This window comes from Ostrea edulis, chromosome 6 (assembly GCF_947568905.1).
Source record: "Ostrea edulis chromosome 6, xbOstEdul1.1, whole genome shotgun sequence".
Classification (NCBI taxonomy): Eukaryota; Metazoa; Mollusca; class Bivalvia; order Ostreida; family Ostreidae; genus Ostrea; species Ostrea edulis.
This window is the reverse complement of record NC_079169.1, coordinates 20210982-20355160: the sequence shown is the minus strand read 5'-3', so window position 1 is coordinate 20355160 and position 144179 is coordinate 20210982. Positions and strand designations below refer to the sequence as shown.

Below are 144179 nucleotides of genomic sequence, written 5' to 3'. Positions count from 1 at the left end.
ATAGTTTTAGGAAATACTGCTCGGGTGAGCGGGTATAGAAGATATTAACGTAAATCTACCTTCTCACAAATCAATGGAACAGCTTACTGGTACCCACTCTTTTCAAGAAAAAGATTTTTATGGGAAAAGAAACAGAGTCTAAGGTTTAATTATTCATGTGAGAAAAAAAATCAACATTTCACAACCATACATAGCTTTAAGACAGGAAAATAATACCGAGTTTGTGTAAAACGATCTAAAATGTTAAAAAAGATACCTCTCTCGACGCATAGTCAACGGCGATAATAAAAACTAATTTTGGTCCCCGGATTGTGTGCGCGAAATTTTATATAGCAAATAACAGAGGAATAGGGTTACATGTGATCCCCCCGTCCACACATAAAATTCAGGTAGAGCCGGCGCGTTCGGTTTGATGTGTTTGGAAAACAGTCTCACAGGTGCTGCTTGCAACAATGTTCAGAATACAAAGTGCAGATTTGTGAATTTTAAAATGCTATAACACCTTGCAATTTCTTGTTAAGTACTTGGGATGATGTTTTAACAGCACATATATCATGGATTTGACGAGGTATGCCAGTTCATTTCGATGGAACTTCGGACCAACTTAGATACATGATCTTGTATTCGAAATGATTCATCAACATGAAATCTTCCCTAAAATTTCAATGGGGCATCAAAGTTAAAAGAAATGAATTAAAGATTAAAAAAAAAATTACTACACAACAGTAAGTCTTATTCAATTAAAAAGGTTTCATTGAATTATAGCAGAAATAATCCTCAGTATCAATCAGCTATTTATATTGGTTATTTTTTTGGGGGGGGGGGGGGGATAAGACACGGTTCGTTTTGCGAAGACTTGTTAAATATCGTATACTTATTTATGATATCCCGATATCATTACTCCATGACTTCCCTACAATATTCATAAATTTTTCTATGTAAATAAATGAATAAATAAATAAATAAAATACTACAAATAATATTTGCCCGATTCTCTCCTCAGTTGATCAGCAGTCGCTACCTATAACGAATTATTGATACCATGACACTGTACAAAAGTAATGAACGATTCTGTTGTTATTTTGAACTATTTACCGTTTAGTTTGTAAAACACAAAATATCGCTGATATTTCTATGACAATTCAATAGAATGTGTACTGATTAAATATTAATAGCCTTTTAATCAATTGACAGAACGTAATTCAAACACGAAAAAATGTAAAATGTGCTCTCTGAATCAGCTGTTTGTGATAGTGAGGACGAATAATTGATTTCCACCGAATGTATAAAGATAAATGCAAGAGATTTCATATTTCAGAACATTATTTCATTTTTGATATTTTTCCTGTGAATGTTAACATTTGACATGGCCTCTATCGGGTGTAATTGATTTTATATCCCATCTCCTGGGTCCTATTTAAGACGATAGCGCATCACTTTTGTGTCAATAACAAGATACACGAATCATCCTATTAATATTGATTACGTGGTTTATTTAAAACAGCCAAAAATGCATTTCTAAAGTTTAGAGAAATCCCCTCCTTTCATTCAATACCGACATTGTTTATTAAGAAAATTTTGTTAGCGTTGTTTTAAAAGTTTTGAAATAAATGAATAAATAAATAAATAAAAATATAAATAAATACACAGATAAATAAATTCTAGAGACATTCTCTTTCAATCTACTTGATTGTACATGAGTATGAATGCCAGTTTTGATTACTTCATGCAATATTTTCTAGATGCTAGATGATCTTTTTTAATAATACAATTTGTAATTTCTTTGTAAGATCTTGATAATTGTTTTCGTTTGAAGATAAGCTCTGCATATAGGCGGGGAAATACCATGTTCCGTTATGGGCGAATGAAAATAAACACTTTACTTTACAGACTTTGCAACTAAGAAGTATATTAAGGATATCAATTGTCAAGTCTAACCAATCGTGCTCGCTAGGTGCATCAAATATAAATAGCTTTGTGCGTCGACACGCGAATTCTTCAAGCTTACGTGTTTTGGGATGAAATCGGGTAGATTTTGATCTGCATTTTGCCAAGTGAAACCTGGTACAGTATTTGGTGTCGAAGAGTAAAAAAGGTCAGAACGTGCACCCCTCACGAAATAAGTCTATAAACAAACGGCGGGCTGGGTACCTATCGATTTACGTGTGGTTAATCCGATACACTGCAGTACACCATCGTATTGTTAGAAAGAACAGAAGTAAACCGGGGGGAAAAAGTATAAATTTGTGTGTACACATACCCCGAAAAACGCATACCCCGAAATACACGTTCTGTATTTTATATAATTCATGAAAGGAAAAAGAAGTTACACCTTAAAAAAGTAAAATAATGTACAAGTCTGTCCACCGTTAATAAATCTGATTGTGTGTACCCGTACAGTGGAAAACAACCCCGGACCAATTCACATCTCCTCGGTACGGCAGTACACATTTTTCAGAACTTATTATCAATGTACAGTCATATAAACTCTTATTTTAGAAATATCGCAAATTTGGATCTATAAACTAAATTAGAATTAAATACATGTATATATATATATATATATATATATATATATATATATATATATATATATATATATATATATATATTCTGAATTCAGAAGAAGAAAAAGAAGTAGAATGTGTATCAAATTATTGGGACGGGTTGAAATAATATTCTCACGAACACAATATTGGTATCAATTGACATTCCCAATATTCCCATTCCAGGAGAAGTGTAAACTGAAACACCCGAATGTCCCTCTCTGAAACTTTTATTTCTCCGTCAAATCCCCAGGACATACCACATACCATAAATGAAAGGCCAAAATTGGTAGGTATAGGACCTATTTACCGATACCCGTAGGGTCGGAGTAAAGAAACAATATCTGATAAGAAAATACCTGTTAAAAACAGTTGTCTCATTTGGGTGACCAAGGCATTATTCCTATTTAATTGAATAATAAGACTAGTAATTATAACACGATTAACGGGACCTCCCCGCCGCGGGCTACTGCAGTGTTTGTTTTTCTTTACACTGAGGGAGTCGACGTCTTGGGAATACCAATATTGAAATCAAATTCGCAATTATCAGTTTTTAGGAAAAGCCCACTGCATGAATTTTATAATGTCTTCAAACTTAAGCTATGTGTAATTTTCTACTTGAATGAGATAACTCGCGTTTGTTTATTAAACATTTTTGTGGATTTTGTTTTTAAAACAACGTTACCCAAATTTTCCAAAATCGCTGGAATTTATACATTCATTATTTGAAATTCTTTGTAAACGTATTCTAAAATAGTAAGTAGTCTTTAGAACAACAAGAACAGAAAAAAACCCACTTGTTTACAATTGAAGAGAAACAAAAGCTACAAAATGTCATTGTTACAATTTTTTTTCATGGATTAGACTTTCAAAACATGAAATTAAAGAGGGTTTCGGCACATTCTTTAGTTTCCTAATTCTAAGTAGATATTGTAATGAGACCAAAGAGATGAGATGAAATGTATCCGTGCGCTTTCTTCTTAATAAAATTCTATACAAACTGGAAAATAAATATTGTTTGATTTAGTATGATTTTCTACCTGTGTCTGGGTGAGCCCAAGAGAAGCAGCCAGTTCCGCCCGCTCTGGTAGCGCCAAGTATTGCGTTCGCTGGAAGCGCCTGTTGAGCTGCTGCAGCTGAAGGCTGGAATATATGGTTCGCGGTTTCCTCATCTTTTTGCCTTTCCCGTTAATCCTCAGCTCCTCCATTTGAGTTTTTTCTGTAACAGGTTCAAAATGGACAGGTATGTCAAATGAAATTTCTAAATATGGCATATTTCGCTGTTTCTAACAAAATAAATTTTAGATTACGCGAGACAAATTGTGCTAACACTTAACTGTCAACTTGTTCCCCAATCTCGAAAAAAAAAAAAAGATTTAGCAAGAAAAAAGTTTTGATCTGACAATGATCCGATTCATCGGATGAAATATGCATTGACAGTAGTTTCAATGCTTGAAATGATATTGTGCCTAGTTTTACACCGGATCCTGCAGACGTTTGTTGCAGGCGGCCTTTACAGAAGACGAGACTGCCATCCGGACGACGCCGATGCTAGCAGTCCCGGATAAAATACGACACGGGATCTCTTTGTTACGGACAAAAAAAAGAATGTTATGCATTTTTTCGTGTACTGAAGCGATTCTCTAAGTGTCTGTGTAAACTGTTTACTTTTTCACAACCTAAGAGAAAATAAGCGTCGATTTGCTGACAGAGACTGATGCGGTATTATAAACCCACACCGCACGTTGACAAGTCCTTTTTGTACAGATTTTGTACCCCGTCGTGATTCTACTCAATGCGTCCGCCATTTAAATGAACATCACCAAAAAATTCACAAAACAAAAAATTATCACTATTTCATGGGTATTCGACTTAAAAAAAAATTAACACATATTTTGGAAAGAAATTTTCCTTTGTTTGAATATACAACAATGTGTGTTAACCTTTGCTTTTATCCTAATATCCAGACAAGTAAAACACAGATATTGATACGAGAAGTTCCAATTAACACTTTTCTCAATATATCTACACATGTATATCTCACTTAAACATTCGATTCCTTCACATTTCGTCCGTTGTAAATCAGTAATTAAAAGCTTTGAAATATTTGATATATTTACATTAAAATTTCATAATAAAAAGATTCATGATATTGGCAAAAGAAAACCGAAATGAATAACGATACGTGAACAAAAAGAGATCGGGTAAATAATATTAAGTTCAGATACTCACCATCTCGTGTTGGAGAAGGACTCTGGTAAGGCGGCATGGAGAACGGATGTCCAGTCGGAGGATTGTAGGAAGAGGGTGACATCGGATTCATATGAAAGGGGTACCCCAGCGGCGGCCGGGCCTGTGGGTTGGTGAATACGTTGTCCCCGTGCTGGGATGGGTGGTGATGGGGCTGGTATGTTGAGCGGATGGGGTATGCCGGGTGCCCCATCCCCATGCCCTGCTGCTGAAGTTCCATGAAAGCCGATTTGCTGGACATTTCTTGGTCCAGGCCATGGCCGTCAACATTACCCACATTAATCATGACTTGTCCTTGTTAGTATCACAAACTGTACTCCACCAAATTAAGTCCAATGTCTGTAGATGCAAAAAATTAAGGTCTATTAGGCCTCGATTAAACTGTTACCTCGGTATCAGCGCATTGAATCTAGCCGGGTAGACCCAAATCACTATTACGACCCACTTGGGTTGATAATAAGGCAATATTTCCTTTTCAACTTATTAAAGGTAATTTAGGGATAAGTATTCAAAGAGGCGACTGATCGGGCACCCTAAGTACACGTACTCATCTCAATATTAAATGCTATTACCGTCATCCGTACCCTGTACTTAAATCACAAGAGACGTCCTCAACATAGGCGAGTAGTTGTCACAGACCACTAGCCCCGCCCCCTAATCACGACGCGGCAAGCCATTGGTTCACAAGGCTGAGCTCCGATTGACAATAGGCAATCAGCAACGCCGAGTACTCCATTATTGGATGAATAAAAATCTGACATCTCTCCTCTTTAAGAAAAAAAAAACAACATTCTGAAGAGTTTTCATATAAAACAGATATAAGAATCAAAGGAAAATTAAACCAATCTTGCATTATATTTTCGTTTACTAAATAAATATAATTTTCTATGCAAACAATGATGATAACATTGTGATAATTATTGGGCAAACTTGTGAATTTTGAGAATTGTGGTAAAAAAGAAATTGAGAGACAATATCCATTTATTGACTCCATTCCTTAACTGTCAAGTAAATAATTTAAAGAGCGAGTTTGTTAGAAAAACAAGCGATTGCATTTTGGCATATTGTAGCAAGTTTATGTTAAGAGTAATTAAAATCGGGATATTCTACTACCCTCAAGACTGTAAAATATTTAGGAACAAGTTTTGAGAAAATCTTACTTAGAATGCCTATATTTCACATTAATGATAACACCGTTTTTTCTAACTTGATAAATACTTTATTACACGCATGTATTCTTTACTAAATTTATATATAATAACTTTCTGTCTTTATATCTCTGTATACCATTGCACAATGGTGATGAGATCCAATAAATTGAATTGAAGATCTTAACGTAAAACTGCAAATATCCTTAAATGTAGATGTCATACATTTCTTAACAATGCATTTGAGTTATTTACCTCATGAGTGTGACTAAGTTTTTTATATCCTATAGTATTCACAAGTGCCATTCATTGAAGTCAAGAATTTGAATAAAATCAGGACTATACTTTATACAAAAGTTCTTATCAGTGTATATATATATATATATATATATATATATATATATATATATATATATATATATATATATATTGCTTTTCTGGCAAAAATGAAATAAATGTATAAGATTTATATCTGTATAAGATAAATTTAGAATTAAAAAAAATCTGTTATATAATTTTCTAGATGCACCAGAACGCAAAGACATTAAACCGTTAAAACTTTAAATATCAAAACAAAGAGAGAGAGAGAGAGAGAGAGAGAGAGAGAGAGAGAGAGAGAGAGAGAGAGAGAGAGATTTTCCTAGTTTTTGATTTATTTAACTCAGCATTAAGGTGGTCTTGGTGTATAACGTTCATGTATGATGAGGAATTATGCGTGTCCTGATAATTTTTTGCAAGTAATGTTGCATTTGAAAAGAATTACGAACACGTGATACTAGCCTAATAAACATTTCTGAATATTCATATCAAACTTTTATACATATTTTATTTGTTTTCCTAACATTTTCTGAAGAGGTCGTGGTATAAATGGACAAGATCACCAATATCATACTATATACACACGCGTCATTTCCCCAGTGTCATTGACGTGCAAAACACAAAACACATTATGACGAGAGACATTTGTACATTTTTAACTTCGTAAGAAATATTCAAAGTACCCTAAAATGCCTATGCTATGGTGTTCTAAATGAATATATTGTACTGAAGACACATGTCGTTTTAATATAGTTTGCTATAACCCGTCTTGAATGTTCTCAGCAGGAAGAATGTAGAAAAAGGTCGAGGTGCGTGGATCACAAAATCTTCCAATGTTCAGTTTATATTTTTTTTTCAGGGTAGAGGGGTGGGGGGTGGGGGTGGGGGTAATATTAGGGGCCTAAAATATACAATTTTAACCTGAAGCAGAAATTGCCCAAATATAGACATATTATTGTCGACAAATCTGAGGAATAGTGATGTCTGAATCTCCAGTCTCCCTCTGCATCTAAACTGATGTAGGCCTGCCGCTCAAATGTTGTTTACAGAAGTTGTAAGGAAAAGACTGAAATAGACACAGCACCTATATTGCAATCTTTGTAATGAGCAGAGTAGAATATAGACATAGCGTCTCATGCCTAAAGCAAATGTTATAGTATACCAAGTAACGAGATGGCTGAAATAATTCATTAACAAACGACAACAAATGTAAATCTAGTTAATGAAAGACAGCAATCACCTCCAGTTATCAAAAGACAACAACGTAACTCCAGTTTACAAACGACAACAAATATACCATCAATTAACAAGACAACAAATCTATTCCAATCATCTGAATGTAAGACATCCACCTTACAACACATCCATCTGTACAGAGGAAAGCTTGTATGAACTATGTACTGTGTGGAATTCTCTGATGTATTTTAATATTATGATACATGTATTTTAATCATGTGTTGTCTACAAAGCCCCCCCCCCCCCCAAAAAAAAAACCCCACTTCCCTTCTAAATATACATATCGACTAATTTAGAAAAAATCCTTCCTTGAAAAAAAAAAAAGAGACAAAATTCTTTGAGTCTAATTATTTGGAATCAGTGTTATAATTTCCCGACATGACCTCATTACCTTGGCTGATTGCTAATTGATATGTTCAAAGTGTTAAACAGTTGTCTTTAAAGATAACACATTAAATGTATTTTGGTGTATTCTAGCGTGGAAAGAGCAAACTCGTTGACATAATAAGACTGGAGTGTCTTTACTGAGAGATGCCCTATCCTTACTGTGACATGTGTCAAAAAGTTCTAAAACAACACTTCACTTTTTCCCGAAGTGTCCAAAATATTGTATTCAAAGTTTTGATAATCTACAAACACCTTTATCTTTAGAACTCATTTTGAATGGTGACAGTTATAAACAAAATGTTGCAATTCTCAGAATTGTACATGAATATCTTGTCTACAAATAGATTCGTTTAATTAATTTCAATCGTATACCATAGAACCATCCTATTTATGTTTCTCTTTTATAGTAATTCTTGATATTCATACCCAAATTACTCTTGTCAGTCATACATTAGTTGTAAATTACATTTCCCTAATCTGTATTATATTGTTGTAACCAAACAGTTTCATTGTTATTATTCATCTATAATTAAATAAATTTCTCTATTTGTATGACCATCACTATGTACTTTGTATGGAGAAGGCTTATATAGATAGGCAATGCCTAAATCCAATTATGTTTTCTACCTAATAAAGTATTGTTTATATACAAAACCAAGTGTATTTAAATTGACCAAGCTTCTGAGTGTAAATAACATCAAAGAACTGAGTAATTTAGGTAAATATCTGAAATGTGCCGCGAAACTACGTAATGACACGGTTATCAATTAGTACATAGAGCATATTTTTCTCCCGCATATACCAGATATAGTACATATTATGAATCAGTTTGATTGGTTATGAATACCTGTAATATATATATACTGTGTTTATATATAACTTAAATTTATGCAATGGCATTAAGTGTATAACTTTTATGCACTCTCCATATCCTGTTCCTGTATGTATTATATCTTTATATCTACTGTACTGCCTGTGTATATATATGTGTATGTGTATGTGAATCCAATGAGCCATATGGCTCACGGAAATAAAGAAACTGAAACTGAAATATAAATTTCCTGTCTATGGATTACTATAGTGTACTTTGAATGCAATGGTCGCAAGCAGCAACGAATAAATCCTAACAATCGAAGTCCTAAAAAACAAAAGGAATTATAATTTCATTAATTTGAAATAATTATCTCAACACAATAATTCTATAATCCTGAAAGCTAACTGTCGATATTCGGATATATACCTGCGCTATATTTGATCTAGACTGAGGAAGTTTGGGATGAGAAAAGGAACCTGACGGGGAAACCGTTTAGAAAACATCCTGTTATTGAAAATAAATTATAATTGTTATAAAACGGGAAAAATCCATTAAACTTTACAACATTGCGGTATTAACATCTCTAGTTTATCAAATTTGAGAATACAATCCCAGCTTTTCTAACACAAAGCAATCATGTATATAAGTAAACAATATTGATTTAGCATTGAGAATTCGCTGACTGTCGATCGTAAGTTTGATATAGATTAGGATAGTTTCCAATGATAATGAGCACATGTATCATATATATATACTTCAAACATATCATAACACATTAAACAGGTCAATATATCGAAATCAGAGTTACTGTATGTTTGTTTCATTGTGATATCTACAACATGTGAAAGATGTAGATACAAAATATTACATGTAGCTTAGTGAGGACAAGTGGTGTGAGGGCATATCCTTACTAATATTCTATCTCAAAATCTTTGTTTCATAATTCGAAAGAGAGTATTAGATAAACTTTTATAGGTATCCCTATAGCTATACCTAACATAGTACTTTTTTGCTTTTAGATAATATATGTGTGTATTCTCTTCTACACAGTGTGAGGACGTCCTCACTTAGTAGGTTTGGTTGGCGAGAGAGAGAGAGAGAGAGAGAGAGAGAGAGAGAGAGTCGTCTTTATGCTTTATGTGATGGTATAAAAACATTTTCTAGTTTCCGCTCTAAAATTCCACCGGTCTCTCATCTCTCGATAGACATGGATCTACCACAGATAGAGATATGACTCTGTCACTGCTGCTGTTTCAGGCATCAATCGATTACATTAGAATTTTTATGATACAACAGTTATCTTTCATTAACTGTTTGAAAATTCATCAAACAATTGAAGAAAAAGAAAGAAAAAAATATTTGCCATGCAGGACAACAAGAAAAACAGACGAGATGGAGGTCTGTGATCAGGTTATAATTCCCGTGAAATTGTCCTATAAACAGGTGCGTATTAACTCAGTCATCAATTTATGGATTCGCAATACATATCAGTGTTATATGTAAACATATTTATATGGTAGCAATCATTCTACTAATAGGTGTTCAAACACGCCCGTGTGTCCCGAATGAATGTATTGTAGTCTAGCTTTCAATTGTGCCAATTATATACTCTGAACAATAAAAAGTACAAAGTCGACTTTTGACCTTGTATAATTATCGTCTGTATAGAAGGTACAATTATCAATATGATAAGACCCGAAACATTTAATAAGTTATTTTAACCGCCACTTGCCGCGGAGAGTTTCTCATGTGGAGATTCTAATTCTATAAAGTACCGAAAGGACAACATAATCAATCCACTAGATTTCTGCAAACATAAACAAACTTCTGAATACCATTATGCGTTTAAGTTTAGTAGACCTTTTACAATTAGAAAACAATGTATTGATTTGATTTGAACAGTAATTTCTTCATATATACATGTATATAGAAAATACATACTTAGATAGGATTAGGCAGCATACACAATGCCTATACAATGTATACGCCCTCTCCATAGGTCAAAGGTCAGTTTGACAGAATATAATTAATAAAGTTCATGAAAATATAACAAAATTATTGAAGAAAAAGTTTACATATCAACGTATTAAGTGGGAAAAAAAGTATCCACCAAATGTAGTACTAACAACATTGTGTATATCTATTTTTAATTCTGACAATTTTGTCATGTTAAAGAAATTAAGTGAATTCTTAAAAGCTATCCATCATGCTCTGTCCCCTCTATACTGACTTTGTTTATATTGCTGCAGTTTGTACATATGTATATATATATATTGTGAACACATCATATTGTATATTTGTATCAATACTTATATGTAATTTTTCAATACCTTTGTACTAATTGAAAAGAGAATAAAGAAATTGAATTTTACGCTCTCCCGTCCCTTCCGGGTGTTGGTGTATTGCATGTAAAATTTCTACCGAAAGCGAAAAAATCACCGGGGCCCCCCCGTAATTACCCGTATCTTAACTCTTCAATATCTTAGCAGCATTGAGTATATGTACAAAATTTGTAAAATTAATTTCTAGGTATTGGTCTAATATTAAGCATTTTTATAGAAGTCTAAAATTTCAGGGGGGGGGGGGGGGTGCCGATGTCATGTCACTGTACAGAGTTCCTTTGCAATGCACCTACGTTTTTCGTTAGTGGTATTCCTTTACACTTAAAGTGTACAATTCGTTAGTAGATTCTTGTCATTGTTGTTTAATTGATTAAAATTTTTTAAAAAGTTAAATACACAAATATTTGCACAGATATTGACTTAAACAAATATTTCACAGATATCTTCAATATACCATATTATATTTTATATCATATATAAACTATTTGTATAAATATCGATTTACACAAATATTTGTTAAGATATCGGTATAGTTTGATAGGAACCGACTACTCGGTCCTCACCGTCACGTCACAGCCGAGCACTACTTAGTGAACATTCATAATTAAATTGACTCTTAGACTATCAAAACATTTCAAGATGTCAACCGCATAACCCGAAAACATAAGCAAAACACACAAGTCGCTACTGGTAGAGATGAAAGGAACTAATCGCGAAGTAAGCAAACAAATCCGATAATTGAGAACTTAATTATCACAATTAAAAGTAGGGGAAAACTTCCTCACAGGCCTAAACAAGCCGTGCCCCGGGGACTAGTGGTCTACACCTTCGCACTTTGGTGTCAAAACAACATGCAGGCGATTTCCGCTATTGTTGGTCTCCGTCCCGATACGAAGGTCCCAATGAGGCAGACGATCTTCGCACAAAATTGGCGCCGAAAGGAACAAAACCTATCTTTCTCTTTGAAGAACCAAGTAATTTTTCAGACCTAGATGAAAGAATAACGGCCTATCGAGGGGGGCAAACACTGCTGTATCAAACGGGACAAACACTGAGACAGTGAAGGGTACATGTTCATACTGACGTCTCACGTGCAACTGGATTTAAAAAATCCGAAACAAATCTTCACAACATTTTTATAGGTTAAATCTATTTTTAAAATTGAAAATTTACGTGGTGTATGCAATTTCATTAAACTTCATATTAAAGAAATGGTAAAATTGCTTTAAACAAAAGGTAAAATCTATTAAAGTCTAGAAAATGACATGGAAAGTATATGTTTCAGTTTTTAATTGTTAGTTTAAACTAAATTGCATCTACATAATAAAAATCAACAAGCAAAGTTCCAAAGAGGTCGTCTTGAGAGAGAGAGAGAGAGAGAGAGAGTACACGGAATTATCTTATGCATGGTTTTAAAATCAATTTTACCGGAAATGTTTGTTCTTTTTCTTATTAGTTATTATCAGATATAACAATATGTTTGAAATCAAGCAATTAGATAAACTAGCACATTTTCCGTTTGACTTCGACAATGGTACGAATTGAAATCTAATAAGAATGATTAAATCCCTTCCAAGTTTCAAGTCTGCATTTTGAAAAGAAATTGAAAACAGAAGCGTGACTCTGCAGAAGCCTTGTTTCAAAGTGACTTTTTATCTGACGTGGAGATCGGGTAATTGCAGTGAAGCCGGTTAGAGGTATTTGCTGGTTTTGCCAACTTCAAAACACACCATCATGTCTATCGTGGATAGGTCTCTGCCAAATGTTGTATTGTTTAAAAAGGAAATACAAAAATCAATCGGCACGGGAGATTAGTAAGTCTTACGCTTCAGAAGATTGAAATTATTGATCAGGATAAGTTATGAAAGCGGACACAGGACACAATAATAAGATGTATGACCTAAGATGAAGGTCCTTCAAATTTTGGCAATGAAGGGGATTTAAGAGCGGATATTTTACAAGTGTCTGTCACGCAGTGAAAACTTTTCTCAACACTGATTGGTTCATATGCACCCTGTTGGTGATATCAAATATCATAAGAAAAGCCAATTTGATATCAAACACCTATTCAAAAGTCACTAATCGTCTAATAGTGTAAATCTATCTGTATATTTGTATGCTGAAAAAATGTCAAACAAATATTTAATTATCAGTGCATTCTTCTGAATCACATATAAGGATATTTTAATTGTTCCGAAAATTTAATGCAGCAATTGGATATTTCAAAAGAAAGTTGTATGATGATAACCATATAAGTTACTTAGGAAGTATGATTATTTAATTCTTTGATATGGCCGTTACTTGATCAAAACTTAAAATTCATCCTTTCATACTTTAGTGTATGTGAGAAATATACTGCTTTTAAATTCAAGTAGTTTTGCTTTCACCGAAGTGAAATATTCACAATGAGAAATAATTTTCCAGCCAATAGTCAGTAAAAATGCACACTGAATTTAAATATCATGTCATTAAAACCGCATTATCATACTGGGACATATATCAACGATATGTTTATGTCTCAATTTGAAGTGTATTATCATTTTTATTGACTGCTTCTCAGGCTTTCATCGTCTCTTAATGTGCATTAAAACTGCCAGCAAACCCGCCTAGCGGATTTAGCACACAGATGGACGTGAATTCCATGAACATTATTCACGGCTAGTTGTAAAATATCTGGTGACAATTTGTTGTTATATAATACTGTTATATACCCTCATCCTAGCTTTTCTCTCGGGGATATAAAAGCATGTCTGGGTTCACGAGGCTGAGTTACATGTGATTTACGGAAGCTCAGTATCAAGAACAAGAAAACAACCACACAGAAACGGAAAATAGATAAATAAAATTTGAAACTTTCCCCCTAAAAGTGTAAATGTTAAATAAGTTGGAAGGTGTGCGGTAGGGGAGATTGATAAGCAGTTCCAAGGGTAAATAAACTCACTCGACCGAGCCAGCCGTGGGAACTCGTCATCAACCTTAGTTATATATTGGCTCGTCGTGGTATTTTGTTTTTTCTCTTGAAAGAACATGCCTATGAACAATTGCGATGTCGTATGCAGTGTAAATGAAAGGCCGATGTACTCCGAATAATGGATCCGAACAGCAGGAAGTGTCGCCGAAACAGCCATACCTGGCAGCGGTTTCTGTTCGCTAACGTAACGCGCTGTGTCCTGTATTTTGCTTCTAACGGTACGAAGTATTTTCTCATGCTCAAAGTGCGATTCAAGACTGACTGGTTTTATATAAAATTAACTTTAAACGAACAACTGATTCAGTTTATCAAGGCTTACATACGTTAGCCAAATCATATCATAGTATTGACACCGATGTTAAAATACACATGAAAAGAAAAAGAAACAAATCGAACACTTACTGGGACTCACACCTGACATATTTCCAGAGAAAAAGTAGCATAATTGACATATCTTGTCCGCCATACACGATATCCTGCATCCAGCGTACCACAAATCAAAGCAATGCTGACGAAAGAACTGTTTTCTACGTTTTTCACAGATCTTTCTACAGAATCCGGCGGTCTTCTTTGACACAGCGCACCGTGAAATTTTCTTCCTCTACCTGCCGATTTCGTTTGATAATGATTCCCACCCAGTCCTTATTAAGTGCTACATTATACATGATTATTCCGGGGGGAAATTTGTAATTTTCATCCAATTTGATCTCTCACAGGGTACTTAAGATAAAATGGAGGAGATAGCTTTAAATTACAGTATTTACAAAGCCATTTAGGAATTTTTAGTATTATCTAACGTAGGCCTAATCAAATTAGCCTTGTCGCAAAACATAGTCAAGTCATTTCCCTGGTCTCGCTTCTCACTTTTAAACTGTCAAAGGCAATTCCACAAGTCGCAGATAATTTGATGATTTGATTACCGCCGCTCATGACACACATCACTGCCTGTAGTGAAGTTTGTATTAGATTTACTCTAAATTGTATTTTGTGGTAAGAAAATCTGAAAACTATAATATCTTAATAACGGCAATTTATTTGGCTAATTGGGGAAGTGAAGATATCAAGAAAGCCCATGTACAGGTGTAGCTTTCCAAGGCTCAAAGAGGAGTTAACTCTATATTGCTTAATTTGAATCTGCTAAGAACGAATTTGATAGCAAAGTATATCATTGGTGTGGCAGACAGTTGGGTTAGATCGCCGTTGGCTAGGTAGCTCAGTTGGTAGAGTACCTGACTAAAAGGCTCCAGATCCTGGTCTGGTCCGTTGCCCCCCCCCCCCTTTCTGTTACAATGGGTTAGAACATAACATGATGTAAAATACATATTACGATTATAAACCGTGGAACGGGTTTTAATTAATTGTTTTTTTTTGTTTTTTTTTACTTTCCGTCGAGAATTTCTCAATCATATTGAAACGTCACCAGCTGTAGGTGAAATACCACACATTTTAGACCTATGCTTAGCGCTCATGATGGCCGTAGCAGTGAGGGTTTTTTTTATCGTGCTAACGCCTGCTGCAACACGGGATCTACGTTTTAAAGGTCATATCCGAAAGACCCATGATTCTCACTTTTAGGTTTGACACGGCCGAAAGGGGCTCGTACCCATGACCTCCCGGTTACACGAAGCGAACGCTATACTACTGAACTCCAGCGATTTAAAGCGACCCAAATGTTTTAGTATGTACGTATCTATATAGGAAAAGAAAAAAAAAATCAAACTCTCTAGAGGAAAGCGAGTTAGATCTACCTCCTTCTGAGTAAAACTTGCTTATCAACAATATTTACGGTATTCAGGCTAGCTATTTCGTTTAAATAATTCATCTCTGTATTTTGGGCATGAGAAAACTAATGATAAGCGTAACCGGTTTTATCCTAACTACACAACAGACTGGCAATTAAATTTTATATATGTTTGCCCAACTCTCTTTTTTGTATTGTTTATATGATTTATGAGATTGATCACTGTTCGTTATCTTCACCTTTCATGATACGTATGATATTTAAATATATCCGTATTGAAGATAGCCATACGTGTGTGTGATATAATGAAGTTTTTTTTTGCCGAAAAGGCAAGGAGGTGGCATGTGTCGTCATTTTTTGTCAGATTTTTTTTAAACGTTAGTCTAAGAATTTTATTTTCATGTGTCAAAGGACGATGAATTCCACCCTCTTATTGCTATGGTGATACATGTATTTCTGCTATCACTTGTCAGGTAATTATGTCGACTTGTCAAGTGATTATGTCGACCTGTCAGATAATGTTTTCCACAAGTTTGTCAAATGATAAAAGTTAAAAAGTAACAGCGAGAATGTTTTCACGCTCAAAATATCATACACTACGCAACAAAGATCTGACAAGTCGACATACTGTTCTGAAAAGTTAACATAATGATCTAACTCCAACCCTAACCAAGCTTAAGATCATTATGTCGACTTGTGACATCTTTTTGTCCACTTCTCAGATTTTTTCTCTGCTTGTCAAGTGATTATTTTGACTTGTCAGATAATTATATGTATGTCGAGTTGTCAGAGTGCAGGTACATATCATCGTTTTTCGGGGGTGGGGGTGGGGGTGGGGTGTGTGTGTATACATTGGGAATTGGCTTCTTAGAAAATCTTGACAAGTAAATAATTATTATAAAAAAAACCAAGGAGTTTTGTTTCGCACGATCTAATTCGAGGGTGGGTGTATTGTTGCAGTCGTCTACATTTTTTCCAGACTTCATTTTATTAAATCGTGGGTGGGAGGTGTTGAGTCTTTTACTACTTATACCTCATACATCGCTGATTAGTTTTTACTCATAACTTTATTCCTATATAATGGAAGGGGTACTTCCCCAATATATATATCATATGCATTAATGGCAGTTGTTACGTGGCTAGATTGAGATGTTATCTTGTCAGATATTAACACGGAAAGTAGACGTCAGCAAATGGCAAATGCATATCAGATTTAAGGAAGTACTCTACATCGTCATAATGGTGACTTCCTTTTAAAACATGGATGAAAATATAAATATCAGCAATATTTGCCTATTCATTTTAAAATTCATCGCCTAGCTGAGTATCTCAGTAGGTTAGCACGTCAACCACGGAACTGTAGGTCGCAGGTTCGAGTCCAGCAGTGGTTTTAAATTTTTTGCAGATTGCTTTCTACTAAAACTGCATTTTTGGACTAAATAAAGTAAATTTAAAAGTTTTCAATTTCAAAATATTGTTGTACATATCCTCCACTTTTCTTCCATATCAAATTTCTCTGGTGTAGCATACCTCCTTAAAAGATAAATGACAATTCGACTGAATTGACAGACCAGTCGAAATGATACCTGACAAGTCGTCATAATTTTCTGACAAGTAAACATGATAATTATCTGACAAATGATGGCAGAAATATGCCGGGTACCTGTAAAGTGCGAAACGAAATCGAAACGAAACGAAACGAAATCTACCGAAACGAAACGAAATCTACCGAAACGAAACGAAACCCACCGAAACGAAACGAAATCTAACGAAACGAAACCCACCGAAACGAAACGAAACCTACCGAAACGAAACGAAACAGATTGTATGATCGAACTCTTTAAATTATAATAATTGAAAATGGTATCTAAGGCCCCTGTTAAAGTTTACACATATAAATAAAATTCGCCACCCCTTTGATGTAGGCTTTCGGCTTGACTGATACAAAGTTTTAAGAATTGGAAAGGGGGGGGGGGGGGTAAGCACAAAGTACATAAATACCATGTGCAATTAGCTTCGAATCCATAAATTTCAGAACGGAAGGTTACAGTCTCACAGGTCAGAGGTCTGGGGAAACACACTAAACGAGGGATGAGGTCGTCGGCGTTGAATCCGATTTTGGGCATAAATACATGTTTCAGTATTTTTTGCTCTAAAGACAAATATATGTATACATGTGGATATTGTGTATTTGTATGTAGTATATCAAACGGTGGATTCTGAATATGTCCTCCCGTTCTCTTAGTGATTTCTGCTTAAAATCCCCTTGTTCATAAGCCTTTTCAGTTTACAAAATGCCGACCTCCTCCTAATATTATTGCATTAAAAAAAATCCGTTTTCCGTCCCGTTTTCAATTCCCCGTCTTAGCAACATCCCAAATGTATAGAGTTTTTCCATTATTGAAAGTACTCGCACCTCAGCAGTTAGAGATAAAATAAGAGGTTAAGAGCTCTTCCTGCTTTCAATTTTCTCAGACACCAGCTTCTTCAAACAATGTATCTATGCCCAAAGGCGGATCCAACGTCGGCGACCCCACCCCTCGTATAGTGTGTTTCCCCAGATCTCTGAGACTGTAACCCTCGGTTCTGAAATGTATGAATCCGAAACTAATTGTACATGGCATTTAATCAACTACGGATATGTACTTTGTGCTTACTCCCCACTTTCCAACTTTTAAAACTTTGTAACAGTCAAGCCGAAAGCCTACATCAAAGGGGAGGCGAATTTTATTTATATGTGGTAACTTTCACAGGGGCCTAAGATACCATTTTTAATTATTATAATTAAAAGAGTTCGGTTATACAATCTGTTTCGTTTCGTTTCGGTAGGTTTCGTTTCGTTTCGGTAGGTTTCGTTTCGTTTCGGCAGATTTCGTTTCGTTTCGGTAGATTTCGTTTCGTTTCGGTAGATTTCGTTTCGATTTCGTTTCGCACATTACAGGTACCCGAAATATGCCACCATATATTGCAGGTGTACCATGAGAAGAGTTATAGATCTTCGCTATGAATTTTGATAAACTATGGTTTCAGAAAGTTTTGTTAGTATAGTTGTAAAGAATAAAACCCAATAGAACACATTTCTTATGATTACCTAGGCACCGCATTTTTACTTATTTTATGAATTGTAGTAGCTTCTGTTGCTTAGCGGTTCACAGTTTATCTCACGATAAAGGAATTCATTAGCTGGATGAACTGTGACCGCATTGGTTAATCCTGCTGCGCTCAACTGAAGTCTGAGTCTTATAAAGGAGAACCATGCATGCCAAAGTTCTGATGCATAATTTTTAAGACGCCTAATGAACAATGTATACATAAAAGGTAAAGATAACGAACAGGAATGAATCTTATAACTTCTATAAGGTATACAAAATAAAGAGTTGAGCAAACACGGACCCCTGGACACACCAAATGTGAAATTAGGTGCGTAGGTGGAGTAAGCATCCCTTGTCGACCGGTCACACCCGCCATGAACCCTGTCTTGACCAGGTAACCTGAGCAATCTATAGTCAAAATCAGTGTACCAAGAACGGCCTAACCATCGGTATGAAACACGTCAGACAGCATTTGACGCAATGATAGATTGTATTGACAAACTAGATCATTATAACAACTGTAGAATTTACGAAATGCTGACTTTAAACGAGACTATTGAAACCGCTGTAACATCAACTTGTTTGTCAGTAGCCTGTCTTGACTTAAAATTGATCATACGCAGTACAAGCCCTTGCGTCTAGAATCAGTTGAGAGATATAAACACCATATGCCGGTGATAATGGAATATTGCTACATAAACATGGGAAGTTGAGGATGAAGAAGCTGAAATCATCCCGTTTGTCATAAAGTTGATTTGTTAGTTTTGCTGTTATTTTTCATGCTTAATAGAACATCTAAGCACTTGAAGGACTATATGGTGTCTTTATTTCGAGTTCACAGGGATATATCGATTCCACATATGAATGAAAATGATTATTGTTAATAGATAAGACGTCGTCGATATATCTAAATGTTGAGCTAAAGGTCACAGCAAGTATTTTATCTTCTCATGTAGAAGCTTTTGAATAAACTCTGCTTTATAAGAACATAAAAACAGGGCAGCTAACAAAGGATCATAGTTCCTGTCCATGGGAATTCCAACAGACTGTTGGAAGACCTGATCACCAAAGACTACGAAGATATTCTCAATGAGGAACTCCAGCATATTTTTCATTTCAACTTCAGAGTAATTGTGCGTGGAATCAGAGTGGTGTTTAACAAAGTAAATTTTTTGGACGGATGACTGATCACTACATATGAATATTTCCTTTTTCCATTTTTGTCGAGGAAGCAACTGTCTATGATATCAAAATGTATAGTCTTTAATTTATTGCAAGGAATGGTCGTGTAAATGTTGGAAAGTCATACATTTTGGTGTTGTTGATTTGAGAAAAGTTTTGCGATTTCAAATGTACAAAAATTTCTTTAGAATATTTTAGAATCCATGTTTGATTTACGCCACTTCTGACATATGTTGTGGCACAGTACGTTTAAAGTTTCTCTTTCACAGCTGTTAATATTTTCATGAGGAGCAAAGATAAGGGCCTGGTAGAACATTTACTCGATCCAGCAATGTATCTTTCTTTGTAAGAGTTGAAGTGAGAATTTTACGTCATTAGGAAACCTATAATTTCATGTGTTTAGCGTCATCATTCATATATTTCACGTATTCTATGTATTTCGCGTATTTCATATATTTCACAAATTTAAGGTATTTCATATATTTCAAGGTAGAAACAAAGAAACGCTTGTTTCCCCTTTCCGAAAGACTTTTAAAAATGCCTGGCTAAATATTTCAGCGATGTTTCTCGAAGAAAAATTACATTAAAACTTTGAAAGTGCGAAACGTTATAGCGGTTTATCTTTTTGTGGTAGTTTTACAGTATATCGGAGCACTCATTATTGTATTGTATGGTCTATCGGAACACTTCATTATTTTATTGTTCGATCTATCGGAACATTTCATTATTTTAGTGCACGATGATTTGAACATATATCGGAACACTTCATTATTTTAGTTTATGATCTATCGGAACATATCATTTATTAAGAGTACGATCTATCGGAACACTTCATTATTTTAGTGTACAATCTATCGGAATTCATCATTATTTTTTTTAACGATCTATCGGAACACTTCATTATTTCTTGTATCTATCGGAACATGTCATTAATTGAGAGAGGGCGAAGTAAAAAGTATTGGTAGTAGTATCTATATTCATTTTAGGACAAAAAATATCTCGAGGTTAGCACCAAACCTGTGAAGATAGAGCTTTATCAAAGCATCCTAACACCTAGTTACACGACTTTAGACATTTGATCCGCCCATTCATTGAACGCGGTAAATATAATGCTATTGATGCAAAACAGTGCACTGTGACATCATATTCAGCGTCGGTATTTAGCAAATTTACAAACAAAAGAGACATGTTATAATTGCGTTAATGAAATTAGTTGCAGAACTTTTGAGGACAACTGCGCAAGATGCTACAACTAAGTATTTACTGGTTCAATACTGATCCCATTGGTACAAGCATATTGCATGTTTATTACTAACCCCTATCCAGTTTAAAAAAGATTGCGCCAATTCAAATTTTGAAAGGGTTTGGTAGGGACTATATTTTGTGGCGGAAGGATTGATTAATGAAAAAGTTCTAAATCAGCATGATATTACAGTTTCTATTTTATCTGATAAATCTATTTTTATACTCCTATACATGTATTTCATTTCTATGATTTATAATACAAGTAGATGAGATCTGGAACTAGTTCAAATGTTGTAATTCATTAATTTGGTTGATAATTTTCCCAAACAGAACACAGATTCTTAAAAAAAGTTTAAATTAATTTACTCATAATCTCCAACTTCCACTTATTTTAGTTCCATTTTTAGATTTTAAGACAAGACCTTGAAAATTATGTGAAATTTTAGAAATTGACATTACTCCCAATATGTCCTTTTAAACTCTCAAATTTGATATCATAGATTTTTGTATATCAAGTGCAAAAAGGTCATTATCTAGTATTACCCCCCCCCCCTTTAAAAAAAAATTGTATTGTTGGAAGACATGCTTACGTATCTATTTCATGTAATGATTGATTTGTGTTGACACAAACAGACAGGTCAATCTTGAATGAATTTTGGGTCAATTTTAAGTGCAAAAAGGTCATGTTTAGAACACTGTAGCTCAATAACAAGCATTGTGACCTCAGGTTTTCTTTTTGATGTCTTAATTCGTCGTCAATGTTGAAAAAATACACTTCCCCAAAAATTGTCATTACTATAAATCTCAGGTGCGAACATCTTCAATCGAGGTGTGATTATACATGATTAAGAAAATAGGGTTTACATGCCTTTACGGATTTTATATAATATCTCAAAATGACATGAACTTGAGCACACGAGATTCAAAATGGAAAAATACGTCCTCGCGCTTGTATTCGAATCTACGCCATTTTGACCACCTTTTTCAAGTTCTAAAGGTACATTTATGAATTAGTTTTTCATCATTTTTCTATATTTACCTTTTATTGATTGATTGATTATGTATTGTTAAACGTCCCTTTCGAGAATCTTTCATTCATATGGAGACGTCTATTTGCCTTTTATTTGTATATACGTGTTACCTATGGGGAGAGCTCCACTTCCACAGTTCGAAAGGTTTCGCCATCTATATAAGTTGTTTATCGTTTTTCTCAATTTTACGTTGCCCCCCCTCCCCCCCCCCCTCCCCAAATGTTGAATTATCAATGAATGGGGTTGCAAAGGGAAAATAAACAATATTTCAAAACATGTCACAAATGAAATGACCTTTTAAAGAAATGATAAAATGTTCAAATAATTTAGTTACGCTGGCTTTGCATTTTCCCTTGTCTCTACAAAAGAAAGAAAAAATAAATAAATCAAAATCTGAATTATTCAACATTCAGGAAGATCCTTGTATTCTCGTCCTAAATGTCAACTGGGACTTGAAATCTCTGTCATTGATTTCCATACGTTCTCTATCGAACAATATTTTAACGAAAGCATTGACTTAAATTAGGTCTACAATGGCTGGAAACTGCTGGGAGGGACACATGCACAGAGAAAATCTTCATACAACAGTCACACGACCTCGTAATCAATTGCCAATGGACACTCGTTAATGTGAGGGTGGGCGTTTAACTGCGACGAGGGCATAGGCGAAGAACTTTACTCGAATGAAAAAAAGAGACTCTGCATCACATGAAATATTGCAAGGTTGTAAAAACTAGAGAAATTGAAACTTCTAGATCTCTTTATGAAACCGTGTATGCACTTTTTGCCGAAAGACATTCAAGGATTAGAAGGGAACTGAGACATATCTTTGCTAAAGTGACTTGCAATTATAAAAATGGCGTCGAACATTTAAACCCGAGATTTTATCTTAAGATGTGTTCAGTAATGAAATTTACCAAATTTAATAAGATGTTTACGATATAGGAATTTTAATACGAAAAAACTTCTCCGCTTTTTAGTTTGTTAACTTTGTTGGTTTCTTTGAGCAATTGACTGTGTCGAGATGAGACGTTACATGTGCAGCCTCAGGCCAGTCCGTTTTACTTCTCACTATCTAACATTTTCTTCTATCAATTATCTTCAAAATAATCTGTGATTTGGACGATGAAGCATTTTGAAGAAGGAGACGAGAACGCTATTTGATAAAAAGAGAACTTGTGCATAATGTGTTTCGGTCTGTCTACATTGAGATACGACTCTTAAAGTCGACGCATCATTGTAATATCACCCCCTGCAAATATTTCACACATTTTTTTTAAATAACTATTTTAGATCCGATTTTCATTTAAAGTCCTTCCTGCCATAACGTTTATATAGATTGAATGATTATAATTGTAAACTATTGAATGGGATTTACAATATTTATTTATGCTAAAAACGAAAAATAGAACATCAAGATTGATGTCTTTGTTACCGGTCGCGATCGTGGAATTTGAGTTCATGAACAGTGAGTGAAACGGACCGTTTCTATACTAAACGATTTAATCACTTCAAACTCGTAGAATTTATTTATAAAACAGGAGAAAAGACAACTGTCGGACACCATCGTTTTAACCGGAAATGGCTGGAAATTGGTACTTTGAAAGTATTGTGTCGACATGCAGCTGACGATCGTACAATTTCTCACCTTCGTAGATTGTTTCCGGTGAGTGCGCGAAGTGTGAACATTTTCTGTTCTTCAAAGGCACCAGATGCCTAGCAAATGGCTAACGAAACTTGTTGAACAGGCTATACTGGGTGATCTATTGGCAGGCCATATTGGGTAATCTGATTGTTCCAAACTAGGAATCCTTACCGATTTTATTCACGCAAAAATGAAGTTAATAACACGAAAAAAAAAATAACAATACAAGCATGGTTATTGAAATAAAGACAACATAAACATTCATTTATATACAAAATTTCAATAGACTAATGACTGCGTGCTGGATCCAGTATCTACAGCGTAATTAGTGTACATCAAGGTATTTCATAAACAATAACGATCATGATAGATAATGAATTTATCAAAACGAATCGTGAGATAACATTCCCTATTAAAAGTTGTCAACAAAAGAAAAGCTTTATTTATTTTGAAACAAATTTTTTCCACACGTTCTATATGCCAACGACAAACGATCGACTTTCTCTGCAAGGACACCAGTAAAGCTTGCAACTATTTAAAGTGTTCCAAATATAACTGTTTATAAATTTAGAATATCTGGGAGAACTCTGCTCCGTTTCACCAATATGGATTGTATTAAATGCACACAATCGACAGAGCTCAGCTCTCCAATTAACAAACAACTTAATTACCTATGTATTTTTCACCGGACCAGTAGACAAGCCTTATAATTGTAGAATCCTTTATGCAGTCTCATCTTTTGTAAGATGATAAAATCAGTGTTTCATTGACAAATGGTAGAGACATTATTTGTGAAAATCGCCGCGACATAATTACAGTAAAGAGATCAAAAGCCGAGGGAAAACGGCGTCAATGTTTTGGATTGGGGTTCCGTTGGTTCTTAAGCGTTTGTCTCTCCCGATTCCTGAGATAAACACCGAGAAATGGCCCCACCTTTCAGAAAAAAGCTGTTAATTGCAGATTTTTCTTATCTTTCTGCTTCATTCTTCATCATATTTGAGAAAGGGAACGTGATAAGAAAAGTATATCACTTTCGTCTATTTGGAAATAGTTTTTCCTCTTGTTAATGTGTGGAAGGAGTAGAGTAAACGTGTAATTCGTGCTTATTTTGAATACGAACCACCGAGAGGCCATCCGAACAATACACATTTGATTTCCACCATATATCACCTACATAAAGAGATAATTCGATAAGATTAAGGAACCTTGTGCCATTACAGTAGAGATTGAAATTTCGATACGTTTAAATCATGAAATGCAGATGGTGAAAACAAGTGGGAACAAGTGTATTGGTGATGGAGAATTGAATGATGGACCCATCGTAAGACCTATTCCGTAATATTGACGGAACCATTGTGTTTCAGGTACTAGCTTGCATAGTCCATTTGTCATGTGAAACTGGTCGTGTAGGGTATCACACACGCGTTGCACATAGATCAAATAAAATTTTGAAATTCTTGCCATCTCGGGTAGAAGTTGCCCCTTATCACCTTAACGTGTCCAACACCCATCTGACTTTCAATGGATCTTCCTTGATCGGAAAATTGCGGAGTGGCAAAAAGGCTTTATTGTTCAGAAAACCTTGACGGCTAACCTTACACTTAAGTAATAATACCAGATCAAGTTACCCTCCAACCATCTTATCTCCAACTATATTTGTTTTATTAAAACTTGTTGAGGATATAATTAGCCTGATACACGCGTCTTATCTGGTATTTCTGATTATCGCGTTCCCATCACTAGGACAAGGGGACAATGTAGTTCTTTTGCAGGGACTCTGTGTCTTTGTCCATATCGGCTCCAGGGACAACCAAATATAGCGGGGACCGAAGTGGCAGATCGCGTGTTAGACCTGTACTATACTTGTTCTGGCATTGTCTGCAAACTTTCCATTGAATTTATTTAACGTTTTCCACTCTGTTTTCTCTTCATCGGTTTGGACTTGATTTCTAAATATCCTTCGACCTTGTCATCCTGCCAGCAGAAAGTGAAAAGATCTACTCTCGCGAGCTTTCTTACTGAAATAACGAAAACAGCAATTACCTCAAAGTGTTTCTGCACCAGTTTAGTCGAGCACATAATGTGGTGATAATTTGCAAAGGTTAAACTGGTGATTTGCCTCTGAGAATTATAGCATAATATCGGTCATTTTATATCATTATTGCTGTTAATTAAGTACAATGGATTCGCAGATCTTTACCGAGTTTTCCTGTTATAATTTTACTGTTAAATAAACAATTTAAAGGTGCACTTTCACGCACCTTGAGGGTGTTAATGGATTTTATAGTAGTTATTTTTCTAATTGCACCTTTTGCAATATTGTGGTTTCACAATTCAACTAATTCGGCGAAATATTAACATAGTAAAACTCATTCATATTAATGCCTCACGATGTGACACGAACAGAAATCTTGACTGTTGCTCTAACCAAATACCAGGGCCGTAAATTAACCTTCAATTTGGAGGAGGCAGGAAATTAGGCGGGGGTCTGGGGGCCACCCAGGCCCCCAGACGCTGAGCACATTTTGTGCACACTGAACACGTTTTGTGCAAAATCCTTGATTCTAGGGCCTTCTAAGATGTTACCTGACTAACTCATTCTAAAAGAAAGATTTGGAATGTTTTTTAAAGGAGGTATCATGTTCTTAGTTATTGGAAACAACATAAATTCTACTGAACTTTAAATTTTAATTTTTTTTGGCTCAAAAGTTGGAGGAGGCAGCTGCCTCCTCCGCCTCCATGTAATTTACAGCCCTGAATACACACAGTGCCGTCCTCTGTAATTCAAATCTATAGCTTTGTTTTAAGGACTTATAGAGTATTGAGGCGGAGGTAAAGTACTATTTCATATTTAAGATAAATGTGAAACAGATAAGAAATTAAATGTTGCTATCCTCTCTCGTTCAAACCTGAGCGTGACACAAGAGGGAGCAGTATGAAGTTAGTTACAATGTGTAAAAGTTATAGTTAAAGTTGACATCAACAAATTTATTGCAATATAACGTTAGCAATATATATCTAAACAAATAAAACTTATCAACCCTTTTCCTATTGTATTTCACGAAATGTACAATTATTGACGTTTCTGAGGTCAATACCATACAGCATATACATATGTTCAATTTCGATTTTGATAAATAACAATATACCAATTTTCGGTATACGGAATTTGTTAACTCGTACTATTTATTTTCGCACTGCAAGAGACTGTTCAACTGTGTGGTTTTTCAAGTAATCAAAGTTTGTAGTATTTACTTTCTCTTTGTTGTACGCTTTATCTTATTCATGTTTTTTATATTCATACGTTACTTTTTCAAAATAATATTCATTAAAAATTGAAGTTCACTGCCTTAGCCTACCAGAATGAACTATAGTGAAGGATTAATGCATGGAGAAATAAACTACGATATGAAAACATGAAAGTTTCTAAATGTTTTGCTCTACATAGTTTTGATAGTTAAAGGGGAACAATGCTTATCCTAGACACCTGATCACTCCTGTGATATTGCCAGGGGTCCGTGTTTAGCCTACTCTATATTTCGAATTCTTTATGGTATATGAAATTGATCACTGTTCACTATCTTCAAAATTTCATTTTACATAATTTCATTACTTACCATATAGTTGCGGCTGAATTTGATGCTTGCGCCAATAATTTTTTTTTTTGTAAATTGTGCAGATACTAGTAGTCAGGGATTGATTTAAGTGAATATTTACATCTGTACGTCGAAACCTTTTCCTGAAACACCCCATATTCTATAAACAAGGTGAATAACGTGACCCCTATAGTTCCGTTTTGATATTTCTCGAACACGGTACATATTAGAAATGTGTTAAAATAACCGAAAATACAGCACAAACCGAGCGCTTCCTCTTCTGTGATATCAGTCTCTCAATTTCGAAATTCCACTCTTCTTATTACAGTTTGATTTGCTGTTGAAATCATCTGCATTTTGAAAATATTATTTCATGGATCTAATTTACTTTGGAAATAAAACTTCAGTCATTTTAAAGGTAACACGATTATCGGACGCGAACTATCATAAAAAGACCCCCCCCCCCCTTCCCCGAAACATCAAGACAGCATTGGCATGATAAAGAACCCTCACTGCTACGCCCCTTAAGTGCCATGCTAAGGTAAAAAAAAAATATGGCACTTCAACTTCTCAATATGAAGAAAATAATTCTCAATGGGACATCTAAAAATAAATCTGAACGCTCTTTAAAATGAAATCTGCTGCCGCGAAGCGTCGCAATTCATACCTTCATGTATTTTAAAAAATGGAATTTATTTTTCTATATATAGTTACATCATACTTTTATTTCTGTAGAAATTCCCAGCATCTAAAATTTTATTTTATCCAGATTCTCACGCACATTGTTCACAAATGCACCGCATTCATGAGGAATTGACTGTCATTACAATTAGTACAATTGGTCGAAGGCAAAATCATTGTTAGTGTAACTATAAAACAAATAAAAAAACCCCAAATAAACAAACCGATACCAACCTCATAATGCAGGAGGCAGATACACGGCATTGCATTTAGTAAGTCACATATGTATGGCGTAATATCTTTTAGTGGAAAACCTTTTAACCACCCTGCTGATTGCCGATCTGGGGGATGGGGGGTGGGGGTGGGGGTGTCGCACTCTAAACACATGCGACCTGTCCATGTGGTGCTTCTCCTTATTTTCCTGATCATTCTTTGTAGGAAAACTATTCCCCCAAAGAAACCCTTGGGCCACGACGCTCACCCGTTTCAAAGTGGCCCTGCTGTTTTTTGAACCCATATTACATTGTATGACCTCAACTAAACCAAAACAGGGTCAAGACTTAACCCAATTTGAATCCTTCAACATAGAGATGCCATACATTCCCCAATATTCATATAAACTTTTATACCCGATCATAAATCCACATAATACCAGAATGGTTCATATTCTTTTTCTTTTATAAGTTTCAACCCCCCCCCCCCGCCCTGAATTCTGAAACCTTTGATTTGAAGATACTTGAATCTACACTACCCGGGGATGACTAATCTTGACCCTGCTGCTTTTAAGAATAAAAATGTTTGAATATACATGTATGTACATATTCTTATGTATATTCTTTTGATCGCCTATTGAGGCCCCATCATTTCCCGGCCAGGATTTTATTAAATTGAAACTGAACTACATGAGGATCCTTGCATTTTAATATTGCTAATCATGACCATACTACTAATGAGGAAATTTTTTGAAAACTGTTTTCTTATATACGAGGGCTGTTCGATATGTAATGTGTATTATACGATATCTCAAAAGCATTCGACTCAAATAGTGAAATGAACATTACATCCCTTCAAAGTATTCTCCGTGGTTTGAAATACATAATTTCAATCTCTGAATCCATTTCTGAAATGCGTCACGGTACGCCGATATAGGTTGACCTCTGAGGCACTGACTGATGGCTGAGAGAAGGGCTTGTCGGGACTTGTAACGACGACCAGATAGGAACTTTTTAAGTTTTGGAAAAAGGAAAAAATCGCATGGGGTTAGATCTGGAGAATATGGTTGGGTGTGGCAAGACGGCAACCTTCTCCGACTTCAAAAATTGCTTCCCAAGCTCAGATGTATGTGATGGAGCAATATCATGAAGTAAACATATATGCCTAAATCCTGACACAGGGCGTCATTTATAATAATATTTCTTGAGCTTTTTTAATATAACATCTCGGTAATACCGACCTGTAATATTTTTGCCCTTCGGCACCGGAATTTATACGGCTATACCATCACATGAGAAGGATATGCAACAAAGAACCTTCTTTGTGCTTATGGTTCTTTTGGCAACTACAGGCCTTCTGCCGTGTTTAGTTAGCCATATTTTGTTTCCAATTTTTCTTACTGGATCGAAAAAGTGAACCCATGTTTCGTCACCAGTAACAATGTTTGCAAATTGTCCTTGATTGAAGTTGGGAAACAGTTTGAGCAATTGCTTAACGGTTTGTACTCGTACCCGTTTGTAGTCATCTGTCAATATATGCGGTATCCATCTGGCAGAAATCTTTCGTACTTTCAAAATACGCTTCAAAATGAAATGCACCCGCGATAGCGATATACCAACAGCTTTGGCAACATCACGAATCATGAATCTGCCATCACTTTCAATTATTTCCTTGACTTTTGAGACATTTGCCTTGCTTGTTACAGTCACAGTTCGGCCAGATTTTGCTGCATCTTTGACGGACTCTGTGCCAGTCAGAGATTTCTTTCTCCACCTACGAACTGTCTCATAAGATACCTTATCAGACCCATATACTTCCCCCAATTCAGTAAAAATCTGCATTACCGAATGACTGAGTTTTGTGCGAACTTTTATCAACATGTTTCCCAACCATTTTTACAACAGTGGTCAACGACTGAGTCTATTGAAATGACTCTAAGTTTAAAAGTATGTGGAGCTGAAGGCTCGTGTTTATACTGTTGTAAAGGTATTGAATTAAGCTATGCACGAGTATCACCATCCACGAAATCTTGCAAAACGTTATCGCGCTGTGGTACAATACACATTACATATCGAACAGCCCTCGTATGTCCATGTACTGAAAACTTCCAATATAACCTCTGTTTTTGGCGCCACTCAACCCTTGGGGACATTGATTTCAACAAATTCGAAATTGCACTTGACATGTATGTTGGATGATTTCCGGTATCAAAAATCTCCGCTAAGTCTGGAAATGAAAAGGTCTTGCGTACTGTCGTTCTAGAATGTCGCATCGGAAGCAATGTTACGCCCTCTTCTTAGTTTGTGATATTCTAGGAGATATTCCACAATAGATTTATCTTAAATAGTTTAAATACATTTTTATTTGTGAGAACTCTATTTTCGTGTAAATTCTCGATGTTTCCTTTTCGCGAAAAGTAATACGTTTATATATACACAGAACGCCCAATCAAAGTTGTTGTCAACATAGCCGACGTCACCTATGAAATTGTCAATAAACCAAAAATATATATAATCATCATTTACCTGATATTTTGTAAGATGGCATTTGAACCTGATTACAGCTTGTCTTGGTATGTATTGATATGCCTTGCTAGAACCTGGTTACTTCTTGTCTTAATAGGAATATTGTGCATGGCATGGAGGGGGGGGGGGGGGGGGGGGCAATAGCGATCTATGATCCTTTCCGATCGTAGTATTGGCAGAACGTTCGCTGCGTAACCGGGAGGTCGTGAGTTTGATCCATGCTTGTGCCATGACCGCGTCAAACCCACCACGTAATTAAATTGTAATACAATTTAGTTTTATAATCTGCAATTTGAATTTAACGCACCAAGGTTTGAGGTTACATAGCTATCCCATTAGAATTTGATTTAAAAGATAAGCAAATACAGATACTTCAAACCTTTCAACTGCTCACATACTCTCTTTCTCGGCTCTGTATATCGGCTTTTTGTCATATGGCGGCTCTGTATCTCGGATCTCTATCTCGTTTCACTATCTCGATAAATTCAAAACCCCTACATTTTTACATTTGATATGTAACAGGGAGGGAGAAAATGCAACGGACCAGGCTTGGGTTTTTCGATAAAATCTCAACCTTAAGTTTGAGTTTTTTGTTATTTGAACAGTCAAAATTTGAGTAAAATCACGAGACTTAAGTCCAAGTTTCGACTTATATTTCTTTTGAGAAATCCAGGCCAGGTCAGAATTCGAACCCCTGAATCTCTAGTCAAATGCTCTACTAACTGAGCCAACTGGCCATCGATGATCGACCATGTCTGACCGCTACATTCCTCCCTCATTAAATTGTCTTCGCTCTCGAAGACACACAACCCAGATTCTTTTTGCTCCTGGCAGGATTTTCACCTGCAAGTTAAGGGGTGGTCTATGACACCAAATGTAACCGGAAGGGAGAAAATGCAATGAACGAGACGGAGATTCGAACCCGGGTTCCCTGAATTCAAATCTGGTGCTCTAACAACTGAACGAAGTGGCCACCGGTATTCGAACCCGTCTTACTGCTGCAGATATACGACAGAGTAAACAGCATGGTTTGTCATACTGTTTACAGTCCTTGTCCACGTAGACGTCCAGAATGATATCAAGAACAATATATTAGGGAATTACAATTAATAGTCTTGATGGTGCTATAAGAACTGAAAAAGAAACACATAAAAATTGAATTGTAAATACGACGGCTTCACCAGCATGATAAACGCATTATCTTTAATTTTCTCCGTGAAACATTTTTTTTTATCGAAGAGCCACTGTTCTAAAGAATTGTAATGGAAAATCCTGAGATCTTCAAATTGAAGTTCTTATTGCTACAGTGATTCAAGATGCTTAGAGGTAGATGCAGAGTGTGTAGTTACGGAGGTTACAATACCTCCTTAGGACGGAAGTGTTTTCTGAAGAGAGATTTTTGGGAGTTGATAACCCACTTGGGCGGGAAAAAGTAACAGGTAAGTTTGTCACTCCCTTTTGTATTTTTTTTGGATCTGCTCCCGATTAAGCGGATACAACGTTGACGACAAAAGTTTCGAAAAGATGCCGTTTATGTGTAGTGCCAGCAGTGAAAATCGAATTGGTCGGTTTTATATTGTAACAAGCGAAATTTTTATTACACTACTTATTTTGCAATTATCTGTAATTCCTCAGAAGAGCAAGTATACCAGATGTTATCATTCAGACTACTGTCGCTATCGTTAATATTTGGTCCTGGTGTTACTACTGTTAATGTCCAGTCCATCTTTCTCCCCCCTCCCTCCCCCTCTCTCTCTATAAATATGATTAAAGCAGCAGACACACTGCCTATATCATCCCTCTCCATTGGTTAGAGTTCAGTTATGACGCTGTCATTCATATAGTACATGAAAATACCAACAAAAAGATTTTGCAAAAAGAAATACTATAAAGATAAGAGAAAAGCTTTGTTAATCCATCACGGAGGAATGCATAAACTATTTCCGCTAAGAAAAGAACCTAAAACTATTCTGAATAGTTCTTAAGTATTTGGAAACCGATGGTAGGATTAAAATATTACTCATGAAAATTTTCGAACTCATATACAAAAGACTTTCAAAAAGCATAATTGTAATATTACTATATCATATTGAAATTGATATTCTTGAAGAGGAACAAATGCAAAATGATCAAGATGAACGACTGAAGCGTCTGTTTCGAAAAGTGTGAAGTCGCAACAATGGTCGTAGTCTGGTAAATGCAGAAAAAGACGACTGCAAGTGTCATAAGAACGATAACTCCGAATAAAACACGAAACCCATGTCCAACTCTCAGCATGTAATTCAGTTTTCTGTATGAAATAGGTGAATATGTTTCAGTTGTGAGAACAACAACCCAACAGTAATTAATCTTTAATCAGTGAGATAATTTTTTCAAAGGAAAGCCATTGCAATAATAATTTTCATGCAATCCCACTTCTAGTGTGCCCAAGGCTCTGCTCTGTGCTTTTCCTTCTTTTCATATGGAATTCGTATAGGATTTTTGAAATCGATCACTATTCAATATCGCCACTAGTTAGTTGATCACTGTGTAATATCGTCACTTGTTAGTTGATCACTGTGTAATATCGTCACGTGTTAGTTGATCACTGTGTAATATCGTCACTTGTTAATTGATCACTGTGTAATATCGTCACGTGTTAATTGATCACTGTGTAATATCGTCACTAGTTAGTTGATCACTGTGTAATATCGTCACTAGTTAGTTGGTCACTGTGTAATATCGTCACTAGTTAATTGATCACTGTGTAATATCGTCACTTGTTAATTGATCACTGTGTAATATCGTCACTTGTTAATTGATCACTGTGTAATATCGTCACTAGTTAGTTGATCACTGTGTAATATCGTCACTAGTTAGTTGGTCACTGTGTAATATCGTCACGTGTTAGTTGATCACTGTGTAATATCGTCACTTGTTAATTGATCACTGTGTAATATCGTCACTAGTTAGTTGATCACTGTGTAATATCGTCACGTGTTAGTTGATCACTGTGTAATATCGTCACTTGTTAATTGATCACTGTGTAATATCGTCACTAGTTAGTTGATCACTGTGTAATATCGTCACGTGTTAATTGATCACTGTGTAATATCGTCACTAGTTAGTTGATCACTGTGTAATATCGTCACGTGTTAGTTGATCACTGTGTAATATCGTCACTTGTTAATTGATCACTGTGTAATATCGTCACTAGTTAGTTGATCACTGTGTAATATCGTCACGTGTTAGTTGATCACTGTGTAATATCGTCACTTGTTAATTGATCACTGTGTAATATTGTCACGTGTTAATTGATCACTGTGTAATATCGTCACTAGTTAGTTGATCACTGTGTAATATCGTCACGTGTTAATTGATCACTGTGTAATATCGTCACTAGTTAGTTGATCACTGTGTAATATCGTCACTTGTTAATTGATCACTGTGTAATATCGTCACTTGTTAATTGATCACTGTGTAATATCGTCACTTGTTAATTGATCACTGTGTAATATCGTCACTTGTTAATTGATCACTGTGTAATATCGTCACTAGTTAGTTGGTCACTGTGTAATATCGTCACTAGTTAGTTGATCACTGTGTAATATTGTCACGTGTTAATTGATCACTGTGTAATATCGTCACTTGTTAATTGATCACTGTGTAATATCGTCACTAGTTAATTGATCACTGTGTAATATCGTCACTAGTTAGTTGGTCACTGTGTAATATCGTCACTAGTTAGTTGATCACTGTGTAATATCGTCACTTGTTAATTGATCACTGTGTAATATCGTCACTAGTTAGTTGGTCACTGTGTAATATCGTCACTTGTTAGTTGATCACAGTGTAACATCGTCACTAGTTAGTTGATCACTGTGCAATATCGTCACTAGTTAATTGATCACTGTGTAATATCGTCACTAGTTAGCTGGTCACTGTGTAATATTGTCACTTGTTAGTTGATCACTGTGTAATATCGTCACTTGTTAATTGATCACTGTGTAATATCGTCACTAGTTAGTTGATCGCTGTGTAATATCGTCACTAGTTAATTGATCGCTGTGTAATATTGTCACTTGTTAGTTGATCACTGTGTAATATCGTCACTAGTTAATTGATCGCTGTGTAATATCGTCACTAGTTAGTTGATCACTGTGTAATATCGTTACTTGTTAATTGATCACTGTGTAATATCGTCACTAGTTAATTGATCGCTGTGTAATATCGTCACTTGTTAGTTGATCACTGTGTAATATCGTCACTAGTTAATTGATCGCTGTGTAATATCGTCACTAATTAATTGATCACTGTGTAATATCGTCACTAGTTAATTGATCACTGTGTAATATCGTCACTTGTTAGTTGATCGCTGTGTAATATCGTCACTTGTTAGTTGATCACTGTGTAATATCGTCACTAGTTAATTTATCGCGGTGTAATATCGTCACTAGTTAGTTGATCACTGTGTAATATCGTCATGTTCCCGTTTATTTGCACTTGTTTATCTCGCAGAATGTATTTAAACTGGTCAGGAATGAAATAGACTCCAAGTTGCAATAATAAGGTAGGTGCAATTGTTACATGTTCTTTTCCCAAGAATTATTAAAAGAAAAAACCAAAACCAACAACATTAATTATCAAAAATGCAAACTTTTCTGGCAATTGTTGTTGATTTGTTTTAGAAATCTACAGGAGTCGATCAAATCTGTTTATTTATTTTTTTAAAAGTTTTCTTATAGGAGTTGAGATTGATCACTGAACATTATCTCCACCTTTTCATTTTGGCGAATTAAAAATGCAACGTAGAACTTTTATCTTCTGTTAAGGAGATTTGGTGTGCAATTAAAGATAAATCCACACAGAATTACTTTTGTAAAGAATTCAAACTATTTGAAAATTATTGGCATTATGATGTGTATAGGCATAATACATAATATCACCTTATGTTTTACAAACTATTTTTACAAACATGTATATGAATAAAACGTTCCATTTAAATCATAAATGAAGTGTCTTTTTTGTTGAGAAAAGATGAAAATAAGGAACATTGACCAGTCTCACAACTCTTACAAACAAGATAAGATTATGAGTAGGGACAACACGGACTCCTAGACATATCAGAGTTGGGTCAGGTGCATAGGAGGTGTAAATATCTCCTTTCGACCTGTCACACCCGCCGTTGGGCCTATGATCGGGTAAACGGAGTAATCCTTAGTCAAAATCGGTGTGTGAATAATGACCTAACAATCTGTATGAAGCACGCCATGCAGTATTTCACTGTGTGACAGTTGTATTGGCAAACTAGATCATTATAACAACCATATAATTTGTGAAATGCTGATTTTAAATGAGACTGTTGAAACCCCAGTAACATCAACTTGTTTGTCAGTAGACTGCCTTCTTTTAAAAACTGATTATACACAGAACAAGCTCTTCCGTATCGAATCAGTTGAGAGATATAAACACCATATGCAGGTGATAATGATATATTGCTACATAAATATGGGAAGTTGACGATGGAGAAGCTGAAATCATCCCGTTGCGTTTGTTATAAAGTTGATTTGTTAGTTTGCTGGTAATATCTATTTCCAATAAAATATTTAAGTATAAAACAGATGTGTATGACTCTGTGATGTCTTTTATTTCGAGTTCACAGGGATATATTGAATCGACATATGAAAAAGAATGATTTTGTTAATAGATAAAACGTGTCGATATATTTAAATGTCGTATTGAAAGCCACAGGAAGACTTTTTATGTAAATTTTGAATAACATCTGCTTCATAAGAATATAAAGCAAGTCAGCTAAAAAGGAGCACAATTCGTGTCCTTGGGAATTCAAGCACATTTAACTCATCTTCTGCTATAATCGTCGACAGAATTCATAATAGAGATAAAGTTCTGTATCCCATTGAAAGACCGAGGTTCTCTGAAGATTGAACCTTTAAAGCAAGTGATTTCAGGTCCTCATTTTGAACTATATCAACATCACCAATAATGACATGTCCGGCTGTACTATAGCTGAAAGAAGACGAAGAACAAAAACATGTAGGTGGATTATCTACATGTATAAGATCGTCTATATCTAGGCACGGTAAAGTTTGCTTGTTATTAAAACGATTGGATGCAATAGTGGAAGTATATTTGTAGGAAATAGAGGGTGTATACCTGAACTTGAAATATGTTTTAATGCAAGACTGAACTTTCTTATGACGATGAATGTTGCTTATGTTGACGGCATCGATTTTGTTTTGTTAATAGATTTAAGTTTAAGGAACTAACGGTATGATTCGGAAGGAATATCACCCATAACCTGAGGTGGTTCAAAGAGCGTGTGATGGAGAGCAATTCAGTTTGTATTCTTGTGTTGAAAAATCCAAGTTTGGACCAACTTTGGCTTCTTCAATGTGTAACGTGTGACCTTTAGGTGTTCCATTTTTTTGTTGGGTCTGTCCACATTTTTAAAAAAGACCAGTAGGAGAGACGTTTACTTTCAAATGTGACAAGACGTTCACTATACACGTATCACTATGTCATGCAAATCGCGAAACTTTTATATACTGCACGATTTGTACCCCTTGTGGAGAAAACTATGTAGAGCAGAATGGAACCAAACTATCCGAGCGTGTGAGAATCCATGACAGCAAATACGGGGCCCATTCATCAGAATTACATCCTGCAGTGAACATAATTTCGTTTGATAAAGTTTTGGACCGTAATACAAGAATAAAACTTGTCTAGATGGTCGATCGGCCTGGCGTGTGGTTAACCCTGGATACGGACGGTAGTGGGATCCATATAGTTAATATATACATGTATATTCAATAAATTCTTTTTTCTTGGTATCGGGGTAGAATAAAGTCAAAAAAGAAAATCCAATACTCAAACTTTTATCTATAGCACTTTCGCCCTGCGGGCTCGTCAGTAGTTTTTTAAACAATGTAAACAAGTTCGATTATGACGTCATCCTCGTGACGTTATGTGGGCAACGTTAAACATAATACAGTCATGATTGTGACGTCAGAAAATTATACAATGTTAACGTTAGGCACTTTTAAAAATACAGACATATTTAAAATAGTTCAGTCTATAAGTTTTAAGCGCCTCTGAATTCCTATACATTAAAGGAGACATTCTATGTAAATGTACATGTTAAATAATATGAAGTAAAAGCATTAACAGTTTAGTTTCGGCTTAAACAGTTTTATGAAATAGTTTTCCTTGGCTCTGCGTAATACGTCAGTTTCGAGATAAGAGCTCTCCTGTGTAGGAGGTACATTTAGTAGAACTTTGAGGGACTAAGTGGGACAGAGTGAACCTACAGTGAGGAAGACGATAAAATGTATTAAAAGCGGCTTCTCTTTAAATATTTAAAAATGTTGGAAATACAAAATACTATTGAAAGAAATGTTTTACAAAAGCAGAAACATAAAAACAATGTCATATTTGAAAGTAATATCCTGGATTTGATACCTACGACCAACAAAATTACGTGATGATTTTTTGGCACGCTGTTTTTGGCTGTATTTAGCTCTAAAACTTCATAGTTATTTCGGATTTCAAACATTTTGGTTGAGCATCACTGAAGAGACATTATTTGTCGAAATGCGCATCTGGTGCATCAAAATTGGTACCGTATAAGTTTTACATAATAAGAATTCCATGTATTTAATTACTCCCTGAATACTCCCTGAATACTTATCACTTACTTAGTTTATGTATCATTTGAATTCGGGCGATGAAACAGCGTATGAGAGACTTACTGAGTACATTCACTTAAGCAGTGACGAATATTCGTCCCACTCCCGCATGTAAACAAGTTGTTTCGCGCCTTTATATGTACGAGAGTTCTTCAAAGGGAAATCACTCGAACGTATCTCGAAACCGGCGTATTGTTCATTTTCCTCTCGTAGCAGACATTTTGATTCGTGCGGGGAAGGCAGTTTTTATATTTTTCCATTTTACAAAGTAAAAGAGGAAAATGAACAATTACGCAGAGCCAAGGAAAAGTATTTCATAAAACTGTTTAAGCCGAAACTAAACTGCTAATATTTTTACTTCATATTATTTAACATGTACATTTTGCATAGAATGTCATCTTTAATGTACAGGAATTCAGGGGCGCTTAAAACTTATAGACTGAACTATTTTAAATATGTCTGTATTTTTAAAAGTGCCTAAAATTAACATTGTATAATGTTCTGACGTCACAATCATGACTGTATTATGTTTAACGTTGCCCACATAACGTCACGAGGATGACGTCATAATCGACCTTGTTTACATTGTTTAAAAATCTACTGACGAGCCCGCAGGGCGAAAGTGCTATAGATAAAAGTTTGAGTATTGGATTTTATTTTTTGACTTATATATATATATATATATATATATATATATATATATATATCAACACAAGAATTGCAAAATAAATACATTGTAAGGATATGTTTTACTTTAAATTTTATTATGATGAAATTAACATACAAAAGTAAAAGCACAAAATTCAAAACATCCCAGAAAGGTATACCGGGTATGTAAGGAAAATTATCATAAGGAGAACTAACAGTAGAGTGTACAAGGAAACAGTAGCGATGTCGCTATTAAGAGTAGTACATTGCTTTACGACCCTCGCTTTCTGATTTACGGAATAGTATGCTATGACTTGACAATGGAAGGTAATATTGTTAATCACAATATTGACGAAGATAGTCAAATGTACAGGTATTTCCTAGAACTATCAAGTAGATAAAATATATAGAATGCATATTATTTTTCAATATTTTAAATGATATTCAACACATGAATAATTGAACAAGTAATCATAAGAGTAAACTATTTAGGTCCTTTATGTATTGATAGTTTGAGAGAAAGGGAGGGGGTAAAATGAAAAGAACCATACAATATCATAGTTTACAAAATACATGTAGCTAGCAATCGAAATAGCAAACGGATAAATAATGAATCAATAATATCACTATTATACTAAACGGTACAACAAATTCACGATACATGTTCTTCATATTTGGAGTCATGTGTAAATAAAGACATTGTTAGTTTTTAATTGACCTATTTAACGTTATAACAAAATAGTTTTTAAAAGGTCTTTTCTATTCAGCATCTGGAATCGAAAACAATTGTTGGTGTTCTTCAGAAATCTGAAATTGAGTATACATTTAGTGTATTTGATTAATGCTATATTTTGAATGAGCTGGAAAGAGAGCTTTATCTTGTTAATACAAAGTATTGCCTGATCTAATACACGTTTTATCACTTTCAGTACACACACAAACTGGAATTGCATCACGAATTACTTACAACCTCTGTGGAAGCGACTGGAGGAAGTTCGTGTCTCCCTGCTGCTGGGGGACTCGTCGTGCAGACTGAATGGTCTGCGTTTTCCTGTTGTATCCAGACGTTTTGTTATACCCTTACCGGAGGAATGTATCAACGAGTCATCACTGTTTCCACTGCAAATATAACGTAGAATTATACTGAATAGTTTTGAATCATTTAGGGACCAATTTTGGGATTAAAAACTATTATCAATATGCTTTAGGTTTGACCAATGATATAAACAATCCTTCACTATCAGTTCATGTCACCATCAGTTGTGATTTTCCTGACACCTAACCCCATTTAAAAAACCGAAAATCAAGGGAGAGGAAGACGGTAGAATGATGGGTTTATCAGATTAATTCACAATCAAAACCTGATGACAGATCTGCTATCGTAGTCCGGTTTAGGCTCTCTTTGACCGCGTCTTTTCTTGAGGTAAAGATAGACTATGGAGAGTCCCAGGATAGTGATTATTCCTAATGGAATTCCCACTCCAGGTCCAACTATCACCATGTAATTATCTGAAAATATTTAAATCAAATATGTACTCATGTATGTTTATAGGTTTACAAGTCATACTCATTTTTGTATCTATGCTATGACCCAGTGGGACGATGATTGGCAAATAAATCTATTCTATATTCTCTCTCTCTCTCTCTCTCTCTCTCTCTCTCTCTCTCTCTCTCTCTCCTTCGCAGAAAATATAGATTAACTGTGTAATTGTATTATTGAAAGTAATCCTTTACACATATGATACATGGATTTCTATATAGTCTACTACAATTACATTGCATTAAATCTTGTCTCGCATTCGGAAAATATCTTCCTAGATTTGGTATATTATCTCATTTCTGGAAACATATAGTATCTTAAACAATATGTTATACATTCTAGCATGTATTATTTTCAAGTGTGACATCGCACTATCCCTTGACATCAGTCGCTATATAAAAGTTGGGCTCATTAGATCATTACGCAATCCTCTATATATAAAACAGCTAATGAAATCAGTGCATCTTGTTATGGTGTACATGGATACAAATGACGCGATCGAATACTGCTGTATTGATAAACACGCGCAATTGTAATGTTTACACCACTAATTACGTTTATTGATAGTAGATCAAGTTTGGAAATCGTTTTACTTAAGGCAACATTGCTTAAACAAGTGAAATAACCATAACTGTGGGTATCAATACACGTGTTTTTATTTGAATGAAAGGTGAAGATAACGAATAGTGATCAATTTCATAACTGCTATAAGGAATACAAAATAAGTTGGGTAAACACGAACCCCTGGATGTCCCAGAGGTGAGATTAGCTTCCTAGGAGGAGCAAGGATCCTCTTTTAGAAAATATATGTCGTTCATGTATACGAAATTCTTTTACTCGTAAAAGAGCTAAGAAGAATCTTTACATTACGAAAATACAATCTATTCCCCTGAACTATCTAAATAATACACAATCCAGTGACTAGCATTCAGAGCGATTCGACCCTATTTGTATTCATTGCAGCTCAATTTAGATCCCATATACTAGTAGTTTCTATACACTTACAAGATATTTTACATGCTAACTTAACATCTACAGGAAAATCCGATTTTGTGGAAAACAATGCACGGTACCTCATGATACAGAAAGGAGTTAGAATGATCAGAAAGTATGCCAGACAGACGGACGAAAAGCAATATCATGCATCGCGAAGGTTTTCATGAAGCGCAGGCATTGCTTGATAAAATAGTATTTTCAAAGCGTACATGTTATGTTATATATATTAGTGGTAAATATGTTGATAAAGTAGTAATAAATACACGAATCTATTACCTGATGTCGTCAGTGGGCTACAAGAAACAAAATGAATTACATATTATTTCTTTTCATCTTATTTTCATGCATGAAGTGTCTGTTTATTACTTTTGATAATAGAAATGTTTTTATAAAGTTGACGTACCTGCAGGCAATATTTCCATTTGTTTCTGAACATTTTTGACCCTCTTGGCATGGCTGTAAGGCTTGATAAATTGTGCAGAGACTTGTGGAGCTAATGTTCACTATGAAATGAAAATGTCTGGTTTACGAGTATCTGTATACAAAAACATTTGGAAGAAACGAGAGCCTCTCTTTAACTTGTCAGAACTTATCGACTTCTATCATTATCATAAAATACTTTATAGATGGATAGTTACAGATCTTATTTTAAATCAATGATGCAAGTATTCATTGCATCATTGATTTAAAACAAGATCTGTAACTCTAATATAGAAAGGATGACGAACTGAATCTACCAAAATTGCTGGATTCCAAATTCTGTAGTTCTACAGATATTGTTCGTTGTTCCCTGCCATCGTATACAATATTAACGGCCCCACTGGCTAGTCTTTGTAAGGCTTTAGTGATGTCAGTCTTTTGCTGGTCGGAATGGGATTTTGAAGTCACTAACTGGTGGTCAACAACCAGACTTCCAATTCTGCAGTGAAATAATAACCGTCAAAGAATGGAGGAATATACATCCAAAATAACAAACTGGACTGAGTAAAAGAAAACAAAATACCTGATGTGTAGAATAACCACTCTCTGAAATCCTGGTATCGTTGCTTGATAAAACGAAGCTAGCTATAAATAAGAAACGCAACATTTGGTCTCGTATTTTTATTCAGATCACGTGATTATTTTAAAATCTAACTTAAACTCGATAACTCACTGCAGTTGTCATCCTTTGGACTGTGTTGATATAGTGCACGTCTAGGGTGGTTTGATTAGTGTTCATGTCGAATCTTATTTTGATTCTGTATTTGTCCTCTGTGGTATCTGGAAATGTTTAAGATCTGATGTTTGTTCACCATTTTTGAAAGATACATTGTTCAATGTGTAATGCATATGGTATATTATAAATCAGTTACAAAGCTTCCACCTTTCCAATACAATGTAACAAGTATACTATTCAAATACTTAATACATTAATGTTACCGGAAATACTTGGCTTCAGGGGTATGGCTGAAACGAAAATGAAATGGAAATTATTATATTACAACCAACTGGGTAGAGGATCTACATGCATTTATACGTTCTGGAGAATACTGTTTTTATAGTCCTGTTATACAAATTATGGCTTACCTGTGCAAAACGTTCCGTTTCCGCTAAATCCAGATTTACAAGCGCATAGGAAATGACCAACAGTGTCATTGCAATGTGCGTTTGGGTGGCAATTGTGTTGCTGGATGTTGCATTCATCAACATCTTAAATAAAGAAGATGGATATGTTTTATATCCTAACTTATCTATTTGTAACTCTTTAGAGCAAGATAGGAAGCGCATACTATAATGTAAATTCTAGAAAAGAAAATCAGTTTACTTTGACAGTCATTATTTGTCGTCATTTGGTATCCCGTCATGCAAGAGCAGCTGTAGCTTCCGGGTAGTTCTGAACAGATTGCGTTCAATCCACATGTATCCGGCTTCTCTGTGCATTCTGGGATATCCTCGCTACAGGTGTCTCCATTCCATCCAATTTTACATGCACACGCTCCTGTTACTTTGTCACATGACCTGGTATTGCTGGTGTTACATGTGCACTGGTTTTGGCAGTCAACACCAAACGCCATATTGGGACATTCTGTTATAGCAGAACATATACAGTAAATCACGGTCATAATGAACCTACGGGGATAGCAAAAAAAACCCAAAACACCCCAGTTTGCTTTACCCAGACTTGATCATATCCTATATAAATTTAGTTATTTTCCACATATTGGTTCGCAATAAGCGTGGATTCATTATACATGCAAGTATGATCGTTATGAGCGTGTTTTTTAAAATTGTATTTGAGTGTTGACTTAAACCGAACCAGTCACATTAAATAGAGATTTATTTAACATCAGGACTGAACATTCTTTGATACTCACTGTAACAATTGACGCCATTGCCATGAAATCCAATGTCACACATGCAGGAAAAGTTACCGACGGTGTTGTGACAAGTAGCATTTAGATGACAGTCATTAGTACCATCCAAACATTCATCAACATCTGATTTAAACGATATAAAAACAGAAGACATTCATAAATATCCGAGTTAATGATATAAAAACAAAAGACATTCATAAATATCTGAGTTAATGATATAAAAACAGAAGACATTCATAAATGATACAAAAACAAAGGACACAAAGGATATTCTTCAGCAAATGAGTTAATAATTGTAAAACTAGATTTGTCGGCACATGAATGCCCCCAGTAAAGTTAAATGTAGGAGATCCATCGAAGTATAGTATTGAATGTGGTATTAAGATTGTATGTTACATGCATTCAGTACAATGATTGATCGATTATATCTTGTTTAACGTCCCTCTGGAGAATTTTGCACTTGTATCATATGGAGACGTCACCAAGACCAGTGAAGGGCTTCAAATTTAGGCCTATGTCCGGCGCTTATGGCCATTAAGCACTAGGGTTCTTTAGCGTGCCACACCTACTGTGACACGGGACATCCATTTTTAAGGTAATCTCCGAGGACCCGTGACATTCACACCTGATGCCGAGTGTTTGGCTATGGAACTGTCACTACCTGTTTTAACGACCTAGGTCTGTCGCGGCCGGGGTTCGAACCCCGACCTTCCGCATGCGGGGCGAACGCTCTACCTCTAGACCACCGCGGCGGCAAGTACAATGAAGAACTTAACAACAAACCTTGATATGTATTACCACTCCATCAAACATCAACGAACTGAAACAAAACTCAAAATAGTTCTGTAACTCATCAATGTAAAACTTATACGGTACCAATTTTGATGCATCAGATGCGCATTTCGACAAATAATGTCTATTCAGTGATGCTCAACCGAAATGTTTGAAATCCGAAATAACAATGGAGCATACAAAAAAGTGATTGTAAAAAAATCAGTGCAATATCTCAAGGCGTTCACAAAAACGTCCGGAAAACTGGCCTTAACTGTATTTTTTCTACGATAAAGGGGCAAAACTTCATCAACAATCAACGAACCGGAACAAAACTCAAAATCGTTCTGTAACTTATCTGTATACATCTGCATACAAAAAGTGATTGTATTTCACCTGTACAATTCCTGCCACTGCCAAAGAAACCGGGATTGCACTCACAGAAGTAGTTACCAAACGTGTTGATACAGGAGGCATTGACGTGGCAGCTATGTGTGTTTTCTACACATTCATCTTTTTCTGTTGGGAGTTCCAAATAAAACACAAACCCATAGTTTAACACATGACACACAGACGTGAATAGGATTCAAATTACACATATGTATGGTCCCATCATAGTCCTTCAGAAAATGATCATACAATATCCATACCTAGACAGGTTTGTCCATCGCCATAGAAACCTGAGTTGCATGCACAGGTGTGACTACCGTTTGTATTTGTACAAAGCGCATGCGTATCGCAAGAAGACAGGTTCCGCAAGCATTCATCAATATCTAGAAAAAATATAACAATTAAGGTAAACAAGACATTCCTTTTCAAAATTGAGTTTGAGGTGAACACTAAGCTTTCTTACCTTTGCACATTTTCCCGTCACCTTCGTAACCACCCTTACATTGACAGGAGAAGCTCCCCGCCGTGTTATTACACAGAGCATCAGGGTGACATTCCGGGGGTTCCTTTAAGCACTCATCAACATCTAAGTTAAAAATGACAAAGTCATTGAAATAGTATCGATTGTCAGGCTATATTATTGATAGTTCATTTATCAATGCGTGCACAATTCCAGAAGTCCTCGTAGTAGATATTTGTTATATTGTGTCATTAAGCACCACAATAAAACCTACTCGTGATGTAAATTTATGTTCGTTGGTTAGCAAGGTTAAGAACAAAGATAATTTTGGAATCAAACACACACTATTCAGTGCTGATAGTATTTAGCCTTGGCATTTGAAAGGAAGACTCTGCTACACGTGTAGCCTGACCTGAAGGTTATAGAACTTTTACTGTATTCATACTCAAACTCAGCTATGTTTGTTTTGAGTACTTTAAAGGGACTGATTCACGATTTTCCTCCAAATTTTGTTTTTCACTTTAAATGATCAAAATCTACAGTCTAATATGTTTAGAAGGTTTCTAATTTTTTTTAAGGTTATTCGTTATGACAGAATCGCATTATAGAGAGTTTATTATTTGTTTTGAAAACAAAGACTGGGGTGTGTTAATGTATACCGGGTTTTCAAAATAAATGGATTCTGATCCAAGTTTATCATATTTATCACATCTCAAGTATACTTTAGGCAAAATGTGTCAATTAATAGTTAAAATTTATGATTGTACAAAATGAAGATGCTTTAAATTACAATATTAACGTTTCACTGGTTTGTTTGTTTACATAAAAAGACTCGAGTCTTTGTTTACATAACACATAATCAAAGCTAAAATATTGCTTTTATCCTTGCATTCGGACAGTCCAAATTGTGGTTGTCAACATTGAATGAGCTATATTTTTCATTGTTAACATCAAAATTGAAAAACATTTATTTCAAAAAAAACGTAAATCAGTCCCTTTAAGCAATATTCGAAAAATCTTAAGCATGTACATTATACTCCACTTGAGTGCGAGAATGATTCTATAAACGTTTTATAACCTTGACTTTGGAGTATGTTTGAGTATGAATACAATGTAGAACGCGGAGTATAAGTATGAAAACGTGCTAAAAAAAGTTTGATACTCCCAGGCCTGATCTTTATGGCAAACTAACCTGAACACTTTCCCCCATCTCCAATGAAACCAGGATCACAAGTACAAACATAGCTTCCCCGTGTATTGTTGCACTTTGAATTTGGGTCACACACACTTGGTGATGAACATTCATTTACATCTGATAAAGTATGTAGCAAACATAGCGTGAATTGCATATCTATAAATCTACTCTATGCAAATGATAATTCATGAAAACATTTTAAGAAGAATTGCATGCACGGTTCATAGGGTAATTTTACCTGAACAAGTGTGTCCATCTCCCGAGAAACCAGGGTCACATGTACAGATATAGCCACCACTAGTGTCCATACAGCGAGAGTTCACGTGACAAGAATGACTTCTTGTCACACATTCATCTATATCTATTTTGGACCAAAAAAACCCCAGATGCACTAGACTTAATAATATCGTTTTTACGTCTAAATACTGATGGAAATTTAGCCTCCGCCCAGAAATAAGTCTTTTGTTGGCGGTAATTTACACAACGAATTCTGACTTTCAACGGATTGACTTATGTATTGCGACACATACTAAAAGAAACTGATCTCAAGACAGTTCAAATCAACACATGTATCAATTACTATATTCTTCATACCAAATGAAAGAATTATTTCTACATACTTGAACATGTATTTGATGACGTTTTCTGAAAGCCCGGATCACACTGGCAACTGAAAGAACCAATTTCCTCTGTGCATTTGGCGTTCGCACCACAAATACTGGGAGTACGAGAACACTCGTGAACATCCACTGAACAATTGAGCCCTGTCCATCCTCCTCTACAGTTGCAGGTGCCGTTTCTTTTATCGCATGTCATAGTGTTTTCTTCATTACATTGACACTGTAACCCACAGTTTGGTCCGTAACGGTTTCCAGAACATTCTAAGCACATTATCATATTCATTAATTTCCCGTATAAATAACATGCATTGTCTCTAAGAGATACAGAATTTTGGAAGCATATCTACATTTCCACATAAAAGAAGTGAGCAAACACACCTATCTCATGCCTCCACAATGAATTACAATGCTACACACAATGAATGATAATGCTACACACAATGAATGACAATACAACATACAATGAATGACAATGCTACACACAATGAATGACAATGCTACTCATAATGAAAAGGTGGAGATATCGAACAGGGATCAATCTCATAACTCCTATAAGGAATACAAAATTAAATGTTGGGCAAACACGGACCCCTAGATATACCAGAATGGGACCAGGTGCCGAGGAGGAGTAACCATCCCCTGTCGACCGGTCGATCAAGTGAAGATAACGAACAGTGATCAATCTCATAACTCCTATAAGCAATACAAAATAGATACATGTAGTTGGGCAAACACGGACCCCTGGACGCACCAGAGGTGGGACCATGTGCCTAGGAGGAGCAAGCATCCCCTGTTGACCGGTCACACCCGCCGTGAGCCCTATATCCTGAGTAGGTAAATAAATGACAACACTACACATGATGAATGACTATGGCAATGCTACTAACACTTAATGACATTACTCTGCACAAAAAAAACCCTAGAAATTCTGATGCCTCTGTGTTATACTGTACTATTTCATGCATGTCACTAGATGGCGCTATTGAAGTCATATGCAAAATTTCTTTTAGAAAAAAACAGCAACACATTTTCGTTATAGATGGCCTCAAAAATCGGTTTCGCAGAAGTTGCAGCAAACAGTATATTTTGGTCCAACTTCTATGTTCAAAAGGGGTATAACTCCCAGAACAAATGTGATGTAAATATGCGTACGTTATATCCATATTGAATACAAAGTTACACGAAATTCTGATCAGCGGTTTCAAAGGAGTAGAGCTAGTGTATTTTGTCCAAACCTCAATATTCAAAAGGGTTATAACTCCAATTAGAAAATAAAATCAGAGTTTCTTGTGAATATGAACATTTACACAATATGTCCCTATCAAATATAAAGTTACATGAAATTCTGTTCAATGTCTTCAGAGTAGTTGCGCTGACAAACTGCTTCAGTGGAAATAATTCTAAGAAAACAAATCGTATAGAACTTTCATATGCCTATGTGCATTTATAGAGTATGTCCTCATTAACTACAAATGTTCATGACATTGAGTTGAGCGGTTTCAGAGGAGTCTCTGACAATAAAACAGGTCTGACTGACTGACCAACTGACGGACTGACTGACAGATTGCCAGATAAACACATATTACCTCTCGTTGTGTGGGGATAAATATATTTCATCATTTATATTCTATACTTACCCACACACATTCCACCCGCCATTACTGAGCCATTGTCACATACACAAGTGTATGAACCTAAGGAATTTACACATGTGGATGAGACAGGACATGTACTGGACTGTCCACATTCATCGATATCACTCTCACAATCTGTCCCAGACCATCCAGGCTTACACGTGCAGTCACCAGAAGTGGAGTCACAAGACAGGGAGTTCTCGTTGTTGCAAGTACATTGGCTGGAGCAATTCGGACCAAACCTCCAGTTTGAACACTCTAAACGATACCAGCGAATATATGGTGATAACAACAGCTTATGTGTGTAAAAATGAATTGTTTACATAAAAGATGTTTCAGTGATTTTCAATCATTCATATACCTATGCATGTTCTTTGATCATCATCCAACATTTTCCCGTTTTCACAGAGACATGAATAACCTTGACCCAGTGCTTTCTCAACACACGTCTGGCTGCAAGGGTTAGGGGAACAATCATCTCGATCTGGCAAAACGAAATTATATAACATGTTAGTGCAGCAAAATGAACATGTGTCTCAATGACAATTTGTAATAGTAGCTTAAAATGCAAAAAAAAACAAACCCAAACCAACAACAACAAAACTCCGCTATATTTTAAGTATATAAGTTGTTACCGATGCATGTTCTATTGTCTGTATCTATGAAATATCCATTGTCACAGAAGCAGTATTCTGACCCATCAACGTTGACTCCACATTTCTGAGAACAGGTTGCAGTACCGTTTGAACACTCAGTCTTTGCTAGAAAATGGTAAATCTAATTATTATTAAAGATTCACCTTTACAAGGCACATTCACCATAGACAAATGTAATTGAAGATGCTACTCGATATATACCGTAGCAATCCTTCCTGTTGGTTGTGTTCAGTAGGTATCCTGCGTGGCAGCTGCACTTGTAACTGCCTATAGTATTGGTGCATACTTGGTCACAAGGTTGGACCGGTAAGCTACATTCATCGATGTCGCCGCAAAGATTACCATTAACAAGATGAAATCCTGAGTAACAATTGCAGACGAAGCTTCCGGGAATATTCGTACACAGCTGAGAACAGGGATGATCAACACATTCATCGACATCTAAAATGATTGTGGCAATCAAATCAACGCACCTCAACTACTGTAAAATGTATATCACATGGTGTAAATAATACATTAATTTGTCCCAAAATAAAACAACGATTACCATTACAAGTCCCTGAGGCCTCTACGTAACCATTCTGACAGGCACATGCGTAAGATCCTGGAGTGTTACGGCATACTTGATGGATGCCATTGCAAGGATTTCCGGCCATGCATTCATCGATGTCTGCGTCGCATTTGGTGCCGATCCATCCAGGTTTGCATAGACACCCTCGGACGGGATCGCAATGTGATGCACCCACACCACATTCACAAGGAGTCTGGCAATCCATACCATATGAGAAACCATCACATGCTTGAAAATGTTGATATAATAACTAATTAGTAAATGCAAATTTGAAGCGTTACCTTACAATTCAAACACTGGATTGATGTAAAGCTTTTAGCATACTTCTACATGTTCTTCCATCGTTTTCCAAGTAGGTACCCTCTGGACAAGAACAATTAAACGACCCTGGTGTATTAACACACGTGTCTTTCTGCGAACATTTATTCAAAGACATATTTGCACACTCGTTCACATCTATAAATATAAAAACAACGAAGAAATAAAAGAAATTATATCCAAACAATTTGACCCAAAGTTCGTGTTACAATGTGGTGACATTAACCAGACCTATGCACGATGACTTGTCCTGCTCGTTGAGAATGTAACCCTCTGGACAGAAACAGAATCCGATCGTATGATTCTTTGGAGCCTGCTTGCACCCATAGCTGCAATTCAATCCAGGGAAGAGAAGACATGCGTCTTGTACTGTGTGAGTATAATTATAAAACATGTGAACACATAAATATATGATATATTGAGAGAGGTGTTTGATGTGTTAAGACATGTGTAAATATACAGTAAATATACATATGTTTACCTTTTGAGCATGTTTTCCTGTCGTCATTGAGGGAAAATCCAAAGTGACAATCACAATCATAACTACCATTTACATTGCTACATATCTGGGAACAACCGTCAATATTAGCTTCACATTCATCAAAATCTACAATAAATGTAAATTCAAATCATCAAGCGTAATAGTTACAGAAAAATAAGGGTCGAGGTTTCATATTTCCCGGTTTACACATTCATTGATTATATGTTGGTTTCTAAACTGACCTCGGCACTCGTAGAGATTCTTCTGAATGTATCCGGTCTTGCATTTGCAGCTGAATCCACCATCTTTGTTCTTGCACGTGGATGTTGCAGTGGAACAGTTGTGTGATCCAGCATTTGTGCATTCGTCCACATCTATAATTAATGAATATCAATTACATATCATTTAATTTTGTAATATTAACCAATGTCTAGGGAGATATAAACCAATACATATGCACAATATGCATTTAAATGTAGTACGTTTTTTAAGTGAGTTGATATCTTCTTTAAATATGTGTATGAAACAAATCTATTGAATGTATGAATAACAAACATATGAAACCTGTGACGAAAGTTGTGGGCTTGAAAAGAATTATATATAATTTTTGCACAATTGCCAAAGTGAAGACCAATTTGTCATGTGATACTTTCCTTTCTGAAATCTGCAATCTAATATCATCTCTCTCTCTCTCTCTCTCTCTCTCTCTCTCTCTCTCTCTCTCTCTCTCTCAATATCTTATTTCCGTGTATTCAGATTGACTGACACACAATTATTACGTGTGACGTTTGATTATTCAACACCTAGGCAAAATAAATTGGGGTCTCAAATTGATATGGACTTAAGCTTTGGAGAATATTGTACTTCTCTAGTAGCTAGATCATCGCATTGACCAAGAAATTAATTAAATATTGGTCAAATTACTGGAAAACAGCAAAATAAAAAGAAACCTGTCCTCCTTGAAATTAATAATGTCATTGTTATATACTTGATATTATATATTGGGTATATGCATATAAAATTCAATGTTAGGTATTGTGAATTCTATAGAAACATGAACATACCAACACATTTTGCCGCCTCTTTTCTGTAACCCTGTCGACAGTCACACCTATAACCACCTTGTAGATTGTGACATAGTTTATCTGTCCCACATATCGATTGGTTAACGCTGCACTCATTCACATCCTGACTACAATCTGATCCGGTCCATCCAGGTAAACAGACGCAACCTTTGACTGGATCACACCGGTCCATTCCGGCGCCGCACTCACACATATAACTACATCCCTGTCCGTAGTATGGCGCATCGCATTCTAAAGAAATAAGTCAGTCTGTTAATGTGGTACATTTCAATGTCATTAAACACATTTTGAAAACCAAAAATGTAAGAGCTATATTGATGATAAGATTCCATCGCAGTACCGGAGCACGTAGTGTGGTCCGAGTTAAGTCTGTATCCGATATAGCAGGCACAACTGTATGATCCGTTAGTGTCCGTACAATGTTGTGAGCAGATGTTGCGGTCACACTCGTTGATATCTGACAAGCAAATGAACAAAACATTATGTGAATGTTGGTTTAATTTGGGAAATGGATGTTTTGCCTAAAAATTCTAGGTTTCAATGTCTTTACATACTTGTACAATTCCTGTTATTCGCAGCGAGTTCATATCCAGCTGGACATATACATTTGAAGACGCCGGATGAGTTATCGCAGGTATACTGACAGGAGAGTCCCACAAGTTTACAGACATCCGTTTCTAAAATTAAACTTAGATTTTAACGAATATTCATCAGTATATTTCAGCAATTTATATTTGAAAATGTATATTAACGTGATGAACAGCAATCTTATACGATAATGTCAAGATGAGCGAAATATTTACAATCTTATGTAACAATGTTGCGGTATTTTCAATCAAAATTAAGAGAAGAATTGACATGGGTCCTTGTATCATGAATGATGTGTCTACAATCTTATGTAACATCGTTGTGCTGAATGATGTGTCTACAACTTGAGTTCACCTATTTGCAGACACGAGCTGTTGTCTTTCTTAAGTTCAAATCCTGTAACACATGAACACACATATGAACCATCCGTATTGTGACAATTCTGTTCACACGTCGATGTTCCTTCAGAGCACTCATCAATATCTGAAATGAAAATGCAAGTCACTTGATTAAAGACTTATCTAATGTTTATATAAAATTTATTCAAACACTTGATAGACAAACTAAGAGTTTGTGTACCTCGACAGGAACCCTCGCTCATGCGGTACCCATTGAAACAATGACATTCAAAACCTCCCTCTGTATTTTCGCACACTTGCTCACATTGGTTAGTCGAGGTGGTGTTGCACTCATTGATGTCTAAAAAAATAAAAACCCGTAGTTTTCACTATGCATTAATGCATTGAGGAAATTAAAACTTGATGGATCATTTTATAAGGAGTACCTTGACATTTGTTGTCAATATCCTGATATCCTCGTGGGCATTCCGTACAGTTATAACCTCTACCAATCCTCAGCTCCTCCTCTACAGGCAGGTCCGTGCAGTTACGCCCCAGAGGACATGGACTATCCGCGCATGCGTCTGCGTCAAGTTCACAATTATCACCTATAAACAGACAAAATGGTAAATGAGCAATCCAAACACTATGTTGGCGTAGGGCACTTGTTGAAATAAAGTTAAAGATGATACACCGATTTTCCTTACCTGTGTATCCATGGTAACAAACACAGGTAGCCAGTCTGAACGTACTATTTGTCGAGTGAACTGTTCTGTTGTAATCACAATAACCCCGATGGCTGCACGCGCTGCACACGATTAATATAATATCCATTGCTGGGGCGGAAACTCCATCAGTGTCAACGACTGTTATACTTAAATAAGAAAGAACGATTGTTCCATATCAGCTTTACGCACTGTCCCTTGTGTCTCTTGAGAAAAATATCTGTTTACAATAGGTCTCATATCCGTCTATTCTCATGCAAAACCTGAACCACTAATGTGGGCCTACCCTCGTCTCATGAATCACACGACGTGAAAAAACCTTACCGTAATTTATAATTTATGAGAGTTCTTCCATATTGATCACACACGTTGTGTGCTTATCTTTTTTTGAGATTTTGAGGGATTTTCTTTTATATTCTATTGCAGAAATGGGAACGCCAATCGTAGCCTGGTTATGTATAGTTATACAGGGACTAAAATAAACCGTGATCTGTTACAATTTCTGTTTTGCATAGAATATGAGTTTTTAAGATATTGGCTTTATTATTGGTATTATCAGTGTATTAAAATAATGTCTCCGAACCCTAATTCATTCAATTTTCATGATGTTTTTTTGTTGGAGTTTGAGCAAGAACGGTGCTTGATACCTAATCTGTGCGTTGTTCGAATCATTTGGCGTCCAGGTAGCTACCCCGGTGATATTGTCAAAGGAAAACCCTGTTGGTGGCTGGTTCAGAACCTGGTACGTATAACCCTTGTCATCAGAGGCATTGAATTGTATTTGGACCGTTTTATTTACTTCCACATGAATAACCTCTTCACCGTCAATAAATGGTGGCTGATTTTCTATAGAAAGAAACAATACGAAAATATCAGAAAACATCCAGTCCGATGAATAGATACAATGTTGACCCAGTTAGTTTATAACGTTAGTAAGTAGATAGAGACATTACCAATATTGACAAGGTCCTGTTTATTAGAGGTGTCTGTGTTTCCAGAAGAGAGAGCCAAAGCTTTATCTCCGGTTGCAAGGTAGTCGAAAATACAGGCTTGGGAGGCCGAGTCCCCGCCGCAGGCTTCACGGGAGGCATTTCTCTGATCTTCAGGGTATTCATCAACAAAGAAAGGAACAAATTCAGGGTGAGAATAGTCCCTATGTGATAGGCCTGAACCATAATGGAAGATTGATGTCGTCTCGTTTACAGCCCCTGTTAATTCATATAGATTAACCTTTATAAGCAATGTCATGTGTTCATAAAAAGTAACATGGAAGTTTCTTTTAGAAAAAATATATTATTTTACGTGGATACTCCACATATTTCTACTGCATTAAATCAAATTCTTAATAAGATGTTTGGTATTGAAGTGCTAAAAGATAATACAGTGGGTACATGGATGTGATCGAGAGCTAGTGCTTACAGAACTGTCCAAAATTGTTGTAGATTTTTCTCTCTGTGTTCACGTCCTCTGGTTTCAGGAAAGTTCCGTTAGGAAGAATGAAGTCATTTGTACTGTTTCCGTCAAAGTTTCCCATCAAGCCAGCAACACTGCCATTATATTTAGAATCCACCACTGCCTCAATTGTTAAAAATCGAACTCCTAACGTCACCTTCATTGTTATAGCTTGAAAGGGAAGTAAATAATTGTGATTTTAATGACCAAATTAATTCTTGTTTCTCACTGCAGTATCGGTCCACTTTAATCATACTTATATTTAACTTACATGAGTTGAGGAAGGTGGCTGTGTAAGTTTGGTTTTCTTTCGTAATGACCAGGTACCTGGTAAAATATCTGTAGGAAATGTCATCCTCAAAGCTGTTTGTTAAATCTTGGTCATTTCCTCGAATGTACATTTCTACAAGACAAAAAAGGAAATTTTGTACATAAATTCTTAATATGAAGTCTGGGAATGATGCACTTTTACCCAAAGCAATGATATATTTCTTGAATGTTGTTTAAGATTTTGAATGTAACTGACTGTCTTTGTTTCGGGATAGTTCCACTTGCACGAAGGATCCTGTGTCGTCTCTAGCAGCAAACGCACTGAATATGGTAGCATTGATGACTGTGCCATTCGCTCCCTCAGCGAGGTCCGTTCTAGCCTGTAATTCAAACTGCTTCTCTTCCGTATTAATTCTCAGCAACACGTACTCATCATAGCCGTTAAATGTGTACTGATTTCCATCGAGGGTGTTTATATGAGGGTCTCCAAATAGCCAGGCTTTAAAAGAAAACGTGGAGAGAACAAACAGTGAACAATCTAAAAAAAAGTAGAGAAAACCCTGTTATGTATGTCAAGAGCATCAGTCAGACGATTTCATTTAATGTTGCAACATGACCATGAATTCTCCTCCACTGCATTGGCAAAAACGTGCAATGAATTGAAATGCTATGAAAAATATCACTCCTCTTTTACTTACATATCCAGAATATAGACACTCGATAGCACCACGTTCTAGGACGAACTTCGTAATACCAATCGCAATGTCCAGTTCCGCAACACTGCTCCTTTGGTAAAAGGTCCTCATTGTAATATTGAATTGTGTCAAAGAACGGGCTGTTTTCCAGGAGGGTTCCGGCTGCTGGTCTCGTCCACGTGCGGGTAGTGGATCCAAACCATCCTATAGACCACCATGACCATGACCATCCGAACCACCAGTTGGAGATCGGATAACAACATTCCTATTCAAGCATAAAAATACATGGTATCATTGTTGTTTTAATGACAACTCCATCAGTATATTTACAAATATATTGCCATTATAATTATAGAACGCCCCAATAGTAACCTTTTTCAAACGAATCCACTTACTATCAATGTTATTTAAAGTTCAAGAACTAAGCACGATACTTACAGCGCTTCCGGTAAATGACATCATAGATGCGTAACAAATTACTCCGTTAGCAAAATCAGTCCTTGAATACTGGAACCCGCCATCAAATAATAACCAGTCGAGCTGACATGGACACACGTTTGACCACCACTGTCTGCGATTACGCAGAATGGTGTCCATGCCTTGATTCTTATTCCTGATATACCAGTTAAAACAGGAGAGCTCATCTCCTGAATACTGTATTTCTGTTGTCAATTTGTATATCCAAAATCCCCGAATTCCTACAAGGCATATACATATCTCAATGTGCTATCTTTTAGACGTTTCTAGAAGCATTGAGAACTACATCGTCTTATTCTTAGTAAGGGAGGGGGGTTGCGGATTTGATATCAAACAACACTAAGGCCCAGAAATTGTATATCAGTAACAATCAGAAGTACCACTGTCCAAATAATGCCCCCTTACATAATATTCGTAATACGATAAACCCCTGTGTACTGAATAACCTCGTGACGTATTATGCCGCTATCTATAGTGTTATATTGCACCTAAAATGTCTAAAAACTTTCATATATGTGTATATGTATACAATATAGACTCCTAATGTGAAGTAGGCAATATGCTAATGCATCCAATCATGCTGAAATGAAGGAAATCATATGCGCTTATTTAACCTGTATATCTTTACCTCTATTGCCTGGAATTTGACTGAGAGTAAATGTTCCGCTCCGACAGGAGTAAGGATTACTGGTGTAGAAGCTCCGATATCTGTAACCTACCGAGATATCTAGCCCATTAACGACCGCCAAGTTCACATCGATGTAATAAAACATGGTGAACGTGTTGATCCCATCCGTCACAAGAACAGCCTGTACTGTCACATTCTGACACAGACAAAATCAGTATGAAATAGTCACAAGAACAGCCTGTACTGTCACATTCTGACACACACAAAATCAGTATGAAATAGTCACAAGAACAGCCTATACTGTCACATTCTGACACACACAAAATCAGTATGAAATAGTCACAAGAACAGCCTGTACTGTCACATTCGGACACAGACAAAATCAGTATGAAATAGTCACAAGAACAGCCTGTACTGTCACATTCTGACACAGACAAAATCAGTATGAAATAGTCACAAGAACAGCCTGTACTGTCACATTCTGACGACACACAAAATTCATTATGAAATAGTCACAAGAACAGCCTGTACTGTCACATTCTGACACAGACAAAATTCATTATGAAATAGATTTCGCAAAATAGATGTGCTTATGGAAGGTGAAGATAACGAACAATGATCAATCTCATAACTCCTATAAGCAATACAAAATAGATAGCTGGGCAAACACGGACCCCTGGACACACCAGATGTGGGATCAGGTGCCTAGGAGGAGTAAGCATTCCCTGTCTACCGGTCACACCCGCCATGAGTCCTATATCCTGATCAGGTAAACGGAGTTATCCGTAGTCAAAATCAGCGTGCCAAGAATAGCCTTACAATCGGTATGAAACACGTCAGACTGCATTGGAACCAATGATCGTTATAACGACCATAGAAGTTGCGAAATGCTGATTTCAATCGAGACTGTTGAAACCTTGTACCATCAACTTGTTTTTCAGTAGCTTGCCTCCAATTAAAAACTGATCATACGCAGAACAAGCTCTTGCGTATCGAATCAGTTGGGAGATATAAACACCATTTGCAGGAGGTAATGTAATATTGCTACATAAATATAGGAAGTTGATATCATCCCGTTTGTCATACAGTTGAGTTGTCAGTTTACCGTTAATGTCTACTTTCAATAAAATATCTAAGTGTGAAGCAGAAGTGGACGACTCTGTGGTGTCTTTTATTTGGAACTCACAGGGATAAATCGAATCGCCATGTAAATGAAAGTTATTATTGTTAAAGGACAAAACATCGTCGATATATCTAAATGTCGAAATGAAGACCACGACAAGAAATTCTTCTCATGTAGAAGTTTTTGAATAAATTCAGCTTCATATGAATATAAAGGCAATATCTATATTACCTACCTGTGTTCTGTCTGAAAACAACTCCATTTCTTTCCATGTTACTTTTAGCATCCAGATAGCTTCAAAGTGCGGGAAATCGTCCCCGTAATATTCCCTGATGATGCTGTTGGCTTTGTCTAATATGGGCTGATCACTCCACACACCGCTATGGAAAGAATCATTGTTCCTTGAATTCCTTTTAACCAGTTATGAGTAGCTTCTAATCAATAATTATCAGTTTATTAAATCTACTATTTATAATTAATGCATATTGGATTATTGCGTAGACCCTGAGGTCAACGCAGAAGGTATATAAGCGAGGTTAAACTGGATGCTGTAGAGAAAGTCAGTTCGCGCACGACGAGCTAATCGGAGAATAGTTCGGCCTTTCCGCCAAGTGCAGAAAGAACAAGGTTTTTCTGCTCGACTTAACGGAAACTTGCGATTGTACCTGGAACTCGATGATGCAACCTTTATTTATGGATTCGAACGAAACAAGGTAGCATGTGATCGTGTACATGGTACATGCACAAGTGCATGTTTTATCGAAATCAACAATTGTTAAGAGAATTAAAAAAGTTCTTTATGATTTGTAAAAGCAATTTTTTGTATTCTTCATGAAAACAAGCATTAATATTATGGCGTCTAATATAGTTACATGACAAAATATTCACCTCATCAACATTCAACAAAGGATGTGCATGAAACATAGTGTTGTTCAATCTTAAAATAGACATTATTTTTTAAGATGCACTGAGCTATTGAAATGAAAAAAGACATTCAAAGTATGAAACTCAATTGTTATTATCTAGACCCGATTCTGTTCGCTATTAAATTTGAACTTTAAGGTCCCGATGAAATACAAAAATGACTCTTGATTCTGAGGTTAAAGCTACAAACATTTCATAATCAGTAGGACTACATATCATTACAGCTCTAGCAATACGACTTGTAATGCATTATATACATGTTCCAAGATTTAAAAACAACTGTTTTAAACACAATTTTATGCTCAACGAAAAAACTCAGGGGAACATGTAGTCAATGTCGTGTCTGTCCGTCCGTGTTCATATCTTCTAAGCCTTTGATAAGAAATTGATATATCTTATTACAAATGTTCGTTAAGACAAGGCCTTTTTGATAAAAGTCTCTTTTGGAAAGGTCAAGGTCACTCAGAACATATAAATGCTCCTTGATTCATAAGTTTTTTAAATATAAAAGTTCACATTTCCTAAACCTTTTATCAGACACAGATCCTAATTAATCACATATATTACTTAGGTAGGTACTTTTGGACCAAGGCCATTTTGGTAACGTCAAGCTGTTTTAGAACATATACGTTATATAAGAAAAACTCTCCTTATTTTAACAGGTATTGAACAGGTGTTAATCATATATCACACAAAGAAGTAGCAGACAAATGAATTGCAGACAAAGGTTACTCAATGCCATTTTGTAAAGGTCAACATCACACAACATATACCTTATATATGAAAAACCTTTCAGTTAAACAATATTTCAACAGTTATTGATCATTGTGCGAGTTATTCGTCAACTGAAGCACTCCATTGGTTAGTTGCAGTTCAGGGGACCATCCATCAGATTATTAACTGATATTCTTGTTATTTCAACATAGAATATCAAATTTCTGTTAGAAACATATGCCCATGGTTCAGACACGCAGCCATTCTTAAAGGACAGCGACTTGTCAACATATCCTCTGTAATATGATATCATCTACCTGAATTTCTAAAAATATCTTCAGAACTATTAAGTTCTGCTATTGATTTGCTCCCCTTTCCTTTTCTTCATTATCAATTCAATATCAAAGATAAAGTAGTGAAGGAATAAGTGTTAAGCTACATATCCCCAGAGGCACAGCAATGTAAATTGGACTTGGGAGAAATTACATCCATAATCAACAATCTGGAGCCAACAGGTTGCACACTCCATGTTGGGGGATGTCTGGGACGTTTTACAATGAGTACGATTGAAAATACCTCGTATATGTATTATAGTAGACGATGTTGCCGGAAATTAAGTCTGTCCAGAACGGACAAATTATTCTTCTCTGATTTACAGATGATGACGTCAGATCATATATAGAGAAGCTATTGTATCTCTCTCCAAGACTAATGATCCCATTACTTCCAACCTGAAATTTTAAATGACATATCCAAGAAAAGAGTAAGCGTAGATAACTTGATTATGAAATATGTGTCCCTAAAGAGCACTTGTCAAAAGAATAACTTATCACTAAAATAGTATTTTGAGGATGAGAAATATTAATGCCAAATTTATATTTTAACACTTTTGTTTCAACACTCTCATTTCAACATTTTTTTTCTGTTTGGTTGTGTGACCGGTCAGCAGGGGATGCTTACTCCTCTTGTTTATCCATGTGTTTATATTTACCCTTCTCTTAATTTTGAATTCTTTATAGGACTTATGATGTTGGTCACTGTTCGTTTTGTTCACTTTGTTATTCTATGTTTTTGCTTTTACAATATATTTCTTATATTTTTGTTTTTATCTTTTTATGCTCATTCTATATCTTTTTATCTCATATGTACATGTAACTGTACTTAATAGCTTTGATTCTATTTACAGATTTACTTCCATCTTTTTTGTTCGTTAACAAATAATAAGCTGTATATATGTAAAATTTTCTTGTCAAATATTTGTATATTATTTCCTTTTGATATTAACTCACATTGCGATATTTATGCATAGTATGCGTGAAGGTGATATTCATATTATATTTTAACCTTAAAATCGCCTCAATCTGAATGTTTGACAGGTTTTAAAATTGACTTACTTTCAAAATAATCTTATCGTGCATAAACAGTGCAGATGTTCGGATGCATCTACTATAGGAAGGATTACAATTTTTTGAATACACATTCTAGAGATATTTATGCACCTGATAAGCGATGAAAACAATTTCTAACTGATACATTAATGGATTGGTATCTATATGATTGTGAACAACCCGGGTAATTTGCAGATGACAACTGATATGTTTAATTATAGGAGGTTTAGTTTGAGTATGCATTTACTCTTTTATTTCTTTTTAAGTATATCAATAAATGTTCAGCTGGTAATCGCAAACACCAGACCTCTTGATGTTTGACAATATGGATAGTATTTCGTTGGTGTTTAACCTTAATTATGATAATTATACTTGTCAATTTGAGGTGTAATTTCACACCAAAGTAATGGCACAGCTTACTATAAAAACCCTTAATCTAGTTGTGTTTGTAATTAGTTAATAATTTTTATTCTTGTTTCCTAATGCAATTACGTAAAAGTTATGTTTAAAAAGTTATTTTCAAAAAAATATTTCTAAAAGGCATTTTTGAAAAGTATATCTATTTATTTTGAAGTGTTAATCCATATGGTAATTTTACTATGGATAGAGACGATCAAATCATTAATCGGTGCAATTAACTGTCATGCGCATACAATTTGGCGCGCAAAGTTCGAACAAGCAATATGAGAACAGGGAAGGCTCTCTCTCTCTCTCTCTCTCTCTCTCTCTCTCTCTCTATATATATATATATATATATATATAATTTAAATTACACACAGAAACAAAAATGTTAGAAATAAAATTGTTAAAACAAAAATGATAAAATATAATTGGGACTCTGATATACCTGTAAAATACAATAATCTATATAGTTTATACATATAACCCTTGACTTGCTACTTACCAAAATACCAAACAAATGTACATCAAGACAATTTAGAGATTTTGTAAAGAATATAAATTTCATCATATATCATCCTACATGTGTAACAATCAAAATAGTGAAAATATATCTCACATAAGCAGTGTCGAATGTTCCTTCTGTTCCGTCTCCAATGTAAACATGTGTAGGGGGATTCAACGCGGGACTCGTTACATCATCTCCGGAAATACCCCAATCATAAACTTCCTCCCCGAATGAAAAACTATCTGTAGAAAGCAAATCTTAATTCAATTCATATATTAATTCATTTAAAGAAAACCATTTAAAATGGATGTCAATTTAGTTGATGACAATTCATGCTAACCAAACTTCAGAGCTAAAATAAGAAGAAAAAGAAAACCCGAAAAACTACCAAGTGATTGAAAAGAAGCTGGTGTTGTGGTTGCTGTCGACGGTTTTGTTGTAGATGTTGTAGAGGAAGCTGAAAAAGGCAGATTGAGAAAATTAAGATGGAATTCATTTTTTGTTGATTATCTAAATGGTCAATTAAGAAATTGCACTACAATGATAAAGTATACCCAACTTCTTACAATATCAATACACAACAGAGTGTTTTACGTACTAGTGTCCGGTACACATTTAACAGAAGCATCTTCTTGATGGCCACAGTCATGACGTCCCCATCCATAGTGCGAACATTGTGTGATTTCTGTTTCAGTTCCTGAGCATTGTACCTCATCCAGATGTATTGTACCTGATCCTTGTCCGTAGTTGGCGCAACAGGTACTTCTTCCATATTCCCTTTAGAATACGATCAATATAGTATCAATGTTCATCTGAATATATCAACCAATAGCGTATGCATATGTATTCAATGTAAGCTAATATCAACCCCAATGAACTATTAAAAGAAGGAGAAAAGGCAAAGATACATCTTGTAATGACAAGCCCATTGCAAAATAGGCAAGACAGTGCCAGAGAAAAACAGTTACCACGGGTATCCCAGTGATCGACAGACGACGGCTGCATCATTGTCATCCCAGGCATCGTCACAGACTGTCCCCCAAACACCACTGTGATATACCTCAACCCTGCCCTCATATGGACTTTGACCTCCTACCAGTCGTATTGCTATGTCTGAAAACAGAATTGTCAAAATCAGTTGGTAAGGAATGGCCTAACAATTGATATGAAAACGACACCAGACTGCATTTGAGCCAATGACAGGTTGTATTGGCAAACTAGATGGCTATAACTACCATCAAATTTGCAAAATGTTGGCTTTAAACGAGACTCTGGACAGCAATGTATTCTGTGTAGCATCCTCTCTACTGATAGTATGCCTTTTATCAGTTGCATACATTGAATTCTCTTAAGGTGTTAGGGACAGTTAAATATCTCCAACAAGAAAAAAATGCATATTTATTTAGTTACTAAAATATATGCGCCTGCAGTTGTAAAAGGAAACATTGTATTTACCATTGGGATGCATTGTTGTCGGCGTTGTAACTGTTGTAGACGTTGTAGATAAAGCTGAAAAAGATATTCAAGCATTGTTCTGTTCTTTGCTATACAAAAAGGGTCTGTATTCTCATGATACAAAACAGGAGAATAGTATTATTCTTGGTGTAAAAGCGATATCAAATACTGAAATTCGATTTTGGTTTACGACCTTTCATCATGACTTCTCATACCATTGTCCCTTTTTTCATGAATGTATTTCTTTGTTTCATGCTTATATATCCTCAACACAAGTTCACTGAGTAGCAGGAGAACCATTACGTGGCGGAAAATTTTAGATTTAATTATACATTCCACATTATACGACTGTAGTGAGGACCTTTTTCGAGTATCAATACAAGATCTCTCTTTAGACATATTATTTTTAGAAAAATACAGGGGGGGGGGGGGGGGGGGATAACATACAGTAGTTTCACACTGAGGTAATAATTATTTATTCCATTGTTAGAAAGAACAAATGCATCTAGTCTATTACATATTGCATAGGATGCTTTTAGACGCTGGAAACTCTAACTGATTGAACTGAACTTAATTAATTGATTCTTTATACAGTATAATTTGTCCAAACCGGCCTCTGAGTACTCCGGTGCTCTGTCAATTCCGGCCACAAAATATAGTCCCTAACATTTCTTTAACAAATCCTTTATTAATAATTTCCTGTACTCCGGATACTGCGTATTCTGTATATCTGCCGGCTTACACAGTCCCAACGGCTATTAATTAACTTTAATTATCCTGTGTAAACCGGCCCCTCGATGATACACCACCCTAATTGTAGCGGTCAATTGTATTCGGTGTACACAAGGTCCCAAGTGCTCGTAATTAGCTCTCATTATCGCATTTAAACCAGCCACCCCACGATGACCAACCTGTCGGTATTCGGTTGATCACACGTGGTGTACACAAATGGTGTCTCAAGGGAAGCCACAGGTAAGTAAAAGAGTGCAACTGGCGATGAGTCGCGATCAGTATAAAATAAAACCTGATTTTTAGGGGGTGCACTTTTCAATTATGACAGCACCACGCACGAGGTAATGCCCCCCCCCCCCCCCCCCCCTATCGACAGAGACGAGAACTGACATTAAAAGACAAAGTTCAATTAATTGATGAATTTGATACATTCTTGGAATGAAACAAAATCGGCAACAATCCCATTATGTTTTCCAAAAGCAGGGTTTCCCCTCGTGGACTTCTCGGAGCTTTACGGCTAGTCAGACAGTGATGATATGCAGTTAGTTAGCACAACTCACCATGTCCGGTCGATCACTCGGCATTACATTAGTTTCCGTTTCACAAATAGAGACAGTTGAAAGCGATACATTTACAATGAAAGATGGGAAAGACAAATTTTAAACGAACACAACACAAACTTGACGAACGTACATAATGTAGCACTTGATAAAGGCGATGATGTAGACGAAAACGACAATTTACCAAAAGAAAATTGCGCGAATAATTCCCAGATTTTAAACTGTTTAATAAAAATTGAAACTTTTTCATAAAACACTGACATTTATATTTTTACATTTTGAATTCTTTTGTGATAAATGTATATTAAAACGTTAGCAATCATTACACACGTATGCATAGATAGTGAATACAAGGGAAGAAACTCTCATTCTTGTCAACATTCTGCACTCCGGACTCTGTGCAAACCGGCCGATTTCTTTGGAACCACACATAGCCGGTTTAGACAGATTATACTGTATATTGTTTAACGTACTCGATAATCTTTCATTCATATGGAGACGTCAACAGTGTCAGTGAAGGACTGTAAAATGTAGGCTCATGCGCAGTGCTTATGGTCTTTGTGGAGGGTGATTTTTATCATGACACACCTGCTGTGACACGGGGACTCAGTTTTGCGGTACCAAACGAAGGACCGACCAATTTAATCGCCTATTACGACAAGCAAGGAGTACTAAGGACTTAGTTTAACCCGAATCCCCTCGGAATCAATGACAAGTTGTATTGGCAAACTAGATCGTTATAACGACCATAGAATTTGTGAAATGCTGACTTCAAACGGGACTGTTTAAAACCCTGCAACATCAACTTATTTATCAGTAGCCTGCGTCCATTTAAAAATTGATTATTCGCAGTACAAGCTATGCGTATTGAATCAGTTGAGATATATAAAAAACCATATGTAGGTGATAATAGAATATTACTACATAAATCATTACTACCGATCTTAACACTACGTGTGAAAGCTAACTTGTTAATGATATTACATAACAAAGATTAATCTACCATAACACATTTTGTTTTTGATCTAACGTCCTATGTCCACTACGGTTGAAGTTGGGACATTCTAATAATGTTCCCCAAACAAAGTTTGGGAACATATTGTTTTTACTCTGTTTCTTATTATTATTATGTTCCCCAAACAAAGTTTGGGAACATATTGTTTTTACTCTGTTTCTTATTAGGGTCTTCCGTCTTCAACGGAAGACCCTTCTATTATTCTATTGTTGATTTTTCACTTTTCTTCTTCTTATTATTATTATTCTTTTTTTCTCTCCTTACCGATTTTTGTGCAGAAGATTTCTCGGAGATGGCTGGATCAATTTGCTTCAAATTTTCAGGATTGATGCGTTGCCATTTGAAGTTTGTACCGCCGTTTCAATTTTTGAAAAATCACTTCCGGTTGGAAGTTATTCCCCTTTTATCGATTTTCAGATGACCATTTTGTCCAGACAAAAACTCAAAAACGATAAAAGCTAGAGTGCTGAAATTTTCAGTGATGTTAGACGACATGTTGTAGTTGTGCACCTGGGTTTTCAAAATTTCCGGAAGTGCCTAGTATGGAAGCTCGGTAGGGGTCGAAAATGGGGTTTTAAAAAGTGTCTCATTTTTCTCCACGTTTTAAATCATAACTATTTACTCGTAAATATTTTGCTTAGACATATATAACAAAGGTTGTACAGTTTATTGAGATCTTTCGTGTCATATCAAGAAATGGGCCCATAGGCCTCATGGCTCGCCTGAACCATTGAATTTCTGTTACAATGATTAACTTTTTTCTCACGAAACTTTTGATAAGACATGTAGAATAAAAGTTGTTCAGGTTTGCAAGATCTATCTAACGATATCAAAAACTAGGCCTCAGGGCGTCATGGCTCGCCTGAACAGTCGAATTTGTATCACAATTAATAACATTAATAACTTTTTTCTCAAGAAACTTTTGACAAGACATGTAGAACAAAAGTTGTTCAGTTTCGCAAGGGTTAACTAACGATGTTAATAAATAGGCCTGCAGGTCTCATGGCTCACCTGTACAGTTGGGTTATTGTTGCAATCTATAACATTTTTGTCAAGAAACTTTTAATAAGACATCTTGAACAAAAGTTGTTCAGTTTTGCAAGATCTTTCGAACAACATCATGAAAAAGGCCAACGGGCCTCATGGCTCGCCTGAACAGTTTGATCAGTATCACAATTACTAACTTTTTTCGCGAGAATCTTTTGATAAGACATGTAGAACAAAAGTTGTTGAGTTTTGCAAGATCTTTCAAACGATATCAAGAAAAAGGCCCACGGGCCTTATGACTCGCCTTAACAGTGATAAATGTCGCATAACGTTATACTCGTAAACATTTTTTTTTAGACATATATAACAAAAGTTGTACAGTTTATTGAGATCTTTCGTGCCGTATCAAGAAATGGGCCCATGGGCCTCATGGCTCGCCTGAACCATTGAATTTCTGTTACAATGATTAACTTTTTCCTCACGAAACTTTGATAAAACATGTAGAATAAAAGTTGTTCAGTTTTGTAAGATCTATCTAATGATATAAAAAAATAGGCCTGCGGGCGTCATGGCTCGCCTGAACAGTCGAATTTGTATCACAATTAATAACATTAATAACTTTTTTCTCGAGAAACTTTTGATAAGACATGTAGAACAAAAGTTGTTCAGATTCGCAAGCGTTACTAACGATGTTAAGAATAAGGCCTGCGGGTCTCATGGCTCACCTGAACAGTTGGGTTATTGTTGTAATCTATAACATTTTAGTCAAGAAACTTTTAATGAGACATCTAGAGCAAAAGTTGTTCAGTTTTGCAAGATGTTTCAAACAACATCATGAAAAAGGCGAACGGGCCTCATGGCTCGCCTGAAGAGTTTGATTAGTGTCACAATCAATAGCTTTTTTCGGGAGAAACTTTTGATAAAACATCTAGACCAAAAGTTGTTCAGGTTTGCAAGATCTTTTAAACGATATCAAGAAAAAGGCCCACGGGCCTTATGACTCGCCTTAACAGTCTGATAAATGTCGCAATCAATAATTTTTTTCTTAAGAAAATTTCCATAGGACATGTAGAACAAAATTTGTTCAGTTTTGCGAGATATATCTAGAATGATATAAAAAAAAATAGGCCTCCGGGCGGCATGACTCGCCTGATCAGTCGAATCTGTATCGCTGTAAATAACATTATTAACTTTTTTCTCGAAAAAAAGCTGACCCCTTTAATTAGTTGCCGAAAGGTAGAGAGAGTCTTTAATTTATAACATTTAAATGATCAATATTTATAAAACATTACCAAAGCTAAATTGTACGTCTAGACAATATATTTGTATCATCATTTATGAACGAAAATGTCAGTCAAATTCTTATCTAATCACATCTAAATTTGGACGGAAGACCCACTCGTTGCTCGCAACGAGATCGAATCTAGTTATTATTATTATTATTCTTTTTCTCCGGTACTTTTTTGTCCGGTAGTGTTCTCAGAAACTACAAAAGGGATCGATATGAAACTTTCCAGGATGATAGTATAGCGTTTGTTGATGTGCATAGTGATAGTCATTTTGTTTGCACGTGCATGCACGCGCGCGCACATGCATTGCAATTTTGGTACAAAAAATGGAAAATCAGAATATTGAAGGAAGCGATATAAAACCTAAATAGGATGAAAGTATATCATTTGTACATATGAAAAATAATAGTTATTTTGCCAGCACGCGCACGCATGCGCGTGCACGCGCATTACAAAATTTGTACGCTAACTTTGGAATCAGTCTAACTTTTTTGTTGTTCATTGAAATGGCTTGAAATTCATATCATAGGTAGATATTGAGACCTTTAACTGATTTACATGGTCAAAATTACCAATTTGCACGCGCATGCACGTGCGCTTCATTTTGATTGGATAATGCTAAAACGTTTGTAACTATCTTATTTATGAAGCGAATGAGATGATATTCACAGCATATGTAGACAATATGTGTATCTATATGTTGGTGTAACAAAAAATGCCAACGCACACGCGCATGCGCGTGCAACGTTTTTTAAATGTTCAATTTTTAAAGGACGATAACGTTTTTGTTTTTCATCAAATTCTATTCATATTAGGGGTTTAGATGTATCTTGGTACTCCTTACAAATTGCTGTGGTTAGAATTACTGCTCAGCACGTGCATGCACGTGTGCTGATTTCTGATTGGACGATTTTAAAATCGCTATAACTTCCTTATATTTGGTGGAAACGTTATGAAATTCATACTGTGGGTATATGATACAAATGCCTGTTGAACGACATCAACAAAAATTCGGAATCATACACGCGTGCGCGTGTATGCACGTGCAACGCTTTCTTTCATTTCTTGGTACTGAAATGACCATATTGAACGTACTACATGTAATTAAAGGCTAAAATAAAATGATTTTTTCCTATAGATTCACAAGGACATCACTTTTTAATTGGGGGAGGTTTGGGGAACATCTGTAACGGTCCCCGTTACAATTAGAACTAGTTCTTGATGAAATGGATAAGATGTTCAATAATATCTTTGATCAATTGAATAGTCAATCACATGTAAGGAATTGTACTAAAATTTGCGATGAAATGAATATAAGATTCAATAATATCTTTCATCAAATAAATGATCAGTTAAGGAATCGTTCTATGATGAAAGATACCCAACGTCTTACAAAATCAATATATTAGTGTGTTTTCACATACTAGTGTCCGGTACACATTTGACAGAAGCATCTTCTTGGTGGCCACAGTTATAACTTCCCCATGGATTGTGCGAGCATTGCGTGATATCTGTTTCAGTTCCTGAGCATTGGACGTCATCCAGATGCATTGTACCTGATCCTTGTCCGTAGTTAGCGCAACACAAGCTTCTTGCAGATTCCCTTTAAATCACGTACAATATGGTGAAAAATAACGATAAAGATAACGAATAGTGATCAATCTCACACTCCTGTAAGCAATACAAAATAGAGAGTAGGGCAAACACGGACCCCTGGACAGACCAGATGTGGGATCAGGTGTGTAAGATTACTAAGTAAGCATCTCCTGTCGACCGGTCACACCCGCCGTGAGCCCTATGACCAGGCAAACGGAGTTATCCGTAGTCAATATCAGCGTGCCAAGAACGGTCTAACAATCGGTATGAAACACGTCAGGCAGCATTTAACCCAATGATAGGTTGTATTAACAAACTAGATTGTTATAATAATCACATAATTTGTGAAATACTGACTTTAAAAGAGAGTGTTGAAACCCCTGCACCATGTTGTATCAATTTACATCTTAACATACTAAGATACCAAGTAATGTCATGCACAAGTGATCCGTAATTTCAAATTTTTTTTAATCCAATGCTACGCACAATCAACTAATACAAGGAAGAGAAAGGGTAAAGATACTCTTTGTAATGAGAAGAATATTTAAAATATGCAAGGCAGTGTCAGAGAAAAACAGATACCACGGATATCCCAGTGATCGACAGACGACGGCTGCATCATTGTCATCCCAGGCATCGTCACAGACTGTCCCCCAAACACCACTGTGATATACCTCTACCCTGCCCTCATTTGGACTTTGACCTCCTACCAGTCGTATTGCTATGCCTGAAAACAGAATTGTCAAAATCGGTTGGTAAGGAATGGCCTAACAATTGATATGAAAACGACACCAGACTGCATTTGAGCCAATGACAGGTTGTATTGGCAAACTAGATGGCTATAACTACCATCGAATTTGCAAAATGTTGGATTTAAACGAGATTCTGGACAGAAATGTAACGTCAACTTGTTGGTAAATAGTCTGCCTCCATTGGAAAACTAATCATACGGAGAGCAAGTTCTTGTATATTGAATCAGTATGGATACGTACACACTTTGCACAGGTGATAATAGAAGAATGCAAAATAATTCATTTCAAGTGATCTCAACACTACCTGTGAAAGCGCAACTTGTTATTGGTATTACATACCAAATACGATACATAATCTACAATGATAACACGCAGATTTTGTGTTTGATCAAGCGCTTTAAGACCGGCGATCATTAAATGGCAAGCAATGACATACACAGCGGTCCTGATGTTCACCTGTTACAGTAAAATATTTGACGTCACAATGCAATGTGCGGATGCTAATACAGCGTGAACTGAAAAGGTCTTAACTTATCGAAGCGCAAGAGTGGGAAAATTTTCAGAAAAGATTGGACTGAAATTCCAACTTCTAAGTTGATTTTCAATCCACTTATACATAATAGGTAAAGTTCCAAATTATCCACTATCAGAGCAGAAGGAAAGCAGCTATTGCTTGTGTTGGAATTATTTAATAAAAGTATTTGCCGTATTCAACAGAAGCATTTGCAATTTAAAATAAACGTTAACACTACAACGAGTTCCTTATACATGAAAGGTGAAGATAACGAACAGTGAACATTCTCATAACTCCCATAAGCAATACAAAATAGATAGCTGGGCAAACACGGACCCCTGACACACCAGAGGTGGGATCAGGAGGAGTAAGCAATCCCTGTCGACCGGTCACACCCGCCGTGAGCCCTATATCCTGATCAGGTAAACGGAGTTATCCGTAGTCAAAATCAGTGTGCCAAGAACGGCCTAACAATAGGTATGAAACACGTCAGACAGCATTTGACCGAATGATAGGTTGTATTGACGAACTAGATCGTTGCAACGACCATAGAATTTGCGAAATGCTAACTTCAATCGGGACTGTTGAAACCCCTCTACCATCAGCTTGTGTGTCAGTAGCTTGCCTCGATTTAAAACCTGACTATACGCAGAAAAGCTCTTGCGTATTGAATCAGTTGTGCGATATAAACACCATTTACAGGTGATAATGGAATGTTGCTACATAGATATGGGAAGTTGACGATGGAGAAGCAGAAATAATCCTGTTTGTCATACAGTTGAGTTGTCAGTTTGCCGTTAATGTCTACTTTCAATAAAATATCTAAATATGAAGCAGAAGTGGACGACTCTGTGGTGTTTTTTATTTCGAGCTCACTGGGATAAATCGAATCGACATATTAATGACAGTTATTGTTAAATCAAATTTTCTTTCTTTTTCATTCATTTACATGTACTTATGCAATGTTCTTTCCTTTCTTCTTTGTTCTCACATCTTCCTATACATGTAAGTTATGTGATTCATCATTGCTGTAGTATATGTATTTCGAATGTACTATCTCCAAGAAGGAATAACGTATTGCATGAATGAATGAATGAAGAGGAACGTAATTATTAGTTCATTTTTATAATTCATCTAGCTGATCATAGAAGAATGAGCAGGTAATATGCCCGAAAAAATACTTACATAGAATTCAATTCAACCACGCATGTGACCAGTTTACTCAATAAAGCACATTTATATTGTTAACATTTCAAGAAAACGCTGTATACATTTAACTCGATTTTTTCAGAAAAAAAAGCTGTCTCCATTTCTCATGCATATTTACGCATTATTGCCATCGGAAAAAGTTAATCGCAAGAACAAGCAATGCTTTCATCGTTATGAATAAGACTGTGTTCAAGTATATATGTATATTTAATAAACATTGATTAAAATAAACCCACTAAATTAAATTTCAACAAGTGCACTTTCAATTTTACAATTCCAATTCCGTGCTATAACATGTATCCACTCGTGTGCGGCGATAAGCTTCTAAGCCCAGTGGCGTCAAATGTTTTGACTGAAATACATGAACATCATGAATGCTAAATATTCCATCTCTTGCCACTTTATGTTCGCCGGTCTTCAATCCACTAAGGTTGAAGTTGAGGCATTCCAATTCGCGATGTAATGGATATGAGATTCAATAGTGTCTTTCATCGAATGAGTAGTCCATGAATGAATAGTCAATCATATGTAAGGACTTTCACTGCACAATGAAAGACGTCTAAATTCTTACAAAATCAATACACAGTGTGTGTTTTACGTACTAGTGTCCGGTACACATTTGACAGAAGCATCTTCTTGGTGGCCACAGTTATGACTTCCCCATGGATTGTGCGAGCATTGCGTAATATCTGTTTCAGTTCCTGAGCATTGGACGTCATCCAGATGTATTGTACCTGATCCTTGTCCGTAGTTAGCGCAACACAAGCTTCTTGCTGATTCCCTTTAAATCACGATCAATACAGTATTAACTTTGATCTTAACACGCCAAACAATGTTATACACACATACTCAGTAACTGAAGATTTGTGTAATCTAATATCACACACAATGAACTATTAAAAGGACGAAAAAGGGTAAAGATGCCCTTGATATTGAAAACATTTGAAATATGCAAGACAGTGCCAGAGAAAAACAGATACCACGGGTATCCCAGTGATCGACAGACGACGGCTGCATCATTGTCATCCCAAGCATCGTCACAGACTGTCCCCCAAACACCAATGTGATATACCTCTACCCTGCCCTCATATGGACTTTGACCTCCTACCAGTCGTATTGCTATGTCTGAAAACAAATTGATGTCCCTCGCAATCGTGATATTGTGTATTAGCCAACAAGTTGAAATATTGATTAGAAAGAATATCGCGTGTAATATCCGCGTGAGTGATGATATGTTATTCATCGGTTGCATAAATTGAAATTTATGAAGGAGTGAACTACATTTATAGATCTTCAAAGAAAACACAACAATGTATTCTTATTTATTCATTAAAGTATTGACGAGTTTGAAAGGGAAATATGGTATTTACCATTTATGGTCGGCGTTGTAACTGTTGTAGACGTTGTAGCAGAAGCTGAAAAAGACATCAATAAATTTTTTTTAAATTTGCTTTAAAACTTAGTTCGGTACTCCCATTATCTCTAAAATAGGAAACTAAGGAGATGAAATTTTCCTCTTTAATTGAACAATGCTATAAAACCACATTTATATTCCTACATGTATGTTTCTTGTCATATATATATATATATATATACATGTATATATATATATATATATATATATATATATATATATATATATATATGTATGTATGTATGTATGTATATATTATACCACAGAATGTTTTTGCTATATAAATGTTATGTGAATAAATTTGCTATTTCTTCTGGAATAGCCGTGAAATAGTTTCTGAACTATCTCACCCTAGGGGAAAATAGTCTCGAAACTATTTACTGTATATTTTCCCACGTTTTCTTTTCTGTGACGTCAAAGTCGGATAACTCTAATTATAGTTTACCACTTGGATCATCTCGGTCGATTCCATCTAGGCTAACGCCGTAATTTACTTCACTTTGGTATGTCTGACACAAGTAAAGTCTACTTCGGTATAATAAAACACCTATTTACTGACTATTCGGACAATAGCAAGTTTATTGTCCCCGAGACAGCAACTATTTCCCGAGGCGCAATAAACTTGCTATTGTCCTCATATCCAGTAAATAGGTGTATACTATATCTATCTATCTAGGATGGAAATAGCAATGAACTCTCAAATGTATATATATGGCCTAAGTGAAGAGATATTTCATAAAAAGCACAGAAAAGTTCATTTTCACGACCTTTGGAACCACATTTGCTAGCAGCATGTAACCAGCTCTATATGTAGTGTGAGACCTATCCTTTTGGAATGCTATATTGTATATATTTCTCTGCTACGTAGAGGAAAATTTAGTAAATTCTGAAAGAAAATAATAAAATGATCTCTTGTTGAGATTTTGATAAAGGAAAAGTTATATAAAATAATTTTCAAAATCCAATATCGTGGACTGATTGTTAAAATGGTATATGGTTATCTTATTATATTAAATTTGGCTTAACTTCAGTCAGTTCTTTTTATAACACGGGACGTTCCCCGTATGGGTGTTTATTACGGTTTTTAACACAGTGTCATCGCTTGAAAAATGATGAGAAAACACATAAACACATACATATGGTGAAAGTCCAGAATGTGGTGCTGGTAATGGCTGGAGATTTTACACGACAACCCAGCTCTCTGTTTGCTACTCCTGAAATAATTAAAAGCAAATTCAACAAAAGACAATTGATATTAATCAATGCATATTTATACTTAAAATGATTGCAAAAATTAATTGAATGGGGAAATAGCACAACAAGGCTGTGACGCAAGTAAACATGAGCATAGCAGACTTATTATATGACATTGCAATCTATTGATTTTCGGAAATGCTTAAAAAAAGAACTTTTATGACCATGGAATACGTTTGGTAAAATTTTTTTAAATTGGTCTATAATAAGCTATTCTATTGGATTTCTTTGTAGCAATAACTCGTCATTTCTTGTTTATGAATAAATAAAGATAAGCAAATAAGTACACTTCATATAAGGAAATTAATACATCTCATATAGTCACATGGGGATCCAGGTTAGAATAAGTCTTCCGTACTAGTATTGGGAGGGGGGGGGGGTTACTGATTAATTCGATCATATTTGGTTACATCACAAGGCCCAATGACCGGGGCCATAATGGAGTTTCTGTCATGTACATGTGTTTGATATAGGGTTTTTAAATGATTGATAAATCATTAATTGTGGATTTTATACATATAATTGTGAATATTCTTTACTTTTAGGATTAAGTTTTTACAAATCCATAATTGAAACTCAATTGTTTTACTTTTGTTGATCTCGACATTGTCATGTTTGAACACGAGGGAGCGCAATTTCACGCGCATTTTCAATTTTGACACCTTTTTCCTGTTTCACTATATACAGTGGTAATTGGTTTTTACAATCCATCAAATTTAAGATGAGATCTTAGTATTGCATTTTCTTTGATTTTGTTATGCTCATCTCTTACCAATTTTACAGTGTAAATTAATGTCATAGAGATTTTCCCTGAATTTGCGACTTTCTGTAGTTTATTTCATTGGTCAATTTAGAATACAAGTAGGCAGATCTGTCAAAGTTGAGACATGTGTGAGTTTGCATGAGAGTATACTATCAAAATCCTTTGTGCTCTACACAATAAAATATAGAAACATTCTTTGATTTTATTCCCTCATAAACTTCAAGTGTAAATGTGTCAACTTGATATATACATGCGTTTATCTATAAGAATTCCTAATGATGTTCACATATGGTAATATCTGGTGCGTCAAATAAATAGAGATATAATCGTAGCCATATGTGTGTACCTTCATCAAACTGTATATAATAGGAATGTCCTCTTTGGTAGTTATACGTAGTAGTGAATACCAACTGTCTATCGCTGGTGGATTGTGGGTAAACTGCAGCTGATGAGGTTACGTCAATCGTTTCCACTAACATTCCGGATGATTCGTAGATCTTTATAAATGCTGACGTTGTAGGGCGCACAAACTGCCAATTATAAAACATTTACCCCGGTTGTATTTGTACATGGTTATGAATTACATTTACTATACCGGTAAATGTATTTATTGAATATATTAAATAATGTTTTTAAAAACAGTATTCTTGAGTTTGTTAAAAACTTTTATACATTAATAAGCCCTTACTATTTTCAAATATATCATACAACAACAATTAATGGCCAAATCTGTATCATACTCCATATCAACCCGAGACACCAATATCAGCCCGAGACACCAATATCAGCCTGAGGGGCTATACATACATGTATTGGTGTCACGGATTGATATGGAGTATGATACAGATTTGGCCATGCGCTATTCTCTATTTATTAGAATATTGCTACTTTCGACACAGCTATTTGTATATTTGTCATGATTTATGTTCCTTAGTTAATATGACTTGCCAAGTAGCCTTTGCTTGTTACTTGATAAAGGCAGCGAAAACAGGACAGTGATATGAATTGAAAAAAATGTCATTTATTTTGAAAATGACAAAGTTATATAACAGAATAGCTAGAGGGGGTCAGGATGAGTCGAAAACAAAAATACAAGAACATATGTATCGCATATAGGTATGATGATGCAATCTGACCTCCCTACAACACATAATGAAATATCGAAATAGAGCTGACTGCAATCAAATAAGGTGGGTTTTTACAAATAAAACAGGCCACAATCCAATTGCAAATTGGATCCGCCCACCCAAAGGCAACTGGCAAGGCTGATGAACAAATTATCAACAAAGCAGAAATTAACTCTATAAAAATATCTATATAAAAAGAAATGACTAAGAGGTAATGAAGCCCCGGGCCATATGTAATTACACCCAACAATAAGAATGTATCCATGCGGAAAAATTGGACAGCAGACATATCTGAACTGATCCTTAAAACACAGTCTGAAGCAGCAGACATATCTGAACTGCAACACCAACATATACACAGACTAAGTGACAGCAGACATCTCTGAACTGACACTGATGCATATATTATATAGATTTTATACACTGTAGATTGGAAGTATTGCATACATAAAGAAAGGGTATGATCACTGTTCGTTAACTTCACCTTGCATACCATAAACCCAAAAATTATATGTACAATAATATACCACCAATCAATAACTCTTGATGCTTTGAATGTCGCTATTAAATGCATTTTGCAAAATGTTCAGAAACCTCCATTCATGGTTTAGTCTATGCATGTGTTTTCCTAACATTTTACACTGCAACCAAGGTCCGTAGAATGAGAAAACTAAACGTGTAAAATGTTCAAATTGCAAAATTTTTAAAAGGACGATTTTGTAAAAGTTAAAAAAAAGGTTGGTGCATTTTTGTGATCTCTTAACTAAACATGATGCATTGTTTTTACAAATAACTGTATTATATTATTTACATTTGTAGAACTATAAGATAATTTCATTAATATTGACATTTTGATTCATTATTTATCATCTAAAGCAGGTCAAATCTAGAGAAATTTATTAAATTCAGATGTGCTTTGTACTTCCCCTTCCTTTAAACAAACATATTATTACTAAAACAGTGAAATCTCTGCGGATGGTTTTCTTAATCCACATAATTCTAGTTATCGTTGGTTTCACCCTCGTATAAGGCTTCTTGAAACCAAATTCCTCATATTTCCTGTGTTTTGAAAGTCCTTGAACATTCCTTATTTACAATTATTTTGGTATGATGTTTGAAATTATGTGACATAACCATGATTAAACTTATGCATTAAAGTGATGCCATATTACACTCGGTCCATGGCTGTGCTTTAAATTACATTTAAGCATTTTATTACAAAAATGTGGTAATTTTAAGCAAATTCTTGCATTTCATGATGTTTGGAGCAGTAGATCCCAGATACATCAGTGCAAAATTCCAATTTTTACCACTGATAAACCATCATACATAGACTACCTTTTATGCAGAAAATAAATTGTTGAAACTTCACTTTAATTTTGGACGTTTTACAGGGCCGATTTTGACCCTTTGAAAACGCTAAAAATTAGACATTATTTATGATTTTCGGACTGGGAATAGATCCGATAACCGTATAGTGTTGTAAGTTTGTCGCGTCGCATTCTTCACCTTGCATTCTTCACTACTGCTATTACTACAGTACAGACTGATACAACTCTGGAAAATAGAATTGATAAACCATTAACAAACAACTTTATATATGCTTACGTAGTTAGAATACTGCACAGTCCACCGATGACTAGTGTCGGATATTGATCCTGATGGTGACTGGCTACCGGCAACAACAGTTGGCAATGTACTGGTACCTAATTAATAAATAGTCATATACATGTACATGTAGTTACATAAAACCTGTTAAATTTGACGTAGTTTGGGAGGTGTATTTTCAATAGGGTTAGTCTAGATGTCGTATTACACAGTGTAAGGAACTGGAGAAAAGGTTTGGGGTGAAAAAGGTCAGACCTCTAAATTAAGCAAACTGATCGGGGATCCGATGAGACAGCTTCCACTGTACTGTGGTGTGGGCAATACGGCATCAGTATCCATCGAATATCTCGCATTAATACTTACTAACAACGTTTAATGTGATACATCTGGAATCTGTTGTTAATCTACGAAAACGAAATTACATGTCATAAAATATGTATGGAGCAGAACCTTATCAAATACGAAACCATATTCACAATGTGTAAATATCATTATGCAGGAACCATGTTTCTAATGAGATGTTCTGTACGTCGACAAACATTCTCACCCCAAATTATCTTCTGCCATAAAACAGATGATGTAGGAGCCCTGCTGACTGTTCGTCGGTGTCCACGTCAGCATTACATAGTAATCCGTCTGAGAGATGGCATGGATGCCGGACTTAATGACACCAACTGGTGACTGCGTAGTGACTTCGTAGATTCTGGATTTCACATTGCAAAGTATTGATATTATAGGGTTATTGAACTTATATTGGTGAATATTGGCACGAGTTGATTGTCAAAATGCACGAGCTTGCGAGTGCATTTTGACAGCCAACGAGTGCCAATATTCACCAGTATAAGTTCAATAACCCTTTTATTATATAGCTAAAGTATTTAGTTGTTCAATTATATCCCTTTTCACTCAAAATACTCCAAAGTCGACGAAAATTCATCAACATTGGCATCTAAGGTGAAAGTGTGCAATATCAGCATGCATTTCTTAACTCTTCAATATTAAACCCTTGTTTACGTCGTTACGGTAAGGTCAATATTGAACGCTCATAGTCGGAATGTTTCGGGCGCACACAATTTACGCAATGCAAAGTTAGCGTCCAATAAATTCTCAGGATATTGAACGCTAACATTCTCTAGATTTTATGCAGATTTTATAATAGACTATTTATTAGCTACATAATAAAATTATATACTGTTTACTTTAGTTTTCAGAAAATATTTATTTCTTAAATTTGTGTATTAGTGTGTACATGTATTTTTGTCAACGGTGTTTTTTCTCCACGGTGTGTAGTGTGTGATATTATTGGATGTAATGACATGCCTCTTCATATAGATGCAGGTTGCGTCGAAGATTTGAGGTGTAAACAACTTAACCTCCCAAACATTGATTAGCAATCCAAAAACAATAAACTCATCTTTTTAAACTTGCATTTATTCTGTAATTCCGTATTTAAGTAAATGGTTAATTTTACTCCAAAAAATTATATAGGTTTGCCTTCTCGGAGTTACTATGTTAACCTCAATTTTAGTATTATTTTATACTTTTTATGTATTCATTGTTCTTTGTTTTAGTTTTATTGTTTTACATGTAAAGCACTTGGTGGTGATTTTCTTGATTATATAAAACCCTTTATAAATGTACAATATTACATATTGGAATATTAAACATGTAATTGCCATTGTCAATATGTTTGTAAATTTAGTGTACTTTTAGCGCTAGTTTGTTTTCTTTGGGGTGGTTTCTGTGTATATCTTTAGTCATCTTATGTAAACCTTTTTGTTTGTCCTGACAAGTAGACAGGTTATCCCGAAAATTGTTGGTGTGTGTGTGTGTGTGTGTGGGGGGGGGGTGATTAGTATGTTGCAGTTTTATATGAAATTATATACATGCAGATAAAAATGTCAGTGTTTCAGACAGAGTTCACATACTGTTGACTATCTGTCCCTGTCCTGATACGGATTTCGATACGAAATGTGATCCCTCGAACTGCCTCATAACATCCTCCGTCAGGAGGTGTAGGGGAAATGAAAGATGGCGCAGAAGCACAGGCAATTGAAGAATCGAAGATTTCTACCAGGAATTGAAGTGGAATGCTGCTTAGAGGAGTTGATGATGAAATGGATGAAAAATCCTCGATCTGGATCGCCACTCCATAATAACCAGGTGTGTTTGATGTTGATGAATAATCCAAGGTACAAGTTGTCTGAAAAAGAAGACGCTATATATATAAGTCACCAAAATAATTAGACGATTGTATGTTTCTTTAATATCATGTGTCTACTTATACATCTGCAATGTGATCATTAGTCCAGTCAATATACATTTCAAGCTTAATCTAAATCCAGCAATATATATGTGCCTAGATATAATAATCTAGTATACATAAAGTAGTATTAATCAGTCCCATACCTAATGTTCTAAAGTATGGCTAAACTCTGTGCAAATTATAGTGCCTTTCCTATTCAATAACAATTTTAACAAGTAGTTTAAAAAAATTACACTGAATTAAAAGTGGAAAATTAACGTTGTAGCGACTAGCACCATACATGTATATCATTTCTAAAAAAAATACGAAGGTTTGTTTTGCAATTAATAATATGTTACTGCTAAAACCTAAGAAAATAACGGAAATGAAATGCTTCATACCTCGTGCAAGACAGCAGCTGGGAAAGAATTACAAATCCCACTACACTCATCAAACGGTGAACTTCGTCCCCATCTACATCTTACAATGTCGCCATCGTCATCAGCAACTACCCCAAAAAACATATGATGTACTTACTTTAAAATGATTTTAAAACATTGAACACAATTCATTACAATGATCCTGGTTTAACACTGTCATTTTTATATCATTTTCACGTTATGGACATTACTAAGTAACAATGTTTGTGGGTTGAAACATGAGTGATGCATCTTGGGATGCCCACTGACGTTCGTGATTTAGATGAAGCATCTGACATACATTTTCCGGGTGAGTGATCAAGTTAGATAAAAAAGAGAATGAAAAAAGTTATGTGTCGCAGGTCCATTTTGCACTGGTCATTCTCTTACTCCTGTTGTGTCACTGGGTGGATCGTCCTTTATGTTGTTATGTTTTATTGGCAGTTTACCGTAGTTGTTCTTCAGAAAACATTGAAAATATGGAATACGACAGAACAACAGGCGGATTTAGATCTAAAAAGCTCAATGAAACACTTAGTTTAGGAAAACTACTATATTACATTTTTACAGAAAATCTAATATGAAAAATCGAAGATGACGAATATCAAACAAATATCTAATGATGTTTCATAATGGATTCAATAAAGATAACGTGCCTGTTTCAAAGGGCATATTAACCACGCAATGTAATGTATGTATATATTAACCACGCAATGTGATGTATGTATATATTAACCACGCAATGTAATGCATGTATATATTAACCACGCAATGTAATGGATGTATATATTAACCACGCAATGTAATGTATGTATATATTAACCACGCAATGTAATGTATGTATATATTAACCACGCAATGTAATGTATGTATATATTAACCACGCAATGAAATGTATGTATATATTAAACACGCAATATAATGTATGTATATGCTGTTTAGTGTTCTGATTTGTTTTATTTTATCATAATTCTTTGTTTATTATTTGGAAAACTCCAACTTATGTTTACCTGGAATGCGTATGCTGTGACTACATCCCCTTTGAAGTCTGACAATAGGTTGCATGGCTGTTACGGGAGATGTGTTGATACGACCAATGTCTTGACGATAGGCGAGATCTATACGAGTCGCAATCATCCAATGGGTGCTAGGATTTACTTGTAGGGTATCAATCCAACAACAGGAGGTGTACCTTATCAAAAAGTTAATATATGGATTCATCTGTATTGTACAAAACATAAAATTCACGATCCGCAGAGACATTATCATGGTTTCTGAACGGTCATGCTGCTCAATGGTTTACATCATTATATCAAAGTAAAGAACACTACCCAATGACGTAAGACGTGGTAGACGACGGAAGAGAAATGTTGAATTCTCCTTCGTAAGTTGTCCAATCTTCTGATATACTGTAATCTGTGCATACAGCTGTAATTGGTGGGTTACTCCATTTAACATCGTCACAACCATCGAAGCATCCGGCTCTATCAAACGTCCTCTGTATTCTGTCATTTTTGTATTCTTCATCACAAACAGGAGTGTGATACGATCGTCTCCATGACATCCTGTGTTTCACGTGGACCTACAAAGTCGGCATATTCTCAATATAACCAAATACTGTAACAAACCTGTTTGCTGAATAGATATAAATAAATTAACGAAATCTGTATTCTCCTTTTTATATAAAATTTCTTAATTTTTTTTTGTTGAAAAGTGATTTGACCAATCTCATAAATCATTCATTTATATGATCAAAATAGAAAGCTATATTTTATAAAACAACAAGATATTTCAATGTATTCTGTCCCTGTGAAAGAATATTAATTTTGTATTGGAGACCAATTTTGAACACATGCCCATATAATCTACATGTATAAATATCCTTATCAATCATAAATTACTTTTCTATGAAAATAGTAAAGGTTCATCTTGAAAAAAAAATCAAGTTAATGTGCCACAATGAAATTAGTAAAGTTAGAAAATGGAAGTGTGTTGTGGATTTGTACTTTGACCTCATGACACCAAAATCTTGATGCGTCTTTTAGCTGTAGTCAACTACTTTTGTGTAAAATATGAACATTTGATATAATGAATTTATACCGAAAACTATTTAAGACATCGTGTCAGAAAACAGACAATGTGATTGCTAAAAGGTTTCAACATTACCAATCCTTGGTCTTATCACGTTTAGCATTCAATCTTCCGCTTTGATATTCTCATAATGATTTATGACAAACATTTAAATGAAGTTGGCGCGTCATTCAGAAATATTGATATAGTGCATTGATTAAATGTGTCTAGGTTACATTTAATAAACATGTTTGTAAATATATGTATGTAATTTATTGGTCTCAAAAGAAAAGGCATGTCATGCTGATCCCCATCTATGAATAGTAAATATTTCATATTTTTCAATATACACATGAATATAGGATACATGGTTTGATGGATTTGAAGCTGTAGTGAGTGAATTGTAGATTAGCAAGATAGAATTGCGATCATGGATTAACCCGATCACTTGTAATTACCATTATGTATATCAAGGGATTTCAAATCAACATGAATTGTAGAATTAACATAAATTTGGAATAAACTTCGCAATGATGTTCTAAAACTACATTTCAATAGGACCCAACAACTGTAAATATACTAGACCGATTTATTTAACCATAGTCTGTTTTCTGTTTATGGTCATCAGGAAGTTTAATTCGTGAAACATAAATAAAATTTCATTGGTAGATTTGAAATTCAATGCCCTTTTCAGTTTGAGCTAGCAATATTCTTCTGTTTATGAAGGGGTATTTTTAAAAATGATATTTTTTTTTAGTTAAAGAAAGCAATAACACACGCAATATTTTATACATCTATGAACTGATTTTTGAATGTGTTCTCACTTTGAATGTACAAGATATTTCAATTTTAAGCTTAAACTGAATTGTAATTTAAGTCTTTATTAAACATGCCATACTCAAACTGTTTCGATTCATATCAAGTATCGTTCTTGTAATTTTTAGGTTTTTCAACAGTATTGTATCTAATGTACAGTCCATATTCACATGTGACATTCCTATGCTGTTCAGCAATTTGGCACGATACTACGAAAGCCGAATAGTCTCATATTTGAAAAAAAAAATAATAACTCGTTATAACGAGTTAATTATCTCGTTATAACGAGTAATATCTCATTATAACGAGTTAGTATCTCGTTATAACGAGCTAATTATATAATTATAAGGTGTCTGATCTTGCGACATTTTCATCCAACTACATTTTATTAACTCGTTTTAACAAATTGAAATTCATTTGTTTTAATTCTTCAAAATCCGATATAATGAATTGAAAAATATATAATTTCAATTATTTAATCTATTCTTACTAATTCTGCAATTCGATGATTATTCAATACAATGATATCATTTGTATCGCGCCAAATTTAATCATACGTTACAAATGATATCATTGTATTGAATAATCAATCCAAAGTGAGAGAATATGCAACATATGTTACGCTTGTAAGCGGTTTTCAAACATTTCGGTTGAGCATCACTGAAGAGACATTATTTGTCGAAATGCGCATCTGGTGCATCACAATTGGAATCGTATAAGTTTGACATGTTTCTCTGTAAATGTTGGAGATATCATGGATACAAAGTCTTGTTCTGAAATTCAGAAACACTCGGATATAAAAAGAAAACATTTAAGTCACACATCTTGTCGAAATCTATATATTGATGTAAAACATTGATCTGGTAATGGCATAGGTTTTTTTTTTTTTTTTTTTTTTTTTACCTCACCACAAACCATTGCAGGAAACACCAGTCTAAGGAGAAAGTGCTGTGCAACTCATGACAACACCATCAGTTCGAAGAACATCAACATAGTCATTTTTCTTACCAAGGGTACACATTGCTCCGTCCTTCAAATTGGGGTATAATAATTCTTTTGAAAAATGGGAAATACGATGGAATAAATTCTGAATATCCAGCCCCCCAAAAAGTTGTCTGGAATAACATACCTATCCAAATACCTCTCGGAGAGCGTTGGATGACAGTGGTATAACAGCACGTATTCAAGGAACTTACCCATATGCAATGTATTGCTAGATGGGTAAACTTTAAATATCAAAGTATGGTGTTCAAATGGACCCCTTTACTATTGTACAACATATTAGTAATGATCCATCGATCTTTCTGATATGACCTCAGAAATGTAGATAAGTGTCAAGGTAGGCGTTGGAACGATAAACAACCTCGACAAATACACGGAATCTTAAATGAAATAAATTATTTCGCCATCTTAAAAAATGTTCTCTCGTTAGTCTTGTGAATATGATCCAATTCGCATATAGAATTCACCACTATATCTAATTAATCGACTGCATTAATCAGTCCGTTCACTTTCCGATCCTAATCCAGGGGCTTTATTTTCTCTGAATTTGTTTCAAATATCATATTTCCTGATCACGATAGGGGCTCACGGCGGGTGCGACCAGTCAATGGGGGGTCTTACTTCTCCTAGGTCTCTTATGCTACCTTTAATTCGTCGTTACCTTCACTTTAATTAACATATCATGTAAAAAGTAAACAAAAATATAACATACAATTTGTAATGTACACCATTTAAACACGAGTTTGGTGCAAGAAAATCACTATTGCACAGTATAGAGTTAGTTCTTCAATGTTATAGTAAAACTTTAATGTACTCCGGGTGGATTTTATTCTTATATTTATTGAAACATTTAACGTTCAGTAATTCGATGCACTTCACAGAAACAGTTGCAATATAGTTTGCATTTTTGATTAAACATTATGGTTTGGGATGTTAGATGTATTTGGAGTTATCGCTCTTTGAACATTAATGTTACACTGGAACTATGCCATAAGTTAAATATCTACCTGTGACGCTAGTCTTTTCTGTTTGAGCGCTACATTACTTTTAATGATAATAATAATATTTATTTATATAGCGCCTTATATGACTATAAATACCACTACAAAGCGCTGCATACAATAAAAATGATACAGCATGTTATAAAAGTAGTAAAAGGAAATTACAATAGCATTAAGACAGATAATATGAAAACAATGCTAGCAAAACATCAATAATGTGAAGTAAATTTACTAAAATTTAAAACATGAGCATTAGGAAAGTTCCATGTCGTACAATCAAATAATATGCAAGTCTAAAAAGATTTTCTAGTTTTTAAAAGTGTTCAAATTTTGACAACGGCGGAGGGTTTCTGACAACGGCGGAGGGTATCAGGTAGAGAGTCCACAGTGTAGCTGCTGCCACATCCAAGTGCCTGTTTCCATATGTGGAGGTTCGACTTCTGGGTCTAACTAATGTCAGCGAATTTTCAGATCTAAGGGAACGATTTGGTTGGTAAACAGTGATCACCTCTTCCAAGTTAATGAATCACTTTATAGGAGTAGAAGATAATTTTGTATTGATTGCGCTTGTCAATAGGAAGCCAATGTAAAGAAATCAGCACAGGAGTTATGTGATCACTTCTCTTGGAGATCTGTTGGAACGAGTGATGAAGGGCGAATATAACAAACATTGATCAATCTCATAACTCTTATAAGCAATACAAAGTAGATAGTTGGGCACACACGGATCTCTAGACACACCAGGGGGAGGATCAGATGCCTAGGAGGAGTAAGCATCCCCTGTCGACCGATCACACTCGCCGAAAGCCATATATCCTGATCAGGTAAACAGAGTTATCCGTAGTCAAAATCAATGTGCCAAGAACGGCCTAACAATCGGTATGAAACACGTTCGTGCTGCTATATTCTGTATCGGCTGGAGTTTTGCCAGGTCGGTTGTGTTAATATCGGAAAGAAGAGCATTGGCGTAGTCGAGTCGAGATGTAACGAGGCCACAGACTAAGGTCTTGAACGCATCTTCTGTGATGAGTGACCGTGTTCGTCCGATATCACGTACGTAGTTGATGATAACAAGCACGATACTCAGATGAGATTTGCTTTTGCATGCAAAGTGTCTTATCAAACGATACATCTAGGTTCTTCACAAACGGTGCTTCACTGATAATAGTGTCGGCAAAGTTTAGATGGTACGATGGTGAGTCAGTGACTATGGTTTTCGGTGAAAAAAAACGATGAACTCTGTTTTGTCCTGATTTAATTACGTTTCTGGAATGGAGTTTCAGAAAATGTTCTGTTGAGTTCAATTTTAGCATCTCTGTGTACAAAGTTTCCCCTAATAATATATATATATATATATATATATATATATATATATATATATATATATTAATCGTATTTTTAATTAAAAAGAAAATAATATAAGTAAATCATAGGTAAATTCAAACTAGGAGGATTTCAAGTAAAACAAAATCCTTGTACCTCGTCATTCCTTAAAGGCAATGGACCTTAACCCCATCTTTTGAGGAATAGATAAGTACGAGGGCATAAACGCATATGCATTTTCAATGTTGAAACTTGGTTTGGAAGACATTTACAGAAATAATAGAGTATAAAACAAGCAGTTTCGAGTTCATGTTTCATACCCCAATGCAAGGATGAGAAGTGAACCTATGAATCATCTGGTGAAGACAGCTCCTATGAAGAATATAAAATTAAGAGTAGTGCAAACTGGAACTCCTGGACACACCAGAAATGGTATCAGGCCCCTAAGAAAAGTAAGCATCCCCTGTCAACCGGCCACACTCGCCGTAAGCCCTATATCTTGATTGGGTATATGGAGTACTCCGTCAAAATCAGTGTGTAAAAATCGGCGTAACAATTAGTATTGGTATGAAACACGCCAGACAGCATGGAAGAAAACTCTTATCTGAAGATCGATCTATAGGTGCAAAAAACGGTTAATCGATATCTTGATTTACATCAACTTTATGTCAAATGTAAAAATATAAATCAAGGTGTTTTGAGTACGATCTCCTTGTGGCTGGCGAATTTGCAAACGTCAATGAATTCTTCTTAGTTCACAACACGAAACACCTTTCTGTTCCTAGGAGTTCTGCTTGTTTGTTGTTTCGTTTTCACTCACAAACTTTGAGTGGTACTTTTATATATTTTGATATACGTGGCGCTCTAGGCGAGTGTTCTATATCGTACCAATTCATGCCGTGAAACAGGACATCTTGATTTCGTATTCCAAAGACCCGTGACTTTCACTTCTAATACCGGACGCTATAGAAGGAACAGTTACTATTTAGTTTAAACGTGGTGCTGGCCATGGGCTCGATTAGGTCCATTAGGTTACATATACATTACATTCCATAGAGCACAAGATACAGTGGCATAGATATAGTCAAAGTTTCATTTGTACGTCAATTAGGCGGGATGTGGGGCCACTTGAGACCTCCAGTGGAACGACATGTGTTTTAGGACTGTATTTGCTTTATTAGCGACTATATCATATCCGAGTGAAATCGGGTCTAAATTTGCATTGATTACATTTTGTCTGTTTCTGGCGTTAACGTGTTTCATGAATTATGCCAACGGGAAGCATCGCAGTTCATCATACTCTCATGTATTTTTAATTATATCTCCCTTTCTCTTCCCCTCTCTCTCTTCATTCTCTCGGAAGACATTACCGGAAATGATATATAAGTCTGATCGTTTTGGCGTCAAATAAAGCTAGGTCACTGAAACGACAATAACATCTTTTTTCCGTATTAATGTACACCCCGAAGAAAATCAATGATTGTATGCATCTTATGTTGTGTTAGGCAGTGATGAAAGACGAGAATACTTGGATTGTAATACGTTTTATTCACTCATATTTGTTCACAAGATATAGGTAACATATTATCAATGGGAACGATAGAAAAAAATGTAGCGAATTAACAACAACTGATTCAGTTTGGGACACATTAAAAATCAACAGTGAAAAATCATATAATGTAAACAAAGGCAAAGCTAGATAAATCAAAATACATACCGTCAATTCAATGTATCAAAGCCTTCGAAACAGAGCCTTTGTCGGGACATAATAAATGTACTTGAATTAGGTGCGGTATCAAGGGAATACGGTTTTTGTTTTACGTCGCTTTGAGAATGTTACACTTTTAATGAGACATTACCAGCTGTAGGTAAATTACCACTAATTTATATCCAAGCTTTGCGTCCAGGGTCCTACCAGCAAGGGTGCCAACGCCTGATCACGCCTAACTATCAAGGACGGGTGACAAATTAATCACTAATCATTTATAAATCTTAGATTGACTCAGCCATGTCACGAGTGGGACTCGAAGGCATGCCATCCCAGTTTAAACCACTGATCGGTGAAATAATAAAAAAAAGCGCAGCACATATAGTCTGCATGGACGATTAGTTCAGTGTGCTTACTTTATCTATGAATAAATTACTGCGGATATTGCATTACCTGATGATATTCAATGGTGGAAAAAAAAAGGAGAATTCATGAATTCAGAGTATCCAATAAGGTATTATTCTCAATTGTAAAAATAAAAAGAACGTATTCAGAATGTGAAATTCTTGAATGTTATATTTCACACATTCTATATTTCAGATATTTGAATAAAAAAATATAACCATGTTTGGACATTCTCATGGACATTGAAATCAAAGCCTTGTTATAAGTATCATTGGTTTGTTTGATATTTGAAAGTCCACCAGCAATTTTTTTTTTATAGATTTCAAGGAAAACTATACTTTATATCATATGATATGCGAATGAAATTGATCGTAAACGTGTCCATAAGTAATTTTTTGAGCAATTTAATGACATCCTAAAACCTGTGTCTCTGATGATTTGTCAGTTATGGAAAAATGGGCCACAGAACGTTGAATTTATACGCTGCTCACCAGTAAACGAGTATATATCACCTGAGAAATTCTTCAGAAACATCCACATAACTACCCTTTTTTAAAGCAATATGACCAACTCCTAAACACCACTTGTCTCTGGTTACTTTAGTCTACGTAAAAATGCTATGATATTCCTGACACATACATGTCTTTTCATTTTGTATAAAATAATGGGTGATTAACCATTCAAACGTATTTGTTAGATTTTCTTGAAATACAAAGGTGTTTATGTACCTGATTTCCTGAAATATGCCTCCATGTAAAAATACCACCTCGAAAGTGGGATCCATTTACTGTCCATAGAAAGGTAAAAAAACCAAATATGCATGCACACTTCATATCAAAATATGAAACTATTTTCAGTATCTTGTATGATCTTCCATCCTGGAGTTTGTAGCCTTTTCTGGGTACTAATATAAGAGGCGGGATTTTAAATACCCGTTGCATACTATTTGTGCACACGGCACGGATTTGTTTTTACGTATATCGTATTGCCTAATATGTTGTACGGTGTGACTGCTAAGGCGAGCGAAGCCCATTAGTTCTTGCAACACGACTTATAGGCCTTTTATCCGCCCCTTCATTTAACGCGGGAAATATAACGCGGTGGATGTAAACAGTTATTAGCTGCAATGTTTTTCTTCTTCTCTCAAACCAAGCAAAAACAAAACGTTTGAAGCTGTGAGAAAGCTTGTCTGGAATTTAAAAACGTTTATGGTACTTTCTAAACAATCTAATTATTTTAATTATGGGTTTGTCGATGAAGTATACTGCAGTGACGGCGATATTTTTCCAGAAGCATTATGGGTAATAGTCATCTTTTTTCAGCTGATGAAGAGCAAATCACGTGACTCATATGTGTAATCATTGGAGCGAGCTCGTCGCGTCGCTACGCGACGCGAGCTTCGCTCGCTATTAATTACATTCATTATTTTTTCATGTGAGGTCTTTAGAAAAGCTGACATTTGACCTCGGGAAGATTACGTAAACATTTGCTCATTTTAGTTCTATAGACTTCGCTGTTCTAATAAGAATTTCGATTCAACATCATGAATAAATACTACACGTCTTATTGTTTGGTTTGAAATCTGAATTTTTAAACAATTTGCTGAAAATACAGTATCGCGAAGGGATTATGTTTTGCGGTTTTTTATTTCCAAGAAATGGTTGAAATTTGTTTGTCATAGTGTTTATTTTTGTGATGTCTTTTGTTAATATGAAAATAAGAAGCATAAACTGCGAGGTGAAATATGACATACATGTACTTTGAATATGGTTTTACAGTTTGTTTAATTGCCGTCCGTTGTAAGCAGAAATAGCGATAAATTAACCGGGTCTTGGTTTTGAAGTTGGATTAGAGTCCAGTTTTGTAGTTTTTGCGGTCGCTGTGGCTACTCTTCATCAAGCATCAGGACGATGGTCTTTTGAGTACCAGTGATTATGGTCCCTGATATGGGTCACCATTTTGTGTCCCATCCGGGTTTAGTACAATCTAATTATTGAAATAAGACCATTTGATCCGCTCGCATTAAAGTACATGTCAGGCTTACTAAGGTTTTCCGTTTCCAACAGAAGCCTTGCTATTATAGTTAGGCTTTTTTATAATTGTTTCTTACAATTTTTTTGACCGCTATTTCTCTTGACAGCGATTTCTCAGTGTTTGTCCAACTTTCTATTTTATATTGCTTATAGGAGTTATGAGATTTATCACTGTTTGTTATATTCACGTTTCGCATATGCGTCGACCGCTTTTCACTAATTTTTTTATTGATGGTAGTCACCATTTTGCATCCTATCCAGTTATGTTGGTAAACTTTTCTCAAGTTCCAAGATATTTGGTGCCAAGCGAAACAAGGGACCAAATCGAGTGGCGGGAGAAAAGTTTAACAGCATACTTAGTACACTGAGTGACCAAAAGTATTGCAACAAACATGGCTGACGTCATCACAATGTAAATAACAGCTGCATGAAAAAAACAAACTTTAAATGAATAAACATTATTTATTTACCATTTTTCTAGTATTTGGTTACAAAGCCTTTCTGAATAATAACTTGTCGTAGTCTTGAAGATATGGAAGGTACGGATGCATGTTTGAGAGAGGCCATTCCAAACTCTTGTCACTGCAGCCATTAGGTCATCCCGGTTTTTAATATCATCAAACTCACAGGACAGTTTGATTTTGATACAACGCCAGACATTTCAACGATATTAAGGTCCAGGGACTGTGCAGGCCAGTTGAATTTTGGAATGCCGTTTTCTTGTTTCTAAGTATTGGTCTATCTAGAGGAGTGGGGATGGCATTATCGTTTGACAACAACAGGCCATAAGTGATTATCCAGTAATTCAATATACTTTGCTGAGTTTAGATTTCTATCAACAGGTACATGGACACCAATACCATCATAGGTAACACAACCCCAAAACATACAACTTACTCTCATGGGCGTTTTGCGTTGGTTTAGACGGTAAGGCTTCCACTTCTCGAACGATTTTCTCCACAAACTTACAGAGTTATTTTGTCCAATGACTACCTGTGTTTCGTCTGAGAAAATAACTTTCTGCCACTGTTCAGGTTTCCAATGTCTTTTCTTCGGCACCACAAAATTCGGTGTTCTTTGTTGACTTTAGCGATTGTAAGCGTTTTCTGAAATTTGCGGCTCCTGTACCCTTCCCGATGTAACCTATGACGAACAGTTTTCCTGGATACATTTGTGCCTTCATTCTTATTAAAAGTTTATGTAAAGTATTGAAGAGATTATCTTCTGTTAGTTTTCAGAATGCGATAAAGTTTCTGACCACCCCTCTCATTTATCACTCGGGGCCTTCCACTTCAGGGATCGTTTTCAACACTTTCTTTAGGACGGAATTTTTTCAAAACTTGTCCAACAGTGCTTCGATAGATTCCCAATGATTCACTAATTTTGTTGTCATTAAATCCCTTTGAATTTAGAATTACAATCTCTTTCTGTAGGTCCTTTGACAATTCTCTCTCATTCTTCGACATTGTTTTCATTCGATACCTTACCGGAAATCGCCTGCTACTTTGAAGTACAAACGGTTTCCCCATATAATTCGTATCTTAGTTAATTCGCATACTTGACATCACGACCTATGCTTACTTTGTTATGCGTCAGCAATAAAAATAAATTTTGAAGCGAGTAAAATTGTGATGACATCAGCCATGTTTGTTGCAATACTTTTGGCCACTCAGGGTACATGTTTCACATGAGTAATTAAAATCTTTGTGTTTTCTGTTTAACTTTTCATAACTCTTCTTTGACACATATTTACAGTGATTTTATTTTGTTGTTCAGGAATTGTATCTAGTTATCATCAACAGGGTCTTGTTATCGCATATGTGATAATACGAACTCCTCCCACCTTGTTATCGCATGGGTGGTACTAACATCATAATTACACAATAGAAACAAGACAGGGATAATCAGTTTTCTTGAAATTACTTTCACAGGTAAAGCGAGCGCCGATCGATATCTGGGGCGTTGAAGCAGACATGAAGTGTTATGTAACAGATATACATAAACATACCTGTGACCGTCTTTTTTCCAGTCAGTAATGTTAAATAGTTCGTTCTCTCTCTCTCTCTCTCTCTCTCTCTCTCTCTCTCTCTCTCTCTCTCTCTCATTTTATAAAAAAAAATTGCTAATGCAAGTCTTTAATCCCTTTTCCTATTTTAATATTTGTGTTATACATGTTTTATTAAAAATTTGTACAAATGCATGCATAGAATTAAATTCCTGAATAATAATTGATGAAGCCACCAATATGTGATTGATAATGACAGGGATAATCAGTTTTCGTTAAGTTAGTATTGCTGTTTTACGAGTAAATCGTATTTTTTATATACACATGCATCGTCCGACGATGGTATATGGCAATCTACCATTGTATTGACTGTATGGTTCAATAATGTAAAATGAGAAGCTTTTGAAATATGTGACAAGTCGGTCATCTTCTAGCATCCTCGTAAAATTCACATTATCAAAGAGACAGAAGGACTCGTGACAGAAGGACCCCCCCCCCCCCCATCTATTTGATAATGTGAATATTACTCGGATGCTAGATGATAACTATTATGTATTATTTATCCTCTAATCGAAATCATCAGAATTTATCTTGAGTGGTGCAATTTCATACTGGCTGGTTTAAATAATCAGTACACTCTAGGTAAGTTGACCTGTATTCAACAGTCAGATGATGGTCTACGGTGAGTAGTTTTAATCATGGTCATGTTTTTCTACACATTCAAAATATCTTTATTAAAGCTGACATGAATTAATAAATACGTACACCTTCCTCATCTTATCCGCCATATTTCTCTCAGGTAGCCTAATTTACTCTACCCGTATATACCCCAAATGTGATTGTTACACCTGAGTGATTTTTCTATGTGGACTCGACCAGTGCACATCTCCGATAGTAATATATAGGGAATGCGAAACAAATAAAATCACATTTTAAAACATTATGCTTTGCTCAAAATTACAAAATATTTATTGTATACCAATGCAACATTCCGAAAGTTTAGATAATTTAGAAAAAAAATGCGAAAAAAGCTTTTCTTGCATACTTGCAAGTGCATGCAAGTATTTGCAGTTTCTTATGAAATAAATGCGGAGAAATCATTTTCCAATTATATACTGATAGAATGGAATAAACAAAGAGCATACAATACATTATTTATATCAATTCTTGCAAAATACAGGTGCATGTCATATGCATAATATGTAATGCATATGGCATATTCGGGAGAAAAAAACTGTATCAAATACCTACGTCTATTCAACGGGTATCGGAGATGTGCACTTACCGAAAATATTAGATTCTCTTTATTCTGATAAATCCACGAAACAAAATGATAAACTCCATTTGTATCTCGTTAGAACTTTACAACACGTTGTCATTCCATTATACAGACTGCGACACACTTCACCCGTGCCAAACAGGGTGTCTTCAATCAGGGGAGATGTCAGAGTCGAAAATTTTTCCTGTATTGAATGCTTGTCTGGTCGAGGTTTTGCAGTTTATAGGAAATCTAATCATATACACTGAGCATCTGGTAATTGGATATATTGCGTGCTCAATTCAAAATTTATCGATGATCATATACAAACTTGGATATATAAATAAGGGAATAATGATCGAAAATATACATCTGTGTGAAAATGCGTGTATAACATTTGCAATCCATAATAAACAGTTGATTACACAAAGACACATATGAAAGGAAATTTATAAACGAAAATATAGTTTTGTTGTCTCTTTTTGGAACCACATAATTATTTACGGTCTCTATGTCCATATTCATTGAGAGAGAAAGAGACTTGCAAGCGGTACCAAATAGCGTTAACCGTTTGAAAATGCGGGTATTACATTTGCAATCCATAATAAACAGTTGATTACACATAGACACATATAAAAGGAAAATATAGTTTTATTGCCTCTTTGGGAACCACATAATTATTTACGGTCTCTGTATGTCCATATTCATTGATTGAACAAGAGAGAGAGAGAGAAAATGTCCTACTTCGATGTACAATATATCATTTCACAGAAGGAAAGAAAATTGATCACTGATATAATGGTAAGCTTACAAGCATTAAAAATTTCCAGCTATTTGAAAAATTGTGATTGACAATATATTAAAAACTTACAGGAGTTGATTGCTTATAATTGAATTCATTCTAAACAAAAAAAAATATTAGTTTAAACTGTGCATGTAGAAAACTGACTTTGTATGTTAGAATAACGAAAAAAAGTAAATTGTCAAAAAAGTGGGGAGAGCAGACCAGCCCAGCCTCCCTGCCCACTCCAACCCACTTCAACCAAGCCTGAAACAACATATCAATTCGTGTTAAAAAAAGGTGAACATCTGCATTTCATTAAATTCCAAAGGAGCTCGAATGTATGTGTTCCCCTATTAATTATTTTGTATGCAAGATTCGTTCCCGAATTTAGAATCATGCTTTCAGTCAGAGCAGAAATGAATTCATTTTGAAGTGCATCTAGTTTGAATGCAAATGTGGGGTTCCTTCTTTTAATTTCATCAGACTCATTCGAAACCCCTCTCCCAAACTATGCAGCTTTGTTTTTATTGATATCTAAATCGGCATATGAATCCGGATATAAATTATATAATGTTTTTTCGTGATCATATAGATATAGATACTAGAAAATGTTTATACTCTTGCCTTTTGCATATCCTACTAATGCATTACAGTAGATTGACACTGTATCATATCAAATAAAACCTCAACACGAATTTTACTGATTTATGAATACTAACATCTTATCGAATACATTTGAATTCGACAAAAATTTTCAGAATATATCCATTGTGCCAGATCTACGAAATGAAAATATTTATGAATAAATTACACTCAAGCCTGAAAGCAATTATTATGGCATGTTACAGAAATATGCTATAGTCCTGCGATGCATGCATGAGATTTTTCTGAAGACATGTATTTATGTATTCGTGAATGAAGTTCCTACGCTTAAAATTATCTTGGCCTTCATGCATTTTGTTTTGTGATTTTGGTTTACCATTCCTTACACTGCGTAAATGAAGGAAAACTTGGTAAAGGGTGCAATTCTACACCATACAATTGGTATGCATGCATGTGTTGCAAAGCAAAATGTACATGTAATAACCAGACATGTATCGTCATTTTTATATGGGGGAGGGGGGGGGGGGCAACAAGAAGAAAAATAATGGAAAAATGGATTCTTCAAAATTTCTTGTCATTCAAAATAATAATTAAAAAAGATTAACGAAAACAGCAATAATATAAAACAAAAAACCCAAACAAACCAAGATGTTTTATCCGATGTTCAAAGTCCTAATGTAGGGGTGAAGGGTTAAAAGAGTCTTCTTTTACTTTGATTCCCTCAATAATTTCCCCCTACACTTCATTTTCTTCCATCTTTGGGGGTGGGATGGGGTGGTTAGAGTCTTCTACTATGAGCACCTCATAATATCTTCATTTTCTTAAGTGGTGGTGGTGTGTGCCTTCTACTATTATATCAGAACTTTCAAGTTGGGGGGAAGGGGTCACCCAATATATCTTTTATTAGCCGAGTTGCAGCGAAGTTGAACTCGGCTATTGGTTTGGTGATGCGGGTGGGCGGGCGGGCGTCAACAATTGGTTTCCGGATGATAACTCGAAAAGTTTACAATCTAATCAAATGAAACTTTGATATATTGTTGGGTACCAGGCAAGGAAGACCCCTATTTATTTTGGAGAAAGAAGGTCAAGGTCACAGTGACCGAATATAGAATGAAAATTTCAGAAAAATTTGGTTTCCGGATGATAACTCCGAAAGTTTAAATCCGAATCAAATGAAACTTTGATATATTGTTGGGTACCAGGTAAGGAAGACCCCTATTGATGTTGGAGAAAAAAGGTCAAAGGTCAAGGTCACAGTGACCGAAAATAGAATGAAAAATTCAGAAATATTTTGTTTCCGGATGATAACTCAGAAAGTTTAAATCCGAATCAAATGATATTTTAAGATATTGTTGTGTACCAGATGAGGAAGACTCCTATTGATTTTGGAGAAAATAGGTCAAAGGTCAAGGTCACAGTGACCGAAAATAGATTTAAAATTCCAAAAACTTTTGGTTTCTGGAGGATAACTCAGAAAGTTTAAATCCGAATCAAATGATATTTTAAGATCTTGTTGTGTACCAGGTAAGGAAAACCCCTATTGATTTTGGAGAAAATAGGTCAAAGGTCAAGGTCACAGTGACCGAAAAGATATTTAAAATTCCAAAAATATTTGGTTTTCGGAGGATAACTCGAATTTTTTTAATTTGAATCAAATGAAACTTGGATATATTGTTGGATACCAGCAAAGCAAGGCCTCTATTGATTTTGGAGAACAAAGGTCAAAGTCACAGTGACCGAATATAGATTGAAAACTTCAGACAAATATGGTTTCTGGACAGTAACTCGAAAAGTTTAAAACTGAAATTAGTTCTTCACAATTATGAATATGCCACATCATTCCTGGCTTTACAATGTATCCCATGCAACTCGGCTCATGCACCCCTGGGTGCATATACTGATTTTTTGCATTACAAAATAACAAAAAATGGATATTGTTATCAAAGGTGGGGGACAGACACTCTTGTCCCCTCCCCTTGATTCTATTTGCTTGATAACGACGCATGATATGATAAATTCAATTATTACATTTTGCATTTGTACAATTTGCGTCGAGTTCAACGCAGAATGTAATAACGCAAAATGGCATAGATATATATAAGATCTATTGAGCGCCAAATTAGCATAAAATGAAGTAATTGAAAATAACATTATTTAAAGATATGTTTAATTTTTAATTATTACGTGCTTTAAGTGAATCAAATAATTATAAATATGTATTATCAATTAATGAGAGCAATATTGAGTTACTGTTCTCTTATATTGAATTAACGATATCATTTGTCTTAATAAGAGCGCAATTAATACAAGATCATCGTTTGAATCTCTCTCTCTCTCTCTCTCTCTCTCTCTCTCTCTCTCTCTCTCTCTCTCTCTCTCTCTCATCCCATACACTCGTACAGTGTTGTATACGCAAATTATCTATGCACAAACAATTTATGTACCTAAATGATTCCCTGATTTATAAATCTGCAATACTCTGACCAGTGCATCATACGGTATAAGGATTCATGCACAATACAGGGTAAATATTCTACTCTGATACTTCCCCTGATTGAAGATAGCTGATCGGCACGGGCTAAGTGTGTCGCAGTCTGTACAATGGACAATGTTGTTTACTGTTGGAATACAAATGGAGTGCATCGTTTTGTTTCATGGATTATGCTAATAAAGGGAGTTTTATTACTACTTTGAGTATTTTCGACAAGTGTACACGTACATCTGCGGTCCTTTACAGATTTTACGAGTATACCCAGGTAAATAGTTGTCCGCATTCGATGCTTTTTCATGGCGAGCATACATGACCATGTCTTCTTTATACGTACAGTAGCATTTATGTATTTGCATTTTGCTTGAAGTAAGTGTGAATGGTATAGATTTTATACCCTTTGCTTATTCCATTTCATCAATAGATAATAGATGAAATATTTCTCCGCGTTTTTGTATAGTTTTGACATATTCATTGCAAATGTACGCACATTCACGTAAAGAAAAGGCATTCTATATTTATTTATCCAAAACTTTTAGAATGATTTACTACTGCACGATATGTTTATTGTAATTTTGAGCACTGCATGGTGTTTCAAAACGTGATTTCATTTCTTCTTGATGTCCTATCAATTAGTATCGGAGATGTACGTGTTACCTGTCGAAGCTACCCGCACAGGTAAATCGAAGACACTGATGTGAAGTGAAGCGTAGCAAAACTCGTCCCATTATATACCATGCGAACCCTGATACATATAACAATAGAATATCCAACTAATATGGCAGATTAGCAAAGAAATATGGCGGACATATAGAATTATACTATATTTATTAATTCATGTCAGCTTTAATGTTGCAAGACTGTATCATGTCTGGATTTAAGTCAAAACTTCCTAATTGTAACCTTTTGGACATTGGTGAGGATTTGTTTTCGGCACGATAGAAAAGGTGTGCGTTTTCTAGATATCATTTCTGAAAATGATCTGTTCGAGTGACTTCAGGTGGCTCACTACACCCAGAAATAGTTTCTCAAATCAGTACGAATTTATTTAATTATAAAAGATATGATGATATATAATAAGTATATATGACAAAAAAGGGGAAAAAAATCATTTTCAAAAACAATATTTCTACACATATAAATAAAAGACTCTGGGGGATTTGAACTCGTGATCTGCAGTTCATCAGCCCAATGCTTTAACCACTGACCTACAATAATAGATATACAAATTGATCGATACAAACATTTTCACAAAACATTTAAATCGCCATCTTGTGACGTGGTGTCATAAAGAGTATAAGCATTAGTGTAGTAAGCTACCTTAAGCAAACTTGCTACATGCAATAGAGCAATATGGAACTGTCCCTGCCTCTTGTCAATTTATTTCAACCTACGAGTTAGATTTCTGGGTGTCGCGTATTAAACTAAATCCGAACACAAGATGGTGAGTACTCATTTTATGCTATTCTAATGAAGGTTTAGTGACGTGCATGAGAGAGAGAGAGAGAGAGAGAGAGAGAGAGAGAGAGAGAGAGAGACTAGTAGTATAAGGCCGCTCGATGGCTGGTTCAACTGAGTGCAGTTTGGAGTGCGAGCCGATGGCTGGTTCAGCGGAGTGCAGTTTTGAGCGGTATTGACATGAGTTTAGGGGTCAGCGTGGGGTCAACCAGGTGGCCAGTAGGCCACCTGGCGCGGTCAAGCTGGGGAGGTGGCCAGCAGGCCACCTGGTGCGGTCAAGCTGGGCAGGTGGGGAGGTCAAGCTGGGTAGGTGGGGAAAATCTGGGGCGATAGAGTGTGAACGTGTTGATATTCCATGTGTATTCCTTTATGTTAAATTTCAAATAAAGAATTAAAGAACAATGGTTGAAAGTTTACACATTTATTCAATGAACAATTTACAAGCACATAATTTACTGACCTCGTCTAACAGCTGACAGAAAATAGATAGGCGTCAGGTTTCGTTTTCATTTCTCGGAAACGCGGGTATTTCGTAAACCTCGTAAACTTGGCTATTTGTTAGTTTTATAAAACGAATTCGGTTAAGATTGTAAATAGTTTACACATTTATCAAATCAACAATTTGAATATCAATTTACTGACCACGTGATGAACACCTGGTGTTTTACCGTGAGAGAAACTGATTTTCTGAAAACAACCGCCGCGCGTGCAGAACAGCTGCGAGAAAGAAAAACAAAACCAACAGTAGCGTGTGCAAAAGTACTGCCTCATCACTAAGAAAATAGATCGGGTTAGGTTTCGTTTTCATTTCTCGGAAACACAGATATTTGCAAACAATGAACTTGGCTATTTGGTAGTTTTATAAAACGAATTTGGTTAAGATTGTAAATAGTTTACACATTTATCAAATCAACAATTTGAATAACAATTTACTAACCACGTGATGAACACCTGGTGTTTTACCGTGATAGAAGAAAAAAAAAAACAACGGTCGCGTGTGCAGAACAGCTGCGAGAAAGAAAAAAAAAACCAACAGTAGCGTGTGCAAAAGTACTGCCTCATCACTAAGAAAATAGATCGGGTTAGGTTTCGTTTTCATTTCTCGGAAACGCAAATATTTGTAAACAATGAACTTGGCTATTTGGTAAATTTATAAAACGAATTTGGTTAAGATTGTAAATAGTTTACACATTTATCAAATAAACAATTTGAATAACAATTTCCTGACCACGTGATGAACACATGGTGTTTTGTCGTGATAGAAAAAAAACAAAAAACAACGGTCGCGCGTGCAAAACAGCTGCGAGAAAAAAACCCCAACAGTAGCGAGTGCAAAAGTATTGCCTCATCACTAAGAAAATAGATCGGGTTAGGTTTCGTTTTCATTTCAGAAATGCATATATTTTGTAAACAATGAACTCAGCTATTTGGTAATTTTATAAAACATGCAAAGAGTTTACGTACTTCCAAGAACCTAAAAGCCAGGAATTATTCATTTACTTGCATGCCAATCTGAGCAGTCTTTTATATACTTCCACCACCACCACCACGCAATTACCGGTCGCATTGCTCAATTGTAGAGTGTTTGCTTCCTAACCGGAAGCTCATGAATTCGAATCATCCGCATGCCATGGCAGCGCCAACCTAAGACGTATACATTGGTAGTGATTGGCCATCCAAATGCACTGCATTTACGGGTCTTTCCGAAGGCCTATGGCGGTAGGCGTTTGCACGCTAAAGAGCCCTCACTACTAGGGGGTAATAACCATTAAGCATAGGACTTCATCCACAAGTGGTGTATATAATAAGGGTGAAAATTTCTCGGGAGACGTGAAATAACCAGCCAACTACTACCATCCACACTTTCCTTAACATCACACACACACCCTACCTACACTTTCGTTAACACCAAATACCACCACTTATACACCACGTACCACAATTCACACTTCCATAAACACCATTTACACACAGCTAATGGGACATCATATGCTAACACTTGTGTTTTAACACCGGGTGGTTTTTTTTCTACACCAATCACACCACTATCTATACAGGTCTGAGAATTGATAGTTTTACATATCAATATCAACGAAAGAGATAGATCTACCGTTATTACTTTCCATGTATCACCATCATACTACCACGCACATGTCCATTAACACCACCATACTACCACTCACATTGCCATTAACACCACCTATACACCACATACCACCACCTATACACCACATACCACCACCTTCACACCACATACCACCACCTGTACACCATTACTGGCACATCAGATGCCATCACTTACATCTTCTTTAACATTACTCACACCACTACCTATACAGATCTGAGAATTGATAATTTTACATATCAATATTAACGAAAGAGATAGATCTACCGTTATTAGTTTGCATGTATTACCATCATACTACCATGCATATTTCCATTAACACCACCATACCACCACTCACATTTCCATTAACACCACATACCACCACCTATACACCACATACCACCAATCATACACCACTTACCACCACCTATACACCACTCAAACACCACATAACACCACCTATACACCACATACCACCACCTGTACACCAATACTGGCACACCAGATGCCATCACTTACATCTTCTTTAACATTACTCACAACACTACCTATATAGTTTTGCATTTCTTAGCATAACACTATTAATGAAAGAGATTGATCTATCGTTTTTAGTTTGCATGTGTCACCACCATACAATCACTCACATTTCCATTAACACCACATACCATCACCTAAGCACCACATACCACCACCTATACACCACATACCACCACTCATACACCATCTATACACCACATACTACCACTCAAACACCACATACCACCAACTCACGGCAACTGTACATCACTACTGGCACACCACATGCCATCACTTACATCGTATTTAACATAACTCACACCACTGCCCATTTAGATCTTAAGTTATGTATTTCTTTGCATCAGAATATTAATGAAAGAGATTGATCTACCGATATTAGATAGCGTGTGTCACAACCATACTACCACCCACATTTTATTAACACCACATATCACCACTTATACACCACATACCACCACTTGTATACCACACACTACCACTTATACGCTAAATAAAACCTACTCCCCACTATTGCCACACCAGTTCCCATGACTTAGGGTTTCTTTAACACTACTCACACTATTACCTATATAGGTCCTTAATTTTGCATTTCTTTCCATAATATTAATTAAAGAGATTGATTTAGCGTTATTAGTTTGCATGTTTCACCACCATAACACCGCTCATATTTTTGTTAACACCACATACTACCACCCAAATTTTCATTAACATCATATACCACCTATTATACTTTTCATTAACATCGTATACCACCTATACGACCTCGCATTGGGTCAAATGCTGTCTGACGTGTTTCATACCGATTGTTAAGCCGTTCTTGGCACACTGATTTTGACTGCGGATAACTCCGTTTACCTGATCAGGATATGGGGCTCACGGCGGGTGTGACCGGTCAACAGGGGATGCTTACTCCTCCTAGGCACCTGATCCCACCTCTGGTGTGTCCAGGGGTCCGTGTTTGCCCAACTATCTATTTTGTATTGCTTGTAGGAGTTACGAGATTGATCACTGTTCGTTATCTTCACCTTGCATACAACCCCTCACATTCTCATGAACACGACTTCTGGCACCGCAGTTGCCACCACTCATATTTATTTTAACAAGGATCCGTGTTTACCCGACTCTCAATTGTGTAATCATTATAAGATTGTTCATTATCTTCACCTTTTCATGAACAATTATGAGACTTCCTATATTAAAAGAAAAAAAAAGATAGCTGATATAGTAAAAACCCAGATCTATAGAGAGAGCAAGTGCTCCGATAAAGGGAAGTTTAAAATGCATCTCATGCAGGGTACTCTTTTTCATTTTCAAGAGTATGCTAGACATAATCAGATGCGGAAAGGGGGGCTTCTTTAGGTGTCAGAAGTGTGTCCTAACTCTTCTTTTGGTAACAGGAATATAAATATATACACTTTATACACCACCATACACCGTATATCGTCACCCCCTTTACACTCTGCTCGCAATCATTATGTAAATTAGATTTTCTTACATAACGTAGTGATGATCGGGATCGGGGGAAAATAACGGGACAATTCCAAGGTCACAATGTGAATTATGACCTTCGCGCAAATATAAAAATGTTGAGTGATTTGACACGAAATTAAAATAATATATTATCTGACAAGAAAAAATTTCACGTATACAACTTATCACTTAATAACGCCTCTCAATATAACGACAACATGTAGACATGAATTGTAAGATGTACGTCGTGACGTACTTTTTCGTTGTGATCTCATTGGGTGCGAAGTGCACATATAGTTGTTTTTATATACTATAAAACTGTTCTGCTATATCCATACTAGAGTTTAGGTCCAAAGTACTTTTAGAGTAAAATGAATTATATTTAAATATATAGCATTGACATGTTAACAATCATGTATGCTGTATGCCCGAGAGGGCCCTAATTTGGAAATAAATCATATTCTATTCATATTCTATTCCATAGCGTAAAACTACCCAGATAGCATGACTACGTTGGGCCTACATCGGTAAAATCAATATTATGGAACATTGGGCCAATGTTACCATGCCAATCTTCTCAACCATGATGGGATTTCTATGTTGGCCCAAAGCTGGCCCAACGTAAATCAACTCTATTTGCTTTATTTTCCAAAGATGTTGGGATTCTGAAGTTGGCCCAATGTTGGTCCAACGTTTGTAATGCATCCTTAACAAAGATGTTTAATTAAGCTGAAATAGTACGTTGGTCCAGCGTTGGCCTGATGTTAGCATGAATTCTATTATATATCAAAGTGTTTCAAGTTGGGGTGATTACATTGGTCCAATGTTGGCCCAACAGTTGTACTTCGAACTAAATGCAAGCTGGGGGTATTACGTTAGGCCAACGTTGGTTCCACGTTTGTAAACTTTCTATCTTGATGTTGCCGCAATGGTTGTGTTGCAAGATATTTGATTTAAGAGAAAGGTTATTAAATAGTTAGAGGACATTCTTTGTCCATGATGACTGCATCCATTTATATTTGTTGTTAAGAGCAACACATCAGTAAGTTTTTTGTTATATTCTTTGAATTTAAACGGGTGTATGATTATTTAGTTTTAAAATCCTAAGCTCAAACTTTTAATTCAATCTTACATGTATGACGTAATTCATGGGTGTTGCATTAGAAGACTGGATAAAATTTTTCTTATCATAGTATAAGTTCCCCGAGACAGGATATGAACGTAAAACCCAACCAGTTTTATAATTACATTGAAACAAAGGTCAGGCGAGTTGCTAAATCTGGGGAGTCACAGCGATTAAAACACCAAACTGTGGAATGAGCTGTCAAATTCAATTACTCACAGGTGGTTGATAAACTCAATATGCAGAGCAAGTGAGAAGTGATAGTTTAAAATTTCGGATTATTCAACTGCTTAACAGTAATACATATGAATATATTTATAATCATCTTTAATATATTTAAAATTTACTGTATAAATTGTTCCCATTCTTATCATGTTTATGCTCAATAGCACTTGGAAGTCAAGGTAATTAAGTAACTCCCCTCCCAATGCTAGGTGCCTTTATTATTTGGTTGTTGTTCTGCTGTTTTCAATTGTTTTGTACATTTATAATATACAGTGTATACTGCTTTTACATTTATTATTTTGTACATGTATCTAACGGTCTTTTCAGTTAACTAATATAAATATACCTTTGTGATTTAAAGCTTGGAAAACTTATATGCATCGGAGGCGTTAATGTTCAAACATGTGTTCGGAGATTACTGCCCCTTTTGATGGCGACAACCTTAGTGCTCAATGGAATTGGAGTAGGAAAGGAACAAACAGAGGGCTGTCAAATCTAGAATTAAGAGACATAATAAGTAAGTTATTGAACATCTTTCTCTCAGCTTGTCTCCATCTATTGTTTATTGTATATATGATCATGGTTTTTTTTATAAAGATACTAAGGTTTATAGATCGATATGCACCTGTAGGCCTAATATACGTTATTGTCTTTAAAAGATCTAATCATATGATCCATATTTTGGATTCTGTACCAGTATTTGCTTTGATTTCATTACCAAATATTTGTATTTTCAATCAAAGGCTGTCAAGATAAAAAAAATCCGTAGTGGTGTAACTGACAATGAAATCGCCAAAGATCGAGATGAGGGAGTCGACAAAGGGAGGAAAAAGAACGAGCGGAAAAGGCAACAGAGTGACAGTGAGGAAGTGAGCCAGGATTGAAAACTTTTAAATCATTATTTTTCAGAAATGTTTACCATCATCTATTTCAAACCTATGTTGTAACTTTTGACAATTTAATTCATATAAAAATAATTTTACAGCGAATCATCTGTAATGTTTTCTTTCTAAATGTATGCATTAGTAATGAATGCAGGTCAAAATCTGCATTGTACTTTTTCAAACAATCATGGGAAAAGTCAATATATTAAAGTATAATTTACAAATGTATTTTCAACAAGTATTCATTCAATTTGGTTTGATAAATGCAAGTTACTAGTATAGCCAACAATATTGACCAACAAAAAAGAAGCTTTAGATCAATAATCGCCAATATCCGACCTACCCTTTCAAACAATGAAGGGCCAACATTGGGTCAAGCTATAACCAACCAGTCTATTCGTCGGCTGTTAATTGGCTTATAATATTATCTACGTTGGCCCAACAATAATGCCATCATTTCAACAAGGGGTCAACATTGGGCCAACCAAAACAACCAACTACCAATATTGGCTGTAAGTTGGCTTACAATTATACCTATGTAACGTGCACCCCAGCCGAGCGGTATATTTTCTGCAGGCACGTACCTGATTACACTCAGGATCTCTGGATTTTATATTCCAACAAATGATTTAAAAAGAAACTGTTACTTCACAGTTTGAATCAATGGCCAAAATCAATGAATTTATGTGCTATAGGCTAGATCTATTTACTAAATCAATATATTTACGGTGATTCTATAAATCAATTAACCCTCCGGAAGTCTATTGACATATAAAAACTTGTACCACTGGTACAGCCCAAATGACCCCGACACTTGGTCCTGACACTTTGTCGATAGCTGTACCTCTGGTCCTCTACTCGTGGGAACCAACGTTGTTCACTTGGCCCTGACCACTTGTACACCTATGTCTATCGACCTACCACCGTGTCCCTTAACCCTGCCAGTTGGCTTACCAGTGTACCTAGCCTTTGGGTTTGGTCACCTGGTCCACCGCGACCAAGAGGTCTCTTGCCCGTAGGTGTTTCCAGTTCACTTTGTCACCGGGGTACAAACTTATTCAGTTTTTATTGCCGAGTGACAAAGTTACAGTGGCTAACCTACGGACGCAACCTATATCTTGAGACTTATTCAGCCCCTTATGTGAATAGCTTATTCAGCTATTCACCAAACCCTAAAGCTCTTTATTTTATTGTGTTACTTACTTTGCTTCGATCTGTCGCCTTCGACTGCAATTGCAAGAGTGTTGTTTCCACAGCTTTCAGTCGTATTTATACTGCCCGGGCGACTTAGACTCGTCCAACCCAAGGGTAGTCAGGTCAAATAGACTCCCGTGCCCGATTTCAATTCATTAAACCAAACCCGATTCATTACACTACCCACCTTTCCAGGTTCATACGTCCCGTATGAAATGTGACCAACAAAAATAAACATTTTTTTTTTCTTTTTCTTTTATCTTCTACTTACAAGTAAAGGGTATCATGTAAATAACAAAGCGAATCATTTAAACATGATGCACAGAAACTAGACTACTTTATCTAAGTAATCGTTGATCATTTAACATTGTTCTCATAATAATCAAATTAACTTTTTCTTCTCCACCTTCTTCATTGTCTTGCCACCCTCTACCCATCTGGTGGTAATCACTGTGCTTTCAGTATAATACAGAGGATCTGTCTGGCACTGAGCGTCCTTGTATTTCTCCAGCTTACTATCACCCATGTCCGGCAAGAGGTCATCGGATATGCTCTTATCTGGCACTGTTGCTGTCACCAATTCCCTGTGGGGCGTGTGTATCGGCATTGGTCGAGTAGGCTTCCTCACCACCCTGCCAATCTCTACTATTTTACCAGCCTCTTCTCTAAGTGATCGTTTGATGGACGGTCCTGGTTCATGGTCAACATCTTCCTTCTCGTGTTCATCTGCCACTACAGGAAGTACCTCCACCAAGCTCCCAGGATCCTGACCTAACCAAGATTCTTCATCTGAATCCACATTGCCTAGGTCTTCACTGTCAATACCACCGTCCATCTGTTCTCTATCATCAACGAGATCAGGTTTCCTTTTCATGTGTCTCTTGATATTTCTCGATGTCAGGGAACTGAAGTCACAGTGGTCACAGTAAATCAATGCCTTGCTGCAACTTGTTATGTGTTTGGCCATTTCTTCATCCGTATAAAACCTCAAAGGACACAATGGACACTTTCGACCTTTCCTCACTGTAGTCTTGGTTTTTGGCATATCTACAAAAATCACACAAAATATAATTGTAGTTTTAAATTTTGATTTACAAAGTTATATTGGATACCAAAACAAAACAACAAGAGGACAGTAATTATATCGTGTAATCTGACATCCATTTCGGTGGACGTCTTGATCTTTTTGCGGCCATGTTTTCGTTTTCTCTATGCTCTAGCTCTAACCCTTCATCCTGAATGCCCCTTTCTACTTGTACCTCTGGAAGTAAATCTTCCACAATCTTATCATTATCTAGAAGGTCATTGGACACTTCTCCAGATAAGATCTGAGGATGTTTCTTCCTTAATCTATCAACATGAACCACCTGCTCTTTACCCCTTGACCCACAGTTGACACGGTAGGTCAAATCAGAGCATTTGTTTAGTATTTGAAATGGCCCATGCCAAAATGAAGTCAGCTTAGATGATCTACCAGGTTTTCGCACAGGGAAATACACAAAAACTTGATCACCTGCTTTGAATTTCTCAAAAGCAAGTTTTCTATCGTGATATATCTTTTGTCGACCCATGGCTTGTTTGACACTGTTTCTAACAATCTTATGCGCCTCTTCCATTTTCTCTTGCAAAATCCAAACCCACTCATTCCTAGGTACAACTTTTGCCTGATACGGTAATTCATACATCAAATCAAGAGGCGTTGAAACTTCTCTGCCTAACATCAGAAAGTTTGGTGTGTACCCAGTAGTTTCATGAACTGCAGAACGATAAGCTTGCATCACATAAGGAAGGTATTCGTCCCAGTCACTATGAAACTCGTTCACATAAGTACTTAGCATTGTGGCTAGTGTTTTATTGAACCTTTCTACCATACCATCACTTTGAGGATGATATGGAGTGGTTCGGGTCTTCTGGATCCGCAATAACTGACAAAGCTCCTGAAACAGCTGGCTCTCATACTGCCGTCCCTGATCCGAATGAATTTGGTTGGGTACCCCAAATCTTGCAATTACTTCCTCTACTAATATTTTTGCAACTGTTTGGGCTTCCATATTCGGCATGGCAAAACTTTCGGTCCATTTCGTAAAATAGTCGCTTACCACCAAGATGTAACGATTACCTGCATTTGTTCTGGGTAGCTCCCCTAAGATGTCAGTAGCAATGCGTTCCATGGGTACTCCTGTTTCGACAATTCCCATGGGTGCCCGTTTACTTTTGTTTGGGTTTTTCCTTTTCGAGCACTGATTACAACCCATCACGTACCCTCTAACATCTTTTCGACAACCTGGCCAAAAGTATTTACTTTTGATTTTTTCCAAAGTCTTTTTATACCCTAAGTGACCTGCACCCTTAAAATCATGACAAAAGTACAAGACATTTCGTCTCTCACTTAGTGGAACTAATGCCTGATATATAGGACCATCTCTACCAGAGTCCCACTCCCTGAAAACCATATCATCTCTGAGAACCAACCTGTCCCACTGACCAACAAGATTTCTTAGGAAAGTACTTTTCCCCGCCATATTGTCTGCTTTCGGTTTTGATCCATCTTTAAGGTGTTTAATTACAAATGCTATGTCTGTATCCTTTTCCTGGAGTTTCTTTAAAGATGACAGATCAGGTAATTGTTCATTTGTCAGCATATTCACGTCTCTCTGTTCTTGGTCCTCCCAGTTTGAAGAAAAACCGCACTGTCTACAGGGTATTCGGCTGAGAGCGTCTGCATTTTTATGTTGAATACCGGGACGGTGTTCTATCTGCATATCATATGTGTTGAGAATCTCTATCCATCTGGCCAACTGTCCCTCGGGATGTTTAAATCGTAATAGCCATTTCAAAGAACTGTGGTCAGTTCTTACACGAAATTTTCGTCCCTCCAAAAAATGTCTAAATATTTTCACAAAGTGAACGACTGCAAGCAACTCTTTTCTGGTCACACAATAATTCCGTTCGCATTTTGACATAGTTCTGCTGGCATACGCTATTACTTTTTCATGGCCATCTTGTACTTGGGATAGAATAGCACCTATAGCATCCTGGCTGGCATCGGTGTCTAATATAAATTCTTTAGCAAAATCAGGATGACCTAACACGGGTGCTGATGTTAACTTTTCTTTCAATTTTTGAAACGCATCGTGACATTCAGTATTCCATACAAAGTTTCGGCCCTTCTCTGTAAGTCGATGTAGACACTTGGCAGTCTTGGCGAAATTTTCTATAAATTTACGATAATAACCGCAAAGTCCCAGGAAGGAGCGTACCTCGTGGGCATTATTCGGTACTGGCCAATCTCTAATGCTTTTCACCTTTTCTGGGTCTGTACTAATACCCTCTTCCGAGATTACATGTCCCAAAAATGTTACAGTCCTTTGAAACAAGTGGCACTTCTTGGCCTTCAGGCGCAATCCAGCATGCTGAAATCTATCAAAAACTTTCGTAAGATTATGCAACATGTCTTCGAACGATTTTCCCATGATAATGATATCGTCGAGGTACACAAGACAAATATCCCAATTTAAACCTGCTAGAACTGATTCCATCAACCTCTCAAACGTTGCTGGTGCACAGCAGAGTCCAAATGGCATCACTTTAAATTGAAACAATCCTCGTCGGGTAGTAAACGCTGTTTTATGTTTATCCTCTGGATCCAGTTCCACCTGCCAATATCCCGAAAACATATCCAGGGTTGAAAACCAGCTATACCCGGACAGTTGATCCAAAGATTCATCAATTTTTGGCAGGGGATAAGCATCTTTTACTGTACATGCATTAAGACGCCTGTAGTCCACACAAAAGCGATACGTGTTGTCTTTCTTCTTAACCAAAATAATTGGCGAAGCCCACGCACTTACAGATGGTTCTATAATGTTGTGTTCTAACATCTCTGTGATATTTCGATCAATCTCCTCAGACAAATGTGCAGGCGCTCTACGAACTGACTGTTTTACGGGTCTTGAATTCCCAGTGTCAATTTTATGCTTCACAAGAGTTGTTTTCCCCAACTCTTTGTTACTCTTGGCAAACACATATTGATATTTTTGAATAAACTTTCTGACTAACTCTGTCTGATCTTTGTTTAGATTCTTTGCCGACTCTTCTTCTAAATCCTGCAAATCTTGCCTCTCTTTCCAGTCTACACTAGTACTTTGGTTCATAGGGCAATCCACCACATTGGTTTCTTGATACTGTCCAATTTCAGTATTTTTGTAAACAACCTTTGGCTCGGGGGTGATATTTAGGAGTCTCACTGGAACTATGCTGGACTGGTATGGATGTACAAGTGTTCGGGCCGTCAATGGGCGACTTTGATCTCTAGTTGTAATACCCGGTTCTACAATTCCTTCCTTTGGAACGTCCCTTCCTTCTTGCGTGCACAACTTCCCTGGCACCACCCGTTCACTTCGGGGTGGAATGCTAAAAGTTTCCTGTGCCACTATCCTGAAACACCCAAGTGTTCCTTCAAAAAGTATAGGAATTTCTACATCGTCAAAAGTCAAAGTTTGGTGTTTAGCACTTATCATCATCTCATGACTTCGAATGATATCTAAGCCCAGAATTCCATCTGGCTGGATGTCGGAAATCAGAGCCGTAAGTTCAATTCGTTTTGTACCCAATTCTATCTGAAGGTCTAATTTCCCTTGAAGTTCCATTTGAGTTCCATCTGCAGTGAACACTTTCATCTTAGTCTCTTTAATTTCATAGCAGCTGTGATCTTTAATTTTGTCGTAAAGTTGTTTGGACAGCATGGATACTGTTGCCCCTGTGTCTATCAAGAACTTTGTCTGAATGTCATTTATCGCAACATTCACAAACATCCCTGATTCCCCTGTGCAGGATCCTAATCTACCTGTCATTTGGTTACTTTTAGCTTTTTGAAAATTTGATGAATTCTCTCTTTTTGTTGACCCATGAGTTTCCCCGATGCTCTTGGTATTTTCTGGGCAGTTTTTCTGATAATGACCCTTCTTATGACAAGCATAGCACTCGATTTCCTCTAATTTTCTTCGTCTTTTGAATGGTGTTTCGTTGACCTTCTCTCGGAATTCGGACTTAGGAATAGAACTTTTGCTTAAGAATTCAATTTCCTTACTCAATGTCCCAATATTCTTTTCCATTTTTTCCATCCAATTCCTAAGGTCCTTGTCTATAGTGCTGTGGCCCTGGCCCTCTTGTTCAATGACTTGGCGTTGATGACCCATGGTACTGTGTTTATTTTCTGCCTTCAAATATGCTTCAAGTTCTACTGCATGCCTAGTGGCATCATTTAGATTCTGAGGACGCGCCTGTTTTATCCTTATTCGCATATCTGAATCTGGCAATGCATCAAGAAACTGTTCCATGGCCAGTGTTTCTTTTACCTCCGTTGGAGCCCTAGGATAAGCTAAATTCGTCAATCTTCTAACAGATTGTCCAAGCTCAGGTATCGTTTCTGTCGCCCGTTTTCTACGATCTCGTAATTGCACTCTATACAATTCAGTTTGATTCGGCGGGGCAAAACGTTCCTCAAGTGCCTGTACTAAATACCGATAATCATTACTGTCACCAGGCAAATCACCGAGAACACTCTGTGCTTGACCCCGTAGTGAAGCTGCAAGGAATAGCCCATTTTCATCTTCTGTCCACTCGTTCAATTTAGATACGGTCCTAAAATGCGTATAATAGTCAATCCAGGGACCAGATCCGTCATAGGTAGCAGGTTTCACTTCACGTCTGCTCTTATATCCCCTTGACTCACTATGTCCTCTTTCATTATCAATAATACGCCTTGGACGTCTTTCGATTATATATTGCCCATTGGCTGAACTTGGTCCGATATTACTCAATCCAAGCATGTCACCAAATTGCGGTCCGGTTCGTCTGTGTCTCTCCGGGTCTAATCTAAATTGAACACTACTTTGTGGCTCATTAACTCTTAAATAATTTGCCACCGGGGAATCAGAAGTCCACGTACTTGGTCTCTGTCCTGTAACTATCCCTGAGTCAGGCAAACTTTGTACTTGGGGACGCGGAGTCGAATGAATCATACTTTCTGTTTGTCTAATACTACTTTCTAATTTCTTTATTTCGTCCTGAAGGACAGTGATTTCTCGATCTACGTCCCTATTAGCCATAATTCAAAACAAACACAAAAAGTTTTCTTTCTTTAATAATAACTTTTCTCTAAATACCAGAGATCCCACCGCTGCCACCAAAATTATGTAACGTGCACCCCAGCCGAGCGGTATATTTTCTGCAGGCACGTACCTGATTACACTCAGGATCTCTGGATTTTATATTCCAACAAATGATTTAAAAAGAAACTGTTACTTCACAGTTTGAATCAATGGCCAAAATCAATGAATTTATGTGCTATAGGCTAGATCTATTTACTAAATCAATATATTTACGGTGATTCTATAAATCAATTAACCCTCCGGAAGTCTATTGACATATAAAAACTTGTACCACTGGTACAGCCCAAATGACCCCGACACTTGGTCCTGACACTTTGTCGATAGCTGTACCTCTGGTCCTCTACTCGTGGGAACCAACGTTGTTCACTTGGCCCTGACCACTTGTACACCTATGTCTATCGACCTACCACCGTGTCCCTTAACCCTGCCAGTTGGCTTACCAGTGTACCTAGCCTTTGGGTTTGGTCACCTGGTCCACCGCGACCAAGAGGTCTCTTGCCCGTAGGTGTTTCCAGTTCACTTTGTCACCGGGGTACAAACTTATTCAGTTTTTATTGCCGAGTGACAAAGTTACAGTGGCTAACCTACGGACGCAACCTATATCTTGAGACTTATTCAGCCCCTTATGTGAATAGCTTATTCAGCTATTCACCAAACCCTAAAGCTCTTTATTTTATTGTGTTACTTACTTTGCTTCGATCTGTCGCCTTCGACTGCAATTGCAAGAGTGTTGTTTCCACAGCTTTCAGTCGTATTTATACTGCCCGGGCGACTTAGACTCGTCCAACCCAAGGGTAGTCAGGTCAAATAGACTCCCGTGCCCGATTTCAATTCATTAAACCAAACCCGATTCATTACACCTACATTGGCCCAACGGTATGCCAACATGTTGGACCAACGTTGGGCCGATGAGCAAAATGACCGTGGTCCAACAGGACTACCAACAGTGGCCCAACGTTGTCAAAAAAAAATTGGGACAACGTCGGCCCGACGTTGTCTTGCTATCTGGGTATATGGGATCCGGGTTAGAATAAGTCCTCACTTCCCCTTGCTTGTCGTCAGAGGCGACTAAATGGGGCGATCTGTCGGATGAGATCGCAAAAACCGAGGCCCCGTGTCACGGCAGGTGTGGCACGATAAAGATCCCTCCCTGCTCAAAGGCCGTAAGCGCCGAGCTTAGGCCTAAAATTTGTAGTCCTTCACGGGCAGTAATTACGTCTCCTGCAGAAAGATCTGACTCAAACCACACAATATAGTGAACATATGCATCAACTCTTTGCATGTTTTATAAAATTACCAAATAGCTGAATTCCTTCTTTACAAAATATCTGCATTTCCGAGAAATGAAAACGAAACCTAACCCGATCTATTTTCTTAGTGATGAGGCAATACTTTTGCACACACTACTGCTGGGTTTTTTTCTTTCTCGCAGCTGTTCTGCACGCGCGACCGTTGTTTTTTTCCAATCACGGTAAAACACCATGTGTTCATCACGTGGTCAGTAAATTGTTATTGAAATTGTTGATTTGATAAATGTGTAAACTATTTACAATCTTAACCGAATTCGTTTTATAAAACTACCAAATAGCCAAGTTCATTGTTTACGAAATACCCGCGTTTCCGAGAAATGAAAACGAAACCTGACACCTATCTATTTTCTGTCAGCTGTTAGACGAGGTCAGTAAATTATGTGCTTGTAAATTGTTCATTGAATAAATGTGTAAACTTTCAATCATTGTTCTTTAATTCTTTATTTGAAAATTTAACATAAAGGAATACACCTGGAATATCAACACGTTCACACGCTATCGCCCCAGACTTTCCCCACTTACCCAGCTTCACCTCCCCACCTGCCCAGCTTGACCGCACCAGGTGGCCTGCTGGCCACCTGCTAGACCCACGTTGACCCCTACACTCATGTCAATACCGCTCAAAACTGCACTCCGCTGAACCAGCCATCGGCCCGCATTCCAAACTGCACTCAGTTGAACCAGCCACCGAGCGGCCTTATACTACTGAGACTATTTTTGCTGGTTGCTCACCAAACATTTGCTTGTGTGTATGGTGAGTTTTTTCTTCAATTCAATGTTTACTAAATAAGTGAAATCACAATGTGTCAGAGAGCATGTCATCCTGTCCTTGATTACTAAACATTGATAATTATAATTATAGATACAATGATAGGGTTACCCAACCATGAAACTTCGACTTGGGGTGTACAAAGTGATTTGCTACACGTTAGAATATTTTGTTCGAGGTGTGAAGCATGTACTAATAACCGAAATAAAATCCTTTACTATGCCCGCATTAAAGGGTACCCCCAGTCCAATATTTTCTTTTCACTAATTAATAGAATTGATGTACCTAAAATCACATGAAAAATCTGCACCTCTTTATCTGCAATGATTTAGCAGATAAAAGCAATTAAATTTGACATTTTCTGCCTTCTCACGGAAACACACGAGCGTTACAGCAGCAAAAGCTCTCTTATCAGCTGTGGAATATGCTACGTCACAAATGTGTCCACGAGAGTCTTGTACTTTAAAATTAGCATCATGGCTTCACAAACAGAAGAAATTGAAATATTAGAAGAAAATGATATTTGGTATGATTTGGATGTTGAGGAAGATTTAACTAATGAAGAAGACCTTAGTGAAGATTCTTCTGACCATGCAGAAACAGATTGTGCTACTATTGGGCCAGAAAACACTGACCTTGGTATACTACCATACCAATATGAGCCGTACGCAATTTCTGATGAAGATGTACCGGACAATGCAGAAATTGATGATGCAGACAGAACAAATAACACAGATTGGTGAAGAATAGTATTACTTTTTTAATTTAATTGTATTAAAGTTGCAGTTATTTCATTAAAGTAATCAATAATTTGACAGATAAAATCATATTCGGGGGATTCTGGTGGTAGGTCATCCTCACATCTAAGGAATTCTTTTTTCATAGGTCCTTCATTCTCTTTTATGTTGCACTGTATACCAACACTTCTTCTAGCTGGGTACATGTTTATTTGAGTTCCTGAATAAAAAAAATAGTAAAATATATTTTATTCTCTTGTAAACTTTGATTGAAACTCTTAAAATTCAGTTTGTTTTTAAATGTACCTATGGTTGGTGTTTTTGGTTTGGTTTGGATAGATTTACTTCTTCTATTCCATGACCTGTGTGTTTGACAGGAGGATTCGTTCAGATTTGATATTTCCTCTGAACCTCCCTAAAAAGTTCAAATGAAATCAGTTAACAAAATTGTAGAATGGGGTATACATGCTAAATCCAGACATGAATTAATCTTGGAAAGTATGCTATATAAGTTCCATTTTCAAGCTGCCTTACTGTGTTTTCAATGCCAGGCATATTGTGCAAGATAAATCCAATTTGGTTGCTTTAGATGGAATGTCATTGATTTATTCTGAAATTCTGTTTGCTCTGCAATGATCTACAATAATACATTATCTTCAATTTTTTCTTCTTCTGAAAACTGCTAGTATAGAATTAATATATTCCTGAATTTCTAATAAATTTTGTTTATTCAAGGTATAAAATGGAAAATCTACTTACTCGAAAATTTCTCGTTTTACAAATGCCCCCTTAACCGTTTTCTCTCTTTTTTTCTGTCCATCCTTGGATTTATCCTCCTCTTCAACAGAGCTCAAATCACGTTTTGTCCCCTTTTCTGAAACACTAGGGTGGTGTATAGTTGGGACTGACCCAGGATTTAAGACTTTGTGCTTAACAGGGATACCCTGTGATTTTTTGAATTGGTACTCAAATGGATAACAAGAGTCGTCAAAATGTAATTCACACAAGCTGGAATATCTAGTGGGCCCCTCAGGCCATTTTCTCTTGAGTCTAACAAAGGCAGTCCACTTTGGTACAAGATGTGGTTCCTTTTTAAATGGAAAATAGTGCAGGGACACTCCATCTAAATGTGTACTTGAACACCCACCCGCCACACACCTTTTACCCCTCTTTGTTTCACTGTTGGTATCAGAGGACATGTTTATTTACATGCAACACAGAGAAGCTGTCCCTGCATCTGTTCACATTCTTTACGTCACACAGCTGATAGCCGCGGAAACTGCCGAGCTCAGGTTACTTGCACTGGGGATTTGACATTTAATTATTTTCAGCTAAACCACATATCCTACAAGCATGATTTTTCTGGGACCAGGTTTTCAATGATCAGATAAATATTTTAACCAAACAAAAATTTTTGATTAAAGGTCCCCTTTAACGTATCTGTCAAACTTATTATTCTTAGTAATGCGTTGACCCTGAGGTCCACGTAGAAAATATATATGCGAAGTTAAATATAACGCTATGAGGAAAAGTCAGCTTGTGCATGTAAAAGTGTACGTTTTCACCGGAGCAAAACGGAACATTGTTCGTCCTTTTCCGTCAGGTCAAGAAAAACTTTACAGAAAAGCCAGAACGATGTCCTGATTGCAGCAGTGCTGACCTTTATTTATAAAAGGGTAGCACGTAACTATATACCCGTGGGGAAAAAAGTAAGCTTGCTTGTTTATCGGAATCAAAAATTGTTTCAAAAGCAAGAACAATTTCAAAAAAGTCCTATAACAGTTTTCAATGTTCTTGATAAAAATACGTTTAATGTTACGTTTTTAAATTTTGTCATCTGTAAGTAGAACTTTACTCGTACACGACAACATATTCATCCCAGCAACGCTCAACAAAGGAAATAATATATTGCTGTTTATATCTTAAAATTATTATCATTTGTGCGCTTCTGAAATGAAAAACGACATTCAAGCTTGTGAAGATATTTTGTTGCCAGATATATACCATTCAGTGGTGGATCCAGAGATTTTCAAAAAGGGTTGTGGATGCGACCCGACCAAAGTTGTACAATTTCCACCCAAGAAGTGGATTGAAGACAGCAAAATGGCAAATAATGACATTTTGGTTCAGAAACAATATTCATCTATGGCATGGGTGGAACTTTAACCTGGAATATTAAGTGTCTTTGGTCCAGGTATTGTAGCCCTTTTTATAGGACAGCAAGCAACTTGTTATTTTGTTTTGATGAGAACAGAGAAAAATAACATATTTGCGTTGTTTGTATAAAAAGATGAAGATAAGGTACAATCGAACGACTCCCATAAACAATACAAAATAAAGAGGTGGGCAAACATGGATCCCTGGATATACTGGGATAAAGTGCCGAGGAGGAGTAAGCTCTGTTTTACATCCTATTCCACTTAACTCATATATAACCGTCACCAGGTGATACGACATATTTTAATCTATATATCATAGTCAGGGTCATATTGCTCAGCAAAGGTTCTTCACCATGCTTTTCTCTTCTAAAGCCGGGATTAGTGAAATTCACTACCTAAATGAAATGCCCATGACACTAAATGGCACTGGGACCGGGTCTTCCTAGCTTAAGACTGATGCAAGGCGAACTTCCGAACCACTAAGTTATCACGACCAAAAGTTCTTGTGTACCTAACACATAAGGTGACTTCAGTGTGATTATTGCATATTTGTAAATCAAAGTACTGAAAGTACTAAAAACGCTATTCTGGCTTCATAAATGTAATGTTAATGAGCAGGAAAAATAGGAGAAGTGGATGCAAAATTCTTTATTTTTGCACAACTAAATAATGTATTTTCTGTAAGAAAAAAACCCAAATATGGATGGAAAATAATGTCCTAAAACATTTCACTATGATGAAATATAAACTTTATATGACGTTGTTAAACACATGGTTACTATAACGATTTTGGTCCCAGCTGAAACCAAAACCCCGTCCTTGGGTCATGAAATTTGCAATTTTGGTAAAGGACACCTGCTCCTTTTAAATATCTATCTAGTCAGAATTTAGTATCATTAGCATTAAATATAATTTCCCGATGAAGAACAAGAACACGTTGGTGGATTACGTATCACAATCAAATTCAATTTCGTTTTTTAGGTTAGATCATCTTATACTCAATCCATTATATTTAAATTCTTTACAGAAATATATTTTTCAACATAATTGATTCTTCAAAAGTTTAACATTCCAAGTAAATTTGGCACGTTAAAATTTTATTGTTTGGCATACAGTATTATGAAGTTTATAACAAAATTTTTATGAGTAAAAGGTACCTCTCCAAAAATTTTTTTTGGCATTAAAATCTGTAGACTAAGATTATTCGAAATATTTAGTACATTTTGGCACACGAAGAACACATGAAGAATGGTTTCACATTCGCTATTACAGAGAGTGCAGATATCATTATCTATAATTTTGATATATATTTTTTCCGATAAGATTTAACAGGCACTATTCTATGTAAAATTCTATACTGTAACCACTGGATAGAAAAGTTGGTAGATACTTTAAAACACATTTTAAACATATTCTTTAACTCCACCTCTGCATGTCCTTTCAATCGCATTTCATAATTCCATTTTGAAAAAGCAGTTGGATCCACACTATTTGTATTACTAGTTTTATAAATTGATTTTGTGCATTTATCTGTCAACAACAGTATTTTGTATGCAAGGTGAAGATAACGAACAGTGATCAATCTCATAACTCCTATGAATATATGATATTAGCAAATATGGGCGTTGTAACCTTATAAATCTATCCCTCGAAAATTGTGTCTCTTTCAGAAACTTTGAAATTGCACTAACAATGCTATTATATTTCATAAAACAAATATGACGAATCTTACATTTTTCTGCAAGTTTCTCTCGGGTATAAAAAGGACCATTGTTGTCCAAAATCATCTATAATTGTCGCACCTTTAATATACCATTCTTTAATTAAAAATAATTTTACTATTGCATGACTGAAATATAAGAATTAAACCACACTGGGGTTAACAGAATTTCAGAATATATAATCTTGGCCTTATTAAAACACTTTGTAGTAACAAATATCTAGGATTCCAAAACGTCTTTCCCAAAATTGTAGTATACTTCAAAAGTTTCAAAACATACCTGTATTGAGCAGCTTATCTACAACATCATGTCCGTAACTATTTTCAAAAATACTTAACCATGAGTGGCTACCTTTAATAACCCTTTGGACCCATGGACATTTTAGTGAAAGTATAAAATTCTTAAGATTTGCCATATGAAGACGACAGTATGTTTGATGCTATGTGACGACTGCACGATTGATTTTATCACAAGTTGACCCCCATATAAGTCTAAACAATTGTTGTGTTAAACTAGAAACTATTTATTGACTGGGGTTTGATAATGATATAAATAGATAATTAAGTTTTCGAATGAATAGTGTTTTCGCAAGAGTGACTCGTCCAATGGGCGCAAGATCACGCCGTTTCCATTGCAGAGAATTTTGGTAATAGTTCTTTAGAATTCATGTCTACAATCTCATCCAAGTCCACAGAGAAATTCATTCCTTAAAGAGAAAAATGTGTTGCCCATACTCCAATCTAGTTTCCATCTGGAGTGATGAAAGACTCCTGCAGAAATTATTTTTGAACCTATCCAAACAATTGTTGTTTAGCACTGTTGATTTTTAAACCAGACAATTTTATATACATTTCCAGTGTGTCAAGGGTACCATATAAAGAACTAGAAGAACCGCCAAGGGCAAGACTGGTGTCATCAGCATATTGGGATAGTTTGTGTTCTTTATCATTAATCACTATTTCTTTTATATCACGATTTTGTTTGATAAGAATTGCAAGAATTTCAGCACAAAGAAGAAAGATGTATGGAGAAACAGGATCTCCCTGACGACATCCGCGTAGGACTCAGATAAAAAGCCACTTTAAAGGATAGATGTTTTAAAATTGGTGTTTAAAATTTTACTTTATAAACAAAAGACCAGGAAATGGAATCAAAAGCTTTTTTAAAGTCAATGACTCAATAAAATCCAGGTATATTATTTTTTCAGTATAAGGCATATGATTGATTGATTGGGGTTTTACACCATTTTGGTAATATTTTAGCCATTTACGGCGGTTAACTGATTCAATTATGTTTGGTTGTGAGTGTTTGAGTCTCCCTGATGGCTGATGGCCCCCAGTGAGCTTACTCTTTTTTCGAACACCAGGGAAACTATCTTTTGCGTGCCAAGGGGGTTGTGATCCTTGACACGGGGCACCCTTTAACGTCCCATTCGACGGACATAAAAGTTAAAAATCCATGTATATAAACAGGTTAAAAACAAAACAAAATTCGTATATATAAACAGTTGCATTATAAAAGTTTTAAATTTTTTCTGTAAAAGTTGTATTCTTGTAAATATTGTATAATGCAAGGTGAAGACAACGAACAGTGATCGATCTCATAACTCCTATAAGCAATACAAAACAGATAGTTGGGCAAACACGGACCCCTGGACACACCATATGTGGGATCAGGTGCCTAGGAAGAGTAAGCATCCCCTGTTGACCGGTCACACCCGCCGTTAGCCCTACATATATATCCTGATCAGGTAAACGGAGTTATAATATAATGATTGTCGATTTTTGTAAAAAGTTATTTCATTGATTCCACACTATTAAAAAGTCTATTTCATATGGGTGTAAAATCACTACATTCTAAAAGAATGTGATGGATAGTTAATGTACAGTTACAAGATATGCATTCAGGCTGAGGTTCTCTGTTTAGTAGGTATTTGTGTGTCAATTTTGAATGTCCAATGCGTATTCTTGAAATAATCACTTCGTCTTGGGGTTTCATTACGATGTTACACGATTTGTTTACTTTGTTTTGAATAAAGTAAAGTTTACTTGTATCATAGAAATCCAAATAGATTTGCCAAACAGAATTTACATATAGTTTTACGAAATATATAAAATAAGTGTATAGAATTTTGAAGTGTACAATATCACCTTGAAGTGCATTTTTGGCCGCTTTATCAGCTTTGGTGTTGCCATGGATAGCAATGTGACTTGGGATCCAGCAGAACTCGACTATTTTACCTTGTTTAGTTAAAAGATAGTGCCGGTGTAAGATATCTAAAATATTTGGATGATCAATATTCATGTTGTTTATTGACTGAAGACATGATAGGGAGTCTGAGATTGCAAGATGAAGATAACGAACAGTGATCAATCTCATAACTCCTATAAGCAATACAAAATAGATAGTTGGGCAAACACGGACCCCTGGACACACCAGAGGTGGGATCAGGTGCCTAGGAGGAGTAAGCATCCCATGTTGACCGGTCACACCCGCCGTGAGCCCCATATCCTGATCAGGTAAACGGAGTTATCCGCAGTCAAAATCAGTGTGTCAAGAACGGCTTAACAATCGGTATGAAACACGTCAGACAGCACTTGACCCAATGCAAGGTTGTATTGACGAACTAGATCGTTATAACGACCATAGAATTTGCGAAATGCTGACTTCAATCGAGACTGTTGAAATCCCTGTACCATCAACTTGTTTGTCAGTAGCTTACCTAATATAGTAAAATGTTTGTCATTAAAAGTTTGTATGTATTAACTCCACTTTTGGTAATCATACTTATACTCCAACTGCCCTTTCAAAAGACGAAATTCTTCAAAACCATGCTTCAGTTTTAGACACATTTAATATTCCAGTCAATGGGTCGAATGAATATAAGTTACTGTACCTATACTGGATTCCTAAACTACATAAAAACCCTTACAAACAAAGATACATTGTTGGATCCAGTAAGTGCTCTACCAAGCCCCTACCTTTGCTCCTCACGAAAATGTTAACAGCTGTGAAGGAGAAACTTCAAACTTACTGTGCGACTACATATGCCAGAAGTGGTGTTAATCAAATGTGGATTCTAAAAAATTCTAAAGAACTTTTAGTAAACTTGAAATCACAGAATTTTTCCCAAATCAATAGCATTAAAACCTATGACTTTTCAACACTATACACGGCCATTCCTCACGATAAATTAAAGACTAGACTTTTTGACATCATAGACAGTTGCTTCTTCAACAGAAACGGAAAACGGAAATATTCATATCTAGTGATCAGTCATTCAAAAACTTACTTTGTTAAACACCACTCTGATTCCACGCACAAGTACTCTGAAGTTGAAATAAAAAATATGCTAGAGTTCCTCATTGACAATATCTTCGTGGTCTTTGGTGATCAGGTCTTCCAACAGTCTGTTGGAATTCCCATGGACACGAATTCTGCTCCTTTGTTAACTGACCTGTTTTTATAATCATATGAAGCAGAATTTATTCAAAAAGTTCTACGTGAGAAGAAAAAATCTCTCGCTGTGACCTTCAATTCGACTTTTAGATATATCGATGACGTTTTGTCTATTAACAATGATAGCTTTCATTCATATGTCGATTTGATATACATGTATCCCTGTGAGCTCGAAATAAAGGACACCACAAAGTCGTTCACTTCTGCTTCATACTTAGATATTTTATTGAAAGTGGACATTAACGGCAAACTGACAACTCAACTGCATGACAAACGGGATGATTTCAGCTTCTCCATCGTCGGCTTCCCACATGTGTGTAGCAATATTCCTTTATCGCCTGCATATGGTGTTTATATATCTCAACTGATTCGATATGCAAGAGCTTGATCTGGGTATAGTCAGTTTTTAAATCGAGGTAAGCTACTGACAAACAAGTTGATGGTACAGGGATTTCAACAGTCTCGAATGAAGTCAGCATTTCGCAAATTCTATGGTCGTTATAACGATCTAGTTCGTCAATACAACCTCGCATTGGGTCAAATGCTGTCTGACGTGTTTCATACCGATTGTTAAGCCGTTCTTGGCACACTGATTTGACTGCGGATAACTCCGTTTACCTGATCAGGATATGGGGCTCACGGCGGGTGTGACCGGTCAACAGGGGATGCTTACTCCTCCTAGGCACCTGATCCCACCTCTGGTGTGTCCAGGGGTCCGTGTTTGCCCAACTATATTTTTTGTATTGCTTGTAGGAGTTATGAGATTGATCACTGTTCGTTATCTTCACCTTGCATTCAAACGCAAGCTGAATAGTATTTGCCTCGGCGATATCAATTGTTGCTTCATTGTTCGTGCAGAGAAAACGTCGTTTGTGATTAATGCAGCAGTAGCGACTTTATTTTGGTCTTTTGAATCATATGTGTACTAGATATCAATTGTAGTATGTTTGGATTGTTTTATTTCGGATAATAATTGCTTGAAAATGGCGGAATTTGTTTCAGATTTTTTATATTCAGAAAGTGATGTGTCTACTTTGGGATTCCGGATCCGGAACGCGAATTTCCGGATTAATGATACAAAATAATGTATGACAATTCCCTTCCCTAGAAAAATCGTCCGGAAGGTGAAGCGTCCGAATTAATGGCGTCCGGATTACCGAGGCTCCACTGTATATATAAGTATATATATATATATAGCAGCATTTAACCAGCGCACTACACGGCTCGACCATCTAGGGAAGTCACACACACACACACACACACACACACACACACACACACACACACACATATATATATATAATAACGGCTTCCACATTATGAATCGTCTGTCTAATTACGTTTATTCATTTCATCTTCTTTGATATTCTCCTAATGATTGATGACAGACAAGTTTAAATGAAGTTAGCGGGACATTAAGGAATGTTGATATACTGCAGCGATTAAATAAATCAGGTTTGCATGTCGTAAACAGGTTTGTAAATATGTTTACACAAGTTATTCGTCTCAAAAGAAAACTAAGGCATATTCTGCTGATACCCATCTATGAATAGTAGATATTTCATAGTTTTCAACATGCACATGAATATGCGGTAGATGGTTTGATTGGTTTGCAGATGTGCTGAGTGATTTAAAGACTATCATGATTAAATTATGGAATAATCCGAGCACTTGTAATTACCATTTTGTATACCAGGGGATTTCAAATTAACACATATTGTAGAATTAACATAAGTTTGGAATAAATCTCGCAATGGTATTCTATAACTACATTTCAATACCTATAGAATCCTAACAATTGTAGATATACTAGACCGAATTATTTAACCTTGGTCTGTCTTCTGTTTATGGTCATCAGGAAGTTTAATTCGTGAGGCATAAATAAAATTTCATTGGTAAATTTGAAATTCAATGCCCTTTACAATTTCACCTAGCAATATGCTTCTGTTTATGAAGGGGATATTTGTAAACAGGATATTTTTTTAAATATTTTGTTTAAAGAAAACAATAATACACGCAATATTTTTACATGGAACTAGGTTAAGGGTTTCCATAGTGAATTGTTACTATGGTTTTGGTGGGGAATTACACCTAAACATCACAAGTATAATTACAATTTTTAGGGTTAAACACCGAAACTACGAACCTACCCGTATATTGACTGCAACTTAGCTACCGTAAATTCCCCATTGTTATTTACTGTGACGTGATGTTAATATCACGTGACACCTCATATTTCGAAAACATCAAGAGATTCCACTTGTAAAAGTTTGGGTACATGCGGGTTACCAACTGAATTGAAGTACTAAGACCAAATGCATACTGGAATTAAACGTGACATAATTTAACAACATATCGACAATCACCAGCGAAATACCGTGGTTGTCCACATTCATATAGGTACCATACCAGCACTTTTCATGCACATAAATATATCTTAATATATATCCAAACATCCATATTGCTGACTATACCAGGTGCAATCAGACTTTGACATTGTTTATGTACTATATTATTTATGCAAACCAAGTTTATTTTAAAACACATCATTCATTCAGGTTTGGAGTCATTTCAAGTTTACAATGTAATATGAATAAAAATTATCATTTTTTCGCATACTATATATATATATATATATATATATATATATATATATATATAGTTTGTAAAAAAAAATTCGGTATTTGATACAGTAAATACATCCAATAATAAAAGTCAAGAAACACAAAACTCGAAATGTTATTCGAGTTTTGTGTTTCTTGACCTTTATTATTGGATATATATATATATATATATATATATATATATATATATATATATGGAGAGTGATGTAATATAATAATGGAACGATATATAATTATTTGGGAAGCATTTGACAAGAATAGTTTTCATGTGTACAACTTATTACTTTATAACGATAGTATGTAAAACTTACACGGTACCAATTTTGATGCACCAGATCGCATTTCGACAAATAATGTCTCTTTAGTGATCCTCAACCAAATTTTCGAAATCTGAAATAACAATAATCTGGCCAGAGCTATTTTCGGGGAAAACAGCGTACCAAAAAGTGGATTCAAATTCCTCCAAAGATAAGAGCTATGCATGAGGGAAATAATCCTTAATTTTGAAATGAATTTTCAAATTTTATCACATCCGTATTTTTCAACTAGTGAAGACTATTTGGCTGTAGAGACCCTCGGGGACTAGCAGTCCACCAGCAGAGGCCTCGATCCAGTATATAAAGTAGTACATATTATGTATATAAATATAACATATGATGACACTTTCCCCGCGACACACTATTACGCAGTGAAGTTAAGTTGCCCCCGAGTAAAATAACAAGTAATAAAAGCATATTCAAATTAAAGTAAAATTCTCCAAGCGTCGCATCTGTTACTAAAATATTTCGTCAATATATAAACACGTAGGGAGATTTCTCCCATAACTCAATAACGTAATCATATATTAAATGTTGTAGTATCCATTTGACTTTCAGGTGTTTATCACATCAGCACAGGTGAAAGATGCACTTCAATAATTTGCAGTTTAGGCTTGATATATCGACATTGGTATGATTTAAAAAAGTGATTCGGACCGGTATAATATCCTCTCATATCTAGCAATTTCCATAAGTTTGATTCCAAATTGCACATTTTCCACATTCACCACCAAATCTATACTTATGCCAATAAAATCCGAAATGCTTCCTCCAGAGTTACTGCTTGCACTTTAATATTGTTTCATATGTGTTTGCCCAACTATCTATTTTGTATTGCTTGTAGGAGTAATGAGATCGATCACTATTCGTTATGTGAGGTGAAGTCAATAAAACTATAATAGAAGCTTGCTTTATTAGTGAATATCGTAAAATTAACCACAAACTTGATTTCGTTTTCGATAAACTACCCTGAAATCGCAAAAAGGAGAGTGAAGTGACGGATCTAAGCCCGCCCCCTTTTTATTAATGATAACTTTTAAAGATAATACGATATGAAATAAAGCCGTTGTTGATCGATTCTTTGATTTTGATCATACAGAAGAAATACGCTTTGAGAACTGTTGAATACATAAAATATGCCTGTTTGTTTTTTCAATCCTTGATTTTTGTCTTGAATCAGCCTTATGAAAATTTCCAGAACAAAGCGCTCAGAACAACGAAACATTATAGACGGTTGGGTCTACAACCAATCGCACATTCTCGGGTCTTTCCGGTAAGCCACGAAGTTGTTATTGGTTGACAACATAATCAGCATGATATTGTTTAGGTGTTCAGTGGTAGTTATCGTTATAATAGTGTTGATACTGTTGATTAGGTCTATATTTATCCCTGTATGAAGATTTATAATGATATTATTTATATACATGTAAGGTAAAGATAACGAACAGTGATCAATCTCATAACTCCTATAAGCAATAGAAAATAGATAGTTGGGCAAACACGGACCCCTGAACACACCAAAGGTGGGATCAGGTGCCTAGGAGGAGTAAGCATCCCCTGTTGACCGGTCACACCCGCCGTGAGCTCTTTATCCTGATCAGGTAAACGGAGTTATCCGCAGTCAAATCAGTGTGCCAAGAACGGCTTAACAATCGGTATGAAACACGTCAATCAGCATTTGACCCAATGCGAGGTTGTACTGACGAACTAGATCGTTATAACGACCATAGAATTTGCGAAATGCTGACTACAATCGAGACTGTTGAAATCCCTGTACCATCAACTTGTTTGTCAGTAGCTTACTTCGATTTAAAAAACTGACTATACCCAGAACAAGCTCTTGCATATCGAATCAGTTGAGATATATAAACACCATATACAGGTGATAATGGAATATTGCTACGTTAATGTCCACTTTCAATAAAATATCTAAGTATGAAACATCTCATGCAACTAAGGACACCCTTTCCCGAGACCAATGATCTTACTTATCGATAATTTTAAAATACGATATCTCATGAAAGGTGAAGATAACGAACAGTGATCAATCTCATAACTCCTATAATCAATATAAAATAGAGAGTTGGGCAAACACGGACCCCTGGATACACCAGAGGTGGGATCAGGTGCCTAGGAGTAATCATCTCCTTTCTTATATTTTCGATGTTTTTAATTGTTTCCCGTGATTATAGAAGTCACTGTTAGGGTTTTTTGTAATAATTTATGAACAGTAACTGATATGAACTAACACATGGATAAACACAAAAAAAGTTTTTATTTTGGTTGAACGCCTTTTGTGATGACGCAGATATTGGAACTAAGTAATAAGTTGAAAACTGTCCAATATGTCAGATATCGAATGATCTGGGACTGTTCTGGAAAATGTTCGCCTTATATCTTTAAAGTTAAAACATTTTACTAGAATTAGGTAGTACACTACCTGACAATGTCCAAGAAATCAGGCAAACACGGAACCCTAGACAAAGATGCTAAAGGCAACTGACTGAAAATTCATTGATTAATTCTAGGATTGTGAATCAATCTCAATGTATCCTTACAACAATAAGGGGTGGATGTGGGAATTTTAAATATGTTGTAAAATTCAATAGTTATATATGCTGAAATATTTCATAATTTGGTTAAAACTAGGATTTTGTACACCATTATAAACATTTGTATTGTTTTAATTTCCTCTTCTGAAAACGTCATTGCTACAAGGGGATTATTCTATGAATTTTATTTTCATAGTGTCAAAGAGGTGCGCAAAGGGGGGATTATGGATCCGCGCATGTATTATCAATATTGTTGAATTTATATTAAAATTATTGATTTATCTAAAATTAGTATTATATGCAGGGGATGCTTACTCCTCCTAGGCACCTGATCCCACCTCTGGTGTGTCCAGGGGTCCCTATTTGCCCAACTATCTATTTTGTATTGCTTATAGGAGTTATGAGATTGATCACTGTTCGTTATCTTTACCTTACATATTGGAATCCCAACAGGCAGCGCTGTTCACAGTTTCACAAACTTAAAAGGTTTACGACAGGACTTGGATATTTTGTGGAATTCTTATCACACAATCAGTGGAGGGGCCTCCGTGGTCGAGTGGTTAGAGCATCGCGTTCAAAAGCACACGGCCTCTCACCTCTGGTCGGCGCGGGGTCGAATCCCGCTCGCGCCGGTAAATGAGAAAGTTTCCTAGTTTACTTTCGGAAAGTCGATGGTTTTTTCAAAGGTACATTATATCTGGGTTTTCTCTTCCACCAAAACTGGACGCCACCAGATAACTGAAAAATTGTTGAATATGGCGGAAAACAGCAAAGCAAAACAAAACTAACACATAATTAGTGACTGTAAATGTAGAGTAGAAAAGAAAAAAGTAGAAGCAGTCGAGAAAATACAGTTCAGAACAAGCTGTCAAAGGTTAAACAAGTCACAGTGAAGGCAGCAGAAACATAACATATATTATATCATATATACATTTTTAATTGATGTATACATGTTTGTAATTATAATCATTAACATGGTTAATATGCATGCTGGGTACTTTATAGTGATGAAAGGTGAAGATAACGAACAGTGATTAATCTCATGACTTCTATAAGAAATACAACATAGTGAGTTGGGCAAACACGGATCCCTGGACACACCTCGGGAGTTTGATCACTGTTCGTTACATTCACCTTATGATATTGATACTCTGAGCAGAAGGAGTTAAATATTTTATATTTCCATTTGAAAATTATTTTCAGATTCAAGTAAACATCTATGTAGGTCAACGCCTTCAGTCACGGGGCTGCACTGCTTTTCTGTTGTTATATGACATGTATGCAATATGGCGTCAATGTTTTGGTCCGCCTTCCGCATGAACACATTACTTGTTCTTACATTAATGGTATCGGGTGTTGCAACTTGTTGCACTGAAAGAACCAAGGCAGACACTGGAATATTACGTTCTCATCGTAACCCACAAAGCGTGTATCATGATGAATATTTCAGTGTAAATGAAATTATACATTTTCTAAATGAAAATGATATAGTTTGATTATCTTTGCATTTTGTTGATAAAGAAAAATAACGGAGTGATAAGCATTATTTAGAAGCACGGCAAGCCAACAGTAGATACGGACACTTGCAGGTTGCTCGACAGATAATGCACATATGTTAAAAATAATTTCCTTACGTGGTCAGTGGGTAAGAATGCACTATACCACTGTGGTCAATTCAGAAATAAGTAACTTCTCACATAGAGCCAGGGAGATGAGAATGCTGAATCCCCTTATTAGGATAAGCGTTCTGGAAAAATCATAATAGGTGGTATAAAAACGCACGCAAGGCGAAAAGTCGTCAGAATTCCTTTGCTAAATTCTGACGAAGTCTTGTTGTATTTAGGTAAGAAGTTGCGTGATTTTGTAGTTTATAAGATTAACTTGTTGAATTTGCTAAGATAATATATTGTTTATTGATTATTTATTTGTTGATGTTTAAGCTTAACTTTAAATTTTGTAAATATAAAGTTGCATTTATTAAATGTGTGTGTTAAAAATAAAGAATTCCTTCGTTAAATTCTGACGCAGTCTTGCTGTTTTTAGGTGCTGGGGTTCCAAAATTGAAACTTGAACTTTATGGCTGTATTCAGCATTAATCTGACACAAAGATCAGCCATTAAGTTTCCATCACAGGCAGTTGTACAATTTCATTTCTAAACACCGCCGTACTTTTCCACCCTAATACGCTGAAAAGCACACACATTTTATTATACATTACAAGTAAAATAAAGGTTAAGATAAATAAACAACAAAATACATACATTACGGATTGTTCATCAGATGAGGTTCCTATTTCAGGCCCGGATACAGAGGGGAACCCTGGATTCAAATTTTACTGAGATTAGTAAAAAAATACATATAATTGCCTGCTAGTTCTTGTTGTAAAATACCAAGTGTCAGCTACTACTACAGATTGAACACCCTGGAAAAAGCTCTCCCCCCTCTCGAAATGAGCCCGTGTATGTATATATGTAGCTACGCTCGCCCCATCAGTGCCATCGTCAACAGTTTGATTCAGAATGATGCCACAACATTGACTAGAGATATTAGTTAACATGTAAAACTTATACGGTACCAATTTTGATGCACCAGATGCGCATTTCGACAAATTATCTCTCTTCAGTGATGCTCAACCGAAATGTTTGAAATCCAAAATAACAATGAAGGTTTAGAGCAATTATAGGGAAAACAGTGTGACAAGAAAGTGGAGTCAAATTCGTCTGAGGATAAGAGCTATGCGTGGGGGAGATAATCCTTAATTTTGAAATGATTTTCTAAATTTTATTACAGCAAGTAAATATACATCCGTACTGTCAATCTAGTAACGATGTACTCAGCTACTGGGTTGTAGAGACCCTCGGGGACTAACATTCCACCAGCAGAGGCCTCGACCCTAGTAATTACAGTTTTAAAGGGAATTTATAGAAGGAAAACATCTACTTTGCTTTCATGCATAATTAAGAAAATTGAGATAATCTAAGGACCATAGATCAATAGAGAGATGTTTCTCATTTTTATTATAATTCTAACAATCTGAACTTGATATCGTTTTCAAGTAAAGATCATCAATGACACGTTTTAAAGCATATGTCTATATTCATTGAATTATGCTCGAGAACATGTAAGGATAGTAGGTATGGTAGACCGAAATATCCGACTTTCATGTAATTCCTTTTATGATTTTACAGTGTCCAGAAAGTTTAATTCTCAAATTAAAGAAAATCTGTCTGGTGCATTTGACGTTCAGTGCTAATAAAAATGCGCAGTGATATTCTGACAAAGAAAGGAATGTTTTTTAAGCAAAAGAATTTTACAAAGTCAACAGGCCAGTGATACAACATTCAGATGGAGATAAAGATTAATTAAATAACCGGTCTCGTGGACCTTAATTTTACAAGTTTCATGGAATTTGTCATTTAAATCCGCTCGTGTTGCGTTTCTATATTATTGTGTTTTATGTCATTACTTACGCAATCTGTCATTGGGATTTTGATTTTTACAAACAGGCAAACATTCGTATACAAATGAAAAGAAACGACCAAAATAGGGAGATACAATGTTTATACAAAATTCAGAAAAGAAATCATAAAAGAAACCAAAACCATTAATTGATGCATGTGCTATCAAATGTGAAATATATTTTATTATTTCATTAAGAGCCACTAACACTAACTTCTGTATAGTTATGTCATTAATAAAGTATTTACTACTTTTAAAATAGCATGATATACATTGACCATATTGACCCCAATATATTTTCAGTTTGTTAGTTGTTCGTGCTCAATGTCCATAAAATATAATTCTACCATATGTAAAACTTATACGGTACCAATTTTGATGCACCAGATGCGCATTTCGACAAATAATGTCTCTTCAGTGATTCCCAACTGAAAAGTTTGAAATCCGAAATAACAATGAAGTTTTAGAGCTATTATAGCCAAAAACAGCGTGCCAAAACAGTGGAGTCAAATTCGTCTAAGGATAAGAGTAATGCATGAGGGAGATAATCCTTAATTTTGAAATAAATTTCTAAATTTTATAACAGCAATTAAATATACATCCGTATTTTCAAGCTAGTAACGAAGTACTTAGCTACTGGGCTGTAGAGACCCTCGGGGACTAACAGTCCACCAGCAGAGGCCTCGACCCAGGGGTCATAATGTAACGTTATAAGGATAACCTCCTTGGTCTCAGTGTAAAAGCCTCGACTATCGCCTCTGGTTTTATATATTGTATTTGTCGACCTCGGAAGTCATTCTTGCAACATCTCCGAAAACGCTAACTTTATTTTAAATAAGCATACAGAAAAACTCTATTTGCAAAATAAATATTCCGTACATTTGTTTTTAAGTTCAAACTAGTGCTAATTATAACGGGGATCGTTGAATATGTTCCCCTATAGTGTCCCATCTTTAGTAAATCCAATTGTATTGTTCAGTAGTACATGTATTATACTGTTATTGACTGGATTTGATGACAACAACTGTTTTGTTTGGCCTGAGAAGCGATATGTTGCCCGAAGCCGTAGAAAACAGATCCGTTCGAGGGTAAAAAAAAAACCTGTTGTACAAGGACACTCTGTAATTGTTTTGTTATACACCGTCATTTTTAGATGTTGTTTTTTAATTCACATGTTTTGTTGACTTTGGACTTTGAACAGGACAGTGTGATTGCATAGTTACATGTATTAACATTAATTAAAAGAAAACATACCCAATATCATAATTATATTTTTCTTGTTCCTGCTCTGCTTTTCATCTAATAAATTCTGCATTCATCCTCAGTAAAATCCGTGAACCTCGCCATTACATTAAAACAGTAGACAAAGAATCATTTGACTGGCACAGCCAATAGGGCAGACTATTGCCCGGGCAATAGTTCGTAAACTGTACTGGTCAACAGACCTTGAGTTTGAGAGTTGGTTCAATGTTAAAATACCCATTCTAAATCGTATCAGAAAAAATAAGGTGTATAATAATCGCAAATACATTAAAGACCATATCAATTTCACTCTATTCCCTTCATCTGTAAGATAAACGAAACTACACAGGTTAATGCTTTATTCTAATTAATCAAACGAGGATGCGAATGCTTGTCAGTAAAAGTTTTAACATGCCAATACGGCGATAGCCTCCATATCAAATCACTACGATTTTTAAACGAATGCATTAAAACAAGAAATGTATAAATGTGCAAGTATAATCTAATCAAAATTCAACATACGTGCATGCGCATGATAGTGAGTAATTTTAATCATGCCAGTCAGGAACAATTCCTAATATATACACCTGTACACACAAGCCAAAATTCAAATGATTTCAAAGAAGAACGAAGTAACAGTGTTTAAAATATCAAGTTCAAAACAATGCAAATGCTTACACATTCGCACGTGTTTCAGGAATTTTAATCATATGAATATTAGGTACTACTACATGTACTATATGCTTGTATTACTACCAATTTAACATAACTCCACACATTAGTACATAGTATACTTAGCATACTTAGACGAATTTGACCCCCCATTTTTTGGCACTCTGTTTTCCCCTAAAATAGCCCTGGCAAGTTTAACGTTATTTCGGATTTCAAACATTTCGGTTGACCATCACTGAAGAGACATTATTTGTCGAAATGCGTATTTGGTGCATCAAAATTGGTACCGTATAAGTTTTACATTATGACCCCTGGATTGACTGGTGCTGGTGGACTGTTAGACCCCGAGGGTATCTACAGCCCAGTAGCTAAGTACTCAGTTACTAGCTTGAAAATATGGATGCATATTTAATTGCTGTGCTAGTTTAGAAATTCATTTCAAAATTAAGTAGTATCTCCCTCATGCATAGCTCTTATCCTTTAATAGAAAAAATTGACTCCACTTTTTTGGCACTCTGTTTTCCACTAATATAGCTCTAGCAAGTTTATCGTTATTTCAGATTTCAAACATTTCGGTTGAGCATCACTGAAGAGACATTATTTGTCGAAATGCACATCTGGTGCATCAAAAATTGGTACAGTATAAGTTTTACATACAGCCAGCAGTATACACTATACGTGCATATTGTTTATTTATAAGGGAGTTATACATGTTTAAGTATTATCCAATCAAAATAGAGTAAACTTGTCTGCACGTGCTGGTCAGTGATGAAGATTATACAGAGCACTTCAGAGTTTGAAAATATACCCACAACTTCAACACATTTCATTGAATACTACAAATGGTATGGACCAATACATTCTAAACGTACAAAAATGAATATGCACATTTACGCTCATGCGAATTTGATTCGACAAATTTAATTTACAGCATTTTTTAGGCATTCGTATCCTAAGTTCATATTACTTCAGCCTTTCATTAGAAAGTCAAGGCCATTTTATTACCCACAATTTGAGGAAAACTTATGCACGTGCATACATGTGCACAAAATATGACTCAGCAATTTTGTTTATGTCGCTGTACAGTATTATATGTCTACCATATAATTTTAATATTTTTCTATCATTAATAAGAATACTATGATAATTTTGAAATCATCCAATCATAATTTAGCTGATATGCTTGTACAAGATGACCAGTACATTTAACAGGCAAAATAAAATAGAGAATTTGGCAAACAGGGACCCTGATATACCATGAAAAACTGTATTTTCTTCAAAAGAAGTTGTTCACATTTGCATTATTTGATAGATTTAAGCATGGATGGCAATTCTTTTTTTAACTCCAGTGAGTTTAAAACGGTTATTTTATATTTCAAGAGGCCTTCGGTTAAAAGACTGTTCATATCAGCTGAACTTGTATTTGGACCAAGTTTTTGAAACTCCAGCAACATCTGAAGAATGAAATTACAAGAATACACACATGTATTTGACAGGATTCAATATTTGAAACTATAAACATACTTTCAAAAAAATACGCTCGCTGGTTTTATTAGGCATACAATAGGTCTATCATCATAACCAGTGAGGGTATTTTTTCTACAAGGGCTTAATTTGAGTTATTATCGACATTAGGGATATGCAATAAGACATTGTTGGCATGCATCAGAGAGGTTTCCAACATGAAAATAATTGAATCCACTCATATATATGCAGTGGCAGGTCCAGAGTGGGGGTTCCGGGAGTCAGAAAATTTTGCTAAATAAGATATATATTCCTTTACAAAATCCCTCGATCCGTTCCTGGTATATATACATGTTTGTAATTCGGAAGGGAGAAGGGGGAGGGGGTGTCCTGAACCTAAGCACCCGAGGTAAGAAGATATTTCAGATTGAGGACCAAACATTATTACTCAAGGTGGACGAACTAGATCGTTATAACGACCATAGAATTTGCGAAATGCTGACCTCAGTCGAGACTGTTAAAACCCCTGTACCATCAACTTGTGTGTCAGTAGCTTGCCTCTATTGTATCTATTTTATGTAATGATTGATTTGTGTTGCTGATGTTGTGTTGACACCAACAGACAACTCAAGTTTCATTGAATAAATCTTTAAGTGCTTAAATGTTATGTTTAGAGCACTGTAGCTCAATATCAAGCATTACGACCCCAGTTTTTCTTTTTGATTTCCTAATTTTCCTTCAATGAGGACTTCAATAATATATTTCCTAAAAAATCTCAGATGCCAACCTCTTTAGACATTTTAGACCTACATTGAAATTGTGTGATTATTCATGGCAAATACCAGTCATCCGAATCTGTGTCATAGCCACCATGTACGTACCTCCTGTGGCATTGAGGGTCGTGGAACTTACAGTGTTGGATGTGTTAAACCTGTGTTTCTTACAGCTGTATTTCTGATGGAATTCTTTCATGTCTAGTTGAATGCGGCGTATCCCGGGTTCATTTGGTACGTGGTATCCACTAGATAAAGGAGTATTTTATACGAATTATCATGGGACCTCATTCCTGAATTACAAGTATAGTACCACTGTCCAAAATGATAATGACCTTGAATTTGGTCAAATGACCTTGACAAATTAGTGTATACTATTTGGAAAGAACAATGCCTGCCTACAGTATGAAAGAACAACGTCTGCCCTTAGTATGGACTTTTCATGGCCAGGCAGCGGTAATACTCTTGAAATATAAAGCCACACGGGGCATATTGTTTGTTTATTTTGAGTTTTAACGTGCGTTTCACTTTTGGTCCCGTGGGGGATCTAGGTTAGAATAGATCCTCAGTACCCCTTGCTGTCGTAAAATGCGACTAAATGGGGCGGTCCTTCGGATGAGACCGCTAAAACCGTGGTCCCGTGTCACACCAGGTGAGGCACGATAAAGATTCCTCCCTGCTCAAAGGCCATAAGCGCCGAGCACAGGCCTAAATTTTGCAGCCCCTCACTGGCAATGGTGACGTCTCGATATGAGTGAAATATTCTCGAGAGGGATGTTAAACAACAATCAATCAATCACTCAAAATGTTCCACTCCGACATATAGATACAGCATCGATGCCGGTGTAGGGCTTCAAATTTAGATCTTTACTCGGCACTCAAGGCCATTGAGCAGTGAAGGTCTTTTAATGTGACACGAGACCTGGGTTTATACGGTCTCATCGCGTACACTAGTTTACAAACAGATCTCTTGAAACTCCGTTAAAGTATTAATTCATTAACAAATATCATTTCATAATCATTTTAGAACATTAAATTGGGCTGCTTTTCCTTATTCTGAAATAAGTATTAATATGCGAATGGAAAGGTAACCCAATTTATTCACTTCTTTGTCATTATAAGTAATATTATCATTTGATCAACTCTACTGAAACATTACGAAAGATCGATGGAGGGTCCTCAATTATCTTACAGTATATAAGAGTTTCTAAGAAGTTGTCGAGCGAAAGCGAGCCGGAAAAACGATCATAAGAAACAAACTTCATGTCGGCCACCCGAATGGAAAGGTAACCCAATTTATTCACTTCTTTGTCATTATAAGTAATATTATCATTTGATCAACTCTACTGAAACATTATGAAAGATCGATGGAGGGTCCTCAATTATCTTACAGTATATAAGAGTTTCTAAGAAGTTGTCGAGCGAAAGCGAGCCGGAAAAACGATCATAAGAAACAAACTTCATGTCGGCCACCCACCTCACTCCCCCTCCCCCCCCCCCCCCACTCCCCCCCCCCCCCACTCTTGTGATTTGTCAGAGATGGGATCCGAGGACCTCACTTCAACCCCATCCCACCCCACCCCACCCCACCGTGTTATTTGTCAGAGATGGAATCCGAGGATCTCATCTTTTGACAAATGACTCTCCGTGTAGATCCGGGTTAGAAAAGGTTCTCAGTACCCCTTGCTTGTCGTACACTGAATGTGACGACTAAATGAGGCAGTCCTTCGAATGACACCGCAAAAACCGAGCCCCAGTGTCGCAGTAGGTGTGTCTCGATAAAGGATCCACCCTGCTCAAAGGCTGTAAGCGCCGAGCATAGGCCTAAATTTTGCAGCACTTCACCGACAATGGTGACGTCTTCATATGAATAATAAATGCTCAATTGGGAGTGTATACAATATGTAATCAATCTTGACAAATCTCAAGGGGGTCTGGACACCCGGTTTTCCCCTCTGTATCCACGTATGTATGTGATAGCAGATCTTAGTCTGTTCGGTTCATAACATGACTCCAAAAAATGTACGCAGTACGTCATTCAGTTCTTATCGCAGGCGGGAGGGGGTATAGACAGTTTTTAGTTTGAATTTCAAGAAACGATTTCAGTTACTTCATGCCACCTAATGGGTTTTCTTTTTTATTATATAGCTAATAAATAGTCTATTATAAAATCTGCGTAAAATCTAGAGAATGTTAGCGTTCAATATCCTGAGAATTTATTGAACACTAACTTTGCATTGCGTAAATTGTATGCGCCCGAAACATTCCGAGTATGAGCGTTCAATATTGACGTTACCGTAACGACGTAAACAAGCCAAAATGGCAGACGGCGGTCCTCCGAATCTGACAGAGCCGGTATTTGATATTTACTTAAGTAAATGTTTTACTGTACATAAATTATAATGTCCCCATTCACAAAATCAGTTTGCTTCATGCATTAATGACGGGTTAAATATTGAAAGTTAAGAAATGCATGCCGATATTGCACACCTTCACCTTAGATGCCAATATTGATGAATTCTCGTCTATTTTGGAGTATTTTGAGTGAAAAAGGGATATAATTTAACAACTAAATACTTTAGCTATATAATAAAAGGGTTATTGAACTTATATAGTTGAATATTGGCACTCGTTGGCTGTCAAATGCACTCGCAAGCTCGTGCATCTTTACAGCCAACTCGTGCCAATATTCACCAATATAAGTTCAATAACCCTATATTATTGTTCTTTTTGGTTGTTGGTTTTTAGCTCACCTGAGTTGAAAGCTCAAGTGAGCTTTTCTGATCGTCTGTCTGTCTGTCCGTCTGTAAACTTTTTACATTCTCGACTTCTTCTCCAGAACCACTGGGTCAATTATAAGCAAACTTAATCAAAAGCATCTTTAGGTGAAAGGCTTTCAAGTTTGTTCAAATGAAGGCCCATGCCCCCTTCAAATGGGAGATAATGGCTAAAATGCAAAAATACGATGGGGTCGTTTAAAAATCTTCTTCTCAAGAACCACTGGGCCAGAAGAGCTGAAGTTTTCATGAAAGCTTTCTGACATAGTGCAGATTTAAGTTTGTTAAAAGCATGACCCCCGGGGGTAGGATGGGGCAACAATAGGGTATCAAAGTTTTACATACAATTATATAGGGAAAATCTTCTAAAAAACTAATGGGTCAGGAAAGTGGAAATTTACATGAAAGCTTTCTGACATAGTGCAGATTCAAGATTGTTACAATCATGACCCCCGCGAATAACATGAGGTGATAATTGGGGATCAAACTTTTACATACAAATATATAGGGGGAAAATCTTTTTCTCAACAACCACTGAGCCAGAAAAGCTGCGATTTACTTGAAAGCTTCCTGAAATAGTGCGGATTCAGGTTTGTTAAAAGTCATGACCCATGGGGTTAGGATGGAGCCACAATAGGGGATCAAAGTTTTACGTAACTAATCAATAAAAAAAAAAATCTTTAAAATTTTTCTCCTTAAGAACCATGGGCCAAAGAAGTTTACATTTGCACAAAACCATCCTGACATAATGCAGATTGAGGTTTGTAAAAAGCATGGTCCACAGTGGCCCCCACAGTAGGAAATCTAAATTTTACATACAAATATATAGTGAAAATCATTAAAAATCTTCTTCTGAAAAATCACTGGCCAGAAAAGTTTACATTTACATGAAAGCTTCATGACATATAGCGCATATTCAGTCTTGCAAAAACCATGGCCCCTGTAAATATATAGAAAAAAATCTTTAAATACGAGTCAAGGTGACTCAGGTGAGCGATGTGACCCATGAGCCTCTTGTTTTTTGGCAACGTATGTTTGTTTTGTTGATCGAGGAATTGTCAATATCACGATCGATACAAAACAAACCGAGTAGGTATCGTCTGCAACGCTGCATGTTGTTTCAATTTTTCAAGACGATATCTAGGCTAGAAAATGGAAATGACAGGTCTGCTCCCTCGATCTTAACTTCATATATAAAATCATTATTTTAAAATTTTGAAGATTTGACACCTTTGCTATACAATCGAATTATTGGGAATTCCGCCACCCTGACCCATTTCCTATACACGAGGATTTGAATTTTGCCACGTGGCGTAGACACAGAAAGTGTGGAATATTTACACAATATCGTATGAAAGAGGAAGATAACGAACAGTGATCAATCTCATAACTCCTATAATTAATGCAAAATAGAGAGTTGAGCAAGCACAGAACCCTGAACACACCAGAAGTGGGATCAGGTGCCCAGGAGGGGTAAGCATCCCCTGTCGACCGGTCACACCCGCCGTGAACCATATATCCACCGGATAAAGGGATAAATACGTGATGATTAACAATATCCCAATACTCATAAGTTATAGATTTAACATATTAAATAAATGTACATGACTTAGTGAAGGTCAGTATTAGCATTTGCAAATTCAACCTATAAATCCTTCAAGAGTCGCAAATGAACACAAGGAAGATATTTCTTGAATTATCTAACAGGTAACTTGATGGAGAACTCCAAATAAAATTCACGAGGATCTCTGAGTAGCAGTAAATAAAATATTTTTGAGGTTTTGTTTCAATGCAATGTAACACTTGTGAAAGAGGAAAACAATGAACATTGATTAATCTCATAACTTCTATAATGAATGAAAAATAAAGAGTTGGGAAAACACGGACCCATGGACATACCAGAGGTGGGATCATGTGTAATCTAAATACATACATCTATAAAATAAATGACAGGAAAAGCACATTTTGAATCATGTTTTTAATGAAATAAACATACTAAATTTCACAACAAAGGGAAAACAAATCTAAGAATAAAACGTCGAGGAGGTACATATGTATCAGGAAACAGAGGATGATTTCTTCGGACTGCAGTACATCGTTACAATTGAATTTCTCTACTGTTATACTGTTTTTGTATTCTTCGACTTGGTAATGAAATGTCACAACGTTTAACAAATATTTACAAAAGGTCAAATGCGGTTCCTATGAAACATATCAAAAGACTGAACTTATGAAATATATCAATAACTTGTTAACAATAACTGTATTCATACAATTTTATTCGTATTTAATAGTAAAATAATTAGATAATCCTGAAAAAAATGACTGGGTTGTTTGTGTATTCATATTTGAGAGATATTTAGGAATAACGATCAAAAGGATAAATAATGATTCACTAAACTATTATATCTATTACAAGTCCTCTTGCGTATTACATCAACATCTGGAAGGGGAAACAATTGCTGCTGTTTTCCTTCAGAAATCTGAAATTGAATATACAAATATTGTTTTCGATTATTGATACTTTGCTCCATCTGGGGAGAAAGATCTATTAATTCAAATATTGCGAAAGTAATACATTTGCATCCTAGCTACCATTGTCAGTATACACTTGATTCTGAAATACATTGCGAATTAATTAATTTACAACCTCTGTGGAAACGACTGGAGGAAGTTCGTGTCTCCCTGCTGCTGGGGGACTCGTCGTGCAGACTGAATGGTCCGCGTTTTCCTGTTGTATCCAGACGTTTTGTTATACCCTTAACGGAGGAATGTATCAACGAGTCATCACTGTTACCACTGCAAAATAACGTAGATTTACACTGAATAGTTTTGAATCAATTGGGGGCCGATGTTATGTTTAAAAGATAATTTTGATTAATTGTCTTATACAATACATGTTTGATAAATGCTATAAAAATATTTCATTATCAGTTCATGTCACCATCAATTGTGATTTTCTTGACACCTATCCCCATAGAAAAAAGAAAAATCAAGGGAGAGGAAGACGTTAGACTGATGGGTTTATCAGATTAGTTCATAATACTTCTCATTACCATCACATTAGAGTTATCGCGCTTTGATGACTCTTGTGCGTCATTGGTAAGAGAATGCACAAGTCTCGCGAGCAAGTGCGAGATTACTGGGACATAAACGAAATGTTCATGGACCCGCCCCCTCCCACTTTTTTTTTAAGTTAAAGTACATGGTGTACTTTTAAATAAAATAGCCATTGGTCAAACTGTATTTTAAAAATATACTAACACTAGTTTATCAAGGATGTTACATGTTTTTTTAATTTTTTAAAACTCCACTACACCTATTATAAAAATTCCAAACAACGATGGATGTTCTCTGTCCTAAGTTAATCAATATTTTGCAATTTTCAAAATAGCTTAGATGCAGTTTAGAAACGCATTTGTTGTGTTAATTAGTGTTATAAACGTCTTTAAAAATGCAGTTTGGCAAGTATATAACTTACTCTAAAATATTTGAAAATGAGAGAGAGCGAGGGGGGGGGGGGTCATTAACAATTACAAAGTCCATGACATATATGAAACTGTCCAAATTGTATAAAATAGAATGTCTTCATAATCTGAAAGAATAATTTTAATAACACATGAATCGCATTAATTACAAGAAAAGTTATTGTGTCGGATGTGCGTTTTGGTTTTTCCCTTCACAGTTCTTCTTGCGATTGATACTTTATATCGGTCAGATTTGGCAGATTAATACCTGCACTCCTTCATATAGTTTAATAAGTTCGTCTGTTTTCTTGTAAGAATAATCAATTCCTAAATTTGCCTTTAGAATTTTAATCAGTGTTGTGGTTTGCAGTCGGTTATAATATGTATTCAATAACATAATTTATATTACGTATGCCTAAGTAATGTTTACGTATGTTGTCCCGGTGGCACGACTTTACGCGCCTTTAATTTGAAG

At 35.9% G+C, this 144179-nt stretch overlaps 5 protein-coding genes across 11 annotated transcripts in view; all 5 read right to left on the bottom strand.

The window, feature by feature from the left end:
• The window catches only part of LOC125646811 (homeobox protein Dlx6a-like), a 20432-nt gene extending 5799 nt beyond the window's left edge, over window positions 1-14633 (bottom strand). The window contains exons 1-3 of one of the 4 annotated variants that reach the window (XM_048873352.2): window positions 14415-14633; window positions 4779-5135; window positions 3587-3765 (exon numbers count right to left, since the gene is read on the bottom strand). In XM_048873352.2, coding sequence (XP_048729309.1) covers window positions 3587-3765; window positions 4779-5082 — 483 coding nt within the window. In that variant the 5' untranslated portion in view covers window positions 5083-5135; window positions 14415-14633. Of the gene's footprint in view, window positions 1-3586; window positions 3766-4778; window positions 5136-5343; window positions 5560-14414 lie in introns of those variants that run through there. The other 3 variants (XM_056141125.1, XM_048873353.2, XM_048873354.2) reach the window with 3 other exon arrangements.
• Window positions 14634-39393: 24760 nt separating this feature from the next.
• Window positions 39394-90754, bottom strand: LOC125645867 (uncharacterized). The gene is made up of 64 exons (XM_048871753.2): window positions 90589-90754; window positions 82867-83117; window positions 82546-82727; window positions 81518-81624; window positions 80800-81074; window positions 79419-79574; window positions 79235-79275; window positions 78872-78969; window positions 76483-76666; window positions 75256-75333; window positions 74076-74120; window positions 73686-73830; window positions 73308-73486; window positions 70813-70957; window positions 70059-70237; window positions 64052-64105; window positions 63565-63709; window positions 63195-63373; window positions 62985-63053; window positions 62708-62838; window positions 60878-61032; window positions 58899-59043; window positions 57541-57736; window positions 56874-57133; window positions 56439-56700; window positions 55997-56239; window positions 55742-55873; window positions 55438-55641; window positions 54972-55226; window positions 54666-54864; window positions 54001-54167; window positions 53740-53901; window positions 53535-53654; window positions 53310-53438; window positions 52922-53044; window positions 52708-52824; window positions 52347-52598; window positions 51525-51656; window positions 51283-51408; window positions 51033-51170; window positions 50808-50939; window positions 50460-50711; window positions 50114-50353; window positions 49892-50017; window positions 49618-49740; window positions 49260-49514; window positions 47623-47883; window positions 47241-47363; window positions 47000-47119; window positions 45811-45933; window positions 45608-45730; window positions 45354-45476; window positions 44187-44309; window positions 43637-43897; window positions 43399-43521; window positions 43252-43278; window positions 42986-43092; window positions 42836-42897; window positions 42570-42751; window positions 42236-42335; window positions 42109-42125; window positions 40658-40805; window positions 40264-40415; window positions 39394-40103 (listed from the first exon to the last, which is right to left on the bottom strand). The coding sequence occupies exons 1-64, from the start codon at window positions 90691-90693 to the stop codon at window positions 40096-40098; spliced, it is 9576 nt and encodes a 3191-aa protein (XP_048727710.2). The 5' UTR covers window positions 90694-90754; the 3' UTR covers window positions 39394-40095.
• A 17657-nt stretch (window positions 90755-108411) lies between these two features.
• On the bottom strand, window positions 108412-109074 carry LOC125660284 (uncharacterized). Its single transcript, XM_048892106.2, has one exon. It carries the CDS (start codon window positions 109072-109074, stop codon window positions 108412-108414), a length of 663 nt encoding a protein of 220 aa, XP_048748063.2.
• A 7480-nt stretch (window positions 109075-116554) lies between these two features.
• On the bottom strand, window positions 116555-118460 carry LOC130047185 (uncharacterized). The gene is made up of 4 exons (XM_056141783.1): window positions 117778-118460; window positions 117553-117655; window positions 117325-117433; window positions 116555-117238 (listed from the first exon to the last, which is right to left on the bottom strand). The coding sequence occupies exons 2-4, from the start codon at window positions 117571-117573 to the stop codon at window positions 117042-117044; spliced, it is 327 nt and encodes a 108-aa protein (XP_055997758.1). The 5' UTR covers window positions 117574-117655; window positions 117778-118460; the 3' UTR covers window positions 116555-117041.
• A 23740-nt stretch (window positions 118461-142200) lies between these two features.
• Window positions 142201-144179, bottom strand: part of LOC125645866 (mucin-4-like) — a 78606-nt gene continuing 76627 nt past the window's right edge. For all 4 annotated transcript variants that reach the window (XM_048871746.2, XM_048871749.2, XM_048871747.2 and 1 more), the window contains 2 exons: window positions 142888-143036; window positions 142201-142720 (listed from right to left, as the gene is read on the bottom strand). In XM_048871746.2, the coding sequence (XP_048727703.2) occupies window positions 142713-142720; window positions 142888-143036 (157 nt within the window). In that variant the 3' untranslated portion in view covers window positions 142201-142712. The remainder of the gene's footprint in view (window positions 142721-142887; window positions 143037-144179) is intronic.

Excerpts from the sequence above, each read along its gene's own strand:
- LOC130047185 (XM_056141783.1), bottom strand. The coding sequence starts at position 117,573 with ATGCCTGGCATTGAAAACACA. Across the intron at positions 117,434-117,552 it reads TGCCTGGCATTGAAAACACA|GGAGGTTCAGAGGAAATATC; the intron begins GTAAGGCAGCTT and ends TGAACTTTTTAG. Across the intron at positions 117,239-117,324 it reads ACCAAAAACACCAACCATAG|GAACTCAAATAAACATGTAC; the intron begins GTACATTTAAAA and ends TTTTTTATTCAG.
- LOC125660284 (XM_048892106.2), bottom strand. The coding sequence starts at position 109,074 with ATGCCAAAAACCAAGACTACAGTGAGGAAAGGTCGAAAGTGTCCATTG.
- LOC125645867 (XM_048871753.2), bottom strand. The coding sequence starts at position 90,693 with ATGAAGTGTGCATGCATATTTGGTTTTTTTACCTTTCTATGGACAGTA. Across the intron at positions 70,958-73,307 it reads CAAATGTGTACCGGACACTA|GCATAGCAATACGACTGGTA; the intron begins GTACGTAAAACA and ends TTCTGTTTTCAG. Across the intron at positions 54,865-54,971 it reads ACAGGACCTTGTCAATATTG|AAAATCAGCCACCATTTATT; the intron begins GTAATGTCTCTA and ends TTCTTTCTATAG.